The sequence below is a fragment of the Podarcis raffonei genome, chromosome 10 (genome assembly GCF_027172205.1).
Source record: "Podarcis raffonei isolate rPodRaf1 chromosome 10, rPodRaf1.pri, whole genome shotgun sequence".
Taxonomy (NCBI): Eukaryota; Metazoa; Chordata; class Lepidosauria; order Squamata; family Lacertidae; genus Podarcis; species Podarcis raffonei.
The window spans coordinates 32,306,192-32,414,269 of NC_070611.1; the positions used below are offsets into that span (position 1 = coordinate 32,306,192).

Genomic DNA, 108,078 nt, shown 5'->3' on the forward strand with positions numbered 1-108,078 from the left:
TAGTGTGTATTTCCCAGGTTAGAGAGTGGATTGGAGGAGTGGTTCAATGAAGTATAAAAACAGTAAGCATGGGGAGCGAGGTGATGAATTGAGTTGTGGGGAAATCTCTGGAATTTGCTTCAGAAATTAAGAATTAGGGAACTGAATCCCCATCTAACATGGGTCAAAGCCCATGATGGGTTGGGGGTTTGGGAATCCAAGTGAATTGAGCCTGATGTTATAGGACACAATAAATATTTGGAATCAGATGTCAGTACAAATGACATGATTACGCACCCAATTAAATACGTGGCACTTTTCCACTATTTTACCTAATCTACTTGATGCACTTATTAGAATAGAGTGTGCTCCTAATGTGTTTCTCTTCAGCTTTGTTTGGGAAATTTGTCTATGGATTTGTCTATGAATTTATTTATGGATCCCTTGTGAAACTCAGCTGTTTAATCAACCTTGCCAGTAACTTGTTTCATTAATAATAATAATAATAATAATAATAATAATAATAATAATAATAAATTTATACCCCGCCCATCTGGCTGGGTTTCCCCAGCCACTCTGGGCGGCTTCCAACAAATTATTATTATTATTATTATTATTATTATTATTATTATTATGCATCAGAGTAGGATTATCTGATCTGCAACTCTTGAGTATACTGATTTACTGGGACGCGGGTGGCACTGTGGTCTAAACCAGAGGCTCTTGGGCTTGCCGATTGGAAGGTCGGTTCAAATCCCCACAATGGGGTGAGCTCCTGTTGCTCTGTCCCAGCTCCTGCCAACCTAGCAGTTCAAAAGCATGCCAGTGCAAATAGATAAATAGGTACTGCTATGGCAGGAAGGTAAATGGTGTTTCCATGCACTCTGGTTTCTGTCACGGTGTTCCGTTGCGCCAGAAGCGGTTTGGTTATGACCCAGAAAGCTGTCTGTGGACAAACACTGGCTCCCTCAGCCTGAAAGCAAGATGAGTGCCGCAACCCCATAATCACCTTTGACTGGACTTTACTGTCCAGGGGTCCTTTACCTTTTACATTTTAACTCACAAACAATACCTTTGCCTCCTATTGCTATCCCTTCACCTGTACAAATAGTTGAAAACTGCACAATCATGCATGACATGGACTCGAGTTTGCATGGCTTATGCTTGGGTACTGTGTGCCCTTAGGGTAACACTAAAGCAAGCACACTGTCACCATGGTGGTTTTCCACTGGAGATATGCCAAATTGAGGAGTGTTCATTATGTTACAAGCAACTTTAGTACTTTTAGTGATTGGTGGGTAACTATGCTTAAGTAACTAGCAATTCTCTCTCAATTCACTGACTTTGTTTTCATGTCTTGTTTCCACAAGATGCCAATTTGTTCAGAAAGTTAACTTCCTCATTGACAACATGACTGCTGGGGGTTTTTAAAAAGCAAAAACATCTTAATAATTTCTGAAATGCCGTTTAGCCTGGTGTGTGACTTAGCTGGGACAGCACTTTTTTTTTTAAAGACCTTGTGACTTCTTTCACAAGCTATAGCCTTCAGCATTCTGTTCGCAGAAGCAATATAATTTGTTGCCCCACCTTCCAACTTCCTCCTTTAAAATCCTATTTCAAAAGTAAGCTAGTTTTTCCAACTTGATAAAATCTCAAGGGCTGCTGGGGGAAAGGGCAGAGGTAAGAAGAACACTTGCCCATAATTGAGCCTGGCGCAATGGGTCAGTATGTTGCGGTTAACCAGAAGGTTGGTGGTTCAATCCCACCCAGGGATGGCTGTGGGCAGAATTTCTGCATTGCAGGGGGTTGGACTATATGACCATTGGGATCCATACCCTACAATTCAATGTTTCTATGAATGTTGGCTGATAAGGGCTAATGAGGTGAGTCATGAACAGGTTTTAAACGGAACTAAAAAAGTACAAGTATGGGGTATTATTTCTCGTTCTAATTTTGCATTCTCCCTGTTCTATCTGCCCCATCCCCTTTTTATCCGTATAACCTAGTTTGTTTTGGATGTAGTGTTTGCACAGTGTTCATGTCTAACCTGAACCTGCTAGAAGTGTGGTCATTGTCTTTGGGAATCAACTTTTGCTAACCATTAGCAGATATTGACTGTTTGGGGCATACTACCTGCTCCTTCTCTCTTTAGCTGATAATAGCACAATTACACTGCAGTCATCTGCACTGTCTACTCAAAAGTATTTCCCACTGAATGCAGCGGGGCTTACTTTAAGGAAACTAGGTGCAGGATTGCAACCTTAATTAAGCCAACAGGCAGCAGCCTACATGATCTCAGGCAAGGGGGATTATGGAGGGTGTAGACATTTATTAAACAATTCTATACATTGTTCCATAGATAAATTAAACTTTCCCTTGTTTTTATTAAGGCTAGAGTGAAGGCTTAAATGATGAAGAAAGGTGTGGGGGGGGGTCCATGCCTCCATTAGAACCAGACAAACAGGTAAGAGGGAGCAGGGTGGATTCCCTGGAGAGCATATATAGTGTGGTGCTTTGCACCCTGGGGACATATGGTGGGACGCACAAAACAAGATGTATAGAAACCAGAAAGGGGGGTGTTAAATAGTGGGTAGACATGGCAGACGACACAGCGATTTCTCCAAAGCAGCTCTTTATTTTGTAAGCTGGAACAGAAAACTGAACAGCAAACAGCTCAGCCAGCCTGCTTTTATAGGCAGCCAGCTATCAACATTGTAGCAACAACAACCCAGGGTTTCCCGCCTAAAATAACTGAGTGGACCTGAGTGAAAACTATCTACAGTATCCCCTGCTGGCCCAGGGTGAGAACTTCAGTACATAACGGGGGGGGGGGCATGCAATGGGCATTTTTCTGGTAACACAAAACAAACGCACAGAATCAGTTTGAGCGTGTGTGTATATATGACTGTGGCGCATTTGCAGCTGCATGTGTCACTTTAATGGTGTGATCTGGGCCAGAGATGAGAATATAGGTCGGAAGAGGAGTCTCAGCTGCGTAGCGGGGTCCCAACCGCAGGAATGTTCAGCGTTGTAAAAAACACACATACCCAGGACTTTAAATCTCCACACACACACCGCCACTACAAGTGAAGAGCACAGCCAATTACTGTCTGGTATAAGCGCGGCGTGGCAGCGAGGAAGCCGCCTTGCGGCCGAGGCACTACGTCGCCACCCTCCCATCCCGCTCCTTCCTGGGGTGGCGCCAAGGAGGAACCCGCTTGCCCGCCCGTCGGGACAGGCTCCTTGAAAGACAAGGCCGCGGCGGCATTTCACGAACAATGTATTCGACAGTTCCTTCGGAATAGGCCGGCAGAGGCCCGCTTCAACACGCACCCTACCGAGCAGGGGGGGAAACGGCCCCCGAAACACTGCAGGAAAGGCCGTGAAGCGCGCCACTGGCGCAAAGAACCGGCTGCCGGGTTGGGCAGGGCCGACGGGGGCGCTCGAGAGACGCCGCCACAAGAAGCCAGTTGCACCGCGGCAAAACCCAGGCAGGGCATGGCCGCGTTGTCGGGCCTGAAATGGCGGCCTTCGGCGTGGAATTCGGCCTCCTCGGCCGTTGAGGTAGACGCGTGCCTCTCCCTGCGTGTGGGTGGGTGAAGCGGAGCCTGCCTGGGAGAACTGAGGCGAGGGCCCTTCCTGAGGGAGACCCGTTGAGGTACGGAGAAGGAGGGAAAGGGCAGTGTGTGTGTGTATGTGGGGAGGAGGATCCAATGGCGGCGTCGGGGCTCCCCTCCCGCCTGACTCAGTGTTGATCTTGCGAGTCATGCTCGGGCATGTCGGGCCGCGGTCAGCCAGGGGAGCGAAGCCCGGACTTGCCCCGGACGAGGTCGTAGTCCGGCCGGTAGGCGACGCTCTTCATACTCGACCCCAGGCGGGGCCTTTCGCTGCGTTTCTTTCGGAAGCGGCGGTCTAACCCGGGTGAGGAGACGGGCGAGCGGAGGGCTTTATGCGGCTCCGCTTGTTGGCGGGGACACCTTGGGGTGGACGGACATAAACCCGTAACCGCTGAACCTAACCGAAGTTCCTTCTAATCTTCACAGGGAAACGTGCAATACGACTAAGATGGCCTCTACTACCGACCAGCCCATCGAGGGCACATCTGGCAGCAGCCAAACGCGTCCGGAGAAGTTGGTCAGTATTCGGGGGGAGCCTTTCCCCAGGGGACTCTAGTGCAAATGTTAGATTTTTAGGTTTGCAGGAAACCTGCTAGGACCACGCAAACCCGTTAAAGGATTTGCTTCTTCCTTTGTGGGTTTTTTGTTTCGTTTTGTTACGGTGCTACCACCTTCCCCCCCAAATCTTGAACAGGAACATCACCGTTTAAATCGCGCTGCGTCTTTTTATGTTTCCAGGTTAAACCCAAGCCGTTGCTGCTGCAACTTCTGAAGCTTGCTGGTGCAGAAAAGGAGACTTTTACTATGAAGGAGGTAAGTTACGGTTATTGCAGAGAATATTGTGGTGAAACTTAATATATAACCTGTAACAATCAATAAAAAATGATACAAAAATGAAACGGCAATTAAACAAAACTGCTTAAAAGCTAAATAGAAGTTTGTCGCTGTAGGTTCTTCTCAGTTCTGCCTTTTTACCTACATAACTTAACCTTAGGTTCAAATTCTTGATTGTGCTACGGCTTGATGAGAAACAATTTTAGTTAAAATGTGTATAGTAATACTCTTGAGCTCAACTAGGAAGTGTGCTAGTTGATCTTGTATTACAGAAAAGTGCATTGTTTTATTTTTGCTCTTACAGGTAATGTTCTATATTGGTCAATATATTATGTCTAAACGTTTGTATGATGAAAAGCAGCAACATATTGTCCACTGTGCAAATGATCTTCTGGGTGATATCTTTGGAGTACAGAGTTTTTCTATAAAAGAATGCAGGTAAAAATATTTTTTGCAGCCTGGTATTAAATGCTGAGCACATGTGTTACCTTACTGGCACATTCTTACATGCCAGATATTCAGTTTTCTACCCTCCACCCCAAAACACCAAGTGCTCTCCTTAACCACTATCTATAGCCAAGGTTTGTTCTCTGTTTGGCTTACCATGATGTGTGATCCAGGCCTACATATTGAAACAGCCCTGTTGTATCTAAGATCTTTTGGAGAGTTCTTATTCCTCCTTTAGATGCTCCTATGAGTTGCCTGGTGACTGGGATGTCCAGTTCTGTGCCTTTATCCTGAATCCCACTTATTGTGTTGTCCTCATTCAGTAGCATTGATGTAAAGTAAGCACAGCCTTTATAATCCTTTATTTTTAAAAGGCTCTAGCCTTTAAGGTTCAATCAGTATCAAATGATCTAGGTTTTTACATCATGTCTTCCAATTTTCTTAATATTTTGTGTCTTTTGAATGATCACAACTAAGTTTAAATCTAAAATGTTAATTTTTTATTTCATCCCATGTTTGAGTTATGAGGGTTTTAAATTTCAAAAATTTGACAATTTTGGCCTTGCCACCAGACTACACAAAAACCTTAAAAACTCAGCCCAGAATTGAGATGTTTCAAAACTAAAAATACCAATCCCTTCAGAACTTCATGGGCTTTAACATGATATGTCACATGATGGGCTTACTTTAAATTTTAAAGTTAAGCTACAACATTTAAAAATTTAAAAAGTGATTAAAATTAATATGATTAAAAAGTCTCCAAAAGTGTATTGATTAGTTAATATTGCTAAGAGCTACCTGCAAAATTTCATTTTGGGATCTCAATGGGATCTCATTAAGAAAAAAAATATTTTGTACATGTTTGCCTTATTGAGTTCTATTTAGTATAAATGAGTCTTCTTAGAGTAAAATATAACAGAATAAACAAGACTTCAAACTATAATATCAGTTACTTCAGGCATTTCTTTAGAAAATTATTCAATTAAAAGGTATCTGAAAAGCTAGTCAGGCTTTTCTTTTAAAAATGTGTTTCAAAGCAGAGGGATAGCTTGCTGTTGCATGATAGAAGTAACACTTTTAAATAATTATTGTTAGTACTTCATTTCATTTAGATTTAAACTTAGTTTTGATCATTCAACAAGTGTACAACATATTAAGAAAATTGGAATACATGGGGTAAAAATATTGTGTCACTTGATATAATGACCTTCTGTATTTTATCAGAGGCTAATATACAAATTTTGCTCCATAGGACGCACCTGACAATAAGAGGCACCAAGTTTTTAGAGGAGGAAAGGGGGGAAGCCCCATTTTTGGTGTGATCAGCTCACAGTTGTGCAGCTTCTTTTGCAAGGGGGAAACACCCTGTTTTTTGGAGGATCAGCTCAAAGTTGTTGGGCTTACTTTGCAAAGGGAAAAAATCCTGTTTTTATGGGGTTCAACTCATAGTTCTGCAGCTTCTTTAGGAAAGGAAAGGGAGCGGTTTCTACAGTTTCCAGACAGATAATCTAATCAGCCAGTCACATGTCGCTGGGGAAACAGCCTCCATCTGCAGAACATTCAACAGTGAAAGCCTGGGCAAGGGGGCGGGGCCAGAAAGGGAGCCAGCGATTGATCACACACTCGTTCCATAAGACGCACAGACATTTCCCGCTTACTTTTTAGGAGGAAAAAGGTGTGTCTTATGGAGCGAAAAATACGGTAGGTAATTAATAGGGGAAAGATCACATAATTTGAACTGCTATTAGGCATGGGGTGGGTCCAGTTTTTTAAAAAACCAAGGTGTCGAAAGCATATAAATATCTAGTTCATAAACGTTTAACTTTTTTTTTTTTTTTAGGCAACTACGTTTGATGATTTCTAAAAACCTGACAGCAGTCAGTCAGCAAGGTAAGCTAGTTTGCTATAATGATGCTTTTCTTTATCCTGGATGAGGGAAGGATGTGATAATTTTAAGTTGTACAGTAAGGTTGATTTGGGTTGGTTTGACATCACCTTGAGGAAGCTAAGCAGGTCAGTTTCTGGATAGTGTCTGGGTTGGTAACTACCCAAGAACTTCATGTATGCTGCCCTGGGTTCCATGATGGAAAACAAATAAATAGGAAATGGGATAATCCATGCATCCTTCACCAGTTTTAACTGGTGTGGATTACTGTTTCAGCTGTAACTGAAACTATATGGAAAAGAATTGCGTACATAAATTCAACAGTGTATATAGGTTTTGATGGATGTAATAATGGAAAAACAATTGGTATAGTTTTTTGTAAAATATGCAGGGATATAAGATATGTAAAATGAACCATGGAAAGAGGAGAAGAGAAGTCACTGATATCTTTAAGTATGTAAAATGTTTATTTGGAATTGTAAAACAGAAAATGTAATAAAAATCATATTTTTAAAAAAGAAAAACTAGAACCAACAATCTATAAAAAGAACAGCTGGGAGTTTGTACTGCCCCACCTAAAATGGATTATTTGGATTGGGATACCTATGTGCTGGGCTTTTCCCAAGAATTATAAATAGGAACAGTTAGGACGGTGATGAATAAGTGGCTAGTAAGAACACTGATTTACCCATATGTGGGTTGAAAATAGAACTAGTATTCCACTCATTAAAATACCACAATTAAGGTCCTGAACAGATCCAAATGTCTGGATGAACCCAGTCTTCCAGAATGCACCTGCTTGCCACCATGCAGTTGTTGTCATTTGTGAATCATACGCACAAATCATACAAAATATAAGTGTGATTCCCAGTTGTAAACCTTTTCTATCCCCAAATTTCTCAAAATTTGTTCTAGTTGGATTCAGTTTTTAAATGATGAACATAGAAAAGATCTTGAATTTGAGGATTAATTCATGTAAAGCAATAAATAAGCTTCATTGATTTGTCTTATAAGTTATTACAATTTTTTTGCTGTTCACATGTTTGTGCATTACTCCAATGCATACTTTATTCCTGAATTAGGATTTTGAGCAATTTATATTTATGGAATTGCAGTGTATTAATCCGTTTGTTCTTAAATGTGTATTTGAACCTCCTGCTGTCCCTTTTTGGTGACTTCCAATATGCATTTCTTTTTGAAGGCTCTAGTAATTTTAACACATCTGTGAATCAGTCCAGGTGGCAAGTAGAAAATGGAAATACTATAAAGGTAATTTTAATTACACGTTACATTCTTTATTTCCATACTTTGAAGTGTAACATCTGGAACGGTAAAGATTAAAGAGATATCTGAGGGGTTTGGCTTATTTGTTTGTTTTTACTTAAACAGGAATTGGTGCAGGAATCCAGTGAAGCCAGTTCTTCTAGGAGAAGAGCACACAGTGAAACAGGTGAGCACAGCCTTCTGCTTTATCGGTTTCAGTGCTTATAGTAGCTCAGGTATCCAAAACTCAAGTCAGTGATAGAACACACAAAGTTAAATGTTTGTGAGAAGAGTGACTTTTTGCTGCTTCAGGCTTGAGGCTTGGTTCCCTGGTGTCTTGGTGGAAGCGATTATTTGAAAATCCCAGTAGAGCAACCCTTCGAGCCATGGCCTAAGTTCCACACCTTCTGTTTTGCACATCTCACTCCAATGTGCTGGGTGATAACTTGTCATAGCTTACCATCCTTTATGAGCAGACATATAGCTGCCAACTTATAACTGGATGTCAGTGTGGGCAAAAAACCACTCCTGGATTCCTGCTTTTCCCTAGCTTGTGTGGGGACATAATCCTTATTTCAGCTAAGTTTATCACCCAAGAAACTTGTGAAAACTGAAATCTTCTTGCCCACAAGTGCTTCAGATGTTAGCTGTTTGTTTTTGAGTTGCTTGTCAGTTTTCTTCAGCCTTTTGAAATTGTTACTTTAATATTCATAACAGTACTTGTGTACATTATAGTTATTTGCATTTGCCATAATAGCATTGTAGAGGAAGTGATTATTTGCATTTCCCAAATGGGACCTGAGACTGAGAAAGTTATTTAAAGCAAGTGTGCTGTACTGAGAATATGGACCTCACTCAGAGATTTACATATTATCTCTTCTAACACCTGAAATGTACGATTTCCTATGCATCTTTACAGCTGCAGTCCTATATTCACTTACCTGGGTGTAAGCACCATTGAATTAAATGATTTCTGAGTAGATATGTATCTGATTGTGCTATATAATTGCTGTGCTTGTTACATTGGAATGCCAGTGGTTTCTGTGCAAGCTTCTAACACTATACAGTAAATGTGGAGTGATGAAAATTATATTACTGCAGTGAGAAGTCTTGGGGGCATCAGTACTTTTGGATGCTTTGGAATAACATGGCAGAAAGGAGAGAGAGGGAGAGAGAGACTGCACCAAGAAGTCCCATACCAAAATCAGGAACTGCAAAATTTGTAGAAGTACAGTGGAACCTCAGGTTAAGAACTTAATTCGTTCTGGGGGTCCGTTCTTAACATGAAACTGTTCTTAACATGAGGTAGCACTTTAGCTAATGGGGCCTCCCACTGCTGCCGCACCGCTGCTGCACAATTTCTGTTCTCATCGTGAAGCAAAGTTCTTAACCCGAGGTACTATTTCTGGATTAGTGGAGTCTGTAACCTGAAGCATCTGTCACCTGAGGTACCACTGTATTTGCTAAGAGGTTGGGTTTTTTTAATCCTGCAGAAGAAAGTCCTTTAGAAGATAAGAATGATGAAAGACTGAAACGGCATAGATCAGACAGCATTTCCCTTACATTTGATGAAAGTCTTTCATGGTGTGTAGTAAGCGGTTTACCTTGTGATCTTAGCAACATCAGCAGTTCCACAGGCTCTTCATCAAGTCCGGTAAGTAGTAACGGACTTTCATGAGGAAACCATTTTCTTTAAGTCTCTCCCATTTTTTTAAGGTCCTCATTGTGTCTTAAAATTGTATCACCAGATGAAATAGAGGACAGTGCTCCTGCACATTTCATAGCTGTGTGGAAAAGTGAAATTCAGAAGTTATAGCTTGTCATGCAAATTACCTGCTGAAATTGCCTGTTCTGCACAGCTGTTAAACAAGCTGGAACCCTGCCCTCTTTTTCACCTGCCCTTCCAGTGTCCCCGTGTATACAGAATGTAGTATGCCAGAGAGAAGTTCTCTAGGCTACCCTTCTCTGCAATTTGCTATTCTTAACCCCCCCCCCAAAAAAGCAAAATAAAATAAAATACAGGAAGCATTCAGTCATCTCATGTATACAGAAACAGTAAGGTCCATTAATGGGTTTTTTATGTGCTAAGCTGTCTAGAATACTTGAACAACTACTGAAAACTATTTGCACCCACGCCCAATGTGTTTTGGTCATAGCCTGAATCTTTTCCATTTGGTAATGGTTATGACCATTTTCAACGATGAAACCAAATTCTGCTGAACAGAAATAACAGCATCAGAAAAGAGATAGTTTCTCTGAATTGCTGACTATTAAAGTTTGAACTTTTCCCATATGGATGACCTTCTTCCAATTATGTAGTGAAATTAGTGTTTGAATACTTAGGTGGGAACTGTTAAAACAGAATGAGCTCTAAGTGACGTTTTAGGATGACATGTGTTTCACCACTACTATTGTTACTGCTAAGTGTTTTCAGAAAGGTATAGTACCCTAGTCAAACCAAATATAAAGATCTAACTTGAAAGCTTAAAATCACTTCGTACCTGCCTGGGTGAATTGAGACACATAACTCATAATGTCCCACTGTGTCAGCCTGTTCATGTAAACCACTGTTCCAGTTTCATCTCTTCAGTGCAGCGGCCCATACCCCTGCTTGCTCTCTCTCAAACCCCATTGATAATGTTTTTTTCTGGAGATTGTCATTGCAGTAAAACATTTAACGTGGTGGTACATATTTTTGGTTATCAGAATCTGTTCATATTCTGATATGAACAGCTGGACAGCTACTAATATGCAGTGATATGTATCCCATCATAGGAAAAGCTTACCATGCTCCCAAAGGGAGGATTGTTACCAGAAAAATGCCCATTGCATATCCCCCTTTTCCCCTCTCTATTCATCGCTGTGTGCCCTGCCACGTCTCCAGGATGCACATGAAATAAGTATATCCTTATGTCGACTCAAAGTACCACCCTACACATGCCCTCACCTTTCTTCAACATTTAAGCCAGATACTTTCACTCTAGCCTGCTTAAACAAGGAAAACCTGAATTTCTATATAGAAACTAGGTATAAGATCACTTGTAAATGTATTATTTTTGAGCCTGTTGTGTGTGTATGTTATATTGCATTGTGAGAATCTTTGGGTCTTCCATAATCCCTGAAGCCTAGGGTCATGTTGGCAGGATGCCCATCAGGGAAGCTCCCAGAATCTGCAACGTGTTAGTCCCCTAGAACAGGGGTCGGCAACCCGCAGCTCCGGAGCAGCATGTGGCTCTTTTACACCTTTGCCGCGGCTCCGGGGCGGATACTAGTGAGGGGAGGAGGCACATTGTGCGCCCCGACACTCCCCACTGTGGCGGGCGCTCTACTGGCTGTGACGTCGCACGGGGGCAGTGCGTGCATTAGTCACACACCGTTCCGACCTCACCTTCCCACCCGCCCACCCGCTACATTGTAAGGGGCATGTACACTGGTCACTGCATTGAAAGGGGGCATGTACACTGGTCACTGTTTTGAAGGGGAGTGAAGAACACACACACACACAAAAAAGGTAACTTGTTAATTTAACATTTATTTCTATTCTATTCTATTAATTCTGAGGGGCAAACAAAGAAATAATTTAAAAAGTGACAAAAAAGTTATTTTTATAATGACGAGTTTTGCGGCTCCCAGTTTTTTTTTTTCTTCGGAAACTGGTCCAAGTGGCTCTTTTTGTCTTAAAGGTTGCAGACCCCTGCCCTAGAAGGCTGCCCTGTTTGCTCAGGTACTCTACATAAAATCAATCTCCGGATCCTGCCGGATCCGGATCTCTTACCATGTTGACTACCCCAAGCTCGATTTTCAGTGTCAATACTTTGTGTAAACTCTGTCTGGAACTTTGTGAAACATGCTGATCTTCAGGCATTTGACACCCCGGTCTGCCTGACTCCACCTAGTATGTGATGTAACCATGACACTTATCCCAGGTGACCCTGACACTTGCAGAAGAGGGTGTCCTCCTCCATGCCAAAAATGCAAACCTTTAAAAAGATGGGTTTTTCCTTGTTCTGGGTCCTTCACCTCCTGACTAGGGGTGGGGGACGGGAAGAGAAAGACTGTTGCAACAGATAATAAAAGATCAGCTTTGCTTTCAGTAGAATTCTGCCTCAGCTCATTCATCTCTGACTGGTAACAAACTAGTCAGGTTGGAAAATAAAAACAAGTTACACAGAATTTTGCTGCAATTGATTAGTCTCCCCATACTGACACAGGTTTATTTCTTCCTTCCAGTAGCACCTTAAAGACCAACTAAGTTAGTTCTTGGTATGAGCTTTCGTGTGCATGCACACTTCTTCAGATACCTCAGGTTTATTTCTGTTACTTCAAGCAGCTCTTCCCTTATTTCCGTGATTATTTCATCAATGTATTGTACAGAAATAGGTGGCTATCTATGGAATTCAAAGCCATTAGTTTCATTACTGTTAGTTCTAGTTACAAACTTGACTAAAAGGACATTATTACACCTTGGCCTCTTCCAGGATCATGACAGCTTAAGTGAAACAGCGGACTGGCTGGATGAGGATTCTGTTTCAGATCAATTCAGTGTTGAGTTTGAGGTTGAATCTATCTGTTCAGAAAACTACAGTATCAATGAAGAAGAATCTGAGCTTACAGAAGACGATGATGAGGTAGGAGAATTAAAGTTAATTGGAATGGTAGTGAAGAAAATCTATGAACACTTAACTCAGACTGGCAGCCACTCGCATCTTAGACCAAAGCCTTTCCAATGACATCCATTTAACTGGAATTGAATCAAAATATGTGCTCTGTCTGCCACAGTCCTGTGGACCTTCTCCAAATATGCTTTATGGGTTTTCTTGTAAGCCCCTCCCCCCAAACTGTTATAGTTCCTAAAAGTTTCTGGGAAGCACAAATAGTTATCTGACAAATAGTTAAAAAAAGAAGATGATTATAGAGACTAACTTGAAGTCTTTGTTAAGCTTTCTGACAATTTTTCATACCATCCTCTTCTTTCCCCTCTGCAGTTTTTACAGTTACTTGTTTTTGCAAAAAAAAAGTTGCATAATTTCTCAACTGGGTAAATTATGTTGTCCTGTTGATATAGTATTGTCTGGCAGATTGTCTGGCAGTTGTCCTTTTGATATAGTATTGTCTAGCGGATTCCATTTAACACAACCTTCAAGTATGATTGGAATCAAATGAGTACAGTCCCAATACATATTGAAGCCATTCATGAGTCAATTGATTTTAATGGTAGAGAGGACCACAGTGATCTTTTGCAGTGTTGGAACCAGTTGCATCATACCTCAGTAATTCATGGAAGAGAAATACAATGTTTACACCAGTACAGTTTGTCTCTTTGGAGTTCTGACGCCTTGCATATTTGTGTAATTGGAATCTAAACATTTTCTTCTATCAGATGTATGAGGTAACTATATATCAGACTGAAGACAGTGATGTGGATTCATTTGATGATGATCCTGAAATTTCACCAGGTGTAAGTAACGTCTTCATTTAGAGTAAATTGCAGCTTTTTAAATTAGATGTTTTTGTATATGCTAGAGCAACATTCCCCAACCTGGCGCCCTCTGAATGTTTGACTACAATTCCAATTAGCCACAGACCGCATGACCACGCTGGCTGAGGCTGATAGGAGTTGTGCATTCCAGATGTTTTGGACTGCAAGGTTGGGAAAGGTTGCTTTAGTGGGTAGGCTATGCTGGAAAATGGGTATGTCCAAAGCAAATAACAGTAAACTAGCAGATCAAAAGCCACTAACATTAGGAATACTGGGTGTGTTGGACAGTAGGAATAGACTGTTGATCTCTTATAATTTATAGGTGTCATACCAATGAGATAGGTCATATTTGACCAGGCAATGCACAAGAGCCAACTAGTCATGCAACTTTTCCCCAGTAGATGCCAGCTAGACAAAGGGTTTTATGCAATGTACTACAGTCAAACCTCTGTTGTCGAATGTAATCTGTTCCAGAAGCCCGTTTGACTTCCGAAATGTTCAACAACCAAGGCGCAGCTTCCGATTGGTTGCAGGAGCTTCCTGCTCTCAAGCGAAAGGCGTGTTGGACGTTTGGCTTCCAAAAAACATATGAAAACCGGAGCATTTACTTCCATTTTTTTGGCATTCAGGAGCTGAGATTTGACTGTAGCACTAAGTTGCTTGGCAGTACAGTATAGCACTGGTGAAATGGTTTGCACCAATGGAACGTTGTTGCACAAAACTATAAGCAAGTTGCTGGTAACTTTGTTGCACATCTTGCAAATCAATTTTCTGCTAGTGCAACTGTTCCTCTGTTGAGCAACATAAATTGATAGACCTGCTAGCCCACAGTCTGCACAATTAATATTTATATGATGCTGAAAGCTAGTGGGATTGCAGCCCATGCTTCCTATCTTGAGCATCTTTCCTCCTCCCCTTGTGGGTGTAGTAATATCTGCATATGATATCCGGTATTCGTAATACTTGAAATAGAGCCGCTAAAATCAGTGGACCTAAGCCCACTGATTTCAGTATGTCTTAATCTGGTGATATCACCAATGTTTTTTGACTGCAGAGGACAAAAATGGTTGATCTTTGCTTTTTTTATTTTGGTAATTGGTAGCTTAACTGTTTCATGTCTAATTAACTTCAGGATTATTGGAAGTGCTCCAAGTGCAATAAAATGAACCCGCCTCTTCCACGCCATTGCCCCAAATGCTGGGCTCTTCAGGAAGACTGGCTTCCTGAGAAGAAGACGGAAAAGTCTGTAGAGGGCAAAATTGAAGATGACACACCACTGGATCCCGAGGAGGGCTTTGATGTTCCTGACTGTAAGAAAGGGAAAACACCTGAAGATGAAGCAGAGGACGACTCAGAACAGAGCTCTGACTCTCAGAAAAGTGAGGACTATTCTCAGCCATCTACATCTAGCAGTATGCTTTGTGGAAGCCAAGAAGACTATAAAGAACCTGAGAAGGAAGAGGCTGAAGTCAAAGAAGAAAGCACTGATTTAGTTTTACCCCTTTCTGGTGTGGAGCCCTGTGTCATATGCCAAACTCGGCCCAAAAATGGTTGCATAGTTCACGGAAGGACGGGACACCTCCTGTCATGTTTCACATGTGCAAAAAAGCTAAAGAAGCGGAACAAGCCTTGTTTGGTCTGCAGGCAGCCAATTGAGATGATCCTGCTAACTTATTTTTGCTAACTGAGATACAAGCAGAATTGCTTCAAGAAACTCTACAGCCCTAAAATAAAATTTTGTACAAAAAATATTGAAAGTTTACAAAAGTTTTTATACCTTCTTCACAGGATTTTCCTACAAGAGACAACATTGTGCTGAAGCCGATGGCTTTAATTGTAATGTTCACAACCTCATTTTTAGCCCCAGTAGCAAACAGCCCAAGCAAAGTGATGTATGGAAGCATGGCAACAAATGAATGGATTTAGTGTTTGTGGTGAGATCTTTTTAGTCTTATTCTTCCAGTCCAAATCTTCTGTGTCTAAAAATTGCATTCTTTATTCAGAAAAGAGATTGAAATTACAGCATTTTTTAAAAAGTGTACTAGCTGCCATTGTTTTCAACCATGCTTGAAGACTAGATACATCTTGCATTTACAGAAAAGTGATTTTAGTCAAAAGGCTGTAGGGCAAACTCTGTGCAGAGAGACTGATAATCTTTTAACTCTGGTTAAGGGATCAGAAGCAAGCTGTGGGATTGTGGGTATTTCTTTCACCTCCTCTCCAGAATCCATTGCAGTGTAACTGGTTATTAGCAGAAACAACATTTTTGTCCCTCAAGCATGGTTTGAATCCAAGGTAGATGGAAGCCTGGTTAGTCTCCCTTTTTAAAATAAATATTTTACTTAAGTTTTCAAGAATACAAATTAACCTAGTTTCATTCCCTTTTATTTGCTTTATCTTCATACGTGCTACAGCCCAGAGTTTTTGCCTCCATTTGTGTATTTGAAGACTGTGCAGTCATTTGCAGTTTGGGGTGGCAGGTTGTGCCAGTGCAGCTTTGTTAGTGTTAGTGTCAGTGTTCGCACATACATGGTTCAGGCAGGAGGAATAAATTTGCTCTGGGGCTAGGTAGAGAGCAGCATTTTAAATGAAGAGCTAACAGATCTCCAGCACTAAATCTCCAGTTACCCTTTCTGGAAGCCTACATGCTTTTACCAGGCCTGCAACAAAGACCATTAGGAAGTGTTAATGGGGGAAATCAGTATTCCCTGGATGATGGAAAATAATAGCTAGTCTGCAAAATCCAGTGAAGTGTGTTTAAAGGGGTTATTTGAATCATAGCCACCATATCTGCATTTCTCTGGTAAAGGTTTAAAAGTCTGTTAAACTGAAATTAAATTTTGTTTTCATCCTCAAATGATTTTTAAATGTATATCCTTAGTCTCGTTGGCAAGAGACTTAACATTCCATTTTTGCCATTGTAATGGGTTTAGTTCATTTGAACAAAACGTAAAATATTGAAATTCAGTGCAATAAATGTACAAAATTTGAATTTAACAAATCCCCAGTTTTCAGTAAATCTCACTGGTTTGCTTTCTCTAACTGGCTTGTTACCTTCTGTATTTAAATCATGCGATCAAAACATTTTGTATTTTATGTTAAGGACGTCAGTCTGCTGGATCACACCAAAGGTCCCATCTGGTCAGCATTTTGTTCCCATGGCGGCCAAGCAGGACTTGAGCATAGCAGATTGCTTATTTTGGTTCCTTATTTTTATGCACTGTGTCCTCTTGTATAGGGGCAGGAATGGGTCATGATCTCTCCCAACCACCTGTTTCTGTATCATCAGGAGGGCATCCAAAACACTATTACAAAGGTTTTGCACATGAGATTTCTCCAACTTTGGCTACCATAACAATGGCACTGAATACCAGTATTGTATCTTTTTAGTAAATCGCTGAAAATTGATACCCTGTTCATACCTGAGTACTGGCTTGAGCTGAAGGAAGTTGACACCTGGAGGGGCCACTGGTACCCCCTATGCTGCTTTAGTAACGGCAGAATAAACATGCATGGAAGTTTGTTGCAATTATAACCAAACACAGAGTCCACCCAGCTGTACTCAGAAGTTAGTCTTGTAGTGTCCAGTAGGGCCCCTCCCCCTTGTGTTTAGGATTGCAACCTCATGGTACTAATTTGGTATCCTCATTAGGAGGCCTTCATGCATTTTTATGAGGTCCTAACTGGAAAAAGAAGGTAGCTTAGTCCTCTGGTAGAATCAAACTTTGAAACCAAGTGGTTCATAAATGTCTGAATAAAAAATTAGCATAATTGCTGGATAGTGAATTGTAATAATCGAATTCCGTTGCATATTTTTGTGCAAGCACAAAGCACATTTAGTTGTTCTCTCTTTAAGAAACGTATACTTTATGTAATACAGTACTTTATTACATTACACTGAAATAACCCATTTTTGATTGTCAAGAGAAGATTGTCCAGTCCATTTGAATGAATATATATATATATGCACATAAAAGTTTCATCTCAACACTGCATAAAAGATATTAACTAAAACCAAGGAGGTAATAGCAGGCTTCAGTGTGGCAGATTGGTTTTTATCATAATCTGAAGAATAAAGGGGGTCTGTGGGGCATGAAGCAGGCTCGGGTCTGGTCTGTAAACGGGGGACAACAAAGTCATACGTGAGGGCACTGAACTGTGCTCTGCCGCCTGGTATATGCAGTTCCTGTAGCAATGAGCTAGAGCCAGGTGCTGTTGCCTAAAGACCAATAAAGACAGGAAAAAATGTTTGCAGTTTGTCAATATGTAGACCATTTTAATTACACAGTGGAATCTGAATATATATAAATTTCTTCCCTCCTAATATAAGTGTGGAAAGGACCTCAGTGTAAGCGAGTCACTCCTTTAAACACTAGGGTAAGCTTTTGGAAAGATGGCATTATCTTTTTAATTCATAAATTGACCTTTAGACATGTGTTTGCTGAATCCGTCATGGAGCCTAGAATTCCATGGCCACATTACAGAGAGGTGATGCCATATCAGCACAGAAGTCCTACTCTATCTTAAATTGCACATTCTGGGGATCTAAAATGCTGCATAGGAGTTTTCAGTTCCCTTTCTCTCCTAAGGCCCTGGTCCCCATATGAGGTGTAAGGGGACTAGCACCAGAAGGAAAAACTAGCCCACCCTCCACAAGAGCACAGAACCTGCATGCATAAATGTCTAGGGATTTTGGCCATGTTTACCAGAACAGCAGCTTGCAGGTCTAAGACAAGATGACTTACATTAAGTGTGTAGGTGCCAGGCAGGAGGAGAAGATAATATTCTCCATTTTTGTTGGTTCTGTAAGGACATATGTGTCTCCTTCCGACAGCTTCCACTATCACACCTGGAACAGGTTCGTCATTCTCATCCAAAACACGACCTTTTACACCTATGGCAAGAAGTCAAAAGAGGAAGAAGCCATTTCTTTTCGATTTTGGCACGTAACTAGAAAAGTTTTCTGCCAAGGAAGTACAGCAACAGGAGCAAATGGCACAGCCACTCGCAATCTAGTAACAGCCCTTTGTCACCAAATGCATTCTATAGTAACATGTTTAAACACTTGCTAAAGTATTGTATGCACATTCTCCAAAAGAAATGTTTGGCTGATGTTTTGATTTTTATTGGGGAAGGAAATTTACCTTTAGCTACTTTAAGGATAATAATGGATATAGTGAATTTGTGTAGATGAACAGGGGGGAAACTTGCCTCTCCTCAACATACTCACACAAGAACCAAAACACTTCTCTTGAGTGGAGGCAAAATCACTATTCTTCCTTAGAAGTCTAGAACAAGACTAGCACATGCCTCTACAATTCCAATGAAGCTCTGGACAAAAGCCATGGCAATACATGTATGGAGCACTGAAGTGGAAGATCTATCTATCTACTGCTTGTACTGGTTAGGATATTTTTTGTTGTTTATTAGGAAAAAAGCTTGACTATCCAATTTATTAAATTTGTAAATTCAAAGTATGGGGGAAATGTACAGACTCAAAACACAGTAACTTAAGGGCAATTAACCTTTTATGGGCCAAGGGCTGTGTTGAACCACAATCCCCTGCAGAGAGCATATCAATGTGGATATGGTCTCTTTTTTAATGTACAAATGGGAGGGGCACAAAAAAACTTGGCATCAAAGTAGGGAACACAGGAACCGTAAAAAAAAATGTTATGTAATAACAAAACAAAAAACTTCTTGAAGTAGGATTGGCTTGGCAACAGTATTATCAATTGAAGGAAATCTTCAAATCAGACAAGAAAATGGATTTGAGAAACAGATATCAAAATTGGAGAAAGAAGTATTAATAAACAATAGGAAAATATTATCAAAAACATAAATTATTATTAGGTTGGCAACTTAAAGATGAAGAAGTGTAGGAGGTTATGGTGAAATGGGCACAAGGCTTTGGCTATCCAATATTAATGGAAAATTGGGAAAGACCATGGAAAACAGACTTAAATTTCATGGTCTGTTATTTAATAAAAGAAAATTTTATGAAGATGATATACCGGTGGTATATAACCCCATGCGAATTGGCTAAAATATATAAAAACAACACGGACACATGTTGGAGATGTAAACAAAAAGAAGGAACCTTATTCCATATGTGGTGGACCTGTCCCCAAATTTAAAAAAAATGGAACATAGTCTATAAAGAGGTAAATAAAATGCTCAAACATTTATTAAAAAGCCAGAGGCCTTCTTACTGGGCATCATGACCATAAATATCTTTTTAAAAACCCCAAAAGAGTGTTTCTGGACACAACCACAGCGGCTAGAGTTCTAGTTGCCAAATACTGGAAAGGAGAACGGGTGCCAATGAAGGAAGAGTGGCAAATGAAATTATATTAATATGTGGAGCTGGCCAAATTAATATAGGTAGAAAGAAACCACACGAATACAAAAATGAAAAAAGAATGGGATTGTTTTAAAAATTATCTGTGTAAATATGGTTCTCAAAGCAATATTTGGATGTGTATAGATTTGTTTTTACAAAATGGAATTAGAAAAAATATGAGGAATATAATTTATAAGGAAAAGGATGAAAGCATGTTAGAATGCAATACAAAGATAAGGAAATAAAAAGAAATGAAGAAGCTATAATAGGGGTAGGAGGAAGTCGACTATTAGTGAAATGAGATTAGATAGATGAATGAACAGAATTTGTGTATGTTTTGTACGTTAAAGAAGAAAATATGGTGATCTGTATGTTTTTAAATTGCAATAATACTAATAAACTTCCTGAAGTTAGCCACCACTGCCAGAAGAGAAAACCTAGTTTTAAATTAAGGGAACTTGAAGAAACTTGTTTTTGTAGGAGGGGAGAACCTTATTCTGAATATTAGGATTAGCAGAATTAAGCTGATTCCAGACTGTTGCTCTTTTGTGGGTTGGATTCAACCACACAGTGGCAAACCCAAGTTGGACAATTAAACTGGATCTGCACAACAAAACAATTCGTAAAAATTAAATAAGGAGAGTGACGGGGAAATGCTTGATGTGAGTGCATATGACTGCCTCTGAAAACGAATCAGAACTCAATGAACAGGCCATGTCTGGAAGTGAACTTGATGTATTAGCCTGCTTAAAAGTTTTGCCCCTGGCAATCCATGGGAGGGCAGTGTTGCTTCACTACATAGCATGCAAACATGGCTTCCTGCTCATGTAAATAGGGGTCATGCGTGAACATTGCCACTGGAGTGTACTCTTCTGTAACACTAAAGGTATGTACACATAACATGCTTTGAAAAAAACAGCTGTGTTTCAATTCGATTTTGCAAATCCTGGTACACATCAGTTTGATCTGTTTTCACTTCGGTCGCTGTCTGTTTCCCATTAGCCCAACTAGCTCAGTACTTGAGCTGTAGCCCAACTATATTCAGAGGGCCACAGGTTCCCCATCTGTCCCCTAGTTGATGGGCAGAGTCACTGACTCCTTCCTCTCTTCCTTGAACACTACCAATCCTCATACTATTTTCACTGGGTAAAATTGCTTTGTTCTTCGAAACAGAACTGAAACCTTTTCCGTCGTTTTCTGGCAGCACATTCTCAGAAATCTTTTACTGTTAGCCCCCCTCCTGAGCAATTACCATACTAATTGGAACGCTAAAGCGCTTGCATGCAGATCTGTAAAAACTCCTATTACAGTAAACAATATTTATCAGAGATGTTTTCTTCATTGTTCTTTAAGGAACTTATTACACAACATGTGTAATAAAAATTTTAAGGTCTTATATATATAATAAATGTCCATAAATGTACCAAGCAAACACGTACATACATATATAAACCACATGTCTGAAGCAGCACAGGAAGACAGTCCTGAAACCATTTTGACTCCCAAACTGACCAAATGTTTCTCTGCAAGGAGGGAGGGGGGTGAGGGAACCTTCCCATTGTCTCAGGAATTGGGTAATTACCATCTCAAAGGAATGGCCAGACTACCAGGAAAGGCAATCAGATAAGGCATTATCAGATAACCTGGCAGACAGGAAAAACAACAACATTCAAATTTCTGTTGTAGACCACCTTTTTTGTGATGTATGTATGATGTATGGAGGAGTGGTCTTGAGCTCCAGGGCAGGGAATTTCAAAATGGCTATATAAAGGCAAGCACACATGGTTCGTGGTCCTCCTCCTCTTTCCTGTGTGTGCAACTCTTTCCTGTTGCAACAGTTTAATAAAATCAGGCTTACTAGCTGCTTTGCTTCTCAATATTCTCTGGTTGGCCTCTGTTATTTTCTCCTACCGATGGAGAACCTACAAAGGACTCTATAAGGGCTCTTGTGTACCCCATACTGGCATAAGGGCAGATTTTGTTTACAACACATGAAAACCAGAATATTAGCTATGATAAAAGAAAACTGAGTAGAGCCATCTTACCTAGATGAACTTGTTTAATGTATTCAATCAAAGCATTTTTATTGTCATTCCAGAAGGATGGAAGCTCATCTTTTTGTGGAAATTTACAACACGATACTTCCAGAGTGATGTCAAAGCACTGTCCCCAGACGTAGCTATAATCCTGCATCCCACCTAAAGTATATATTTAAATGCATGGTTTAAATGCCGTTAAGAAAAAGTTAGCGTTTTAAAGACTCTCCTAAACTCCTTTGCCAGGTGCCTCAACTCATCAGCCTTGGTTCAAATTTCCCCAGGAAGCTGATTTGGCATGTGAGCAGCAAACAGCTGGTCAGCAGAAAAGTCAGCATTGTTCCAGTCCTCCAGCCGCCGCCACTGTCACTTCGGCTTGTTGATCTGCTACCGCTGCCCTCTGCTTCTTCCCCCCTAGACTGTCCTGTGGAATCTGCCAGTGGCAAATGACTAAGCATGGACAGTTTTCTCTTAAGTCAGAAATTTTCAACATTTTTGAGTCCACAGCTCCCTTGACGCAGCTACATTCTTTCTGCGGCACCCCTGTGGGGCTCAGGAGCCCGGTTATGTCACCCCTTGCCTGCAGAGCTGGCAGCCTCTCCCCCTTTTTTCAAGCACCATCCCTTGTGGAGTGTTCCCTCAGCCTCCTCTCCTCTTCCCTCTCCTTGGGAGTCCTCCATGCAGCCCCAGCTGCTGCCCCTGGTCTCTGAGCTGCCCACCTCCCACCCCAAAGAGAGGTGCCTCCTCATACTGCCCCGCAGTGGCCTGGTAAGCACCCCCTGGCCAGCCCCAGAGGCACCATTTGCCCAGGGAGCTCATAGCCAGGGCTGCTACAATAAACAGTTGTGCAAGCCTTTGGGAGGCAGAAACGTGAGACGGCATCTGAGGAGGGAGGGAAAGAAAGAGGGACTGAGGCCAGTGTTGCCTGCAGCACCCCTGAGCACACTGGTTGAAAACCACTGTCTTAAGCCATTATTATTACTGTATTTCAATATTTGGTTGGAAGCTGCCCAGAGTGGCTAGGGAAGCCCAGCCAGGTGGGCGGGGTATAAATAATAAATAAATAAATATTATTATACCGGCACTAGGCTGTCCCCACTTTTTCTTGGTCTCCTACTCCCACCACATAGCTGCATGCAGCTTAAAAGCTCATGTCAATGAAGTAAGAAGGAAAGGAAACACCTTTCCACTCACTTTTCCAACAAGAAGACTGCAAAAGGTATATGGGTATGACATTTTTTTCTCTGGTTGAGTGGCAACCAACTACAATGTAGGATTACTTTCCTGGGTTATCCAACTTATGCACACAATAGGCACAGTCCTCATAAAATTTATTCTCCACACCCCCAAGCCACATACACACACACACACACATCAATACAAGCAGAGACTTATAAGTGTGTTGGGCACCCACTTTGGAATGCAAATGTCACTTGACACCTCATCTCACTTCATCCACCCACCGCATCACTAGCTTAAGACTGAAGAACTTCGAAAGTTCTGAATTTTTGCCAGGAAATTGGTCCAAAAAAAGTAGTGGGGAATCCCTTGCTTATGGGCAAAATAGGGTCTGGCAGGGGGCCTAACAGAGATTAGGTGTGGGGCAGGTAAGGAAACAGCTGCAAAAGAACAACCAGGAGCCTTAAATGTGCTCCTGATTCCTCCTTGGCAAGCAAGGCCTTGTACACACTTACAGCAGGCCCCCACAGGAATCAGCTGCACTACCAAGTTCCCAGTTGGGAACTCCATAGTGTAGCCAATCTCTGCCCAAAACAGGGCTTGCACTAAGCTCCCATTAGTTAAGCAGTGCTTTCAGCAAGCTCTGTTGGACCACCTGACACCGTGATAATGACAAGTGGGTGGTCCAACAAGCCAGTCAAAATGGCTGGGAAAGGGGAGCGGAAGAGCTCAGGATTTGGCTTGTCAGTTGGATCCTGTCTCCCCACCATGGCCTACTGATCTTGCAGGTGTTCACTGTGTTTGATTGCAATGTATTATGTATTGTTTTGCACTGGATTGCTGCAGTATTTTTTTTATTGCTTTGTGGATTTTTGCTGTTTTAAATTGCTTCGTTTGTTGCACTGTGGGTTAAACCACAGAGCCAGGACTTGCCGATCAGAAGGTCGGCGGTTCGAATCCTGCGACAGGGTGAGCTCCCGTTGCTCGGTCCCTGCTCCTGCCTACCTAGCACGTCAAAGTGCAAGTAGATAAATAGGTACCGCTCCGGCAGGAAGATAAACAGCATTTCCGTGCGCTGCTCTGGTTCGCCAGAAGTGGCTTAGTCATGCTGGCCACATGACCTGGAAGCTGTACGCTGGCTCCCTCAGCCAATAAAGCGAGATGAGCGCCACAACCCCAGAGTCGGCCACGACTGGACCTAATGGTCAGGGGTCCCTTTACCTTTACCTTTATGCAGTGTAGAATATACAAAAAAGGAGGAGAGCGCTTAGGGAACAACGGGGGAATTTCTTACCTTGAAGCATGTACCACTGATATCCATTTGTAATGCCGTCTGGGAAGTATTCTACAGAGTTACACGCATTCCCTTTGTGCATCGTGGCATGTTTCTCGGAGTATGTTCTCGCCAGGTGCATGAAAACATCATTATCCACAGTTCGGCTCTCACTCAGAAAATTAACAGTAACTGTGGAAAGAAAAGTAACCACAATGGAAATTTGGTTACAGTAAGATTGCGTTTGCCTGGGTTTCTGCACACACATATCACAACTAATAAGTATAGTTTGCATCATAAAAGCATAGGCATGTTTCTGGCTACCGCTAGAAATCCTTCCCAGTGCAAGGATTGCTAAAAAATGTGGGCTGGCTCACCCATGAGGCAAACTGAGGCAGCTGCTTCAAGTGGTGGAATCCCCCAGTGTGCTCTGCCTGCTGCCAGAGAAGCGAGAAGAAGCGGCGGTGGTGGTTTCTGGTGAGTTCCACAACATCTCAGGTGGCAATGCAGGATGGACCACTCCCGCCACTATTTGTCGCATGTATGAAAGATAAAGGTAAAGGGATCCCTGACCATTAGGTCCAGTTGTGGCCGACTCTGGGGTTGCAGTGCTCATCTCGCTTTATTGGCCGAGGGAGCCGGCGTACAGCTTCCAGGTCATGTGGCCAGTATGACTAAGCCACTTCTGGCGAACCAGAGCAGCGCACGGAAACGCCATTTACCTTCCCGCCGGAGTGGTACCTATTTATTTACTTGCACTTTGACGTGCTTTCGAACTGCTAGGTTGGCAGGAGCAGGGACCGAGCAACGGGAGCTCACCCCAGCACGGGGATTCGAACCGCCAACCTTCTGATCGGCAAGTTCTAGGCTCTGTGGTTTAACCCGCAGCACCACCCACGTCCCTGTTGCATGTATTGCTTGCCACATTTTCAAACTTACATTACTGGCACAGCAAATTCCCTCTAGACTAGATCAAAGGCAGTGTAAAGCAGCCTTTCTCAACCTGTGGGTCCCCAGATGTTGTTGAACTACAACTCCCATCACCCCTAACTAGCAAGGCCAGAGCTCAGGGATGATGGGAGTTGTAGCCAATAACATCTGGGGACCCAGTTTGAGAACTGCTGGAAAGCAAGTACCACTGTAACTGTTCCCTGTTGTGGCTTGGCTGGATGTCTGTGGGGGTGTTGTCCAGTGCTACGATGAAGACTCCATGTTATGAATTCCTGTTTTGAATGTATATAATCAACCCTGACTATTGGCTATGCTGGCTGGGGCTGATGTGAGTTCAAAATAGGTCTATATGATCAAGATCAAATGCTTCAAATACTTTATCGTGCAACATCAGCTATGGGTTGCCAATAGAGTTAGTGACCCTACGCTCAAGCAATAGCTTACCTGAATTGCCATTATCGAAAGGGTAACTTGCAACCAGTGATCCGCCATGCAGATTAGCAGAGAGGACAAACGTTTCATTCTTTAACCAGTTCATTATAGCTTCAGTCTCTGGCTGGATGTCATGAGTATTTAAGATAAAGGCATCTGGGAAGTTCCTGTTCAGATCTTTATTATTAGCGTTGAATCTTAAGAAGGATAAATATATATATATTAGGCTGTCATCTAGAACATACTTTCAAATGAGTGAGTTTAGGATGCAAATGTTTGGTTGCAATCCGTCTGTTTAGGGCCTCTTTGTGTAGGGCCCTAGAATACGGTTGGCTATTCAGACATAGTTTTAAGCTGTCTATGGCAGGGGTTCTCAAACTTTTTGTATCTTTGAATCCTACTAATGCCTTTTGCTTGCCTAAATGGAGGATAGTTGTAGACTAGCCTACTGTACAAAGGTAAACATTTCATATGTTGTTCTGCCTGTTTTTGCCTCTGGTCTCTTTCACCAGGATACACGGCCTTCAGGCTGAAAGATCTCCCCACCCTTGCATACGGGAGGCCTACTGCAGAAGAATCTTGTATTTCAAGGAGATAGGCTAATCGTTTGCAGAATTCTTCCTTTTTGTTTATTGGAACACCCTGTCAGAGTTTTTTTTTGTCTTTTTTGTTTGCTTGCTTTGTTGTCTTGATTTACTGTTTGTGCTCCAGGAATAAGTATCAGCAGGATGTGGGTCAGCTGAAAGCTGAGGGACCACCAGCAATAGTGCAGTTGCAGGATTAATTAATTATTGGCCTTGCTTAACAGGTGGGGTTAATGAATGGAATATCCAATGGGTACCTCATAGTCCTCATTATCCTGAAGCATCTGGCCCAGTTGAAAGAATTAATGAACTGCTGATACAGAAACTAAAACAGCTATAACCTCTAGCCATACTTTTCAAGGATTGGGAAAGGTGGTTGAGTAAGCAGAGGCTGAATTAAACAACCACCCCTAGGTGCTACTCAAACACCCCTGCAGTCCATGGTAGCGTTTGTAGCACCCATGGCCACTAGAGCACCTGAAGATATGAAAAATGCAGCCTAACAACAACAAATTTTATTATTTATTCCACACCCATCTGGCTGGGTTGCCTCAGCCACCATGGGTGGTTTTCCAACACACATAAAAACATAGTAAAGCATCAAAGATTAAAAACTTCCTGATACAGGGCTGCCTGCAGAAGTCCTCTAAAAGCTGTATAATGTATGGAAACGTAACTTATTACCGTATTGGCCTGAATATAAGCCTCACTTTTCCCCCAAATTCCGACCGTGAAAAGTTAAAGTGAGGCTTATATTTGCAACCTTACAGTGTGCAGCCAGAAGCGCAGGGCAAACAGTGCCAGGAGCGCAGCAAAGCGGTGCCTGCCCCACATGTCATTGCCCATCCTCTCCAAGGCTAGGAAGGGGAAAGGCCGCTGGCAACGTAGCATGCCCCCCCCCCAGTACGTAGCCAGGAGCAGCGAGGAATGGGGCAGCTTATATTTGGGAATGTTATCTATTTTTTTCTTTCCCCCCCCCTCCAATTTTAAAGGTGTGGCTTATATTCAGGTGCAGCTTATATTCGGGCCAATATGGTATACCGTATTTTTCGCTCTATAACACGCACCAGACCATAACACGCACATAGTTTTTAGAGGAGGAAAACAAGAAAAAAAAAATCTAAACGAAATAGTGGATATATGATTTTTGTGGTTCATGCTGTGGCCACAGACATGTGATCTGACAGTGAGTTTGGAGTAGCCCAATGCAAAAATCCTGAGGATCCATGTGGATCCATGCTTTGTAACCACGGAGGAGGGAAGGAAGGGGAACCATGGATCCTCTGCTCACGACTGCAGCAGATTCCCCCCCGCCACCCGCAGGCATTCATTCGCTCCATAACACGCACAGACATTTCCCCTTACTTTCTAGGAGGAAAAAAGTGAGTGTTATGGTGCAAAAAATACGGTATTTAGTGTACTATATTATATCCTTGTATTTGCTCTTTTTTATCTTCTTTCTTTCTCTTTCTCTTTCTTTCATCGTTTTATTTTTTCAACAGGGAAGAAGGAGGAGAAGGAGAAATAAAGAAATGTTTTCTCCCCCCCCCCCATCCTAGAAGGAACCAGATTCAAGACAACTTGGAGTTTGAAGTCCTGGAACAGAAGGTAGAAGCCTTTGGGCGAATGTAATGTGGGGTTCTGAAACGTATTGAAAGCAAACCCTAAGGTGCTCCCCATAACAATTTTCGCTCTCTTCTCACCTGCCAAAAAGAGGCTCACAGCTGGCATTGATTACTGATTCAAATCCGTCAGGGTTCATTGAAGGCAGGATGTGTATTCGGGTGCTGTCAAGGAGTTTTGTAATGACCGGATCACGCTGATCACTGGTTACCAAAAAGTCTATAAGATGGAGCAGCAACTCCCTCCCGACTGCCTGTGTTAAGAAGCACAGAGTTGTGTGTGTTTTAAATGCAGTGGACAATAAGGTGCAGCACAGATCTTAGTTTGCCCGAGGGACAAAGGTAATACATAATGCAGACCTAATACAAAGCGCCATATTCCTAAAACTAGCAAGCAGAATATGATGGCCAACATGAATTGGGTTAAAATATATTTCCCCCAGAAATCAAACAGCCAAGAAAAACACAGCGATACTTTTCTTATGGCTTGAGCAAAAATTGTGCCAGTTAATGCTTTGGTGCATTTGGGGCCTGGGTGAGGCTTCCCACTGAAAACCAGTTCCAGCCAAAATACCCGTTGCCCAAGCAATGCTATCCATGTGGAAAGTGAACCAGACAGGACGCAGACACAGGCACAGCTAGCGAACAATGAGTTTTCCCTCCCAATCACTGCAGCTGGAGAAAAGCAGCAGTGAGTGGAAAAATCCCTCTAGCTGTATTTGTTTACATTCCTCACACAATCATATGCACACATATGGCAACAGACAACCAAAACACATTGAATGGAAACATTTTCACAGTGTGAGCTGGCCCTATCACAGTAAGCAGCAGTTTTCAGCAAGGACTACAAGCCTGAGAATTAGATGTTATAGCCTAGCCTTCCCCAACCTGATGCCCTTCAGAGGTTTTATACCACAACAACCATCACCCCTGACCATTGGTCATGGTAGCTGGAGCTTACTGGAATTGTAGTCCAACTAATAATAATAATAAAAATAATTTTTATTTATACCCCGCCCTCCCCAGCCAAGCAGTAATAAAAACAAATTGAATGAATACAACTTAAAAAACAAGATTAAAATACAACATTAAAATACTGAAATACTGAAAATATTAAAATGCAGCCTCATCACAGGAGGAGAAGAAAAAAGAAAGAGGGGGAGGGAATCAAATTGGCTCCAAGCCAAAGGCCAGGCGGAACAACTCTGTCTTACAGGCCCTGCGGAAAGAAATCAGATCCCGCAGGGCCCTGGTCTCATGAGACAGAGCATTCCACCAGGCCGGAGCCAGTGTTGAAAAGGCCCTGGCTCTGGTTGAAGCTAATCTAACTTATTTAACTACAGATTTAAGAGCAAATTTAAGAGCATAATTTTTGTATTGCTGTCTACCCTGGACATTCCTTAAAGCAGCACATTCTATTCTCTTTTGTCTATACTGCAGACATTGTGTTGTTACAATGAAAACTATCCTGCATAATAAAGTGTCCAACTCTGAAAGTTTGGAATGCTGTAGACTTCCTACAAGTTCAGCACTTTATATCTGGTTTCTGGAACAGAGAGGCAAGAGGAAGACTATGTATTTTTATTTTTATTTTCTAGTTAACAGACCTGGAATGGTTTTGTAAAATACATAGTTCTCCTTCGTTCAACATTGCTCATGACCAAAACAGAACGAACTTTAATGCAGATCTTTAATGAAATGGGACACATTTCAGAAATTGCTATGCCTAAAAGGAAGGGAAACTTCAGCAGGAAAATAAAAAAGAGACTATGGCAAAAGTTTAATAAGCATGTCATAGTCTCCCTGGATTAAATGACTCTCCTGACTGACTCCCTAATGACTGAATCCTACTAAAAGACCAAAGGTAGATTCAGGCAAGAGTTTCCACACTCACCTATGTGTTAACTGGAAACAACTTTATTTACTAGCTGGCAGGATGATAAGACAACCAACTCAACTACTGAATTATATGTGCACACTTTGAGGAAGCAGCCCCTTAGTGAGGCGTCATCCAAGTTTGTAAGCAAAGCTATGTTAGGCCAAAGGATAGAGACAAAAGCAGAAATGAGACAGGAGAGGAAAAGGCAAAGGGTCAGAAAGCGCTTTGATATCACGTGCTAAAAATGTCCCGTTCTGTCTATTATTATGGAGCAGAACTGGTAAACCTTCCAAATGCTGAATGCCAGTGCTGGGCAGGCCCAAGCAAGCCAGTAAAGAAGGCACTCAGAGACATAATAGGATAATACATAGTTCAATGGATGTTTGCTTCCATCTCAACATTTTAAATAGCATTAGCAATGACATAATGTTGTATCGTAAAAATAATTCTATTGCAAAAACAGAACATCACCACCCTACCCACTTATAAATGTCACCATAGCTCTTCAACATGCATCTGGTCACAGTCCATGGTGCACAAAAAACAAAGGGAGATGTTCTAGGTTTTTTCCTACCGTGGGATCTCTGACACTTTTCCTAGGCGATGATTAGCATATTCTAGTTAGCATTTAATCGTGAAAGGCTTTTTTCCAATTACTTTTTTGCAATTCTAATTAATGGTGTCATACAGTTCAGCAGGAGAGTTAAAGCACAGAGGGAAGAGAGGGTCATCTCCTCTGAAAATGCCCGCCATGCACAGCAATTAGGCTTGAAAACAGGCTCCCCTTGCAGCCAATTTTTCCAAGCCTAATTATAAAGTTTGTTAGATATAAGTCATTTTTGTCCTGCTGGTACCGTCATGATCTCACTCCAGCTGAGGAACTTTGTAGTATTTGTATTCAGACATGAATGATAAAGTGGGGATCTAATTCCTATTTGCTCCTGAAGCAGTTGTTCTGTGTCAAACTGCAACCTCAAGGAAATAATATGAGATGTTGTGGGGATCAGCAGCAACAGTTATTTATTAAAGCACCAAACATATACTATGTGCTGTATATGAATAAAATGCACGGGTTGCTGCTTGCAGTGCTCACAAGAACGAGATAGGCAGAATAAGGAAAACTTGGCTAAGCATAACTAAAGGGTTTACAATTAAACCTATACTACAATTAGCTGACAATAAAAATTATTCAAAGGAAGCAGTGCCTCATCAAGAGGGAAATGCAAGAGAAGACATGAGTCCTTAAAGGAGGATGAAAAGAAAGGTTGGCAGGTATCTATTCATAATTACCCTTTAGCATAATCTCGCAGAGCAACACATGCACAGTGAAAAGAGTAAAACTATGGAATAAACATTCAACAGAAACAGCAGCAACTAAACTAGGCCAAGCCATAAAACAGCAATTAAAGTAAGTATTCAACATACTAAATCACTGGGGGTGGGGGGTGGAGGAGGAATTAATGAAAAGCCAGGCCCCACACATGAGGAAAGTACAGAAGTGAGAATTAGCACAAGGAAATCAATAGGTTAGTATTTTATGAATGGCGAGACTAGGACTAGGGAACCTTTCTGAACTAGAGTGCCTTACCACCACCAACTCCCACAGGCCTCTATCAATCACCTGGCATCAGGTGAAATCCTTAATCTGAAACTACTGGCTTTGCAGTGCACTCTCTCTTTCCTCAGAATGCAGTGTGGTGTGAATTGCATAGTGTACTCTGTGTGGGGAAAGTAGGGTGAATGGTCCTGCCTTGGGTGGTGAGTGGATCTGATGGCTCCTTGGTCCCTCTTTCCACTCCCTTAATTGTAGCAGGAGAAGAAATCTACCCCCCCAACAGTGAATTCATAGACAAGTCTATTGAATTGGGGGGGGTGTCTAATGCACTATTTGGCTTACCTTCCTTTTCATTTTTCACATTTAGACAAGGTTAGCCTACTTCACCCGTGCCACAGACTCATAATATGGTATTGGTTCAATTTGCATAGAACTAAATAATAGTTTTACACAAGTTTCATGGTATGGAAATAATTAAAACCACACACCAACAAGTAATAAAATTAGCCTTTGGTAAGCCTTTGGTAAGCCCATCAGTGGACGCGGGTGGCGCTGTGGGTAAAAGCCTCAGCGCCTAGGGCTTGCCGATCGAAAGGTCGGCGGTTCGAATCCCCGCGGCGGGGTGCGCTCCCGTTGCTCGGTCTCAGCGCCTGCCAACCTAGCAGTTCGAAAGCACCCCCGGGTGCAAGTAGATAAATAGGGACCGCTTACTGGCGGGAAGGTAAACGATGTTTCCGTGTGCTGCGCTGGCTCGCCAGATGCAGCTTTGTCACGCTGGCCACGTGACCCAGAAGTGTCTCCGGACAGCGCTGGCCCCTGGCCTCTTAAGTGAGATGGGCGCACAACCCCAGAGTCTGTCAAGACTGGCCCGTATGGGCAGGGGTACCTTTACCTTTTTAAGCCCATCAGTAATGCAAATTGAATATTATCATTGCAATATATATCTCACAGCAGACAGGCAGACACTTCCCACAAGGCTTCTTCCTGTTGTTCCCCCCAACCCACCCTCCCACCCTGATATGGGTCATATGTGGTTTTGTTGGCTTGCTTTAAAAAAGCCATGCTCATATTGGCACTGTCAAGCGCTGCTAAAAATAATGCTTCTTTGTTAGCGCAGTCAGGCCTCTCCCCATCAGCAACAACTTAGAACAATGCTGTTGCTTCGCTGCTGTCAAGAGAGAGATTGTCCTTATTTTTATTTTTTAATCAGACTAGAATTTGTTTTTTGGAGCACACAATGATTTACACACTGGGTTCTCCTTTCCCCCGGTCTGGATGAAAGAGAAGTGTGCCTTGGAAGAGAAGGGGCTGCAATCCATATTAAGATAGCATTTTGTTACGGCAGCAGGTTGTTTTCCGTTATTATGGCACCTACCTGTATAAATTCACATCCTGAACCTCTTACCCTGAGCTAGCCAGTCTCTTTTATCTTCTTCTCTGTAACCTGCAAACTCCTTAAAGGCTATCCCTCAACCTGTGAAGAGTGAATTGCCAGAATTCACTGGAAGCAGGCAACCACGGTAACTGCTCTTTGCCTTCCTGGTATCCTCAGTAAGACACAGTTCCCTTATTATGAAGCCTTCCCTGGCTAGCAGCATATGAAGTTAGCTGTATAGGTGACATCACATCCATATAATAAACCAGTATTGAGCAGAGAGAGAGAGAGAGAGAGAGAGAGAGAGATATGTTTTTTAGTCCTCGCTATTGCAGGAAGAGAATCCAAAACCTTTAGGCACCTGTCAGGGAACTGCCATCGCAGCCAGGAGTGGAGGAAGGGCTCCCAAGCGATGCCGGAGAAGGGCCCAGCAGGGAAAGAGGGGACTCAGCGGCCGGGGAAGGAAATCAGCGTTACACGAGGGAGAAAGGCGGGCAGAGGCGGGCTTCGGAGAGATGGCTCCAGGACTCTTCGCCAGAGACCAGCGGGGAGAGCACAGGTCCTCCACTGCCCACACCCACCCTGCGCAGAAGACTTCCGCGCAGGGAGGCTAGGCGGAGACTATCCGTCAAGGAACTTTTATGTTGGAAGTAGTTCAGGAAACGCCCACTGACGGATTCTGCCAGTGACTGAGACAGACGCGGAATCAGGACTGTCCAGCCAGGGAAAGGTTTCTCTGGGGGGGGGTGTTATTGGGTTATTGTCATTGTTGTCATTTTGATTATGTATTTTGTGGTTTTATATTTTGATTTTATTTTGTGAACCACCCTGAGACCTGAGGGTATAGGGGTGGTATATAAATTCAATCAATCAGTCAGTCAGTCAGTCAATAATATTGATGGACAAAGTCCAGAGTGTGCCATGTGGACTGGTTCGCTCCCAAAATGAATGAAGTGGCCAAATGCCCCAGCTGATAAATCTGTGGGGTTAAGAAGTGACTGCAACCAGACAAGTCACATAAGTACTTATGCTATACAGATGGTTATGGAAAGTTAAAAAGCAAAACATAAATGCCAAGGTGTTCCACAGCAGCCGCTCAAAAGCTCTGTCACTGCTTGTCTGAATCATGGTGAAAACCTGGTGAAGGCCTAAAGACTAGAAAACGGCTTCCTGGTTATCATTTTAATGGATTTATTAGTGCTGCCAGGTCAGCTCTCAGTCCTTCTTTCTCCATCCCTTCCACATTCCTTACTTGAGAAACCAACTGCTTGTACAGTATTTCTCTCTTTAAATACAGTATGCAAAATATTCTGCTTTCCCTTCCAGTATTAGCATTGTGCAACTGTTAAGGCTTTTTCTACCTGCAAAATGCATCACTTCAGTCAGGCCACTTGAATTGAGACTGAAACTTGAGAATGAACTGAACACAGAAAGGAACCATTGTGTAGCCAAAATGCTTAACCTCTCTTTCCTCCACAGTCAACCCCAGACATTCCACAATTATTCCTTACTGCACTGACCAATATATACATGCTGCACTTCAGAGTGTAGATAAGAATCTGTCAATATTTCCCCCTAACATTTTTAAGAATTTTGTTTAAAAATTTGCTCCAAAATCCATTGTCTTCCATGCCCAAATACGTCTGGATTTTCCTGGATATCTGGGAAGCAGCAGTGTCCGGGTGAAAATCGGGCAAGTGTCCGGGAAAATCTGGACGTATGGCAACCCATGTTTTTCCATTAAAAATATCTCTTAAAAAAACATATTTTTAAGAAGCAATTTTGCCCAAAAAGCTCAACAACTTTTGCCAAAACTAAAAAAAAACACCTTCATCAACTTTGCCAAAAAGTCTGGATTTTCATTATTATTGTGATGCTGTGAGAGATATTTCCATTAAATTAAAATAATTATCTTCTACTGTATAGGCATTCCTCTAATGATTAGATATGTCTTTTATAAATAAATTATTATGCAAATGGATCAAAGCACAGAAAAACTCCAGGATTACTGACAAAATAGAATAATCCACCCCACTTAAAAGTTTGACCTTTCTAAAATAAAAATTGCCAACAAAGTCAATGCATGATAGTTCAAATAAACTTTTAAGGAAAGACTACAGCTGAGTGAAGTCAGCATTATAATCTACACTTATTTCTTTTAACATTTGTAGAAGAAGGGGGGGGGAGTTCAGTGGAAGGGGAGACAGAAAGGTAATCAGCAACATCAAGTGCCATTCAGTTCTACTAAAACACAACAAATTTAATGTAGTTCTTTAAATTGCATCTGATCCCATATGGTTGTATGGGCCTTTACTTTCAAATTCCAGCCAGTCCATATGAAATACATTGGGCATAAAGCCTGCTGACATTATTTGTTCCTGGATGACTTTAAAGTATGGGCAGGCGAACTAAGGTATGGGGGCCATTGCCTTCTAAATCCGGCCTGCGGACAGTCCGGGAATCAGCATGTTTTTACATGAGTAGAATGTGCCCTTTTATTTAAAATGCATCTCTGGGTTATTTGTGGGGCATATGAATTCGTTCATTATTCCCCCCCCAAAAAAATATAGTCCAGTCCCCCCACAAGGTCTGAGGGACAGTGGACCGTCCCCCTGCTGAAAAAGTTTGCTGACCCCTGCTTTAAAGGAAATAAATACATCAGAAGAGAAAAGGAGTTAAAGTAGAAAAGAATGAGACGAGAAAAGCTCCAGTCCACTCCAGGTTAAAATAGAGGAAACACTAGCTTATTACTATAATCATACTACAGAAGGCCTGCACACATAATATCCAAGTACAATTAAGTGCTCTTTTAAAAAAAATATTAATGAGGTGCCAGTACTAATATCTTGATAAATGCTAGCACACAATGGTTCCAATCCATAGGCAGCAAAGAGAAATAGCTGATGGTAATCTGCACCAGGGACTACCATTACAAAAAAGCTCTGATTACTATTAACACATTATTTTCATAATGTATCATTCTTTTCATGCTGCCATTTGAGACGCTGTCTCAACCACATTGATGTTATCAGCATTCAGCTTTGGCAACAAGATAAAACTAGCTTTGGAGAACTTAGCAGGACAATTATTGTTTGGTATGCTCTTTCAAATTATTACTGAAGGCTGCCAAAAATACACAAAGTAAGTCAGATTATGGCTTTTTCTGTCATTTGTTTGTTTCCTAGGGGTCCTAGGAAATTCACCAGGAAGATCATATGTATCATTCTCTCCTTTATTGTTTTCTTCAGCTGTTATCAACTGAGGTAAAGAAAGACTAAAACCCAGTCTTGAGGAATGATTGAAACAGATGGACCTTCTAAATATTACGTGTGACAGGCCCTTTGATAATATTTAGCACATCTCTCTCTCTCTTCAATTCCACCACGACACTTCCATCCTTCGATTCTGAATCCCTAAAGAGAGAAATGTTAAATGCATCTCTAGCAATTTGGCAAAAACTTAAGACTTCCATGAGTATATGATCTCAGCTGCTTCCAAGATATCAGGCAAACAATGCTGTAAAGGAAACCACAACAATTGAAGTAGTAGACGTACCTCATCCCCATGCATATTAGCAACATAGTTGAACTCTGGTATGCCAATCCTATGTTGGGTTGGAAACCTTCCCAAAGCAAGAACCCACAGGTCTCTACCTTTAAGTGGAAAAGAAATTTTTTTATATATATACCATGGCAAAATAATGCAAAGTAAACAAATGAAGGGCTATATCTCCTTTGGCTCAATTGAAACCCCCCCCCCACCAAAAAAACCCTTCCTAGAATAATAGGCATAGGATCTTCCTGACTGATAAGCAGTTGGGCTGCAATTCACCATGGAATTTTTTGGTGCAATTATTGGGATTCAAGGGTGAGTAACTATGTACAGAATTGCAACCCAAACATTGCTTTTTAGCTCAAGCCAAAAATAAAACATAAACAATATTATTAAATAAAAACTGTCAGAAATGTTTCCTTAGTCTTAAAAGCTTAACCCACTTCTACAAACAAAGACTTATTTAACAGAAGACAACAAAAAATATATCAACAGGAAATCAGCTGCAAAGGAATAATGGGAAAAAGTAAAGCAAAAAAAAGGAGCTTACTAAAAAGCAACAGAATACCATATAAGGCACGAGAATTAACTTTCTTAACAAACAAAAGCTGGCATGAATGCCCAGGACCTCCATACACTCTGCCCAGGCTTGCGCTCCAGGACGGTCACTTCAGTGCTGCTAATGCAATGGTTTGACTTCACCTCTGGAGGCACACTCCATTGTCTCTCAAGACTACTGATCAGAAAGCCAAATAAATTATATCAGATTGCCCTATATATTTGCTGCCACCCATTAAAAATTTCTAAAATCTTGATGATGCAGGACTTCCCTTTGCAGAAGCCATGCTGTTTCTACCTCAGTAACATTTCTTTTTTATATATATAATTATTGGTTTCATAATGCTTTACAGCAAGAGGTTAGGCTGATTTCCTAGGTTCCCCCAATATAACATTAAAACAAAAAAAAATACTGTTACACCAACCACATTCATACTTCATGATAAATCATAATTAATGCTTTTGTGCAAACATGGAAATCACTCCTGCTTTGCTCTACCCTAAGTACCACAAACCACAAACATAGTTGAATGTCCAAACAAAGCATCATGGTTTGCTTCACTGGAACAAACCATGATCAAGAAGCCATGAGTAAACCTTGGCTTCACACAATGGTAATGTGTGAATGCAGCCATTAGCTACCTGCCAATGCTCCAGCAAGGAGATTTAATGGAAAGGAACTTATTTGTTAGAAAATGCTTAATTTCCCATTTGAGCTCTAGGTCTGGTGTCTCATTGATTTCATTTTGTCAACCAGTCGTTGACTTTATCTTTTGTCACCTGGGTTCTTCAGAGTCTCTCTTCATAGAAAGTGGTTTTGGTGTGGGTACTTATCAAAAATCATACATAGATCAGTAACAAGAATTTCATCTCTGGAACCTACCAATGCTTGTTCCTTAATCGTTTCCCACCTTTTTCATCTAATAGTGCAACCGCCTCCCTGTCTTGTTTCTGCTTCTGATGTATAGTGGTGCCTTGGTTGTGGAACTTAATCCGTTGCGGGAGTCCGTTCTACTCCCGCAACAGTTCGGAAACCAAGACATGGCTTCTGACTGGCTGCAGGAGCTTTCTGAACTCAAGCGGAAGCCACATTGGACATTCGGCTTCCAAAAAACGTTTGCAAAAAACAGTCCGGTTTGCGGCATTCAGGAGCCGATTTGTTCAACAACCAAGGTACCACTGTATGGATGTTTTTAGCAACACATCCTCATTTTCTATTTTTAGTTTTATTGGCAACTTACATTAATTTTGCAAGAGTCTCTCTTCCTCCTCCCCCTACCCTCATTTGAGTAAAAGTTCCACTTTCTAAAAGAAGCATTGCATTTCTCGACTCTCCGCAAGATCCACATTGCTATTCTGTTATCTGTACCTCTGCTGAACATAGCAAATATTTTATTTGAGCTTTAAATATAATACAATATTATATTCTAAATAACCTCTGATGGGACTGATGGGAGTTGGGAGCCCAGCAACATTTGGAGGGTGTCATGTTAGCTATCCCTGGATTTGAATATCCTGACTCTAAAATTCAGCCTATCCCTTTCATTCTTTTTCAAGTTTCCTCTTTCAAAATCAAATGTGACTGTCTGGGGTTTCTTGGTAATTTCCCACTTAGTACTGTATTTTTCGCTCTATAAGATGCACCAGACCACAAGATGCACCTAGTTTTTGGAGGAGGAAAACAAGAAAAAAAATATTCTGAATCTCAGCAGCCAGAACAGCAAGAGGGATCGCTGCGCAGTGAAAGCAGCAATCCCTCTTGCTGTTTTGGCTTCTGGGATAGCTGCGCAGCCTGCATTCGCTCCATAAGACGCACACATACTTCCCCTTACTTTTTAGAAGAGAAAAAGTGAGTCTTATAAAGCAAAAAATATGGTAATTGCCACCCAACTGCTGACCAATTCACTTGCCCAGCTGCTTTTGCAGAAAACTGTCCCTTTGGGAGTAACCAACACCTCTGGGGGCAAACAGCAGCTGGAAAATAGCAGCAACAAACTAGTAAGGGGCCCAGATCAGGAGCACATTCCCAAACAGCGCCATGTGGTTGTCTCCCACCCCCACCCCCAAAAAAGTGACTATTTTGTAAAAAGTGTGAATTAAGTAACATGTATTTTGGCTCTATCACTCAGAGGCTCCAATCCTACACATGCTTAACTGGGAGTGTGACCCATTGTATACATTGGAGTAAACATGCATTGGATTATGTTACATTTTGCTGACAGAGGAAGCCAAAACACTTATCTAAATAATATTAAGCTTCACTTGGTTGTATCGGACAGTTAGGCTGCAATTCTGAACTCATATCTGGGAAGGAGTAAACCCAAAAGAAACAAATGAGACTTAATTTTGAGGGGACATATACAGGATTATTGCACTGTTTTTTTTTATTTAAACTTTTGCGATTGCCTTCTGACAGGATCCGGAGCCCATGTGAATGGTGCGTTGTTTAGCAGTTTTCAGTACATAAAGTATTGCTGTTGATTTTTAAAAGTTCACATACAGGCTATGTGAACAAAAACAAACATCTACTTCAGGGGTGTCAAACTCAAATTGATCGGGGGCCGCATCAGCAGTTTGGTCACCCTCAAAGGGCCGGTTGTATCTGTAGGACTATGTAAAGGACATGTAAAGTGGAGGTTTCCTGTGTAGAACGGCCGGCGCCGCTAGTTCTCTGGCTTGTAGGCTGCTGTGCATGCGCTGAAGAGGCGGCTTTCTTGTGTCAATAAAAAAAAAAAGTGAGAATAAAAGGTGAAGGCTGGGGGCCGGCGGCGGCTACACGGGCCACATGACGAGGTCTGGCAGGCCGGATTCGGCCCGCGGGCCTTGTGTTTGACACCCGTGATCTACTTCCTCTGATTTACAGAAGATTCCTGGGCTAAGTCAGAAATTTACCGTATTTTTCGCCCTATAGGACACACTTTTTCCCCTCCAAAAATGAAGGGGAAATGTGTGTGCGTCCTATGGGGCGAATGCAGGCTTTCGCTGAAGCCTGGAGAGCGAGAGGGGTCGGTGCACACCGACCCCTCTCGCTCTCCAGGCTTCAGGAAGCTCTGCGCAACCCTCGGGAGACCAGCTCCGAGGGTTGCGCAGAGCTGCCTGCAGTCCCGGGCTCAGCGCAGCTCTGCGTGGCCACCGGGAGCCGGGTGCGAAGTCCCGCCCTGCTCCCGATGGCAGCGCAGAGCTGCCTGCAGTCCCGGGATCAGCGCAGTGCTGCGCGGCCATCGGGAGCGGGGCACGAAGTCCCGCCCCACTCCGGATGGCCGCGCAGAGCTGCCTGCAGTCCCGGGATCAGCGCACTTCTCCCCATCGCCAGCCCCACAAGCTCGGGGGACAGCGGGGAGGCAGAGCGCACCTTCCCGCTGTTCCCTGACCTGCTTCTTCCAGCCCCGCACCTGGGGGGGAAATAAAAATTTTTTCCTATATTTCCCCCCCCAAAAAAAAACTAGGTGCGTCCTATGGGCTGGAGCGTCCTATGGGGCGCAAAATACAGTATGTATGAGTAAACATATCACCAACTCCCCCCCCCCCGCCTTTGCTGGCTCATTTTGTATCTATTAAGCTAGAAGGAGTGCGACACCTGAAACATGATGTTCTTTCAGACATCAGGACAAACTTTGCTTTCATTCCTCTGGGAAATGAAAGCACTGAAAATAGCAATGTTGATCTAGCATTAAGTTCTATCTATAACTGAAAGGAACTATGGGCCACTGTTTGTGCAGTGAGACTGTTTCATTAGTCATTAGTGTATTTGGTAGAGATGTAACTTTCCTAACCATTCAGCTACTTATTAGTTTCTATTACCAAACTTTTGCGTCACAATGAAACTGTCTGCAAATCAGCTCGAGAGTCTCCAGAATACTTTGAGGGTTTTCATCCCTTTACATCTACCCTAATCTGATGCATGTTTACTTATTTACTTAAGTTTACTAAGCATGTTTACCTATTTCAATATCTATGTAGTCCTTATCACCAAAAGAGGATTCTGTTGTGCTAAGGAAACAAACCGACACAGGAGTGGTCATAGGGATAAGGTGGTTTTTGTAAGTGAAACTACCATAACATGCAGGGTGACCTGAAATCTAAGATACTTCCAGAAAGGTTACTGAGGAGTGACAGTCATTTATATCAATACTAGAAGCTTGCTGACATAAGAGAAAAAAGAGAAGACAGATTATAATTGGCTGTAAACGCTAAGGTAGATGCCATGCTAAACTTGTAATTAGAAAGAACATTAGGGTGTAAAAAAAATAAGAGCAGGGCATGGTTAGTTTAATCAGAATTGCAGTGTCTGTGTGAGATTGAAGATTTAAACTCCCCACTACCACAATACCCCTGCCCTAAAAACTCATCCTCATCCATGTGGCTATGAGTATTAGAAAAGTTTTAGAAAAAGGGAGATTCCTCTTGGAAAGCCCTAAGAGGAATGTGGGAAGAGATTTTTGTTAGAATTGCAACTGGGATGTGAAAGATTAAATGTGCTCTGCTCTCAATTCCTTCCTACACCTTAAAAAAGGTTTGAACTCTGCCTTTGTTTGACTCAATAGGGCAGAAAACCCTTATGCAAAACAAGCAAAATTTGTCCCTGTCACAAGAGGGGAAACGGAGGGCGCTGGGAAAATGATGGTGTCAGCAAAGAAACAAGCAGCAAAGAAACAGCTTGCATTCCTGAACCAACTTAACCTCCACAACTGCTATTTGCAGCCAAAGGAAAGCTCCCACTTGGTGTCAATGGGAGTTTTACTTCCATCACAGATTTATTTAACCATTTGTTCATTTAACAAAATGTATGTACTGCTTGGTCAATAAAAGACCTCAAAGCAGTTACAAAGATAACAGGGGAAGAAGAACCAATCTGCTATGAAAAGGAAAAATGGCATAATGTTCTATAATTCTCTCTCTCTCTCTCTAGATATATATATATATATATATATACTTTAGCCACTGGAAACTAAACATAGGCTCTAGGATGGAGGTGGTAAAGGCATGCTGTGGGCAGTGAAATAACCCCCCGATTCCTTACAATTAGGCTACAGTTGTACATAAATTAAAAGTTGTTTTCAAAAACAACATCTACTTCCTCTCATTTACAGAAGATTCCTGGCATAAGTCAGATATTTATGTATGAGTAAACATATTACCAACTTTTTTTTACTCTGCTGGCTCATTTTGTACCTATTAAGCCAACAGACGTTTTAAAATATCTTGCAGAGAGCGGTGAAGATTCTTAAGCGAATGTACTCTGCCTGCTTCCAAAGACAGCAGTAATTATATGTATTCATTTTTTTAAAGAAATAAATTGCATACCGCTGTATCATAAAAATTTATCACAGCAGTTTGCAATATAAAAACAAAACAATAGCATCATAAAAAGTTAAAAAAAAGTTAGAAGCAAAAGGAAATTAAAAACAAACATCAACAGATCATTGTGGGGAATGTACCCTTAATTGCCTGCATAAGCTTCCTAGAATGGAAAAGTTCTTAGCAGGCATTAAAAAGTGTGACACAGAAGGCACCTGTTGAGAAAGTACAGTAGTACCTCGGGTTAAGAACTTAATTCGTTCTAGAGGTCGGTTCTTAACCTGAAACTTTTCTTAATCTGAAGCACCACTTTAGCTAATGGGGCCTCCTGCTGCTGCCGCTGCGCCGCCGGAGCACAATTTCTGTTCTCATCCTGAAGCAAAGTTCTTAACCCGAGGTAATATTTCTGGGTTAGCGGAGTCTGTAACCTGAAGCGTATGTAACCTGAGGTACCACTGTATAGAGAAAGTTTGACACAGATCTTCAGTCCCAGAGTGTGGATCTGCTTGGGCATTTTCTATATTAAAACCCTAAGCAATTTTCATGATCAGGTTTAGGTTTAAAAAGCTTGCCGAATCTCAGCCCAGTTTATAGAACAATTCTACGCATGTCTTCTAAGAAGTAAGTCCCACTGAATTCCATAGGACTTAACTCCCCAGCTAGTGTGGAAGGAATATGGCCAGTTAAGGATGTTCACAATATGTTAGTGCCTGCTAAGCCAAGGACGTAAACCTTCGCTATGTAGTCACGGAAGACCCTCTCTCTGTTTTGCATCCTTTTGGCTCTTGGTAAGAGAGATGGGTTTTCAACATTCATACACAGCACCTCTGATCAGCAATTAGAACTTGTATAGACTTGGTTTCTTAACTAATAGGATCAGTCAACCAATTCCAAGTAGCAGTGCTTTGGCTGCACAAATGGAATGGGAAGAGAAAGCTTTGAGATGTGGAAAAGCCCTTTGGCCCTTGTTTGAAGATGTGTAATCCCCAGTGCTAGAGACAGATTATTATTCAAAGCTGGCAAAATAACTTTTTTTAAAAAAAAGGGGCTTACATACTGCTGCAGAGAGGAGTGGACAGTCTACCCCTCTCGCCTTTTCAAGAGAAACATGAGTGTATATGTGCACAGGTAAGCACTCTTGTTGTGTTGAACAAAGTCACTGGAGTTACAGAATAAATTTAGTTCACACAACAAAACTTTCCCTCTCTCCCCTTCCCCAAATCTGCTTGGGGTTTCCCACACTCCTCTGTAGCACTGGCAGGGATTTTGAGGGGGTTGGAAAGAGCAGGTGAAGGGGAAATTTTGTCGGATGAGCAAAAGTCCCTTCTATCAAAGCAATACAGTAACTTTGTTGGAGTCAACCCTCACTTTTCTTTTTCTACAAAGTCCTGGGAGGGGTTTTTCAGACTTAGCAGAGGCTCCACTGCAAACTTTTGTTGTTCTAACACAATGCCACTATATTATGTACCCCTCCTAGTATTCTGCAGATCTGATCCAGCCTGATGAAGGGATCAGAATAACCTGGAAGTTTGCTCACTGTTTTGTGATGTTTTGGTTGGTTCTAATAAAGGTATTACCCCCACCCCATTATTGATTTTGGGACACCTTCGCACACACCATGCTTTCAGTACATTGTACTGATAGTAACTTTCACAAGACAATAGAAGAAGTAAAGATGTATCACCTTGTAATGATGTTCCATGATAAAAACTGAACATATTAAAATTCACCTTCAACACTCCAGTACTAAAATGCACAAACTCTTGTTAATCCAATATTTATATTATTATTTTAGCAGCATTTGGTGGAAGGACAGGGTACAAATGTAACAACCAAAAGTAGCATTTCCACAATTCCCTTTAATGGGAAAAAGGAAGCTAGCCAGGCTATAGGAGGAACCCTTGAAATGTTTTAAATTATGCCTGCCTCTCTGCTCATTCCATACCAAGGGCATGGCAGTAGTAATAAAATGCAATCTTCGTAAATCACGCATATAAATTCAGCAGTAACAAAGAGAAGCTGAAACGACGCTTCATCGTGAAACAGTTAATGCAGGCAGACAACACCCTGTACTTAGCAGAGACACAGACAGCACTCTTGAAGAGTGAGTTATCTGGGTCAGATTGTAATGGTTTCTTGAGCTGATATGAGGGGTAAAAGTAATGTACTGTTTCTCAAAGCAAATGGGTGTGTAATGAATATTTATAGGCACCAAAACATTAGAGGTGCAATCACACCTAGATTACATCCTTCCTCTACCCTACTACAGGGTCCAGCTAGGTGTACAAGTTGTTTTAGCAAGGCTCACCTGAGTCGCAGCTCAATTCCAGCCATATCTATTTGGAACTATGACCCATCAGTTTCCATGGTCGTTCATTCCAAGTAAATGCAATTAAAATTAAGGTGTAAAAGGTGGGGAGGGGAAAAGAAGGAGAATGTGATCAGCTTCGCAGGAAACTTAACTCACATTTTCTTTATTGAATGAACTACAACTTAGACCTGAAACTATTGCAATGTGGAGTACTCTTTTTGAGTGTTCAAGGCTAACAACCCGCCATACATTTTCATAGAACTTCTGTTTAATAGAACCTATTTCTCACTCCCCCTAGTTTTCCACCCCCACAACAGTTAGTCAGCACACTGTGAACACTAAGCATGTTTTGCCCTCACTGGGCTGTTCTTAGGTCCCATTGCCCTCACTTACACAGTTCTGTTTTGCTAAATATTTTTTGTATTACTGAAACATTAGGATCTCCACAGCCTGCTGAAAACTTGCTCTTGAGTGGATGATGCTGCTTTGCCTCCCAAAGGGCCCGTACATAGAAAATGAGTTTGCTCTTAATATGTGTACAGAATTCAAGGTTTTGTTTAGGCATGCACACATCAAAATACCTCATGATGATGGGCAGAGGAGAAGGAATGGATCCAGGAACTGCAATAGGGATGCAAAGAAGGTGTCAAAGGAAACTCAAGTGCCCACTGCCAGGGCTCAGGGGCAAGGTTGGCCTCCACCATACAACCAAATGACAAAACAGGAGAAAGTAAAATGCTACACTACAGTGCTTTATTCAACTGGGAAACAACACACCCCATCTCCCATTCCTGACACTGGTGATCATGTGAACCACTGCCATTCTCTTCTATGGGGAAAAGGAAAGCAATAGTTTGTATGCCACCTCTAGAGGACAGGTAGGTACAGGAACTGGAAGCACAGTGTGACCAACATAACAAAGCCAAAGTCTCATGTATGATGGGGAAACCTTTAATGCAGAAGCATTCAAATAAATTGCCTTCATACACACATTCCATAACTATTCTTCTGCAATTTAAGCAGAAGTAGCACATCCTCCTATCTCAAGGGCATTCCCTCTTGCAGCAATAAAGAGTTCCCTGCTGGTCTTGAAATCAGATGGATTAAAAATATGTATTCTGAATATGCCATTTATTTAGAGTTTCACCCATAGCTGCACACTACCATTCAGGATGTGCATATTTGCAAAGGATAAGGGCCTTAGTCATTCCTAATCCCCCTTCTCCCTGTGCCCTGCTGTAGCTACACCATCAACTGATATGCATTAATGAGTACATTGATCGAGAATTAGAAAAAAGATCTGTGGAAGCTTTTATTTTACAAAAGTTGAATGACACTGTTGACCTCCAAAGCACGGTTCAGTTCCTTCTGCCTCTTTGGACCCAGACTGATTTTAAGAAATATGTGCAAATGAATTGGCACAGCCATCTCTGACAAGAAGCCAAAAACTGTTGCGAAAATAATTAACACCAAGGAAGTCAATTAAAAAGGGACACGGGTGGCGCTGTGGGTAAAACCTCAGTGCCTAGGACTTGCCGATCGTATGGTCGGCGGTTCGAATCCCCGCGCCGGGATGAGCTCCCGTCGTTCGGTCCCAGCTCCTGCCCACCTAGCAGTTCGAAAGCACCCCTAAGTGCAAGTAGATAAATAGGTACCGCTTTATAGCGGGAAGGTAAACGGCGTTTCCGTGTGCTGCGCTGGTGCTGGCTCGCCAGAGCAGCTTCGTCACACTGGCCACGTGACCCGGAAGTGTCTGCAGACAGCGCTGGCTCCCGGCCTCTTAAGCGAGATGAGCACACAACCCCAGAGTCGGACACGACTGGCCCGTACGGGCAGGGGTACCTTTACCTTTAAGTCAATTAAAATGGATATGTGCCTATGTCTTTTTAAGTTGTGCTTTGGTTGAATTATTGACAATAGGTAAGTGTAATACATTATTTGTGGGTTAATTGGTCTTTACCTCTGGAGAGGAATTTTGCATTGTTTATTACCTGTGTATTTTATATGTATATATTACTTGGTACATGCCTGCTATATATGCATTCAAACACCTTTGATTGACAGAACTACAATTGAAAAGATTACAGTCATATTTTCTTAACGCACCGCATGTTGCTCACTTAATGACTATGGCATAATCCTCCAATGAACTCCTTTTTTTGTATCATGATCTCAACAGATATTAATCATGAAGCGGAAGGATTCTGCATTACAATTAACCAACTTTTTTTTCAGAATCCCTAGACTATATAACACTAATGTCAGAATTATTAAAAAGCTCTAATTGAAGCACAGGGAAGTCACAACCCTACACATGAAACTATGTGCCACTCTGCCATGTTTTTGTTTAGAATCAGCAGCAGAGGGTGAGAATCATCCAGGCAAAGTAATTTTCAAAGCCACTGAAAGATATAAGCACTCAGTGTTTTTCAATAAAATGATGGCATTTTCTAGTGTATAAACATACATGTGTATTTACTTGGAATATAAGGTACCAACTTCTGTGACTGGCAGAGCATGCCTAAATCAGATACACTATCTCTTCAACCTCATTTCCCATCACAGAGCTGCCACTTGTTCAGAAATGTAAAGGAACCTGCATCCTACTATAAAATTTGTTCTACTGCAATGTGCTCTACATGGGGCTACCTTTGAAGGTGGCTCAGAAACTACAACTAATCAGAATGTGGCAGCTAGACTGGTGACTGGGAGCAGCTGACAGAACCATATAACACCAGTCCTGAAAGACCTGCATTGGCTCTCACTATGTTTCCAAGCACAATTCAAAGTGTTGGTGCTGACCTTTAAAGCCCTGAACTGCCTCAGCCCAGTATACCTGAAGGAGCGTCTCAAACTCCCATCGTTCAGCCTGAACACTGAGGTCCAGTTCTGAGGGCCTTCTGGCCATTCCCTCACTGTGAGAAGTGAGGTTACAGGGAACCAGGCAGAGGGCCTTCTTGGTAGTGGTGCCCGCCCTGTGGAAGCCCTCCCATCAGATGTCAAGGAAATAAACAACGCTCTGACTTTTAGAAGACATCTGAAGGCAGCCCTGTTTAGGGAAGTTTTTAATGTTTGATGTTTTATCATGTTTTTAATATTCTATTGGGAGCCGCCCAGATTGGCTGGGGAAACTCAATAAAAGAATGTTGTTGTTGTTTTGTTCAATTGTTCTTCTGAACAGTTACAAAATACGACACTGTGCATATTTCCCTTTAATGTTTTCTACCCAAAATGATAAAATCACAGTAGCTGCTGCTTCTTGTTGAGAAGCCTCCGCGCATGCAATTACAGATTATTCCTAGCAAACCCAGATTAAATAGGATTATGTGGACAGATGATGCACTTCTCAAGAATGTAACTTTATGCTGTTTCTCTTAGAATAACTGTCATTCATTAGGCAAGGAAAAACTATTTGGTCTTAATTTTACTATGACACTTGTTGGAGCATGGCATAAACTGGCACAAGTACAAATAACTTGGTCCTAAATGGGTTTTCCTGCAGCGTAACAAACAGACAGAGTACTCTGCCAACCAGAACTCAACGGTTTATGTAGAGGTCAATTTAGACAGTGTGTTGTTAAAGAGTCACCATGTATTAACTGTAGACAACAGTTTATTTGCTGAGATAAAAGTTACAACTCATTAAATGAAAAATAATTACCTGTCAGTGAGCAGTTGTTGGCAAACCTCTTATGTATTGTGATGAATAATTATTCAAATTTTGAAGTAAACCAGCACTGACACCTGTTCACAATGTCATAATTATGCTGTCCCACCTAAAGCTAATCTACATCTAGAGGACAAACAACACACTACACAAGGAAGCCCATGATTTAATATCCTGTCTTTCTGCTTCATAATGTGGGGCTACAAATTTGTTCAGAGCAGTAGCCAAGATTATAGGGTTTAATGCTTTCATCTGTTCTGTTTTAGTAAGGATAGGTGCTGGGAATGCAGGTTCCCTGTCTTCCACAGCTGCATTTCAGAAAACAACAACACATACACACAGAGAGAAATATCAGCTATGCTTCTCCCAGCATAATGTGTGGTTTGATCTTTATGCATCTGTTTGCTAGGGTAGTAAATGTGATTACTTAATTTCTGCCATGTTGATTGAAATGTACGTCTTAACCAAGTATTAGGATGGACTGCTTAAGTGGAGGTAGTCACCACACAGTTTCTGCCTTCTCTCTCAAAAGTGTATATGAGCTGTACCATACTCAAACAGTACATCTACCTGTAGAAGCAACTGCCTTCAGAACAGGTATACAATATACCTAAACCTAAGCAATTGCTATTTTGAAATTTCATAGAATAGCATGGAGAGAGGTGCCACTTACCAGCTATTGATATCATAGGTCAGTAATCATACAACGTAATTCCAAACAGTATGTTGAATTATAATAGGCAAGTTTTCTAGTGGGATATCAATAGCCACTAGCCAAGAAAAATGTAATTTGAGCATTCTGAAAAGTGTTGTTTTCCCTCACAGCAAAATGTGCTAGCTGCAGAAAAGATATCTGGATCCCTCTAAGCAAATAGGTACCAATTGCATACTGATTGCATTATAAAGACAAATAATAATGTAGAAGGGTCCTTGGGGGGGGGGTGTTAAAGTGGAACTTGTATCTTTAAAAAATAGCTTCAAGGCCCATGTATTGCAAAGTGCATTTTAAGTACTTAATAATTTCAGTTATGGGCTAAATGGCAGAAATATCCCCCAACCCATCCAAAACAGTTTGAATGCCAGACGCTTCATTCAGAGAAATGAAAATATACTGCGTTTGAGCGTACAGAAAATGTACACCTCAGCCCTAAACAAATTGGTGACTGACTAGAAAAGGTTGATCTTGGGTAGGACCTGTTGAAAACCCCACTGCTAAGATTTCATGGGGGTTTGGGCGTGGCTCACTCTGTCAGAAGAAGCCACTGACATGTGGCAAGCTAAGTCCCATTGGCATTTCAGCCCACCAGACTGTACTCTTAGGGGAGATGACTGGCAGTTAATACCTCTCTCCCTACCCAGGCCAGTTAAATTTCCCCTTTGGTCCATGAATGCATGGGGGGGGGGAGCATAGGAGCCAACTCCTAGGGACCAACGTCCCTTCAGTCCCCCCCAATGAAATTGGTCCAACACACACACACACACACACACCGATTTGATGGGCATTGCTTTTGAAATGGTGTGGGTGTGATTGACTATGTAATGTGGGGGTTACCTGCTCCCCCCAAAAAAAAATTTTTTATTCAAGTTGGCACCCTTGGGGAGGAGGAGAGCGAGAGAAGCAGGAGCCGTACCTTGCACCGACTTGCCAATGCTATATAAGTGAGCGATGTTGCTGTGGTCCTTCTGCACAGCCTTCAGGAAAGCTTCCAGCTCCTCCGTGTGGTGGTAGTTGAAGTCCAGCGCAGCCACCAAAGGGAGCAGGAGCACGAGGCTGAGGGTGCCCATCTCCTGGAAAGAAGGAAGAGGAGAGGGAAAGTCAGGGCAGTGCGAAGAGAGGGAGGTGAAGATGGTAGATAAGAGAGCCTAGGGCGGCACTGGAGCTCTTTGCCTTCTCCTCCTCCTCAGCGCCGGAGGCAAAAGTGGCACTCGGTGCCAGAGAGGCGCAAGTTCCCCGCAGCGCCTCCTCTACCTCAGAAGCAGCAGCAAAGGCGCTTCCCTCCTTGGAAGTCCGACGGGACTCGTCGCGCGCTTTGCTGCTGCCGCCGCCGCCCACGCTCCCAGCTGCTGCTCGCGCCGCTCCTGAGCGCAATCTGAGCCCGGGCGCTGCTCCAAGCGCTCCTGAAGAGGCGCTGGGCCAACCCCTCGTTGAGTGACGCCGGAGGCAGCCAGTAAGCGTGAGAGGGGACCCGCCCCTCACTCCCACCGTGTCTTTATCAAGCTCCGACCAGCCTGTGCGCCCGGCGGGCGGGCAAGTAGGGAACCTCGGAGCGGAAAGGATCGCGGCTGGCAAGTTGCTACGTGTACAGGAGCCGGAAAGGCCTCCAGGGAGACCACCCCGGCACACTCCCAGCGACAGAGTTGAATCACGCCCCGCTGCCGGGGATTGGCGCGCTTCTTCTCTAATGTGGATCATGGAATTGGAAGGGGGAACCCTCCGGGTCATCTAGTCCAACCCCCTGCAATGCAGGGATATCGTGCAGTTGTTGCATGCAGGGATCGAACCTGCGACCGTGGACCCTGTTTAGGGAAGCTTTTAATGATTAGCAGACCACTGTATTTTAAAACTTTGTTGGAAGCCGCCCAGAGTGGCTGAGGAAACCCAGCCAGATGGGCGGGGTATAAATAATAAATTATTATTATGATGATCTAACCAACTGAGCTGCCCAGCTCTACCACAAGTCACAAACACATTCCACCACTGATTGCGTTGCAGTTTCTTGACAAAAACCAAACAGGGCCAAATCCATGTCGTCCGTCCCCCCCATGATACCTTGTTATTAGTATTCACATGAAAGATGACTGTGTAAGAAAGGCCCTCTGGATCAAAATGTCCGTCATCCTCATTTTCCAAAGAAGCTTGTCAGATGCCTACAAGCCGAACGCGCATGGGATGGTGCGCTCTGGCTATCGCCTTCCTCAGCAACAGGCATTCCAAGGCTGTGATGTTGCAGGAGGCACTAACTATACAGCACAGAGCCGTGCTGTCTAGTTTGCCATAAACATCAATGAATGAATTTGTTTTATCAAGCTTGGGAAGCTGTCCAGGTTGGAGGCCATCACCACATCTTGACGCAGTGAGTTCCTTGGTTTAACTATTTGCTGCAAGGGCTTCCTTTTGCCTGTCTTGAATCTCTAACCCTTCAGCTTCATTGACTGACTGCAGGTTCTTGTACTGAGAGAGAGAAAAACTTCCATATTACCACTTTCCCTGCACCACCAACCTCTTATCATTGCCCTCCTTACTCAATCGTTTTCTAGGCTAAAACAGCCCCAAACAGCCTATCCTTCACAGACCCTTTTGCTCCATTTTGTTTGCACCTTTCTGCACTTTCTCCAGCTTTCCAGTACATTGGTACCTCAGGTTACATATGCTTCAGGTTACATATGCTTCAGGTTACAGATTCCGCTAACCCAGAAATAGTGCTTCAGGTTAAGAACTTTGCTTCAGATTGAGAACAGAAATCGGGCTCCGGCGGCGCAGCAGCAGGCCCCATTAGCTAACATGGTGCTTCAGGTTAAGAACAGTGTCAGGTTAAGTACGGACCTCGGGAACGAATTAAGTACTTAACCTGAGGTACCACTGTATCCTTTTTGAGGCACAACAAAGACCAGAACTCTGCAAATTATTAAATGAGGTCACACCACTTGTATAAGGGCATTCTGATATCGGTAGTTTAATTTTAAACGATTAAATATTTAAGTTTAATTAAATGTAGTTTAATTTTAAACAACACGTAAAAAAAAATATGCAAATTCCAACAGCCTTATCATGGGTTGACATTCTCATTAAGCTATCCACCATGCAATAAACTACCTCAATAAAGGTTTCTCTCTTGGAGATGAATCCTAGGAACTGTAGAGCTGAGGGTCGTCTAGTCTCAACCAAATTATACAGGACAAATGGCCATCCAACCTCTGCTTAAGAACCTTCAAGGAAGAAGAGTCCATCACCTCTCAGGGTGAGTATGTTCCACTGGTGAACAACTTTTGCTATCAGAAAGTTCTTCCTGATGCTTAGTCAGAATGTCTTTTCTTGTAACTTGAATTTACTGGTTCAGGTCCTAGCTTCTGGAGCAGGAGAAAACAAGATTGCTCCATCCTCTGTCCGACAGCTGTTTGCGGGCCAGCATTTGCTATAGGCAACCTAGCAGAAAATAAGGCTCACTGATTGTTTGCTAAGTCAATGAACTAATACTTGAGAAAGAGGAGTGGAATGAATAATTTATCTGCATGTCACACACATATCAAGGCACTTTTAAAAGGTGCACACTAAATGTTCATATTCCCCAGTATGAAGTATCTAGTCCACAATGCATTGTGTACGAAACATGAAAGTTAACCCTTACTTAATTTTTTTATACAAGAGTTATCAGATGGAGAGTGCCTTTCATTTTTTTCTAAGGTTGTAGATTAGAACACATGTGAGAATTAGAATGCATTTAGAACACTGAGATAAGATTGCATGCTACTGTTGTTAATACCTGCCATGAATACTCTAAGCCCTAAGGCTTGGAAATACGAGGCTAATATCCAACAAAGCAGAGGTTGCCAAGGTATGGATTTAGCACAATAAGTACTTTTATTATCCAAATAAATCTCTGTGTTTGAAGTTGAATGTCTGTCCCCATGTGATGAATCAGAAAAAGAGAGTAGCTGCGAGTGAGGGAAGTTGCAGAACGTACAGAGCTAACCTAAAGTCTTGCTCTGTGTCAAGGAGCTGTCAAGCGAGCCCAGGTCAACCACAAGGCAGGGAAGCACGGAAGACACAGAACGCAATTAGCTTTTTATTAACAGAAAATAACAACACAGTAGAGTCCTCTGGTTCATCTTAACCCAGCTGAGACATTGCTGAAACTGACCACTAGCCCCGCCCTTGCCCCCTCTAGACTCTCACTCTGGCCCCCTCCAAAGCAGATGAAGGCTGTGCCAAGGGAGTGGGCTCCTCTTCTGGGCCTGTCTAGCCCATTGCTCAGCAACGTGCAGGATTCTCCTTGAGTAGAGTATCAGATGGGGAGGAGAGCCAGCAAGACTGAGACTGTTCTGCTGCTGTGTAGCAAGGGTAACCTCTAATTCCTCTCGATCTGAGTCTGCGCTCACACTGTGACTCTCAGCCTCTAACCCTGCCCTAGAAGGGCCTCCTTCTCCAGACCCCCTGTGATGGCTCAAACCTCCTGCTTCTAGCACCTCTCAGCTCATCCCTTCTGCAGACTGCTCTCCAGTGTCCCACCACCAGGATCTAAGTCGTCTTCTTCTGTGTCTTCCCCGGGGGACTCTTGGCCAGGCAGTTCCCACCACTCTTCCTCATCCAGCCAGTCCCTGGCTGCTATTACACATCTATATCAGCCTTCTGTTGCATAACATAGACACAATCCTATGCGCACCCAACAGCAAAGTAGAAAACAAAACCATACCAGAAGGAATGAGAGGTGCTGTAGCAGCGACATGGGTCATGCTTGCAACGTCCATGGTAACTCCTGCACCACTTACCACTCATATCATTGTGTACCGATGATGCCCTCATATCATATCACCCCGGCAGAGAACACGCTGGTGAACTCATGGCAACCAGAGAATTCCCCCATGTTGTCAAAGAACCTAGAACACACACCGAACTCTGCACAATCAGGTAGCCGGAGAGGAAACCACATTAAATAAGGGAAGACCCACAAGCTCCTAGTTTCCACTTAAATATGTAGGCAGTGTCCCACTAAGAACCAGGCCAACATATACAGCCAGATGCCTGGAGAAGGAATGAGGAAACCCTTTCGCTCAGTTGGTAGAGGGCATGAATGGAGAACCCACAGGTGGAGGCCAGAGACCAGCTGTGGGAGCAGTGCTCCCACGTTGTCAGCAGTGCTTCCACATTTTCAGCTGTCGGAAAACTCCACATGGTATGTGCTCTGTTTCCCTTCCTTCCCAGCACATCCTATTCGTGCATCAGCTTTCCTAGCGGGTGCCACTGACAGCTGGTGCTGCTTCTGGAAAGGAGGAGCCTTCTAGGTCTTGGGAATGATGATCCACCAGTCTCTAGGACACACCTAGAGACTGACACCCCATCACCCATCTCCCTTAACTCAGCAGCACCTCTTCAACATGTAGGCATTTAGCAGAGGTGGCCTGCAAACTCTATTTTCCTTTACTCCGGCATTTTCGGGTGATTGTTTTTAGTGTGGTACAAGTGTTTTGGTTTTTTTTAATAGATTCTTTGCTTACAGTGCCATTTTAATCTCATTGGGCCTCCTTTATCCTCTGCTCCAAAGCATATGGTCCCCTGAGACTGTGAAGACAGAGATGGAGAACTTGTGGCCCTCCAGATGTTGTTGGACTACAAACCCATCTGCAATACTAGTCTATGTATTATGTGTTCCAGTTCACCTGGAGCAGTTCTAGTTAAGGTTTTATAAGCCCGGGAGCCCTAGAGACCAGTGCCCTGAGGCCACTGAAGAGAGATGTTTCTGGTGGACTTTCCTTATGCCTTATCTATGCTAAGGGTTTGTTCTGAATAAAGTAGACTGGTCACCATCCTTCATGTAAAGAACACCTCTTACACCATCACCCATTACCCTTCTTGCTGGGCTGATGGGAGTTCCTTCTGACTTTACATAGTCTTCTGCTTTTTTTTCAGAGGTCACTCAGCTCCATTTCATCAGCTTGCCTAAGGAATACGTTGACCAGGCGGAATTCACAGTCCATGGACTCTGCTTCCCAATGTGCTACTATTGCATGAGGATGGCCAGCTGGAAAACAGCAACAGAAGGTAGGGTGTGTAGACCCAATTTTTCATTTACTCAATAAATGTCCTCAATATACTATGGAAAGCAGCACTGTTTTTCCATTCATTCCTCTTAAACTGAGCTCATAGGAGGGATCAGGCTATCATAAATTCCATTGCAGCGTATACTTAGCAGAAACACACACAGATTAGTGCAAGACAATGAGGAGCAAACAGATACAGCATTGCATATTATTGCCCCGATACCACTCAAAATACCAGAAAGGATTATACTGAGAGCCCTCCGATTGAAGTAGAACCTCTTCGTTTCAATCCAGCTGCGAAAAATCAACGTGTATTGCACAACCCTTTGCTGCAGCTAGGCTTCCTACTAAATGACTTCCTACTAAAAATATCTGGTATTGAAATATTTTTCTAGTGTTTGGAATGATGGATCATTTATTCGGGGGGGTCAAATTTCGACCGGGGGTCCGGCACACTTCTCTGCGCAGCTCTGGTCTTCCCCCTTGGAACCTTTGACTCCAGCAGAGCGTAAAACACAGCGGAAGTAGAAGCAGGAACGTTCTGTCGTGTGGTGGCAATAACTCAGGCTGACACGCAGCTCTCCTTATCTTAAAGTCTTTATTGCTGTACAGATCAACACATCGTAAATCTTCCCGGTGAGACGCAACTCATGTTGCTCCTTTCTCCGTGGAGCTTAACACGCAGACTGAAAAACACACAGAGAAATCCACGCCCCTTCCGTGTTCTCTGCCCGCCCTCAGAATGTGAGGCGTCATCACTCAGAACTCTTAACCCTGTAAGTTCTGAGCCCCCTCAACACCCCCTCTCGAATCACATTCTGAGAGGACTTCTGAGTGTTCAACACCTTCCCCATTGCCTTCCGCCCCTTCCTGGCATCGTTGTTAGGCACCTGTTGAACCTCACAAACCTCAGGTTCGCACTGTGCGAAACCAATCCACGCATTTGTGACCTGAAACCTCTCAGGTGGAATTCCCTTTGTAGCCCTTGAAGACCGCCTGGGCACAAACTGGGGTTCTCCTCCTGACCCACTGGGGCCAGCATGTGCGTCTTCCTCATCAGAAGACTCCCCCTCTGACTTGACACGTCTGTGAGCTTTCTCCATTATGCGCACAGGAGATGAGGGCTCACTCTTGGACACTCCCTTAACAACCTGTGGAGACGCCCTACTCTGTTCAGGGACCTGGTCTCCACCAGCAGGTTCAGGCTCTGGCTCTCTTTCCTCCTCAGAGTCAGACAGACAATCTGAGTGAACGTCAGAGCGCGCTTTGCGCCTTGCCCAACCATCCTGCTCAAAGAACTCAGCCTGTTTACTGACCAGAAGCTTGGTCTGATCACCTTCTGGGTATGCGAATCTCCACCCCTTGGTCGCGGGTTCATACCCACAGAAGATCATTTCCTGGTATTTTGGACCACCTTCTTGCTGCAACCACTTTGGTACAGGCACCATGGCCCTGCAACCAAAAGTGCGAAAGAAATGCACAAGCGGCTTCTGCCGATGAAGCAGGAAATACGGGGTGTCACCTACCACTGCATTGTAGCACCTGTTCATCGAGAAATTGGCCGTTTTTACCGCCTCCCCCCAAAAACTGTGAGGCAAACCAGAGTCATCCAGTAGAATCTCGGATGCTCGAACCAGAGCTTTACTCCTCAGCTCTGCCACGCCACTCTCCTGAGGAGAAGTCACCTTGTGATGTATCCCCCTCTGGCGAAAGAAACCCTTTAGAGCAGACCCAGTGACCTCAGAACCACGGTCAAACTGGAAACCTTGCACCTTGGTGGAGAACCTCTGTTCCACCTCCGCAACCCAATCTTTGATCAGTTGCGCTGCTTCCTCCTTAGCTTTCAGAGAAAAAGCCCATGCGTTCCTTGTAAAATCATCTGTCAGCACCATCAGCCACTTGGCCTTGCCCAGACTTGGCTGTGGCATACCTAAAAGGTCTGCATGCACAAGCTCAAAAGGCTTTGTGGTGACCCTCTCCACCCTGGGATCATTAAACCCCTTGTTTCTGGCTTTCCTGCAAGCCTTGCACTTCAAAGGTTTACCACATTCTTTTACCTTGCAACCTTTGGTGCACTCTGATAACATCTGGACGTCCTCACAGGACCCATGTGACATCCTCTTGTGCCACACGCAAGCACACGACACATGAGTGTGGTCAGTGGCTTTCCCCTCACCCTCGAGAGGTGATTCCAGAACAAAGAGGTTGTTCTGATTTTTTCCAACACTTATGAGCTCCTTCCCATCTCTGGAGATGGTGCAAACATTTTTTTCAAAACTCACAGAATATCCCTCCTGTAAAAGAGAAGGTACAGACAGCAAGCAATGCTTTATCTCAGGGAGAACATAAACCTTCAATTCAGCCTGTAAAAAAGAGACAAACAAGTTAGAAATATGGGTTACACGGCCCTGTGCACCTGTAGCAAATCTAACAGTTTTCTCAGTTGAAACAGCTTTGCAGTTCCACATTTGTCCATCAGGTGGCGCTGTGACCAGATGGGCATTCGCAGCTGAGTCAACAACCCAACGTAGGACCCTCCCCCCTCTGGAGTTGTCCTTCTTTGTTGCCTTGGCAACTGACTTCCTGCTCCCCCCGACCTTGGAGCTCTCGTTGCAGGTGGTGTTGTCCAAAACCGCCATCGACGCAGACAGTTGAAAAACTCTCACACGTCTGCTCCCTCTGTTGCCATGGAAACCCGGCTGGTTCCCATGGGAAGTGACCTTGGGACTTTCCTGCCCTTTGTCTCGCTGTGGACAGCTTCGGCGCAGGTGCTCCGGAGAACCGCAAACAAAACATCTCCGAGTGGAAAACTTTTCAAACGTGCCTTTGGTCTTCACTGCCCCCCCAACCTCTCCAGCAGCAATCCTCCTCGAGGCTTTTCTGCTGTTGGGAAAATGGCTTTTGGCTTCTGCTGTGGTTTCTCTGCAAACCCCCTCCAGCTCCTGCCAAACAGCCTGGGCACTCTCAAGACCCTTGGACTGGCCTTCCTGGCCTGCACCCCCAAACTTGGATGCACAGCCTCCAGAGGAACAGCTTGCCTCTGCTTTCCTCTTCCCAGCTTCCAGCAGCTTTCCAGCATGCAGCTCATACGTAGGGGCATTCCGGCAGCCCTCCAACACAGTCCCAGCCCCCTCTGGGCCTTCTGGGCGTTCCCCAGCTTCTGTGTAGCATCTGGCCCCCTCTGGGCCTCCAGCCCCCTCTGGGCTTCTTGAGCATGGTGCTTCCTCAGAGCAATTCTCAGCCCCCTCCAGTGGTGTGGCTCCCACTCTCTTCAGTGCCTGCCGACCGACCCAGGGCTCCATCCCGTCTGCCTCTTCAAAAGGGACTGCACGCGATTCATGGCTGTCTGCCATCTCTCCCCGGGGGCCCAGCTTACTCACGATACAGTAGCACCTCCCGGTCCGGCAGATCCTTCCCAGCGAGCTCCTCCCGGCTGGCTCCAGCTACTCCTTAGCTGGCCTTTGGCTGCTGGCCTCTTTGCCTGCAGTTTCTCTTTCCCAGCGTCTCATCAGCTGGCCTCCTCACACGCACGAACGTTGCTTATCTTTATTGCTGATCTCCCATAACCTATTCGGGGGGGTCAAATTTCGACCGGGGGTCCGGCACACTTCTCTGCGCAGCTCTGGTCTTCCCCCTTGGAACCTTTGACTCCAGCAGAGCGTAAAACACAGCGGAAGTAGAAGCAGGAACGTTCTGTCGTGTGGTGGCAATAACTCAGGCTGACACGCAGCTCTCCTTATCTTAAAGTCTTTATTGCTGTACAGATCAACACATCGTAAATCTTCCCGGTGAGACGCAACTCATGTTGCTCCTTTCTCCGTGGAGCTTAACACGCAGACTGAAAAACACACAGAGAAATCCACGCCCCTTCCGTGTTCTCTGCCCGCCCTCAGAATGTGAGGCGTCATCACTCAGAACTCTTAACCCTGTAAGTTCTGAGCCCCCTCAACATCATTATCATGCCATGCAGGGATGAGTTAAGGCAAGCATACATGCTTGGAGCTGGGTGCATGACACATAAAGAGAGCCTAACCAATCACACTCTAGCAGAATTACAAGGAATGCATAGAGCAGTCGGACAAATGTGCAGTGTTTCTACATTTTGTTCTAGAAAAACAATTCAGTGCTGCCAAGTCTCAACTAGCAGCTTGAAGCTGGTCATCTGATTAACTAATGTTGTGGTCAGGATGGGGAAGACAAGGTAATCTACCACACCACATGGACTTCAGATGATGATTCCAGCACACTCACCTGAAAAACAGAAGATGATTGCCAGGTGTCCCCAGAGCAGTGTAAGTTTAGGTGCATGGGCCTGAGTTAAAAAAATAGGGTTTCGTTTTATGTGTGGGCAAACACAAATGCGTGGGGTGGGCCTATGGAAGACGAGGACATCATCTGGAGATAGAGGCTGAGAAAGAGATATCTTGGGGCTTCCGATCTTGTCAAACTCTGGTGCTTTCAGCAATTCTGATGAAAAACTAGCACTCCTTTTTGTACCTGTTGCATATATAAATAACAATTGGACACCTGATATCTCGTCCGCTGGGCAGTGCTACTGGATATGATACCTGCAGGTCTCATAATCTATCCCAGAGGTGGAGAACCTCAGGCCTGCCAGGTCTCTTCAATTGACTTGCAAGGGCATTTTGGCTAAACTATGTCCACCCACCCTACACCTGACATGATTATGTAATATCAGGTGTGTGGCAGGTAAGGACGGGGCTTCAAAGGAACAACCAGGAGCTTAAAGTGAGCTCCTGGTGGATCCTTTGCTGGGGCAAGGCACATTCCCACCAAGTGTCCCTTGCTCAAAGAGGGGGAAGCACTTTCCATCGAAACAGCTGTTAAAGCGGAAAAAGAATATATCCAGTGGAAACTGATTGTCTCATCTACCATCATGGGCCTTTCAAACACCCCACATGGTATTTTGAAGTCCTCCCATTTTGCCCACAGACATGTCTTTGGGGGGGGGGCACCAGGAGTAAATTATTCCTGCTGAGCGTTGCTCAAGCAATGAGGTCTTTACAGGCTCTGGTGTGTTCTTGGCTTCTTGGCTTGGCCTTTGTACAGCCTCATTTGTCTTGTGATCCTGACTTCCTCTTCAGACCCAACTACTGGCTAGTCTCGTGGAAGTGTGCAGTGCAAGTTTCACTGCTAAGTTTCTGACATCAAGTTTAAAACGGTTTTATTTCTTTTTTTTTTAAATATATTTATTGACTTTTCAAAAATTGTACAAAAAGAAAAAGTAAAAAATAACAAAAATACAAAAAATACAAAACTAAAACAATTTAAAAACATATAAAATTCCATCCACTTATTTTCTTTTAACTTACTTCCCAGACCTCCTCATACCTCCCCTTTTTCTATCCCAATTTAAATTATTAATTCAGCAAATCCTCACCATTAGTTTTCACTTAAGTTTCAACCTTTCTTTCTCCCCCCCCCTATTTATCTTATTCATTACAGCTGAAAACCACTTAATTTCTGACCAACATCATTCTAGCATTCACTAATTTTGTAATATTTCCCAAGATAATCCTTAAATTTCTTTCAGTCTTCTTCCGCCGTCTCTCTTCCCTGGTCTCGGATTCTGCCAGTCATTTCTGCCAATCCCATGTAGTCTATCACCTTCATCTGCCATTCTTCCAGAGTGGGTAGATCTTGTGTCTTCCAATACTTTGCGATGAGTATTCTTGCTGCTGTTGTTGCGTACATAAAAAATGTTCTATCCTTCTTCGGCACCAATTGGCCGACCATGCCCAGGAGAAAGGCCTCTGGTTTCTTCAGAAAGGTATACTAAAATACCTTTTTCAATTCATTATAGATCATTTCCCAGAAAGCCTTAATCCTTGGGCACTAAAACGGTTTTATTTCAGGACCTCATGACATGAATGGTGTTCTAAAGTTTTATTCTCCAATGTTTTAATTTATGTTCAAAATTGTGTATATTCTGTGTTTTAAGCCACCAGACGTGGTGAAAAGCTCAGTATACGTCTAAAAATCTATATTAAAAGAGAACTCATCAGTAGCAGCCCTGTGACCTGGCTAATACTCAGCAGAAAAGAACAAAGCAACAGGATACAAGCATTGTGAAAAAGGAAGTTTAGGTACAATCCTATCCCAGCAATAAGCCAACATTAAGGGTAGAATCGTTCTTTTTTACATTCTATCCATGAGAATGTTCCACTGGTTACACTCGCCAATTAAAACAAAACTAATATGTCAGTATAACTGATGGGACATGGTGCTCCAATTATAAACAGATTGTGTGGCATCTCTGGTTCAAACTTTAGTTACCTACAAATTAACTTATCACTTCTATTTTCTGTGCACTGTATCTATACAGGACTTCTTCAAATGGATGGGGAGGAATTCAACATAGCACTATGCAGCTCACCCAGTCAGCCCAAGCAATTCTGCTTGCCTGACAGAATAATCTGACCACTGCCAGTTAATTTGGTGGGTGCAAGAAATGGGAAAGCCACATTGCACTAGCAGGAAGCCCTTGCATGGGCTTCTGCTGGTGGGGCACATTACTTGAATCCTGCCCACGGTAAATGCACAGGCTGCAATACTAACCCTATTCCATTGCACCGCTGAACCAAATAGGAATTACTTCCAAGTAGGCATGGTTAGGACAGTGCTGTAGTGTATTTGCAAATGTCTATCTATCCTATTTATTTAGTTAACTGCCGTGCCACCTGCTTGTTGAATGGTCTCTTTAAATTTGAAGGTTCATTATTGTTCCACTAGATGTGCATGTATTTAAGGGCCAGAGCAAATAATATGACCCAGTTTTACAGCTGTGAAGGAGTATAGCAGGTGCGGTTAAGTTGTGTTAATTAAGCTGTGTCAGCAATTGGGTGTAGTATATAAAGTGCAGCACCTAGCTGTCTCATTACCCTGGGGGATGGGTTGGTGGTTGGGTCATGCTTGTTGATATATTTAGTGTAAAAGGAGTTTTTGTTTTTGCTATTAAAACCTTGTTAAAGTTATTTTTTAGTTCCTTGTAATGCGTGGTCTCCCCAGCAAGCTTTCTGCATCGCAACTAAACTGCAAATAGCCAACACTGCTATGATTAATGCTGATGTTTGATTGCTCCTTAAGGCCCAGCACTTCACAGGCTATTGAAATAATAGTCTACACCAAATAAATGCCTGCACCATATAAAGATACTGGAGTATTATAAAAATAAATGATCATAAAATATAGATGGGCGCTAAATGCCTACAATACTACAAGTTTTTCATAGTGATATATGTAGTGCGGAGAAACACTATCCTAAAGTCACAGGTCTTTCTTAAGATACAATGCCTTGTTTCTTTTTTTTACAAGAACCAGTTGTAGCTTAACTTTTTCCATTTCTGCAGTTTGGAGGAAACAGGGCAGAGATGGAATGCTGATTTGGCTAAGGTTCTCTTGGGCTTCAGAGATTCATATTATATAGGGATGGAGTGGGAGAGGAATAAAGGTAAAGGGACCCTGGGAAAGTCCACATAAACAATTAATCTTGCAAATGGGAGACAAATCCCCCTGGGAAAATGATAGTACGGAAATCATGAAAAGTAAGCTGAAAAACATCTACTTCTCGGAACCAATGTGTACAGGAAGAATGACACAGATGGTGTCTATTGACAATGTTTTTTTCTCACGATAGACGTTTGTGTTGTCCTAACAAACCATTAAGACAAAATAATTTACTCACTTAGCACCTCTTTTTTAGGGGGCCTAGGTTGTGTGCCCTTTACTGAAACATATAGTTATTTTGCTTAAGAAATGTAACATTTTTCTTTTTTTAAAAAAAATATTCAATTTATATCCTTTATTTGTTTATTTATTTCTTTATTTAAATTTGCATGCCACTCTTCGTCTGAAGGTCTTAGGGCAGTTCACAGCATAAAAAAAATGAAAAACTAAGAGATGTAATAAAAACAAAAACAAAGCAAAACTATAAAGCCCCCTCCCACAAACACATTTAAAATGAATATAAAATGTTAATCAGCCAAAGGCCTAGTTAATGAACATTTTTGCCAGGTGAGCTTCCCTGGCGAGCACAGGTGCTGGGTTCTGCCCAACTTTGTGCCGTGTCATGTCACACACATGACATGTGAGTGATGTCATGTTGCCGGCCACAAGGCCTGCCATAGCCACAGGGAGACAGGACAGAGTCTGTCGCAGGTGGAGGGAGGCCCAGCAAGACCCACTGCAGGCGGGAGAATATTGAGGGAGCCGGCCCCCTCCTTGAAAATTTTGCCATTCCATAAACGGGGAGCCACTGCAAAAAAGGCCCGAGGCCCAGGTCTTTGTGGTTAGGACATCCATGAGCTGAATTAACATGATAACTGAACTACTGTACCATTCCCATGACAGGAAGGAATGATGTTTGTGTCAGTTTAGGCACAGCTTTGCATCTTTCACCTTGCATATATAGGCATCTAAGGAGGGCTGGTTTACATGCTACAGGGCTTCAAAAGAAACAGTGGGGCAGCAGTTGGAAACAGGCAGGTGGATGCAGATGAAGCACATCAATCTAGCCCTCTTCACCAGCCTTGTTCTGCTTCTGTAGTGTCAGAGGAAGTGTTTTCTTAGACCCCCACTGATAGGAGAGCTGGGCCACAGAGCAGTCATGGTCTCTCTTTTCCCAAGCCTCGAGGTTGTGGAGTTTTGTATCTGGCCCAGGAGGTTTGGACAGTGTCCCACCAACCTGATGAGGGCCCCAGCAACATGTGGGCTGAGCATGCACGGGGTGCAGAGGCTGTTCCACTAGCGTAGTTGCGGCACATCTCCAGACCTGGAGCAATGCAAGTATAGAATCGCTCTGCTAGACTGTACTATCATAAACTATATTATAATGCTCCATGATTATGCCAACACAGGGTGTCGATATTTCTCATATCTTTTGGGGAAGACCATTCATGGTGGTTTGGAAAGTAGGGTCTGAAATTATACCATCCCCATCAGACAATGCCCCACTGATTCACTTATAAAAGGCACTCTGTTGTGTTGGGGTGGCATACTGCCTACCCTTACATTTCATTAACTGTTTAACCGGACCCTTTTGAACTATTCCTTCCCTCTTTTGGAGGGGAAACTTCCCTTCTGTTTCACAGTTCATGGCTTCTTCATTTTTCTCCTAGCAACCTTGTCAATACACTTTCCAAACACTGCAGGACTAAAACCAAAACAGTTTAGAGCCATCATATTTGTGAAAAATGTCTGTTCTTCTGCAACAGCCTCTCAATTGTTGGCTTAAGAAAGGTTGGCACCCTGATGATTTATCCCTACTGGTATACCAAGACTAGCATTTCCTTTCTAGAATTAGTTGGCCAGTTGGTTCTGGTTCATGCAGAAGTTCTTCCCTACTGTAGTCTGTGTAAGAATTAAGCTGAGAAATAACTGTGAATCCAGCATAAAGTTTTATATTCTAACCATTTTGTTTTGCTTGCTGGAGAGCAGATTTATAGAATTATATTAAACATTTGGCCCAGTAAAAAAACAACAGAAAGTGAGTTGCGACAGTAGCTGTCAAACAAAAAGGTTCTCCCAGGTCCCAGCCCTTTTACTTGATATCCCTTCACTAGAGATTCCAGGGATGTGATATAAGGCCTTCTCATTGCGCTCTCTCACATTTCCATCTGACCACGGCAACACTAATTCACAGCTAGTAATTCCTCATATCTGCCAAGCAGAAATAGATTGTACATTGTACATTGTCATCTGCATAGCATGCTCCAAGCTGTTCACGCTGAATGCAAAACTATAGCCAAGCTAAGTGTTCTCCATCTTATATTTGTGCAGCTGGCTATTCTTGCCTAAGTGTATTCATGTCTAATATTGATCTGTCTAATTTTTGTAATGTAGCTGTAACTTTTTTAAAAGCTAGTTTTGTTTAAAATAAATCAGTGTGTGGGACAGTCCAAATTTCCTCCACCCCCTATTATTTCATATTTCAGAGTATTTCATTTTGGCCTGAGTATGTACAAAATAACAAATCCCAAAAGCTGGAAACAAGAAGAAGAGCAACTGCCATGTGGCAATGCTCAAAAGCAGCCAGTTGTTTTCATGAACACTTCATCTTGGCATTCAAACTTTTAAAAACTTTGCAGCCTAATTTAATTATTATGGAGGTCCAGTTATTGTGTTTTGCCCTTTTTGGACCTGCAGATCTTGATGTTTGCAGGCTCTGCCCCACAGGCGAAGAAAATATGCAGTGATGACTACCAATTTGTATCACTTTAAAAGCAGATTAGATAAATATATAGAGGATGAAGCTATTAATGGCTACTACTGAAAGTGTAGGAAGCAGTATGCCTATAATACAGGCTTCCTCAACCTTGGCCCTCCAGATGTTTTTGGCCTACAACTCCCATGATCCCTAGCTAGCAGGACCAGTAGCCAGGGATGATGGGAATTGTAGTCTCAAAACATCTGGAGGGCCGAGGTTGAGGAAGCCTGCTATAATACAAGTTACTGGGGGAAAACAAGGCGGGAGAGTATTGTTGTGCTCAAATACTGTTTGTGGGTTTCCCAAAGGCATTTAGCTGGCCACTGTGAGAGTAGAATGCTGACTAGAGGGACATCTGGTCTAATCTGGCAGAACTAGAGATTTCATACTTTATGATCTGGAGGAAGGAATTGTAATATTAGTTTCGAAGTTGGTTAATGTTACTTTAGCTTTACTGACATCTACTGTGGCAACTGTGTATGACCATTTTACAGAGTTTTTCCTTTTTAAAAATCATTCCCTTCAATTTCTTTAAACTATGTATGGTCTCTGGATTTTTCTACAATCCATCTGAGACACAGTTATAATTCTTAACAGAGCCTGCTTCTTACTTATGATAGACAAGACTGTACTTAACACACACACAAATTCAGGTTACAGGTAGGTAGCCGTGTTGGTCTGCCATAGTCAAAACAAAATAAAAATAAATAAATAAAAATCCTTCCTGTAGCACCTTAGAGACCAACTAAGTTTGTTATTGGTATGAGCTTTTGTGTGCATGCACACTTCTTCAGAATGCACACAAAAGCTCATACCAATAACAAACTTAGTTGGTCACTAAGGTGCTACTGAAGGCTGAAGCCTTATCCTTGCCAGGGAATCGTTTGCCTGCGTCCCCAGGACCGAAGAGAGAGCAAAAAGCACCAGGAAAGATTCTTCTTTGGAGAAAAAAGTTTTATTGAAATCTGTGCACAGAGGTGGCCAGTGGGATCGTTCCCAAAAGACTGGCCCATAGATACAAATAAACAAGCATCTTTATACCTGAGAGTCTGCCCATCTCTTCCCACCTCTTCAAATTCTCCAATCAGCTGGCAAGGTTAAGCTTATTTCCTTATATGGCATATGGCTATCTGACTAGCTAAGCCCACCTCCTTCCCTTGTTCGTGTGCTCCTCTCTTGCGTTACTGCAGCAGAGAGCATGTGCAGAGAGCAGCTCCTGGTTTGCAGAACTCAAGCAATTGCAAAGAGGAAGTAGCTCCCAGCTTGCAATTGCGGTTTTTTGCTAGCTGCTTAACCACAACTGCAGAAGTTAGCTTAGGTGCAGATAGTATTGAGATTAACCCTTTCAATTCCCTCCTCTTCTTTTGGACAACCTATCTCCTAGGTTCGTCCTGGTCTCTTGGGTTTATAATCCTGGGGGAGAACAATAAGGGCCATGATATTTTTATTTTTATTTTTTTGCATCACACCTTGTAAGCATTGCACCAAGCAGGGTATACAGAGGCAAAGAAGCAAAAGGATTAATAGCGGCCTTGCTAATAATACCACAATATGCCTGAGCCAACTGCCATGAGGCAGCCAGGAATATAACCAACCCCATAGATCACCTCCTGTAGTTTTCAGCGGGTTCCTGGCTATCATTGTTTCCATGTGATCAATGGCGGCTGAAATGCTGACATTATTATCTGGGACATACTTATTTTATTGCTGAAGGGTCCACTGATACTCGTGCTCTATCAGCTGCCTTGCTTCTTGGGAGGTTGTGTCCCACCTCTCTGAGGAGGAGCCTATTATCTTAACCAATTTTCCCACCTATCCTTGTGGATGCTTAATACTCTCATGATTTCTTCCCAACACACTGTATCCGAAAGGGGCTTCTCCCTCTACATATATTAACATACACCCACAGGAATATATATCCACCCTTGCAGAAGCCTGACACACGGAGTGACTATATCAAAGAGTTCTGGCCCCAATATCAAAAGTCCTGGCGGTGCCTCAGAATTTGCTGGAAAAAAAAGTCTCTACGTTGGGGACGCTGCCCGCGGGCGTCCCTCCCATCCACTTGTCCAGCCGTGCATAGAAGTGTCAGCGTCCGGAGTGACACCAGCAGGGCGGTTGTCTGGCGCTCTTCTGGAGATGGTTAGCTTCAGAGGATCATCAGGATTTGGTGTAACTGTCCAATCTAAAATAGCCTTCTTCACTTAAGTGTGGTGGACCCAAGGGGTGAGGTCAGCAACTTTAACAGCAGTGGGCCTGGGTCCACCTGTTAAGAAAGAGAGAAAATCTCGGGAGAGTGACTGCACATAATTATCAAACTGCACATTTTGACTAGCATGGGGGGTTATTGCAAAACTGGTGGACAAAGGCTGGTCCATTGTCAGATCCTATTGACCTAGGTAGTCCATAGCGGAGAATGATCTTCTATAACAGGCACCTGGTTACCTTGGACGCCCTTTCAGTTCTGGTAGGCCAGGCTTCAACCCATCCTGTATACGTGCAGATCGCCACGAACAGGTAGCGGTATAGTCCACAGCGGGGCAATTTAGTGAAATCCACAACAAGGTCTTCCATGGGTGCAGTTCCACTATGCTGAATCCCCGGGGGAGCCAAGGGTCCAGTTCTGGGATTATTCTTTTGACATAGCGGGCACTTCCTGGAAATCTGCCAGTTGATAAAGGTGGGCTATGTAGAAGCACTGCTTCAGCTGTCTGGTTGTGGCATCTGGTCCCATGTGGGTGGACTCATGGTATCTCTGAGTAATCTGCCGAGAAAGGGACTCTGGAATCCATATTCTGTCATCATGAATAAGGTACCATCCTTCTTCGGACAATGTCAGCTCCTGAGCATCTGCAGTGTCCCTTTCCTTTTTGGTGTATTTTGGCTTATCAGCGGTGTTCAAGATCCTTCCAGGGACCAGTGCTCCAATAATTGACGCGGGAGCTGGTTCCCGGGCTGCTTCCTTGGCCACTCTGTCTGCTAGTCGGTTTCCTCTGGCCACTTCTCCTAGTCCAGTTTTGTGTCCACAACAATGGATAACTGCCACTGCCTCGGGCTCCCATACAGCATCCAGAAGGTTCAATAAGGCTTGTGGGTGGGCCACCTGGTTTCCTCTGGAGGTAAGCAAACCTCTTTCCTTCCATAAGGCTCCATGGGCATGTAAAGTCAGAGAGGCATACTTAGAATCAGTATAAATGTTTATCTTCTGTCCCTTTGCTAGGGTCAGGGCTCTGGTGAGCGCTTTTATTTATGCCAGCCGGGCCGACGTTCCAGGCGGGAGTGGCTGCGCTTCGATCACTTGGTCTTCCAAGGCTACCACTGCATAGCCTGCTTTTCGCTGTCCAGCCTTAACAAAGCTGCTTCCATCCACAAACCATGAAGGCCAGTGGGGGTTTGCTTCATCTTTGAGGTCAGGCCTGCTAAAATATTCTTCATCCATTACTTCAATGCAATCGTGCATCTGCTCCTCACCTTCTCCTACCGGCAACAGGGTAGCTGGGTTGAGGGCGGTGGTGACCTGAAACTTCAAACGCGGATGCAACAGTAACATCTGACACTTTCTCATCTTTGCTTGGGAGAGGAAATAGGTACCCTTCATGTCAAGCAGAGCTGGGACTGCATGCGGGGTCACACAAACAGTGTCTTGGCCAAAAGTAAATTTGTCTGCTTTGTTCAGTAGGGTGGCTACTGCCACAACTGCTCTCATGCACGGCGGTAAGCCTTGTTCTGTAGGCGTCAGGCGCTCAGATAGGTATGCCACTGGCTGTTGCCAGCTTCCCAATTTTTGGCACAAAACCCCTTTCGCCGTCCCTTGGTCCTCATCCACGAATAGAGTAAAGGGTTTCTCAGGATTTGGGATGCCAAGCGCTGGGGCTTGCTGTAGTGCCTTCTTCAAATCCACGAAGGCTTGCTGTTGTTCTGTGCCCCAAACAAAGGGGTCTCTCTCAGTTCCTCTGGTTGACTCATGTAGAGGCTTGGCAATGATGCTGTAATTAAATATCCATATCCTACAAAATCCTGCAGACCCCAGAAAGCCACGGAGTTCCCTACGGTTCTTTGGCTCTGGTATCAGGATAATAGCCTGCTTCCTTTCTTCACTGGTAACAAAGGGGTGTTCCACTGTGATTGGCATTGCCTCAAGATCCTATGTTGGAGCAGTCGCTCTAGATGCACCTACACTCCTTCAGCCGCCCTTCGTGGGATGGGATACTTATTTACTGCAACAGGATTGGCAAATGGCTTGGGCTTCACAATTATTGGTGGGATATTCTTTGCCATTCCTGGGGGGTTACCTTCAGCCCATACCGTGGGGTTCACTTGTTCCAGAATACTGGCGGGGATGGGTCCCTCCTCTTCTTTTACCATCATGAGGCACCAGTACTCCCTCAGGGGTGCCTCCACAACCAGTTCCCCAAGTGGCATAGTGGACATTGTGGCTTCTCCCGATGGCTTAAAGGTAATTTGGGCTTGCAACTTTGCCAACAAGTCTCTTCCTAATAATGGAATAGGGCATTCTCTCTTCCAGTGTCCTTTCTGTCGGCAGATGGCGCACTGATTCCGTTCAAGACGGCTTCGCCCTCCTCCCCGGGCATTTCCTCCTTTCTGAGGGACGGGGGTGGCTGCCTGTAATGCTATCAGCTTCTTTGTTTGATACTTCTCCTTTTTTCTCTGGGCCTCCTCATCTCTCTGATTGTAAGTGGTTTGAGCTATTTCCAACATCCATTCCAGCCCATGGCCGATGAACCCCTTATGCTTCTGGATTTTTCAGCGAACATCGGGCGCTGCCTGAGCTACAAAGGCAGCCTTTATAATGGGGGCGTTGGCAATATTATCTGGGTTCTCCTCAAAGGTAGGGTTCTGATTTCTCCAATTGCACACATCAGCACTTGAAAAAGGCACATGTTGGACTGTATAAGTGCGTGGTGGTGCTTCCCCACCCTGTCCTGGGGGGCCTGGTGGGTCATACACTCTGCATAGAGGCATCATTGCAGTCCCACCCTTTTTCTGTGCCTTATGGGACTTATGGAGGGACGCCCTGGTTGCTGCTTCTATCCATTCCTTCTGCCATTTCTTCCCTTGTGTTGGGGAACATCCTGCTGCTGCCAACAAATGGGAACTAACATCCACTTCTTTCGCATAGGGTTGTACATACTGTTGCAATCTCAATGTCTGATACTGTGTCCACATTTTTTCCTTTCTTTGCTAACTCAATTAGTCCCTTCATAAACTCCTCATCATCCTCTTCCTCTTCGCTCTCTAATTCATCAACCTTGAGGGTTCAGGCTGAGGGCCGGCTCCTCCCTGGTCCTGGGGCCCTGGGCCTGGGGGATTCGCTAGAGGGGCAGCTGGTGGAGCATAGGGTGGCGGCGGTTTAATGACTTCCCCCTCTTCTCCTTCCGGCTCTGGTATCACCGGGGGCCTTTCTGACTTCCCTGCCGGTCGGACTGCACAAATTGTATTTTGTGGGGCGTCGCCTCGGCAGGCTTTCAGCCACGGTGGATTCTTTTCTACATTGATTTTCCAGGTAGAAATATAAGGGATCTGGTCTGGGTGGACGTTCAAGATATTTTGATATAGTGGGTTGATTAGTTGCAAATTAAATCTGCCCTCCGAGGGCCAATTAGTTCCTTGGGTGGGCCAATCAACCTCACATAATGTCCTCATCCTCTCTCTTCTCAATTTGAACCCAATCATCATGCTTCGTAGCTGCTTTCCAGTTGGTTAAAAAGCATTTCAGAGGACTACGTTGGCTTGCCCCAGACCCCATTTTTTCAGATACTCCGCTCCTAACCGGGCTTAAGATCCTTTCACACTCCACACACTACAGACTGTGACTTGGCGAACTCGCGTTGCCAAGAAATGCACAGCCCTGCAATCGCTCGGCCAAGGGGACGCTAAGCCCCGGCCCACACTTGACAATTCAGCCACTGGAGTATCTGACATGCAACATACAAAACACACCCCAATATAATTCCAACATGCAACACACAAAACACACCAAAATAATTTTCCCTCTGTTTCCCCTTTCCCCAACCTTACTGGCGGCACTCTACTGCCACCTCTGTTTCCCCTTTTCCCTTTTCCCGTCCCTGTCTGGCGGGGCAGCACCTTATTGCCACGGCCAGTTCCTTTGTTCCTTTTCTGGCGGCACTCTACTGCTCATAGCCAGACCCTTTATCCCTTTTCTGGCGGCACTCTACTGCTCACAGCCAGGTGAAGCTGATCAGGCTTCCTACCACGCCCTTTCCCTTAGGGTTACCTGTTCTGCTGCGGACCCCTCCTTCGGCCGTCCTCTTTTCTCCCTCGACCAGGTGTCTCCACTCCGGAGCGGTGTGGCCGGCTCCCCCCACGAACAGGCAGGGGTGCGCACTTGGAGCCGCGAGCGCCGGTCCGGGGCTGTTCACCGAGGTCGGGCCTGGCCCTCCCCGGCCCCCTGGGGTGGGGCGATTCCCGGCCAATGCACCAAAATGAAGGCTGAAGCCTTATCCTTGCCAGGGAATCATTTGCCTGCGTCCCCAGGACCGAAGAGAGAGCAAAAAGCACCAGGAAAGATTCTTCTTTGGAGAAAAAAGTTTTATTGAAATCTGTGCACAGAGGTGGCCAGTGGGATCGTTCCCAAAAGACTGGCCCATAGATACAAATAAACAAGCATCTTTATACCTGAGAGTCTGCCCATCTCTTCCCACCTCTTCAAATTCTCCAATCAGCTGGCAAGGTTAAGCTTATTTCCTTATATGGCATATGGCTATCTGACTAGCTAAGCCCACCTCCTTCCCTTGTTCGTGTGCTCCTCTCTTGCGTTACTGCAGCAGAGAGCATGTGCAGAGAGCAGCTCCTGGTTTGCAGAACTCAAGCAATTGCAAAGAGGAAGTAGCTCCCAGCTTGCAATTGCGGTTTTTTGCTAGCTGCTTAACCACAACTGCAGAAGTTAGCTTAGGTGCAGATAGTATTGAGATTAACCCTTTCACTACTGGAAGGAATTTTTTTAAAATTTTGTTTCAATACAAATTCAGGTTGTACCAAAAACTATTTGGAAAAAGAAACTATTGATTCTCTGATTGAAAAAGTCAACAGCTGGTTGACTCTATCTCTAATAACAAGCAGGTCTTCTGTGCAACAGCACAGTCCTAACCATATCTACTCAGAAGTAATTCATGTTGAATTGAAAGGAATTTACTCCCAAAGAAGTGGGATTAGGATTGCTGCCTCAGGGACAGAGCACAAGTAAAGGTATGCCTTATAGTCCTTATATTAGCAAAGATGGAGATTAATTTTAGGCGGTGCGCTGCACAAGGTAAAGTAGGGGTGGGGAGCTGGTGGGCTGGATCCAGAGTCCTCCACTTTGACAGGTGGGTGGGGTGAGACTTGTTTTTTACAAGTAAGCCTATAGAGGACTGGGCTACCAGTATGGAATCCTATACACATTTATGTGGGAGTAAGCCCTATCAGAGGGACGCGGGTGGCGCTGTGGGTTAAACCACAGAGCCTAGGACTTGCCGATCAGAAGGTCGGCAGTTCGAATCCCCGCAACGGGGTGAGCTCCCGTTGCTTGGTCCCTGCTCCTGCCAACCTAGCAGTTCGAAAGCACGTCAAACTGCAAGTAGATAAATAGGTACCACTCTGGCGGGAAGGTAAACGGTGTTTCCGTGTGCTGCTCTGGTTCGTCAGAAGCGGCTTAGTCATGCTGGCCACATGACCCGGAAGCTGCACGCCGGCTCCCTCGGCCAGTAAAGCGAGATGAGCGCCGCAACCCCAGAGTCGGCCACGACTGGACTTAATGGTCAGGGGTCCCTTTACCTTTACCTTAAGCCCTATCAGAGAATGGGACCTCTAAGTAAACATGTAATGTCACACTGAGTTGTGCCCAATTAAGTCATCCTTTTAGCAGTGGGATTTCTACTTGTGCAATGGAACTGCCTCTTTCTGCATGCCTCCTGCAATCTGTTCCAGGGTGATGGGGCAACTCCCCAAACAGGGTATGCCGGGAGAGGAAATCTTGTTGCACAAGCTGAAGTACTTTTTTTCTAACAGGAGGATTTTGTTGGATACAATTCTTTGCTCCAGCCAGGGTCCCAGCATCATTTCTCTGGGTACAATGCAGACTTACAACACAGGGTCCTTCCACTCCTTCTCCAGAAACAGGAAGGTGGATCATTGTCCTTTAGCTTCCTTTATATTTATAAGCAGACATTAAAGTAAATACAGTACATACACATGCATGTATTGAATTGTAACACAAGGATGGGACAAATGCCCTTTACACAGTCCCTGGGATCTAATGTTAGTTCTTCTATATCCTCCGGAGACAAGAGGCTTAATATATCATTAATATGTATTTGTGGGCCTTTGAATCCTATCAGCAGCACTGGCTTCCCGCTGTCATCTCAAATGTCCCCGATCATCACTATAATGTTTGTCCCTCCCTCTTGCTGCCCGTCCCTGTCGCACACTCCTGCTTCCTCCTGCTGCCTGTGCATGGGACTTGCAGCAGGAGCGAAGGCACTCTGGAGCCGCAGTTCTCGAACAAGAAAGCAAGAGAGTTTTCTGCAAAAGCGCCTTCTCTTTCTCTTCCGTGTGCCAACAGGGAGGTCTGATCCAGCAGCTGACGCCTCCGAACGTTGCATGCTCTGCTCTTAACACTGCCTCCGATTTGCTCCAGGAAATCTCCAGCTGGGAAATAAGGGAAGGGCCAACAGCTCGCTGCTAGAGCACATCTCCGCAAGCAGAAGGTCCCGGTTTCATTCCAGGTAAGGTCTGTAAAACACTCCTGTTTGCAAACGGCCAGCCATTACAGAGTCTACTGAGCAAGGTGGCCAACGCTCCGACTCGAGGTACTTTTCTGTTTGCCTGATACACACACACACACACATATATATATATATATATATATATACACACACACACAAACAACACTATATATATGTGTGTGTGTATAAATCTCCTCCTCCTCCCGAGGGGGGATATATATATATATAAATATAAATATTAATATATATAAATTAGGCAGACAGAAAAGTACCTCGAGTCAGACCGTTATATATATATTGGCAACTCCAGCTCCACGACTGGGCACGGTATAGGAAACACCACGCACCCCCCGCTTTGTTTTTAAGGAACCTGCCTCCCAACCGCTGACGAATCAGAAGAGTGGGGAAATATAGCCCCTCGTTTGCTCTGAAGGGGTTTTCACGACCCAAGCAGGCCCCGCCCCCACAGTGGGCGTGGCAGCGAGGGGGGACGCGCTGCTAGTGCGCAGTTTACCCGCCGGAAGTTTCCGCGGGTTCGCGTCCGGAAGTGACGTCGCACGTCGCTCCCTGCGCTAAGCCCCCTCCTCTGTGGCGGCGGCGGCGGCAGGCTGCGGCAGCTGTAGAGCCGGGCGGGGCTTTCGGCCGCGGCGGGGAGGCGGGGAGGAGGCGGCGGCGGAATATGGCGGACGGCGTGGACCACATAGATATCTACGCCGATGTGGGAGAGGAATTCAACCAGGTAGAGAGGCTCCGGGGGCCGAGGAGGAGGCCGGCGGGGAGGCCTGGCTGGGCTGTGAGGGAGGGAGAGAGAGGGAGGCTCTGACTGGCTGCGCTCGCTGCAGGCCTCGGCCCAGCGGAGGGAAGCCGCCGCCATTGTTGTCTGCGGCGCTCGCCGAGAGGCCTCTGCCCCTTTCCCGCCTGGCGCGCTCGCGAGTGGGGCGGGGGGGGGAGCTCGTGTGGAAGAAGAGAAGGGCCGAGGGAGGGGGCGCGGCCCAGCTTTGAGTGCGCGTCACCGCCGCCGCCTCTCCCGCCCCTGCGAGGCCTCAGGCGCTGGAAAACAATGAGCCCGGAGACGGAGCCTCCTGCAGCGCTGTTGGTTGTTGCCCACTTTCCCCCCTCGGGAGGAGGAGGAGGGAGCCCGGAGCCCAGCGGCTCCGACACAGGCAGCAGCCGCTTCCCCCAGGAGGAGGCTGCGATGGGGAGGCGTGACAAGATGTTTAGCCTCCTCCGGGAAGGCTCGGTCGGAGCGCCGGCGACGAGGCTTACGAGAAGCCCAGGGCGGCGCCGAGGGAGAGGGGAAGCAGTTCCCTCGAAAGGCGCTTCGCGGCACAGCCTCCTTTCGCGCCTCTTTTCCGTTTCCTGATCAACACGCGTGACGAGACGGCAGACGTTGCGTTTTCAACATTTAATAGCTCGGTTTGCACAGGAGGTTGAAGGCTATATGGGTATGTTTTTTACAAGCTTAGAAAATGGCAGAGGCTTTTATTCCTGTGAAGTCTATGAGAAATGGGGCAGAAAGGCAAAAAAGTAGAGAATTGTTTCTGTCCCGTAACCGTTTTGCCAATCAGTGTGGAGAAGCATCCAGTTCACTGAGTATGCTATTTGATGCTGGAAGGTTTGGTTTAGCTTCCACCATTCTGTGTGGTCATCTGTTCACCCATTTTTGTCCTTATTCTCTTATGTAGCCTCAAAAGAGTATTGTGGAGATTTTGAAAAGACTCACATTGAGCAAGGAAGTGTTCCTAGAATGCATTTCTATGCTATTTCTTTTGGAGTAGTTCTTGTGCCTTCTTTTAAAAGCATATTCTTTGTTTTCTCCCATATTTCAATGATGTTTCAAACTTTTTAGTTTTCCTTTCTGCTGGCGATGGATTAAAAAAGTTAACTGGTGAAACTAATTGTACTAAAGGGGAAAGGGGAAAAGTAACTTGAGTATCTGCATTCAAAGGCTGATCTTTTCATGTTATTACAGGTACTGTAGTTGTGTTTAGTAAAGGGAGGGGCACTACATGGATGAATATGCTAGGTCTGCCCCCTATTTGCATTCCAGTTGCTCTGTTCAAAGTGGGGAGCCCCCTGTCCTCCTTGAGGATTCCTGCGTTACTTAGAACCCTGGAAAATCCAGAGTTCTAAAATGTGCAAGAAACCTCTATGGGGACAGGAGGCTCCCTACATCAATCACTATCCAACTGATGGAGTTGGTGATGGAAACATACAACCCAGGTGGTGGGTCATAGAGCAAGTGCACCTGTTCCTTCCCCCTCCTTCTATATGTACTGAAGACCTGAAGGGAGTGTAGGTGAACTAGTGTTCTGAGCTTGTGGAACTGACATACTCCATTGGATTGGAGTCCTTGGCCTTATTTATGTGTTCAGACTCCTCAGGTAGAAGCAAATGTGGGGAGAAGCAAGGGGACACTGAAAAGTCTGATCCCTCCAGTGTGTCATCAATACAGAGGTTAAAGTCCTTCGTGAATTGGAGGGCAAATGTCTGAATTGGAGAGTTTCTAATACTTGTGAAGGCTTCTGGATCCTCATACCTGACCTTGGCTCTCAAACTCCTGGAGGGCTTTATTAAATGTAAAAATGATGTGCTGGAGGGGACATAGCTTTGCTTCTTCTTAAAATTTATAAATTTAAATTTATAGTCAATTTATGACATCTGTTTATATGTGAGGTGATGAAACACCCTTTTAGAAGTTCTAGAAGTGTATACTACTGCAATTCTATTTTTCTGTTTTTAATTTGGTAATACATTCTGTGCTGTCAATCACTTGAAGTTGTACACAAGTTAAATCAGAGTAACTATTATGCATAAAATATTAATAAAACTGTACAAACTCAGCCAGCTAAAACTTCATTGGCTAACTAAAAGCAACATAGTTGAAAATTAATCCGTTCAGGCACCAAGAAATGCACTTTGAAAAAGCCAGTTTTACTTGGTGGCAGAAGCAAGGAGAGACGAGAAAAAAAAATTGTGTGGAAAGCATTTCATGATGTAGGCGCCATCACATAGGAAGCTCACTGTTTTTAAATCTGTAAAGAAAGGGTCACATAGCTTTCTTTATGGACATATGGTAATGTGGAAGTACATATAAATTGTTCCCCCACCCCCAAAAAAATCTGTGCAGGAGGTGTATGTGTATTTGTTGCTCAGTGAGATGCTATACTGTATTCATGTGTCATCAGGTAATCTGGCTGTCTAAATTGAAATGCAAATTGAACATTGTTTTTGAAGTTCACTGCACACATTTGCATCTGTTGTAGCATCTACACCTCTCATTTACACTATTGCAGACATAATAGGTCTCTTTGTTATCTGTCTCATCACACTTAGCAAACTGCAGTTCACCAAAAATTAGAAAGTAGTCATGACAATAATGGAAAGAGGAGACGTGTGTGGGTGCGTGCGTGCATGGGTGTAGGTGGGTGGGTGTGCGCTGTTTCCTCATATATTTGGGAGAAAAAATGGATCCACTGTACTTTTCTGCTGAGTTAGCAAGCCATTGGCAGAGGATGACCCCTTCAAGTCTTCTACCAAAGTTTAAAGCTACTCTTGGCTACTTTGTAAAAACCCCGAAAACTTGGGGAAAAATCATCCTGTGTAGTTGGGCTCTTAGATACAAGTTTCTCAGATTGAGCCCTCTGGAGGCCAGAGAAAGATTTTTGATGAAATTGGTGTAAGCCACATTGAGCCTGTGAAAAATGAATAAAAGATAACAGTGGTGCTTTAGTAATTAACACCTTTTAATGCAATGGCCTCTTTCACATGTGTAATGAACTATAAACTCTAGAATTCTGTGTAATTTTTTGAGCGATTCTATTAGGCTGTCTTGGTTATTGCGATGAGTAGGAGATTCATTGGATTAATAGATTTAATTCTTTTGGTTTAGTACTGTTTTGTTGACTTCAGTTACCTCTAGCTTCAAGGTGCTGTGTTTTTTTAAACACTGGAAATGAAGTTTTCACTCTTTGTTAATTTATATTTTACTTGTATTATTTGTTAATTGGTATTTTTAATTGTTGAATATTTTACTGGTTTTTTTAAATGTAATATATACTACACTGGAATAAATATTCTGAAGGTATGGTATATAAATACAAATAAATAAATAAATAAATAAATAAAGTTCTATTCAAGCCTCTCCAGAAAAAATGAACTAAAAGTATGACATTCAATGACCCCTGTCTTCTAGGAGGCTGAGTATGGTGGGCATGATCAAATAGATCTGTATGACGACGTCATCTCTCCATCTGCCAATAACGGCGATGCTCCAGAGGATCGTGATTATATGGACTCTCTCCCACCATCTGTTGGAGATGATGTAGGCAAAGGATCAGCACCAAATGTTGTCTACACGTATACAGGAAAGAGAATTGCATTGTACATTGGGAACCTTACTTGGGTAAGTGTTACGCTAGTTATTGCTGCAATAGGAATTGTAAGAAACTGCATTAACTCAGACCATTGACCTATCTACCGTAAATTTCGCTCCATAACACGCAGATTTTTCCTCCTAGAAAGTAAGGGGAAATGTTTGTGCGTGTTATGGAGCGAATGCCTACAGATGGCGGGGGAATCTGCTGCAGTTGTGAGCAGTCCGTGGCTTGCTTTGAAACAGCAAAGAGGGTGTAAGCAGCTCCTGTCAGCCAGCCTAGCCGGGAGGAGGGAGAGAAGCAGAGCGGGGTTGGCTGCTTTAAAACAATCCCGTGCTCTCTGTCCCTGCCTGCAGTTTTTTGCTGTCCGATTTTGGATTAGCCACTGTAGGGGCTGTGTGTGTGTGTGTGCTTGAGCTATCGTTCTCCTCCTCCTGCTTCCTGTTCACTCTCCCTGCGCCCCTGCGCTCTCCCTCCGACTTTAGAATTGACACTCTGTGTGTCTGTGTGTGTGAGAGGGCTCCTTCTCCTTCTCTTGCTTCCGTTCACTCTCCCTGCGCCCCTGCGACTTTAGAATTGACACTCTGTGTGTCTGTGTGTGTGAGTGAGAGGGCTCCTTCTCCTTCTCTTGCTTCCGTTCACTCTCCCTGCGCCCCTGCGACTTTAGAATTGACACTCTGTGTGTCTGTGTGTGTGAGAGGGCTCCTTCTCCTTCTCTTGCTTCCGTTCACTCTCCCTGCGCCCCTGCAACTTTGGAATTGACACTCTGTGTGTCTGTGTGTGTGAGTGAGAGGGCTCCTTCTCCTTCTCTTGCTTCCCGTTCACTCTCCCTGCGCCCCTGCGACTTTGGAATTGACACTCTGTGTGTCTGTGTGTGTGAGTGAGAGGGCTCCTTCTCCTTCTCTTGCTTCCCGTTCACTCTCCCTGCGCCCCTGCGACTTTGGAATTGACACTCTGTGTGTCTGTGTGTGTGAGTGAGAGGGCTCCTTCTCCTTCTCTTGCTTCCGTTCACTCTCCCTGCGCCCCTGCGACTTTAGAATCGACACTCTGTGTGTCTGTGTGTGTGAGAGGGCTCCTTCTCCTTCTCTTGCTTCCGTTCACTCTCCCTGCGCCCCTGCGACTTCCAGCACCCTGCGACTTTAGGGCCAGTTCTCTCTCTGCGTGTGTGTGTGTTTTGACCTCACTGCGCTTGTTGGGGGAGATTGTTGGTCGCAATTTTTCTTGATTTGTCTCAGAGTGGTTACTATCATGGTTTCCTTGCCGGGGAGGAGGGAGAGACGCAAAGCCTGGACTTCCGGGTTAGCGCCAGCGCTGAATGGCGGATTTCTCCCGGAGCTCCGGGAGAGATCTGCTTCGCGGGTTCGGGTCTTGTTGCTCACGGCGGAGCAAAGACCCTTAAAAGTCACAGGCGCGTAGCCTGTGAACCGGAGACTCGGCGGGCACCTTTGCCCCCCCCCCCCCACGTTGTGAAATAGCCTTTTTAAAGGCTATAGATCAGCGGAGGGGTGCGTGGAGCGGTGCTGAGAGTCGCTTTCACCCAGCCTGCGAAGCGAAGCCGCGTCGCCATCAGCGGAGAGCGCTGACTTCTTCCGAAGATTTTGGACTAAAAGAGAGCAACTTTCCGTGAGTAGGATTGAGTTTGCATTACAAATTGGACGTCAAAATTAATGAATTTGGGCACCGAGACGGATAAGTACTAAAAAGGAAGTCTGCTTACCGTCCTGCAGCAAGATTAAAGCGAAAGACAGTGAAGCTGTAACTTCTGACAGGAGCTTTTATGAGCTAAGAAACCCAACACCAAGCAAAGAACTCCCCCCCAAAAGGCAGGGGAGGGGGGGAAGAAGGCTTTAAAGGGATTTCCTGCCTAATTTAAAGGAGATTGAACTGATTACCGCTGCTTATCTACCTGGGGGTCGGACTGCCGGAGGAAAGACACCGGCTAAGGACGGTTGCTACAAATAAGGTTAGAAAGTAACTGACATATAGACTTTGGTTACTCTCAACTTGAAACATCGTATTTGGTTACATAGTAAGTCACTTGCAGGACACTTTTAATTTGGATCCTTTACAAAGTAAGGGACTTGGAGGGCTTTTGCTTTTTGGAAGTGTGGGAACAATTTAAATTTCAGAAACTGATTTTGCGCCCTCTAGAGGATTTGGTCAGCTTCAGGAACTAAGTGGAATTTAAAACCTGAGAACTTTTTATTGTTGACAGTTTAAGAGTGTGGGAATGACCTTGAACGAAAGACTTTGTTATGGCAGATGGTAAACAGAAAGAAGATCCACAAGAAACAACTTTGAGATCTGGTAGACAATACAAAGTGGACTCTTCTATGCAAAGAAGGGCCTCTGTATCAGGGGCCCCGGGAACTGCAGCTGCAACAAAGGCAAGAGTGAAAACAATGTCTTCAGAAGATGCGTTTACAAAGGCCTTGGGAAAAATAAGTGATTCTTTAGAGGAATTAAAGAAGCAAGGTGCTGAAACAAATAAGAAAATTGAAGAAATCTCTGGGAAAATTGATCTGAATACAAAAAGTATAACTGACCTTGGAAATAAAGTGAACTCTAATGCAGAAGCAATTGGGAAACTATTGGAAGATTCATCTACAACGCGAAAGATAGCCGAAGAAGCTAAGGAAATTGCCACTGCTGTTGAAGGGAAACTTCCACCGGTGTACAGGAAATTGGATGAGTATGATCTGACACTTTCTATGCAGGATATGCAACGCAAGGAGAAAAACCTAAGGATTAGACTTGTGCCGGAAAAAGAAGGAGACAACTTGGTGGATTATTTGACAAAAGAGTTTTCTGACTTTTGGAAGCAAGATTTGAAAGAAGAAGAGCTCAAAATTGAGAGTGCATTTAGGTTGGGAACAAGGCAGAAGAAGAATAGACCCAGAGACTGCTTGATAACTCTAAGATCCAAAGAAGAGAGGGATAAAATATTGAACCTGCATTATCAAACAACCCTTCGGATTGAGGATTCTTATATTGAGATTTTTAAAGACATCCCTAAAAGTATCTTGGATGCAAGAGGTCCTTACAAGGATTTGGTGACACTACTGAAGAGGAACTACATACTATTCAGGTGGGAGTTTCCCCAAGGCTTGTCTTTTAAATACAAAGGCAAGAAAAGAAGAATAAAAACAGTGAGCGATAAAGACAAGTTCTTGGGAGAACACGAAGAAGACCTACAGAAAGAGACCCATCCAGGAGAAGGACATCCTTCAAGATTAGACAAAGACACAGAACCACCGACAAAGGACGAACAACAATTGGGAGCTGTAGGAGGAATTAAATAACCCCATCATGGCTTTGCAACTTCTAACTTGGAATTGTAATGGTCTAAACAACCCCCGAAAAAGAAAAAATATATTTCATGCTTTAAAGAAAGATCATTTGGACTTGATTTGTTTACAAGAGACCCATGTGACAAGAGCACATAGAAAATTGTTAACAAATAAGAGACTGGGACAAGAATTTATATCTTCAGATAAAGTAAAAAAGAGAGGAGTGGTGATCTACGTAAAGGAAAATTTGCAGCCGAAACAAATCTTTAAAGATGACCAAGGAAGATATTTGGCAATTGAAATTCAATTTCAAGGAGAAAAATTTCTGATAGTGGGGGTGTATGCACCAAATGAAGGGAAAGCAGAATTCTTTAAGAAGTTGCATGAGACTTTAATGGACTATATGGACTATAAACTGATTATGATGGGAGACATGAATGGAGTAGTTTCAACAAATATGGACAAAGCACAAAGACAGGTAGTCACAAAAGATGGAAGACTACCAAAAACCTTTTTTGAAATGACTGACAATATGGATTTGATTGACATTTGGAGAACAAAACACCCACTAGAGAGAGAGGGAACCTTCTTTTCTGAAGCCAAAATGACATGGACTAGGATCGACCAAATTTGGGTGACTAGCGGTATGGCGTCGAATATAAAGAAAGTGGAAATCTGCCCAAAAACTCTCTCCGACCATAATGCAGTAAAGATGGTGATGAAGCAAACAACAACTGGCTCTTTCAGATGGAGAATGAATGACACCTTATTTAGAGACGAGGAGATCTGTAAAAAGGCCCAAAAAACCCTGAAAGATTATTTTGAAATTAATCTAAGGACTAAAGTAGAAAAAAGAATAGTATGGGACGCAAGCAAAGCCGTGATGAGAGGGTTTTTGATACAACAAAATACATTAAAGAGAAGAAAGCAAAATGAGAGGAAGGAGAAAATTCTGGATAAGATAAAAGAAGGGGAAAGGAAATTAAGATTGAAGCCAAAATCGCAAGAGATTCTAAGAGAAATTAAATTGTACCAAACACAATATATGGAACTGATGAATCAAGAAATAGAATGGAAAATTAAACAAATGAGACAGAAGTCTTTTGAATCTGCAGACAAATGTGGCAAGTTATTGGCTTGGCAAATAAAGAAGAGACAAAAACTCAACACGGTAACAAACTTAGAAGTGGAAGGAAAGAACATATGCAACCCAGTAGAAATTAGGAATTGTTTTCAGAACTACTTTAGACAATTGTATACACAAGGGCCGCAGAATGAAACAGATATACAACAATTCCTCGAGAAAAATGGGCTGAAAAAGATTTCGCAGGAAAGTAAGACAATTTTGAATCAGGAGATATCAATACAGGAAATAGAAGATGCCATTCAAAACATGACGTTGGGCAAATCACCTGGACCAGATGGACTGACTTCCAAATATTACAAAGTTTTGAAGGAAGGACTTATACAACCTTTGAAGGAAGTCTGTAATGAGATCATGAAGGGGAAAAGGGCACCCGATACGTGGAGAGAGGCCTACATTACACTTATACCAAAGACAGAGACTGAAAAGACCCAACTTAAGAACTACCGACCCATCTCCCTACTAAATGTGGATTACAAAATCTTTGCTGATGTTTTAGCAAAGAGACTGAAAAGAGTTTTGATGGAGGAGATTCATGGGGACCAAGCGGGCTTTCTCCCGAAAAGGCATTTGTCGGACAATGTAAGGAATATAATTGACATTTTGGAGAAGTTGGAAGTGAATATAAACACTAAGGCTGTTTTGATATTTGTGGATGCCGAGAAAGCCTTTGACAACATTTCTCGGAGTTTTATGTTGAAGAACCTCCGGGGGATGGGGGTAGGCCAAGGGTTTGAAAATGGTATAGGTGCAATATATTCTGAACAGAAAGCAAAATTAATTGTAAATAATGTTGTAACAGAAGAGTTTAAGATTGAAAAAGGGACACGACAGGGGTGCCCTATTTCCCCATTACTTTTTATATCGGTCCTTGAGGTTTTGCTTAATATGATCAGGAGGGACCAGTTGGTTAAAGGCATTCAGGTCGGAGTCAAACAATACAAATTGAGAGCATTTGCAGATGACCTGGTGCTTACATTACAGGAGCCAGAAGCTAGCACGAAAAGAGTTTTGGAAATAATCCAAGAGTTTGGTCAATTGGCAGGATTTAAATTGAATAAGTTAAAGACTAAGGTATTGGAGAAAAATCTAACACAGATTGAAAAAGAAAGGTTTCAGAATGAGACGGGGTTGACGGTGGCTAAAAAAGTGAAATATTTGGGTGTGAATATGACAGCTAAGAATGTGAATTTATTTAAAGACAATTATGAAAAAACTTGGACAGAAGTGAAAAAAGATCTAGAAATATGGTCAAACTTGAAACTTTCCTTGTTAGGTCGAATTGCAGTTATAAAAATGAATGTTTTGCCAAGAATGTTGTTTTTGTTTCAAACATTACAAATAATGGATAAAATGGACTGTTTCAAGAAGTGGCAGAAAGATATATCTAAATTTGTCTGGCAGGGCAAGAAGCCCAGAATAAAATTTAAGATATTAACGGATTCAAAGGAAAGAGGGGGGTTTGCCCTGCCAGACTTTAAATTGTACTATGAAGCGGCAGCTTTCTGCTGGCTAAAAGAATGGCTGCTTCTTGAAAACACAGACATTTTGGATTTGGAAGGATTTAACAATATTTTTGGGTGGCATGCATATTTGTGGTATGACAAGGTTAAAGCGCATAAAAGTTTCAAAAACCATATTGTCAGAAAAGCACTGCTGAATGTCTGGGTTAAATATAAGGACTTGCTGGAAAATAAGACTCCAAGATGGTTATCACCAATGGAAGCTAAGGCAGTTAAAAAGCTAAATATGGAGTCGAAATGGCCAAGATATTGGGAAATCTTGGAAAAGGAAGGGGACAAACTGAGATTGCAGAGTTTTGAAAAATTAAAAGGGAAGGTGAGAGATTGGTTACATTATCACCAAATAAATGAAGTGTTTAAACTAGACAGAAAAATAGGCTTCCAGGTGGAAAAATCAAAATTAGAGACTGAACTGTTAGAATCCAGTACTAAGAATTTGTCAAAAATGTATGACCTGCTGCTGAAATGGAATACACAAGATGAAATGGTAAAATCAAGTATGATTAAATGGGCTCAGGACATTGGTCATAACATCATGTTTGCTGATTGGGAAAAGTTGTGGACCACCGGGTTGAAATTTACGGCGTGTAACGCCTTAAGAGAAAATATAATGAAAATGATTTATAGGTGGTACATAACCCCAGTCAAGCTTGCAAAGATCTATCACTTGCCTGATAATAAATGTTGGAAATGTAAAGAAAAGGAAGGTACATTCTTTCACCTCTGGTGGACGTGCCCGAAGATTAAGGCATTCTGGGAAATGATTTATAACGAACTGAAAAAGGTATTTAAATATACTTTCCCCAAGAAACCAGAGGCCTTTCTCTTGGGTATTGTCGGCCAGGGGGTGTTAAAGACAGATACAACTTTTTTTATGTATGCTACAACAGCAGCTAGAATACTTATTGCAAAGTACTGGAAGACACAGGATCTACCCACACTGGAAGAATGGCAGATGAAGGTGATGGACTATATGAGCTTGGCAGAGATGACGAGCAGAATCCGAGACCAGGGAAGAGAAGCGGCGGAAGAAGAATGGAAAAAGTTCAAGGACTATTTAAAGAAATATTATAAAATTGGAGACAGTTAGAATGATGTTGGATTAAAACAAATGGTTACTATCAGTAATGGTTATGACAAAGAGAATAAGGGTGATTAGCATAAATTTATAATAAAATAAGGCAAGATTTCGCTGAATAACTGTAAGATTTTGGAATACAGAAACGGGAAGTAAGAGGAGGTCGAGGAAGTAAGGTTTAGAAATTGGGTTATGAAATGGTACTTGTTTTATGTTTTATTATTGTTGAATGTTTGTTCATGTATGTTTTGTTTCTGTTATATAAAAAATTGTTCAATAAAAATATTATAAAAAAAAAAAGAGAGAGACGCAAAGCCTGCTTGTTCTAAAGGAGCAAAGCCGGAGAGGAGCCTCTCCTGCATTATTAGCAGCATCCTTCTCCACACCCCCCACACGTGCTCCTTGTCCCTTGAGTTCTCTTCCTTCCCTCCCCACTTAAAACGTGGTTACAAAGCACGGATCCACATGGATCCTCAGGATTTTTGCACTAGGTCACCCCAAATTCACCATCAGATCACATAGCATATCCATGGCTACAGCCTGCACCAAAAAACGCACCCACTGTTTCATGGGGCCGCAATGGCACAAAAACGTGGTTACAAAGCATGGATCCACATGGATCCTCAGGATTTTTGCATTGGGCTACCCCAAACTCACCGTCAGATCACATGTCTGTGGCCACAGCATGAACCACAAAAATCATACATCCACTGTGTCGTTTAGAATATTTTTTTCTTGTTTTCCTCTAAAAACTAAGTGCGTGTTATGGTCAGGTGCGTGTTATAGAGCGAAAAATACGGTAGTTCACTATTGTCTCGATTAGGTGCAGCCCTCAAAGGCTTCATACAGACATGTTTCCCAGTCCTGCCTGAATGTTTTGCATGCATATTGTCTACCACTGAGCTGTGACCCTTTCTCTTTTGCTATAGGTAATGAGTGTAAAGTGGACTTTTGAGTTTGTAATCATTGCTTCTTAAAGTCTATGTAAATTAACAAATTCTTTGCTTATTTTAAACATAATTTGCTGAATTATATCACTGAGCATTAGGAATCTTTCCAGTAACTTTAGAAAACAATAAGTCAAACCAACTTAGCTTAAAAAAAGCTTTTATATCATATGCATCAGATGCACTTAGCGTCTGCTGTATTATCTGTTCCCTTGAATGGTGCAGTGGAAAAGTGATAATAAATGGTTTTTTGGATGTGGCTTTGCTTCTATTTTGTTTTTGCTATTATGTTCAGAAATGAGATTTCAATTACACATATTTTCCAGTGGACAACAGATGAAGATTTAACTGAAGCAGTTCATTCACTTGGTGTAAATGATATTTTGGAGATAAAATTTTTTGAAAACCGAGCTAATGGCCAATCTAAGGGGTAAGAATTTTGTTTAAATTCATAATTCCCATTTCTGTTCTACAGTGTTACAGGCTGTACAGGACACTGTTTTTTTGCTTGAGAGAATGTAGCTTAAGAAGATGGGACAGGACTAGAACAAGATTTAAGGGAGGAGTAGTGAGTTTAACTGGACAGACCATAAAGGAAGCTGAGACTGTGTTGGTCAAGAAAAGGAATTGGTGAAGCAACTGGTTCTGAGTAAGGCATGAAAGCAGGCTTAAGAGACAAAAATGAAACCTGGTTTGCTAGAAGGTTTGGGGTGTCTTGCTAATAGTAAATGAGGGTTACACTTCACAGAGTAAATTATTAGGAAATGTATGGTAGCCTATTACAGTTTGCTTATTTGGGGGTGGGGGAATTAGGTAATTCTTGAATCAAAAACTGACTCTTAAGTCTTCCTTCTAAAATTATTGTAAAACATTTCAGTTGAGTGACACTTTCTCAGGGCCTCATAACCACCATACATAATTCCCCCATCTATTTCTTTTCAGGTTTGCTCTTGTAGGTGTGGGATCTGAGGCATCTTCCAAAAAACTAATGGATCTGTTGCCTAAACGAGAATTGCATGGTCAAAATCCTGTTGTTACTCCTTGTAATAAGCAGTTTCTGAGTCAATTTGAGCTGCAGTCCAGAAAAAGTAAGTGTTGCTCCCAGCTACTCACAGTGAAGTGAAAGAGCATGTTTTGGACGGAAAAATTACCATTTTGCAATTGTGGATGTGTTTGTATTTGGCTATTAAGTGCTGACAATCTGCTGACTAAGGCTTTGTTTACTGAAATGCAATGCTCAAACTATAGATTCTGTAGACTTTTTAAGAATATTGTAGAAAGACATGGATCTTACTTTCTCTAGTACTACTTATTTTTTTAGTGATAAAAACATGCCAGCTAATTTGAGTTCCTATACATTTGAAACATCACATTGATAAAGCATCATGTAACTGGTGAATCCTGGACCTATTCAAACTAGCTAACGAAAGTATAAATATCATAAAATATAAGAACAGCATAAAAATAAGCCAAGTGTTGTATATTGAACACTTTTGTTTTCTTCTTTCAGCTACACAGTCAGGCCAGATGTCTGGTGAAGGCAAAGCTGGTCCTCCTGGAGGCAGTTCACGGGCAACGTTTCCACCAAGTAACAGAGGGAGGGGTCGTTTTCCAGGCGCCCTTCCAGGAGGGGATAGATTTCCTGGACCAGCTGGACCAGGAGGACCCCCACCACCTTTCCCAGGTAAAATGTTTTGCGTTATACATTGCTGCCTTTATGTATAGTTGAAGATACTGAAACTTGACTTGCCAGTTATTGCACTTTGTTTCTGGACAGTAGGATTATTTTATATTGACATACATACTATACTGAATAAAAAAAACTTAAGTTAAAACACACACAGTATAAAAGAACACTATAATAAAACAGAACCACAAGTGTACAGTGTTAGTTCTCTTGATAATTGTTGCTGCAGTATTGGACATTTTCATTAGTCCCTCTCTCCCCTAAGTCTATACTCAAAAGTTATAAGCTTTATTGTAAAACATTAGAAACCTATGGTAGTTTTTAGCATTGGCGTGTTGTGGAATGCAAGTAGCTGGGGCAGATGTCACCTCTTACCTTTCCACCATGAGAATTGCCAGATTATTTGATAATGTGGATTCTTGTTATATTTAATATTCATATCCATATGTCAGTAAGCTTTCCCAATGATCTTTACAAATGTTTCTGTAAATTTGGAGAAAGTTTTGCTAGAAGTAGTAGAAGGCATTATTCTTTCTTTCTTCCTTCCCATTTAGCTGGACAGACACCTCCACGTCCACCCCTAGGTCCTCCAGGCCCTCCAGGTCCTCCTCCACCTGGCCAGGTTCTACCTCCTCCACTAACGGGTCCCCCTAATCGTGGTGACCGTCCCCCTCCTCCAGTTCTGTTTCCAGGGCAACCCTTTGGTCAACCTCCACTGGGCCCACTTCCCCCTGGCCCTCCACCTCCAGTTCCAGGCTATGGTCCTCCACCTGGTCCTCCACCCCCACAACAGGGCCCTCCTCCACCTCCAGGTCCTTTCCCCCCTCGTCCACCTGGTCCGCTAGGGCCACCCCTGACATTGGCTCCTCCTCCTCACTTACCTGGGCCTCCGCCAGGTGCTCCCCCACCAGCTCCACACGTGAATCCAGCTTTCTTCCCCCCGCCAGCCAACAGTGGCATACCTACATCAGACAGCCGTGGTCCACCACCTTCAGACCCATATGGCCGACCTCCACCTTATGACAGAGGTGATTATGGTCCACCAGGCAGGTGAGTTGCTTTCCTCATTGATAGCATCTTTATTCCTCTTTAAAAACGCTTAAAGAGTCTTAATAAGGAGGCTTGATTTCCTTCAAGGAAGTAAGGTTACATCAGAAAAGTGTTTCTCAAATGTGGGAATAATATTAAACCAGTGTTCCTTAAATGTTTTGAGCTTGGCTCCCCTCTTATGAATGCATGATTTCTAGGGTCCCAAAAACCATCAGTTCCACAACAGACCGTATAGAGATAATTGATTGCTGCAGTGTACATAGCTTGCTGCTGTGTGCAAAGATCTGTGAAGTGGAGAACTGATCCAACCCAGGCGTTAGGAAACAGAATGGAACAATATACAGTCGTACCTTGGATCCCAAACGCCTTGGTACTCAGACATTTTGGCTCCCAAACGCCACAAACCCGGAAGTGAGTGTTCCAGTTTGCGAACGTTCTTTGGAACCTGAACATCCAACAGGCCTTCTGTGGCTTCTGATTGGCTGCAGGAGCTTCCTACAGCCAATCAGAAGCTACACTTTGGTTTCTGAACATTTTGGAAGTCGGATTCTGTTCAGCTTCCAAGGAATCTTTTCAGCTTCCAAGGTACGACTATATGATTGTACATCCTAAAGCTACACCCCAAGAAAGCATCATTGGAACATAGCAGCAGCTTTTGCCAAATCATGCTTACAAATCCAGTGCAAAATGTATCCTTTGCTAAAGGATATTTAACCTACCAACATCTTGACTGACAAAGGAAAGAAGGCTTCAGATTCAATCCTATGTTATCCCCTGCAGGTGTTTTGTGAACTCCCTAGGGGTGTGGGTGACCGCACAGTTTGAGAACCAGTGTTTTAAAAACAGTACTTAGACCTTCCTCATTTCCATCAGCTATGTACAGTATTTGTTTTATTTTGTTTTCGTTGGTGGCTTCTTTTATGTCTTTAAACAAATCCTACATTTGTAAGCTCCCCATACCTGTGTGTGTATGTGTATGTATAATTAACTTTTTAATGTTCAGCTATTCAAGTTTTCTTCACCAGCTAAAAGTTGCAATTTAGTTCCTTTAAAGTAAATCACAGTGTAAAGATTAATATAAATGTACGTTCTTTTAAATGAACAAATTTTGGTCTCTAATAAGAAAACACTCTGTGCGTCAGCTTGAGATGTCCTGCTTTACTTTCTGCTTATCCTACATCTTCCTTGCAACTCCAGTGACCTAGAGTAATCTTTGTATGACTACTCTGATGGATTCAGACAACCATATCAGACGGCAGACAATATGAGGAATCATTGAGTTGTTTTTTAACTGAAAGAGGAACCCCAATTGTTGATCAGGTTTTATTCAGGAGATAGTTAAATTCTGTGTCTTCACTCAACTTGCGAGTTATCATTATGGGTGAAATGCTTAGAAATCCCATGATGACCTTATGTCAGCTGCTGTATCAGTTGTCTACATCCACCTTTTCTTTTCCAGACTTACATAATAAACTCCTGTTGGCTTACCCTTTGCTGCTAATTTCCCTTTGTTGCTGTTTGTCTTATGTTCATGTTATACCACATTTTTAGACGTTTATAGATTGTGATATATAAGAATCTACTTGCATGTTGTGGCATATAACAGAGGCTTTGTTGGGATAATTTTTTTGTCAAATAACCTTCCTAGTCTTTTACTTGAGAACATTGTTTCTAGCTTTGCTAATTGGTTCATGGAATTACTGTCTAAAATTTAAAATGTTATCATTCAGCTTTTTAGAAATTTAGAGCATTTGGCATAATAACTTGGAAGACTATGCTGAGAACCCATAGTTTACAAAACCAAACTTTTTAATATTTTGTATATCAAGATAATACTCTAATAAACAAGGGAGGGCTGAGGGGGTTGAAAGCAGAAGTAGAATCTCTGCACATAATGTCCAATATTTTCATGATGATCTCAACTACAGTCCATAACTATATTTAAATTGTCAATTATATATCATAGGCGTTTCACTGGAAATAACATGCCCATAAGAGAACAATTACATATGCCATTGTATTGGAGACAAACGAAAAATAATACTCAAAACGCAGGGAGGTATGAATTTTTAGACATTTCCTCTTATGCTAAATCAGCTATAGGATCTTGATCCACTTCTTGCTCTTAAGAGGATAGCATTGCTTATCATTCTGCATTTTCTTTCTACCAAAAGAACTAACACTCGCAAGAAAACATTTCTTAAAAGCACGTAAAGCCATATAATTTTATAGTGCTGGAAGGAATATGGAGAGCATAGTCCAGTTGGTGTTCCCCTGCTGATTGGAGGTATCCATCAGCAGAACAGGAAGAGAGGCAACTTTTGGCAATTCCTCCTCACTCCTTAGAGCTGCTGCCTCCCCATCTTCTTCAGAGGGTTGGTGAATTGAAGACTGGCTGATAATTAATTTCCTTCCCATTCATCTGGCAGATGTCTTCCATCAGCAGGTGAACAGCAACTGGTTACCACCAGCAAAGATTAAAATCTCATCCTAAGGCATGACTTCCTTTCTAGCTTCAGTAAATATATTACATTATCTAGATTAGTGTGTGCCACAAAGAAACTGGAGGAGGAAGTTGGGTGGTACATCCTGAGGCATAGTAGAGGTGCCTGTAGGAGGAGAAAGGCCTTCTCTAGTCTTGTTGTCATTCTCCAGATGTTCTGTTTAAAGCAGAGACTGGCAGATGTTGCAGAGCTCAAGGGGGCATAAGCAGAATAAGTATATTTCTGTCACTAACTTCAGTTAAGTAAATAGTTAACTACTGGCACATTATGCTTATGTTAAAAGCATGAATATCTTTAGAGAACAGAGCATTCTTAATGCTTGGCAACATTTATTCATTATGTTCACTATGACAGATTAGAGTATATGCTGAGGACAGAACTCTTTGAAAGACTCATTTACTGATTTGAGCAGGCTACAGATCTCTCTGCCTCAGTGATACATATACATGCTTGACAGATTTGTAACTATCTGTTGGAGCTTTCTGAAGATGGAAAGCAGAACATAAGTAGATTATCTGACATTTCACACTAATAACAGAGTTGTTGCTGCTGTGGTAGTGTACTTTTTCTCTCTAGCCTGCAGGTTTTGCATTGTAAATATCTTGGTTTAGAAAAAGCTTCCTCTGATTTGTTGTTTTGCTTAAAATTGCATACTAGAATTGTTAAAACAGTTGTACTTCCCTAACTCACTGGAGGTAAATGTTTTGAACTTGTGTGTGTTTGCAGAGAAATAGATGCTGCAAGGACGCCTTTAAGTGAAGCAGAATTTGAAGAAATCATGAATAGAAACAGAGCTATCTCTAGCAGTGCCATTTCAAGAGCTGTATCAGATGCAAGTGCTGGTCAGTATATTTTCTTTATGATTGTCTGATGCGACATCTAGGACTGTCTCTGCATACATACATATGCCTATCCACTAAAATAATCTGATGAGGCCCTTCTGTGTGTTTCCACTTTCTAAAATACAGGTGTTGAGAGCACATGACCGGCCTTTTTCTGTTGTGGCACCCAGAAAGTGAATTCACTGGCATTGGATGTTAATTCCTCTCCCTTATCTTAGTGTTCTGCCATCAGCTAAAAGATTACGCTTTCAGCACACTTTTAGCTATCTGTTGCTTAAAGTAATACTTTTCTTAGCTTTATGGGCTATTTTTCTATAGCTGCTTTGTAGCTTTGCTTTCTTTTGATGATTGTTGACATTATTGTAACTTACTTTAGTTATGAATGCCCCCTGAGCACTTCCTTTTGGAATTGGAAAGGTCTAATATAGAGCATGTGCCTAGATCCTTCAAACGGCAGTAAATGTGTGGTTTATACCACTTCCGACTGAATGTGGGGCCTGCATAATTGAATGCTCCCCTACCAAAAAACAAAGTACACAGAGAAAAGTAGTATACAATGAAAATGCTAGAGCAAGAACACTTTTCCATTCTATCTATTTTTTCTAATGTAGATGGTCACATACTTTATTCAGTCATATTAGCCTCCTGCTATAGTAGTCTAGCTCACCCATCATATTAAACCATCGTTTGAAACTGCGGTTTAATATGAACAAGCAGCATGCTGGTACACGCTGCTCAAAAGTTCCTGTGCCATTCCTCTTTTCCACTTTTGCTGCTGCTGCACCACAGATGAAACAAGCGTTTGGCTTGTCATGTTGCTTGTGGTTCATTCAGAAAGAAGCAAATCATGAGCCCAAGTTTAGGCAATGTGACAAGTCAAAAGAGTCTAGTTTGTTTTGTCTGTGGCATGGAAGTAGGGGAAGGGTGTCATGGGAACTTTTGAATGGCATGAACTCACACACTACTCGTTCACATTAAACCATAGTTTGTTTTTAAACTGTGGCTTATTGAAATGTGCGGACCAGGTCAGTATGAAGTGGAACAATCTATGTTTGAAACAGTTGAAGAAGGCTGGACAATGGGAAGGGGTAAACTGTTCATTCACATTGTTTTATCCATTTTCAGCGGAGTATGGAAGTGCTATAGAAACCTTGGTGACTGCAATTTCATTAATTAAACAGTCCAAAGTATCTGCTGATGATCGTTGCAAAGTACTTATTAGCTCTCTGCAAGATTGCCTCCATGGAATTGAGTCCAAGTCTTATGGTTCTGGGTCAAGGTAAACCTTTTGTATAAAAATGGGGGAAAGTTTTGGATAAAGTTCCAGATAAGAGTTGTGGGGCTATATTAGGGAATGGACCTAGTTAAGTCATTCAATGTACTTAAGTCTATGGATTTTAGTGGGTCTATTCAGTGTGTGACTTGGATATCACTTAAAATAATTAACTTGATGTAGCTCTAGTTTTTGTAAAGCTTAATTTCATGGTTAGGAAAATGCAGGTGTAATTGGAAGGTTAGTTTCTAATGAAACCACGGTTGAACAACTTCACAGTATCTTAAAACCTAATTAAACTGTTGAAAAAACCATTGTAAGTTCTTAAAGTGACTTTTATCAAGGAGGGACTCAAATTACAATAGTGGTAGGAAAGTTAAGAGAAGAAAAAGCATAGAAATTCCATTATCTTGAACATCAGTTGGACTTGGAATGGAATAAATTTCAATTCTGAACACCTGTACCACACTCATTAAAGGAATTTTCTGTCCTGCCTTTTGGCTTTGCAAAGGCTCCTAATGTAGCTTCGAGATTTAAAAGACAAAAATAGAATAAAAGTCATGAAATCATATAAACAACATTAGCAGCAGAACTATTACTTAATGATAATATCACAGTGAACCTAATTGCCAAAGTTCATCTAAACAATTTATTTGTATCGAGACAGGGTTCTTCATACCAAAGGAAGCAAACAAATTCAGTGTGTTTATTGCAGCAAAATGTTTCAATTTGAGAGAATTAATGAAGTAATTCCTTTTAGAAGACGTGAGCGATCAAGAGAGAGAGACCACAGCAGATCAAGAGAGAAGAGCCGGCGCCACAAATCTCGTAGCAGAGATCGTCATGATGATTATTACCGGGAAAGAAGCCGTGAACGTGAGAGACATCGTGATCGCGATAGAGACCGCGACAGAGAGCGCGATAGAGAACGAGAGTATCGTCATCGTTAAGAGGTAGGTATATTCATCTTTTAATGATGCTTTAAAAAACTTTTTATAGTTTTATAGAATAAAGGTTTATGGTATGTTATATTGAACACTTTCCTGATATTGATGTTATATTCAGGTAAGTGTTAATATCTTGTCATTTCTCTTCTCTCCCCCTCCTTTTGCTAACTGAAGAAATACCTTCTGGTGTGTGAAATGTGTTTGTGTGATTTTGCTGTTTTAATGGCAGCCTGGTACTCATTAAATTTAGGAGTTCAAATTTACATGAACTTAATTTCAGGCTTTGGGGTACCATTTAGCACAGTGGTCTTGCCTACATATATCTTTGCATGGTAACAACATGCCAAAGGTGGCTACTGGGAAGGTTTTTGATGGCACTAGTGACCGGGGTAAATTGCTGCCACTATTGTAGTGCAACATGTTGTGACATTGCACTGATAGTGGAATCTAGTATATAGTCCTATGAGGTGCTGCATTATTTGAAACAGAATCACATAGTTAGGCCACAAGTCTATTTTAATTTGCTTTAATCCAAGCATTTGGCTTTTGTTTTATATTAATCATAGTCAGAGGAAATACACAAATTGTGTAATCGGTACCTAAATTCCTGTATATCTCAACTTTATGGATTATTTAACACATGGATCATAGCCCATTTTCAGTTGCCCACAATATACATCAAACCCACAAGTATTCAGACCTTAGGTGTGGCTGTTACGCTAGGGTTTCCTGTTCCTTTTAACGCTGGTTTCCAGAATGCAGGTTATACAGTTGCATATTCAAATTAATAGATATTGAATGAAGTTCTAGCTGTTTTGTATTGTTTTTATTGGAAAGCCTAGTACCAAGATTCAAAGAAAAAGACTAATGAATTTCCAAGGGGGAGTAGCTTTGATTTTTTTTCTTGTTACAGTAGCCGCCTAATGTGATATGGCAAGCCCTTTTTATGGTATGGGTGGTTTGCTTTTAAAAGAAAAACAAAAATCCCACTGGCCTGCCCATTCCATTAGGCTTCTAAAGTATAGCTTTGGATCCTGGCCTAGGTGTCAGCTAAAAGGGAAACATAATAGTTTTGAATAAGTTTTATAATTGGTCTAAAATATTTTGTGTCCTTTGAGTTTTATAACTAGCATGAAGCTGAAATTACTATTTTATATAAACCTTTCAGTTACACAATTTGTAGCACATCCAAGCTTTTCTCATTAACTCTTGATGTTACTGTTAAGACAGAATACATTTTCTTTGGTTATAATCAGTGATGACATTGCCCATATGGTAACAATGGGAATCTTCAGTTTGATGATGGGAGTTCTTATCGCAGACACTTAAAACCAAAATAATGTGTTACATGTTTAGAAATCAGTGCCAGAAATATGAAATTACCTTCACAGTCACAGACCAGTATACACCATCATTTCTAAGCATAAAATTTTATGTCCCCATCTTTTAACTCTGGAGGAATTAATTTGCATGACTACCAGGGTATTGTGAGGGTGATTGAAGAACCGTGGAATGTTAAAAACACTAAAGCAGTGTTGGGTTTTGTTTTAGAATAGCTACATTTTCATGTTTGTGTACTCGTACCCTACACACATGGATATAAGTCAAATTTGCCCCATAACAAAATAAGCAGTATTTGATTTTGATTTGAAAAGGAATTGGGATGCAAAATGTCTGCTAAAAGGAGATAGGATTTAAATGAAGTGTTGTGTTTTAATCACATCACTGTAAAAAAAAAAAATCTGTTCCTTAAAATGGTCTTTTGTTTCTGTAAAGTAAAACCTGTGTTCTCTTGTAGATGTTTATTTTGGGCAAAGCTTTAAATTTCATGTACTTATTGTACTTTTACAATCTGTGCTATATGGTGCAAAATTAATATAAAGAAAGTTGAAGAAACAGTCATATTCTGAGGTGACCATAGAACAGTTAGCTTAATTTACTTTTATAGACACACACACAAACACACAGTTAAGCTTATAAGGTTTATTTTTCACTACTTATGTGAGAGATACAATTTTCCATTCCAATTTGTATGTTCATCTAAAATTTCATTACACTGTCTTAAAGATTATACTTTTATAATGTTGGAAGGGTAAAAGTGACAATTTAAAAATCATAATTTGATTTTTACCCACATCTATGCCCCTTTAAACCTAGACACTGTTGTGCAGACTAGTCACTTTATTGCTATAATCTGATGAACTATTGTCTGTGTTCTCTAGTGACTAAAGATTTAAGTAGATATGCTGTGCTTCCAGCAGCAGAATGACATAACTTTTCTCCCTATTATTTGTTGAATTGGTGAATGATGTGAAGGTAGTTTATGAAGGGTTGAATCCAGAGAAATGTCCATGTATCATAGCTGGTGGAAGCTTCCACCCCACCCCTCGTGGGAAGGGGTCATCACTGAATGGGGTGAGTTCTAGCATGACAAGCTGGGACCAAAGAAGGAATGTCCAAAAAGCAGGCAGAGATGACTTTGTAAGTGGGAGCTCTTGCTTATGAAGGTTACTTCTGCCCAGATTACTGGGCTCCCTCTTTCCTCTCTGTCCCCCACGCCACAATCTATTCCATTACGTAATATCCCACAACTGGCAGGGGAGCCTGGGGTGGGGGGTTGCAGAGGGTGGAGAGGTCATCTTCCACCAGCCCCATTATTTACACATTTCTCCAAATCCAACCCGAAGTAGAATTTATTGTTGAATATTTGTAGCAATTCACTAAATTTTATCTGTAGTGGAACAGTCAGATATTTTGATCAGTCACATTGGGGAGCACTGAGAAGTTTTGCACTACTTCTTTTGCAAGAAAGTCCATGGAACAGTGCAAATGCATGTTGTTTTCCCTCACAATATTTTGGATCCAATCCATTGTCACCCTCACTTTAGTATATTCATAGAGATGAGCTGAATCTCTGAAATCAGATGTACCATTCCATCCTTCTTGTTTGGTGGTTATTGAATGGTGCACTGAATGATCCCATAGTGGGTTTCTCTTCCTTTAATATGCTTATACTTCATGATGTGTGAATTGACAACATATTTCTAGCTACTGGGTTATTTTGAACGTGTTCATGAAACTCTTACCATTTTTTGTTACGTCTTTTGTATAATGTCAATATAAAAGTACAAGAAAATTGTGAATATTTTCAGATGTACCTATTTTCTTGTACTGATCTGCTAGAAATTTTGGCAACTTATGTGCAAACCACAAGCAGATCATGAACATGTTTGTGTTGGGTCATATTTAGAGCAAACGTTAGCAGCAAAGGTTGAATGTGTAGCGATAGAACAGTAACAATCTTAGGACTGCTTCAGACATGAAAACAAAATAATCACATGCGATAAGGTACATACTGATCTCATGCTTTATCCTAAGCAAGTGCTCTTCTGTAGGAAATTCATAATGATTGATCTTAGGCTCTGATGTGAATAAAATAATACATCAGCTAAACTGTCAGTTTTTAGAAGTCTAAATGCTACATACTATTTGTTAATTTGTGGTTATTAAAGTTTTTAAAGTCAAAGTAGATTGGTATGGAATTGAAAAAGAATGAAGCACCCTAATGTTGATTGACCTGTATGTTGAGTTTGAGCCCCTTTTTTGACATAACACTTTTCTGTATTCTGTTCTCAAACCACCATAAGCAAAACTCTTCAAATGCTAAGAGTTGTTTTAGTGTGCCAACCAAGAGGCCGGTTTGTATAAAAAGTGATTTGTTGTTCTTTTTTAAGTGTGTTCACAAGCTGTCTTTTATATGTGTAGTAAGAATACTGAAAAAATATTGTTACAAGTCTGTGTTTATGAGAGGTAATTGAGTGAATGCTCCTGTTCACACCCTGTGATGTATGTTGAAAATATGTAGTGTTTGTGAACATGGTTTACCCTTCCTGAGCCCGCCTTCCATCCACTCATTGGACATTATGCAGGTATGAAATCTAAGCCCATAGGTCAAATCTGTGAGATCGCAGCCTCTCAAAAACAAGCAGTGAAGGTCACACCACTCCAGTCCCACTTTGCACTGTGCATACACTCTATACACATTAAGGCATTGAAGTAGGGCATGTTGTGTGTCAAATGAATACAACAATATTATGAGGAAGTTAATTACTTTCTGTAAGGACTAGTTTTATATATTTTCCTTGGTTTTAAAAATCTTCATTCCTAAAATACATGTTGCTATTTGTATTTGAAACTCACATTGTTTTTTGAAATTCATTGTAGGAGGCCATATGGTTAAACATCATTTTTGCTGTAACACATTTATTTATAGTATTGATTGCACTGCTGCTATTTGGAGCTCATAGGTTACAAATTGCATTTGCACAGTAAATAATTCAGTAAATAATGCAGATAAAACCACCTACCATTTCTGACAAATTTTTAGTGTTAATTGTGAAATAAATAAGTACTTGCTGGTATAGTGCATAATCCCCAACGTGTTAAAATTTGTTGTTAAGTTTGTGTTATGGGCTTCATGAAAATCCAGTTTCCTCATTGTCTGTTTTTCATAATCGTTAGTTAGTACAAATTACTTTGTTCAGTAGATGTACAAGAAGCTGTATTGAAGATCCTCAATCCTTTCTAGTTTGAAGTGGCTTAATTTTTGTGATGGCAGGGTATTGAAGTTGTTGGGAAACCTTATTTGGGAAGTGACCTGGCCTGAAACTCTTGTTTATTGTGGTTTGAGAACAAATTGTGTTTTGTTTTTTTTAACAAAGAAACTTGTGTATTCACCATTTTACTTGTTGCAGTCTGAGTTATACTAGTCTTTGTCATGCCTCAGTGTGAACATATATATATAAAGTAGACTATAACTAAATTGTGACATATGCAAAAGGGAAAATGGCTTTTATAGCAAACCCTTAATGAGAGTATTTTTGTGCATTGAACTGGGTTGTCACTACTAAGGGTTTAAATAATGTGCATTTCTGACTAAATGTATTGTAATGCTACAAATCTGCAAAATTCCTGTTACTAGAGTAAGTGGAAGTAGCTTCAGAACAGTGATCCAAATTTATTAGGCAGATTAGCACATTTTTTCACTTGGAACACACAACACTAAATTGATAGCTTTTACTGTGCCTAGTTAATAATTTTTTTGCTGTGTCTAGTTAATAAATTGAGTAATAAGATATGGTTTTATGAAAGCTTAAGCAGCTGGGGAATTGGTTGAATTCATTTCCCCCCACACCCCTAAAATGCTGTTGAGTGTTAAGGTTAGCCTGATACACATATTAAGCACAATAGTTGCAGGGGGAGAGATGCCAAAATATGAAAGACTAGTTATTAGAAAAATAGCTTGTTGTAAATAAAAGTGCAAACCTAAAGAGTCACAGAATATTGACTTGCAATTTTAAGTTGTTGCATCAGTGTATGATTGAAAAAGAAGATTTGTGTCCAGCGCTGCAGCTCTGCTGGTGCAATGGACTTCTGTCACACAACAAAGTCTCTCTAACTTGTCCCCTCCATACCCACCCACCCACCCTCAAACTCATATCTGGAGTTAGGGGACCCACCAGAACAGATTGGGGGTTGAGGAGAAGTAGAAGTTCCATTGTGCCAGCAGAACGCCGCTGGTGTAGCATTGGATACAAGCCTAAGTTCTTGTGTTATAATATGAATGTTAGTCTCATTTGTATGACATTCGATTTACAGCTATGGAACTTAGTGAATAAGGTAAAAGGGAAATTCATTCTCCTGCAGATATAAAAATAAACTAGGTTTAGGGGTTGTGTGTGGGCCATCGGTGTCCTTCACCTTGCATGAATTTTCCCCTGCCTCTTCTCTGTATTTGGCCTACAGACCTAGATTGTTGTCAGAGCAGAGGACATTCTTCAACTCATTTTTGACAACCTATTTTAATCAGTGTTCTCAGGTGACTTTCGGAGCACAAGGATGATTCATTTACCTAGGTTTGGTGTTACAAATGGTCATTGCTAACATAAATTACAGTGAGGGGGGGAATTGATGTAAGACAAGGAATTGGCTAGGAGGGGTGAGGAGATGCATATGATCTTACTTCCAGTTCCTAAACCAAGCTTATTTTTATATCTTCACTGAGGTGATTTAGTAATAAGGATTGCTTGGGTACTCAAAGGAGTAGCTAGGGTTTTATTGCTGTTTAGTGATGTTAATTGCACATCCCTTTGAATAGCAAAAAAGTCATTACTTTTACAGCTTCTATCTGCATATCGCAGCAGAGAAAAAGTTACCTTGTGAACACATTCACCCAATTAAAATGTAAATTAAAATGTACTATAATTCAATTTTATAATTTGATTTTAGACAAGAGACAATACCTTGTGAAGAAAGGAGACTGGTTTCCTACAAAACTCATATTAAAAATCAAATTATTGGTGCTTTTTATAATTTTAACAGGAAACTAGAACAACTTCACTGAATAGCAATATTCATGTAAAGCTATTAACTCCTTGTCTAAATCACTGCAAAAAGAATTTATGCTTGTAGCCTATTTTGTATTATACCATTCATTTGGGTGTAGCTATTATAGATTACTGCAATGGAATTCAGTAAGTCTTCACTAACCTATTTATGTTAAAATACTTTTAAAGAACAGAATGTGTATCAATTCATGATAATCCCTAAGATACTTTCCACGTAATGAAATCTAAAATTTCTTGTATTGACAGTCATTTTAAAAATGTATTTACTGTCTCAAATGAAAACTGCTACAGACACATAGCACATTATGGTACAACAATGAAATTCTTTTTTCCTGTTCAGAATTCCTTTAGAAGCAGTAAAGACACTTAATACCAACAGAATATAAGAGTGTTGCAAGAGTGGGAAATCCTAATATGCAGTTTTGCAGCTGTCATTTCACTCTTCTGAAACTGAAGTACACTAGCAACTTGTTTTTCAGTTGACTGCTATTGAAGAACAATATGATGCACCTTACTGTTAAAAGCCAGCTTTAAAAGAACTAAGGATTTGGTTATGTCAAAAAGCAGAATACTTAGTCATTACTGAATACTTGAGAAACTAAAGAAATTATCCTAATCCTGCCTATTGATTAGTTATATAGCCTAGACTTTATTAAAAACAGTATGTGGGAAGAGGAAAACTCCTTTAGTTCTCATTATTATCATAAATTTGTTTTCTAATCTAAATAGTTTCTCCCCCCCTAAGGGTGACCTTATGACAGCTGCATACTGCTATATGTTCTGACTATATTAATATGCCTGAATTTGAAATGACTTATTGATGTGCTTCTTTGCAAATTTGATTTTAAGCTATTTTAAAAGCTTTTGGAAATAGATGTGAACCACTGAAAAACAACTTACTGCGTTGTAGTTATTAAAAGTTTTGCATCATCCTAAACCCATTTCTTGGAAGTATGTTCCATTGGGTTCAGCATGGCTTACTACTGAGGAAGAGTGCGTAGAGTTTAAGGCTGCACTCTTACTGGGTGTAAGCACCATTGAAATTATTGGAGCTAGCTTCTAAATAAAGTTGGGAATGGAAAATGTATGTTTAAAGTTATCTGAGTAATGTTTGTGCATATATGAGCTATTATCTATTTACTGTGGTTTTTACATAAGTAGTTCTGATTCTTCAACGTGATGGTTTTTAATACGTAACTGTTTACCCCTCCTCATATCTTTGGCATAATGTTCTTAAGGAAGGCTCTGAAGGCATGACTGCTGTAGGTACTACTTGCTTTCCAGTATGTATGTGTTAACCTGCATCTAAAGAAACCCTGATTGAACTAGAGTTCTCTGGTGCACAAATATGAGTAATCGGAGATGCAGATATGTTATCCATACAGTCGTACCTTGGTTTTTGAACAGCTTAGTTCACAAACAACTTGGAACTCAAACATCACAAACCTGGAAGTAGGTGTTCCGGTTTGCAAACTTTGCCTCAGAAGCTGAATGTGTGGCGCGACTTCCGATTGGCTGCAGGATGCTCCTGCAGCCAATTGTAAACCACGCCTTGGTTTCCAAAATTTTCAGAAGTCGAACGGACTTCCGGAACGCATTCTGTTTAAAAACCAAGGCATGACTGTACTTTGTTTCCTAAGAGTAATGGTGGTAGTATATGCAGCAGTAATGTCAATATTAGAAAGTGTGGAGCTTCCTTTAATCTTATTGGCCAGCATCCAAAGAACTCTGAAAGGTGGCTTTGAACTTGGGTTCCTGCTTCCACATCACTATCCCTTCACTCTGCAGTGGGGCAAGTTTCTTTGGAAACAGGGAGATTTCAAAAATGTTTGTGTTACAGCATGAGGTCTGCAGCTCAAAGTGGTTTTTTTTAAAAAAAAATGTATAAACAAGCCCTTGGGTTTGCCTAAAATAGCTTTTTGGATCCTGGCCATTGATTTTAGTGTAGCTTGCATCCCATGAAAACTTCATCAATGTCTCTTCCAAAGCACAGAAAGACGCTCATAGTTATAGGATGAAATTGTACAGATCTCTTGCTATAAAAGAGTGACAGTATTTGAACTGGTCTAAACATTCCAGAGAATGACAATCACTAATGTGGCTGTTGGTTATAAACATACTCATGGAGATTCTAACCAAGTGAAAGCTGGTCACCCATAACCTCCAGCCATGCACCAAACTGAGCCATACCCCCCTCATTTTTTCCACATTTATATTTGAGTACATGAATCTGTTATTTGCTGCCTCTCTGGCTTCCACTAGTTATCCAGTACTGAATGTGGACAAAAGGGTGAGATCAATGTAACCATTTATTTTTGTGATAAAGTTCTGGCTTACATTTTGTGTGTGCTATTTAGCTGTTGCATAGCTTCATTTATGATCTTACAAATCAGCTAAAACTAATGTAATACCAATTTGGCTACCGCATTATCCTTTGTTTTTTCTTACTTTTCAGCAGAGGAAATGTTCCTCTTTACTAGTTTTGTAAAATGGAACATTTTCTGTAGTTGTCAATGGCTGTGCTTGGGTGCCAAACTAAACCACACTTCAGTGTGATGTGAATAAATCTAGGCAAGCCTCAGGCCCATGCACACTCCCCCCCATCCCTACCACATGGTCAGAAGGGAAAATGTAAAGGTTTCCACTTTTGCTTAGCACAGTTTGCCATTCTATCCAAACTGACAAACTATGGTTTTCCATAGGCTTTTTTGAAACAAGCCAGTGTGAAACAATTGTAGTTAAGTGTGTTAGGGTGAAATGGCAAAACTGGTTAAGTCAAGGTGGAAATGAACTCTTCTGAACTATTATTCCCAGTGGACAAATGCAAGTCTAAGGCTCACCTAGACACTTTCATGTCATACTGAACTAATGATTTAGCATGACATCTGAATGCTGCCAATGATTGATTTTTTCTGCATTGCTGTAAATTTTTGGACTACTTTCTTGAAAGCTGTAGTTTAGATTATTTTCGAGCCAGTAGCAGTGGTCTCATTATTTACATTTCCATTATGCTGAAATTGGCGCACGATTTGTGTATGTATAGTTAAACCAACATTTTTTGTTTGCTGTGGGACGTAGCAAAATCTACATCACAAATTTTGACACATTACAGCTGAAGGAAGAGGAACACCTCACCAGACAAGAAACTTAACTTCACGGAAAGAGGCTTGTCCAGCAGTTTGCTTCTTGTGATCGAACAGAGCCTGTAAAGATTCATGGATAAAATGAACAGGAATAGATCTGAATAAGGCAAATCTGCATACATGGTAACCAGTAGCTCTCTTACCTTTTTATGTTGCTTAGCTGTTTTATTTGAAGGAACCTGTGTGATTTAAAACGTATAGCTTTTTGCAACTTTATTACTGGTTATATACATTTGACAATTAAAATGTGCAAGCAATTGAAAAAAGTCTAGTAAATGCTTGTTTTTATAGTAGTTCTTGTTTAAATGTTCAAATGATAATGTCTGTAAAGAGCATCAATCTGATTACAATAGATGTAGTGTTGTAATAAACTGTTTAATGGGGCTGATGTGTAAAGCTGTTCCAAGTTATTTGATGTTTACACCTCAGGGAGCGTCTTGTGTTCAGCAATATTTAATGGTGTTATAACAATGTCTCTAACAAAACATAGCATATTTTTTGCATATGCATCAACTTGTTGTATTTGCTGAATGATTAGCAGTTGTCAAACACTTGATATTGATACTAGAATAATGGTTACATTTTATTTTAATTTGTAGCTTTTTTGCATAGATGGCTTGTGAATTTGCTGAAAGGTGCGCAAATCTGTAAAAACTGTAGATTAACATTCTGTAATAATTCAAATAGACTGAACTTTCTTTAAAGAATATGAAGTCTGAAGTTGAATTCTGGTTTACTGAAGCCTGTCTGTTGCAATATGCAACACTCAATACTTTGTTCAAGCATACAATTGGCCACTTTTAAATAATGCTGCAATAATTTACAGTTTTTAGTGCTAATGCTGTGTCCTGCCTCTAGAACACTAGTCATTCTGTACCTAGATATATATGCCAGTTAAGTAACTGAAGAAAATGTTTCTCCTTAAAAATAATAATCAAGATTTCAAATAAGCTTTTTTGAGCAACAAAACTTCCTGTCCATAAAAAGAAAATGCATACATACCCCTTGTATAACTAATAGTGTAATAATTTGCCCTAACAAATAGTTTGTGATCTAATGCACCCCACAAACTAAAGAGAGCACATTTTAATCATAGGTTTAGCACATGTTGCTTGATTGTGGACTGTTTTCTTTTTAAAATACTTTTTTTTCTCAAATTTTGCTAGTTCCTGCCTACTTTCTAATTATTTCAATTATAGTTTTAAAAGTTTGTTGATCAAATATTTGAAGCATTATGACATGTAATACTAAGTAAAATTACTTGTGGTATACGAATACTTGGATATTAAATTAAATGAAGACCACTTTACATGTTTTAATATCAAACTCAAGTTTACCATCAAGCATACCCTTAACAGAACCGTGACCAATCCCAACTTCCTAGCCAGTGCACTTGTGTAATAGATGTGTTTACAAACATGTTCGTCACATTCCCACTTTACTTATTTAGGTGTACATATAAAATATTTTAACTGTATAACAAAGACACAGTGTATCAGTCAGACCTTAGAGACATGTATAAAATCACACTGTTTGTGTCTTACTAAACATGGAAGCACTCAAGTTACTGTCTCAAAGGCTGTATCCCAATACAACTAAAGATTTATATAATTGAAAGAATCCGCTTGACATTTGCAGAGCTCAGGTCAATGCAGCTGATTTACTCTTTCCTGGCCAATATTGTTTGACTTGTGTTTAATAACTGGAGTAGATGGTTATTTTAACTATTAGCCATTTTGTACGCTGACAGTTTTCTTATGGTCCATTCATGCTTTGTTAATAGATTTCCTAATTTGCCACGTTTCTTATGTGAGATGTTGGGCTTACTTTGAAATATTATTTTGAACCCACAATGCTTTACACAACTTGTTTATCTGACAATAACGCCTAAATTCATTTTACTTTTGGGTTTGATTATACACAGAAATCAAAGTGAAGTGAAGCAAAATATCAGGGATTTCTCATTTGCATGACTTTTTAGTCCTACGAAACCTGATAATGTATACATTGGGGTTGTTTGCTTTGTGCAGGGATGAATGTGAGTTCTGTCTATGGATAACGCCAGATAATCAGGAAATTGGATGTTGTTGCAGTACCTTGCTATTGTATGTCCATGTTGGGGTGGTTGTTCCAACTCTAAGAAATCCAATGTAGTATTCCTTTTAACTAGCTGGGATGTGGGCAGACAGTCTGGATTAAATTGTACTGGAAATGGCTCAAGATGGAGGAAAAACAGGTAAGTTAGGCATGCAAATGCTATTTGAGTAGTAATTTCAAATATTCAGTAACCAAAATTAAAATAATTTAAAGTCATAATTTAGCTTTCTGTATAAACCCCGGAGATACTGTTGTGTATTCATTGTCTTACATTTTCTCCTATAGCGATTTCCATTGCTGGCAATGGAGCTGCCAAAAATCAAACCATGAAATAACTTTTTGATATGTGTAGGCTGAACATTTAACTTGTGTAAGTAGTAAAGAGTCATAGTAGTTGTCTTGTGAGTAAAACTTGTTTTCTCAAGAACTCTTCTCAGTTTTCTCAGTAATTTTTTTAAAAAGGAGTCCAAAGATGTTTAGACAAAAAAAGTGAAAGCATTTTACTTGTGATAATCTCTAGAAAGAAGTTTGTGCATTTATCTCCAGCCTGATAAACAATGCTCCTGATGAAATAATATTGTAAATAGTTACCAGATAGTAAACTAAAATCTGAGTAATGTCTTGGTTGCTACTGCAGTGGGCTTTGGTGGCTATATTAAATCTGTTTCTGTTAAGAAAATGTAAATAAATTTCAGGAGGTACTTAATCTGTATATAGGTTTTAATAGATAAAAGTGATAGCATTAATAGCTATTTTAAAATAAATTATCTGACTGGTGGCCTCCTCCTGGATAGTTGTGCTGACATCTGCCCACAGTGGTATTGTAATAAAAGTTTGCAATGTTGTGCAGTGTTGCAGAAGTTGCTGTTTCTGATACTAACTAGAAATTACAACTGGCACTGCAAACCAAAATAACTTTTGACTATTCGATGTCTATTTAGTTGTATATTTGAGTGCTTTCTCCAATAACATGAAAGGCAAGCTTTAAATGTCCTGTGTATTGATTGACTTCAGTTAAAAAATCCATGTAAATATTGGACAAGCTTTCATTTTTCACTCATGTACAGTTTAAGCAAACTTTTCCAAGTTTTATATATAGGATCTTAGTCACACTGTTTACTTGGTAGGTATTTAATGATGCAGAGAACATATAGCCTTAAAATGCAGCTTTAAAAAGTTACAGCATTAAGCATCCTCTGTAAAATTTACAATTTTCTAATGTTTGAAATATTCATAGTTTTTAGTAATCTGAGAAACATGTTAGTAGAATAGACTGGAGTTTTTGAAAATAAGAAAATTATTAAAAACCTGATTTTTAGAAGGGAGGAAACAAGCAAGATGCTTTAACATGTTAAGAGTATTTTATATATTGGACTTTAGTGCTCCTCATAATTTTATACACACACAGGAGCAATCACATACATATCCTAGAATCCATGAATCTCATTTCAAGCTGCTCTCTCTCTCTCTCTCTTTGTAGTTTCAACTTTTAACTTGAAACAAAAAGAATGCCACTGCCCATAATAATGTACTGTGTACTATTTAAATAGCTTAGCTTTCGAGCCTTTTTGGCTCAATATCCAGTTGAAAACTAGGTTTAGTCAACCATCATCAGGTAATCTAGTTTCTGTCAGCTGAGAAACTTTGTGTTGTATCCAACCAAAGCTCTACTCAAAGAGTAGGCCCATTGCAAATTAATGGACCAAAAATCAGTAATGTTCATTGATGTCAATGAATCTTCTCTGAGTATGACTGGTGTTAGAGACATCCCTTGTATCCAAAAGCCTATTCAGCATCCAAATTCTATTTGGCTGTAATGGAGGAGGATTTAGCACTAAAACACGTCTGGGCACACCTGTGATCTCGTCTTACACAAGTAGCATTAAATGGGTGAGTTTTCTGACACCACATTAGGGACAGTTT

General features: G+C 42.1%; 3 protein-coding genes across 13 annotated transcripts; 2 read left to right on the plus strand and 1 right to left on the minus strand.

The window, feature by feature from the left end:
• The first annotated feature begins 3,302 nt into the window (after window positions 1-3,302).
• MDM2 (MDM2 proto-oncogene) lies at window positions 3,303-15,255 on the plus strand. Of its 3 annotated transcripts, none has more exons than XM_053405677.1 (11): window positions 3,303-3,543; window positions 4,023-4,113; window positions 4,335-4,409; window positions 4,735-4,868; window positions 6,718-6,767; window positions 7,964-8,031; window positions 8,152-8,212; window positions 9,519-9,679; window positions 12,504-12,653; window positions 13,406-13,483; window positions 14,637-15,255. In XM_053405677.1, the coding sequence occupies exons 2-11, from the start codon at window positions 4,045-4,047 to the stop codon at window positions 15,186-15,188; spliced, it is 1,398 nt and encodes a 465-aa protein (XP_053261652.1). In that variant the 5' UTR covers window positions 3,303-3,543; window positions 4,023-4,044; the 3' UTR covers window positions 15,189-15,255. The 3 variants fall into 3 exon arrangements, with proteins under 3 accessions (XP_053261652.1, XP_053261651.1, XP_053261653.1); XM_053405676.1 differs by having other exon boundaries at window positions 3,304-3,637; XM_053405678.1 differs by lacking the exon at window positions 3,303-3,543 and adding an exon at window positions 3,743-3,900.
• A 2,112-nt stretch (window positions 15,256-17,367) lies between these two features.
• Window positions 17,368-74,452, minus strand: CPM (carboxypeptidase M). 5 transcript variants are annotated; one of them, XM_053405681.1, is made up of 10 exons: window positions 74,362-74,452; window positions 54,683-54,856; window positions 49,751-49,907; window positions 36,289-36,386; window positions 28,006-28,178; window positions 25,731-25,915; window positions 24,357-24,527; window positions 21,893-22,045; window positions 18,250-18,398; window positions 17,368-17,723 (listed from the first exon to the last, which is right to left on the minus strand). In XM_053405681.1, exons 3-10 carry the CDS (start codon window positions 49,902-49,904, stop codon window positions 17,484-17,486), a joined length of 1,323 nt encoding a protein of 440 aa, XP_053261656.1. In that variant the 5' UTR covers window positions 49,905-49,907; window positions 54,683-54,856; window positions 74,362-74,452; the 3' UTR covers window positions 17,368-17,483. The 5 variants fall into 5 exon arrangements, with proteins under 5 accessions (XP_053261656.1, XP_053261657.1, XP_053261654.1 ...); XM_053405682.1 differs by lacking the exons at window positions 54,683-54,856; window positions 74,362-74,452 and adding an exon at window positions 53,607-53,906; XM_053405679.1 differs by lacking the exons at window positions 54,683-54,856; window positions 74,362-74,452 and adding an exon at window positions 53,531-53,549.
• On the plus strand, window positions 74,442-106,582 carry CPSF6 (cleavage and polyadenylation specific factor 6). 5 transcript variants are annotated; one of them, XM_053405671.1, is made up of 11 exons: window positions 74,442-74,586; window positions 78,043-78,252; window positions 86,532-86,635; window positions 87,148-87,293; window positions 87,716-87,889; window positions 88,447-88,942; window positions 90,909-91,001; window positions 92,173-92,288; window positions 93,414-93,567; window positions 94,322-94,514; window positions 103,994-106,582. In XM_053405671.1, the coding sequence occupies exons 1-10, from the start codon at window positions 74,527-74,529 to the stop codon at window positions 94,509-94,511; spliced, it is 1,743 nt and encodes a 580-aa protein (XP_053261646.1). In that variant the 5' UTR covers window positions 74,442-74,526; the 3' UTR covers window positions 94,512-94,514; window positions 103,994-106,582. The 5 variants fall into 5 exon arrangements, with proteins under 5 accessions (XP_053261646.1, XP_053261645.1, XP_053261648.1 ...); XM_053405670.1 differs by having other exon boundaries at window positions 104,028-106,582; XM_053405672.1 differs by having other exon boundaries at window positions 74,443-74,586; window positions 94,325-94,514; window positions 104,028-106,582.
• The last annotated feature ends 1,496 nt before the right edge of the window (window positions 106,583-108,078 follow it).

Excerpts from the sequence above, each read along its gene's own strand:
- CPSF6 (XM_053405671.1), top strand. The coding sequence starts at position 74,527 with ATGGCGGACGGCGTGGACCACATAGATATCTACGCCGATGTGGGAGAG. Across the intron at positions 87,890-88,446 it reads ACCCCCACCACCTTTCCCAG|CTGGACAGACACCTCCACGT; the intron begins GTAAAATGTTTT and ends CTTCCCATTTAG. Across the intron at positions 93,568-94,321 it reads TCTTATGGTTCTGGGTCAAG|AAGACGTGAGCGATCAAGAG; the intron begins GTAAACCTTTTG and ends AATTCCTTTTAG.
- CPM (XM_053405681.1), bottom strand. The coding sequence starts at position 49,904 with ATGGGCACCCTCAGCCTCGTGCTCCTGCTCCCTTTGGTGGCTGCGCTG. Across the intron at positions 25,916-28,005 it reads TGTGAGCCTCTTTTTGGCAG|ATTCAACGCTAATAATAAAG; the intron begins GTGAGAAGAGAG and ends ATCCTTCTTAAG. Across the intron at positions 18,399-21,892 it reads CATTAAACAAGTTCATCTAG|GTGTAAAAGGTCGTGTTTTG; the intron begins GTAAGATGGCTC and ends TTCTTGCCATAG.
- MDM2 (XM_053405677.1), top strand. The coding sequence starts at position 4,045 with ATGGCCTCTACTACCGACCAGCCCATCGAGGGCACATCTGGCAGCAGC. Across the intron at positions 4,410-4,734 it reads AGACTTTTACTATGAAGGAG|GTAATGTTCTATATTGGTCA; the intron begins GTAAGTTACGGT and ends TTGCTCTTACAG. Across the intron at positions 12,654-13,405 it reads TTACAGAAGACGATGATGAG|ATGTATGAGGTAACTATATA; the intron begins GTAGGAGAATTA and ends TTCTTCTATCAG.